The sequence below is a fragment of the Microcaecilia unicolor genome, unplaced genomic scaffold, assembly GCF_901765095.1.
Source record: "Microcaecilia unicolor unplaced genomic scaffold, aMicUni1.1, whole genome shotgun sequence".
In the NCBI taxonomy this organism is placed as follows: Eukaryota; Metazoa; Chordata; class Amphibia; order Gymnophiona; family Siphonopidae; genus Microcaecilia; species Microcaecilia unicolor.
In genome coordinates, this window is record NW_021963195.1 from 283 (window position 1) to 144,461 (window position 144,179).

At 42.6% G+C, this 144,179-nt stretch overlaps 2 protein-coding genes across 2 annotated transcripts; one reads left to right on the forward strand and one right to left on the reverse strand.

Annotated features, from left to right (window-relative positions):
- Positions 1-13,182: 13,182 nt before the first annotated feature.
- On the reverse strand, positions 13,183-72,198 carry LOC115459062 (Werner syndrome ATP-dependent helicase-like; the record flags this gene model as incomplete). Its single annotated transcript, XM_030188926.1, has 10 exons — positions 72,008-72,198; positions 62,958-63,083; positions 62,525-62,606; positions 53,918-54,033; positions 44,222-44,367; positions 40,015-40,163; positions 25,690-25,839; positions 23,672-23,744; positions 15,037-15,151; positions 13,183-13,576 (listed from the first exon to the last, which is right to left on the reverse strand). Coding segments are annotated over exons 3-10 (1,218 nt in total), but the record flags the coding sequence as incomplete, so codon positions are not given.
- Positions 72,199-117,866: 45,668 nt separating this feature from the next.
- On the forward strand, positions 117,867-120,437 carry LOC115459063 (purine-rich element-binding protein gamma-like). The gene has a single exon (XM_030188927.1). It carries the CDS (start codon positions 117,899-117,901, stop codon positions 118,934-118,936), a length of 1,038 nt encoding a protein of 345 aa, XP_030044787.1. The 5' UTR covers positions 117,867-117,898; the 3' UTR covers positions 118,937-120,437.
- Positions 120,438-144,179: the final 23,742 nt, after the last annotated feature.

The following is a 144,179-nucleotide window of genomic DNA, read 5'->3' on the forward strand; positions in this document are numbered from 1 at the left end:
AACTTGAACACGAAGTCTTTCTGAAATAACTGAAGACTAAACTTGAACCTGAAATGCAACCAGAATAAAAACAGAACAGATATCTGGGAGGGGCTATGGATTGATCAGCTATGATTAATGGAAAGAAAATTATCAGGTATGATTATACATAATTTTACCTTCCATATCATCAAGCTGATCAATCCATAGACTGGTGGGATGTACCGAAGCAGTACTCACCCAGGGCGGGACATTGAAATCCCTGACCTCAACACTGAAGCTCCAAACCGGGCCTCCGCCCGTGCAGCCACAGTCAAACGGTAATGCTTGGAGAATGTATGAGCCGAAGCCCAAGTTGCCGCCTTGCATATCTCTTCCAAGGAGACGGATCCGGCCTCTGCCATCGAGGCCGCCTGAGCTCTCGTGGAGTGAGCCTTCAGCTGGATAGGCGGCACCTTCCCCGCGGCCACATAAGCCGCTGCAATGGCTTCCTTGACCCATCTTGCCACTGTAGGCTTAGCAGCCTGCAGACCCTTACGAGGACCTGCAAACAGGACAAACAGATGATCCGATTTCCGGAAATCATTGGTCACTTCCAAGTATCTGAAGATGACTCGTCTCACATCCAGATATTTAAGAGCAGAGTACTCCTCTGGGTAGTCCTCCCTACGAAAGGAAGGGAGACAGAGCTGCTGATTCACATGGAAGCGAGAAACAATCTTGGGCAGGAAGGAAGGCACTGTGCGAATAGTCACTCCTGCCTCAGTGAACTGCAGAAAAGGCTCTCGACATGAGAGCGCCTGGAGCTCGGAAACTCTTCTGGCTGAAGTGATAGCCACCAAAAAGACTGCTTTCAACGTCAGGTCTTTCAGAGATGCCCTCGACAAGGGTTCAAAAGGCGGCTTCTGCAATGCTCTTAGCACCAGGTTGAGATTCCACGCAGGCACCACTGAGTGCAGAGGAGGGCGCAGGTGATTAACTCCCTTGAGAAAGCGCACCACATCTGGCTGCGAAGCCAGGGAAGCACCCTTCAGGCGGCCCCTGAAGCAAGCCAGAGCCGCTACCTGGACTTTAAGGGAACTGAGCGACAGGTCTTTCTCCAGACCTTCTTGCAGGAACGCCAACACTGAAGAAATTGGAGCAGTGAAGGGAGAAAGTGAGCCTGCTTCACACCATGCTGCAAAGATACGCCAAACCCTGGCGTAAGCAGTAGAAGTAGAGCGTTTCCTCGCTCTCAGCATAGTGGCGATGACCTTGTCTGAGAAGCCCTTCTTCCTCAGACGCTGCCGCTCAATAGCCAGGCCGTAAGACCAAAGGGAGAGGGATCCTCCATCACCACGGGACCCTGATGTAACCGGCCCTGCTCCACTGACAGCCGCAGAGGATCGTCGACTGAGAGCCTGATCAAGTCCGCATACCAGGGACGTCTGGGCCAATCCGGACCCACCAGGATTACCCTGCCGGGATGCTTTGCCACCCGGTCTAGCACCCTGCCCAACATGGGCCAGGGCGGGAACACATAGAGGAGCTCTTGTGTCGGCCACTGTTGGAGAAGAGCATCTACTCCCAGGGATCGAGGGTCCCGTCCTCTGCTGAAAAAGCGCGGCACTTGGCAATTGGCCGATGACGCCATCAGATCTAGGCTCGGCTGGCCCCAGCGCTTCGTGATGTCCAAGAACGCCTGAGCAGATAGTTGCCACTCTCCGGGCTCCAAGGTATGGCGACTGAGAAAGTCCACCTTGACATTCATGACTCCGGCAATGTGGGCCGCTGAAAGCTGCTCCAGGTTCGCTTCCGCCCACTGGCAAAGACTCATAGCCTCCTTGGCTAGAGGGGCGCTCTTGGTACCTCCCTGGCGGTTGATATAGGCCACAGCCGTGGCATTGTCCGACAGGACCCGTACAGGCTACAACACCAGTACCGGGATGAACTCCAATAACACCAACCGAATGGCTCTGAGTTCCAGGAGGTTGATAGACCACTTGCCTCTGCAGGAGACTAGAGCCCCTGCGCTGTCCTTCCCAAGCAGTGGGCTCCCCAGCCCATCAAAGAGGCGTCTGTCGTGACGACAATCCACTCCGGGGTCACCAGAGGCAATCCTGCAGACAACTTGTCTGTCTGCGTCCACCAGCTCAGCGCCTTGCGCACTGCTGGGTCCACGAGAAGGCGCACAGCATAATCCTCCGACATCGGAGTCCAGCGCAGCAGCAGAGATAGCTGTAGTGGTCTCATATGAGCCCTGGCCCAGGGCACTACTTCCATCGTGGCCGTCATAGAGCCCAACAGCTGCACGTAGTCCCAAGCCCGAATAGGAGAGGCTACTAGGAACTAGTCCACCTGAGCCTGAAGCTTGACAATCCGATTGTCTGGCAGGAACACTCTGCCCACTTGGGTGTCGAATCGAACTCCCAGATACTCCAGGGACTGAGTCGGGCGCAGCTGGCTCTTCTTCCAGTTGATGATCCATCCCAGGGAGCTCACAAGAGCAACTACCCGGTCCATAGCTTTGCCGCACTCTGCATAAGAGGGGGCTCGGATCAACCAGTCGTCCAGATAAGGATGGACTTGTACTCCTTCCTTTAGCAGGAAGGCCGCTATGACCCCCATTACTTTGGAAAAGGCCCGCGGAGCAGTAGCCAACCCGAAAGGGAGGGCTCTGAACTGGAAGTGTCGTCTCAGGACTGTAAAACGCAGAAAGCGTTGGAGAGGAGGCCAGATGGGAATATGCAGGTACGCTTCCTTGATGTCCAAGGAAGCCAAGAACTCTCCTGCCTTCACTGCCGCTATAACAGAGCGGAGAGTCTCCATGCGAAAGTGCCTCACTTTCCAGGCCCAATTGACCCCTTTGAGGTCGAGGATAGGCCGGACAGAACCTCCTTTCTTTGGAACCACAAAGTAAATGGAGTAACGTCCCTTGCCAATCTGATTTTTTGGCACCGGAACGACCGCACCCAGGCGGATCAGGTTGTCCAAGGTCTGCTGCACTGCCACAGCTTGACCGGAGACTTGCAGGGAGAGAGTACAAACCCGTCTCTTAAGGGTTGGCAGAACTCTAGCTTGTAGCCGTCTCTGATGACTTCCAGCACCCACGCGTCTGAAGTTATAGTGGTCCACTCGCCCAGAAACGAGGACAGCCGTCCTCCAATCTGCACTGGGGCGTGGACCAAGGCCCCGTCATTGGGTACGAGACCCTGGGGGAGGACCGGAGGGAGCACCTCCGGGACGGCGGTCTCTGCGAAAGGAATGCTGCTTGGGGGAGAAATTCCTCTTGAAGGAAGAGGGGGCAGAGGAACCCGACTTGCCCGGGCGGTACCGACGGGCTTCCAGCAACCGTCCTCTGGAGGTACCGGGACGAGTACTAGCCCGAGCCCTGACCTCTGGTAATTTCTTGCCCTTAGACGTGCCGAGATCGGTCACGATTTTGTCCAGCTCGACCCCAAAGAGCAGCTTGCCTTTAAAAGGCAATCTAGCCAGGCGGGATTTAGAGGCGTGGTCAGCAGACCAATGTTTCAGCCAAAGCCACCGCTGCGCAGAGACTGTCTGAGCCATGCCTTTAGCTGAGGCTCTCAAGATATCATACAGCAAGTCTGCCAAATAGGCTAAGCCCGATTCCAGGGCCGGCCAATCAGCCCTCAAGGAAAGATCCGAGGAGGAAGCCCGCTGCACCATAGTCAGGCACGCCCTGGCCACATAGGAGCCGCAAACTGAGGCCTGCAAACTTAAAGCAGCTGCCTCAAAGGACGACCTTAAGGCCGCCTCCAATCTTCTGTCTTGGGCGTCCTTTAGGGCCGTGCCACCTTCCACCGGCAACGCCGTTTTCTTAGTCAACGCAGTGATTAAAGAATCCACGGTAGGCCACAGATAGGCCTCACGTTCACTCACAGCCAAAGGATAGAGGCGGGACATAGCCCTAGCCACTTTAAGGCTCGTTTCCGGGACATCCCATTGAGCCGCAATTAAGGTGTGCATGGCATCATGCACGTGGAAGGATCTAGGCGGGCGCTTCGTCCCCAGCATAATGGCAGAGCCAACAGGGGCTGAGGGAGAGACGTCCTCCGGAGAGGAAATCTTCAAAGTGTCCATGGCCTGTAAAAACAGGTTGGGCAAATCCTCTGGGCTAAAAAGCCGCGCTGCAGAGGGGTCATCCGCTCCATCCGAGCGGGGATCTATCTCCTCCAAGGAATCCGCAAAGGACCGTTGGGAGACCTCAGACACGCTGCCCTCATCTACATCGGAGGAGACAAAGTCCTCCAAGGCCTGGAAATCAACCCGAGGGCGTTTACCTCTGGGAACCTCAACCTCTTTATCAGAAGAGGGAGCAGGGGCAGCGTTTTGCATGAGGAAAGCCTGATGCAGCAGCAAAACAAACTCGGGGGAGAAACCCCCCAGACTGTGCACTTCCGCAGCCTGGGCAACAGCCCTAGACGCACTCTCAACCGGCGCTCGCAATAGCGGGGGAGAGACATGCTGCGCATCCAAAATGGCGTCCGGCGCGAAACTCCGCGAAGGAGCCGCGCGGGAAGAACGGCGCTTAACTTTAGCCGCTTGTGCCGTCGCCCAAACTAAGGGCGTTCATGGCATTAATGTCTCCAACCTCAAGGGCGGCCCACGAAGAAGCCGTCCGAGCCGCGTGGCCGGCCAAGATGGCGGAGGCGAGGAGCGGGGGATGGGCGTTTATGGCGGGAAAAAACCGCCACGCCGGAGGAACGACCGGGACTTCATCGGTCACTAAACTGTCACCCATCAAGGGCGAATCAGGTTGTAAAACCCCCGCATCCCCTCTAGAAGCGCTCCAGCGATCCGGGGAGCGACCCTTTGCGCCCTCGCCCTCCGACGCCATATGCCACGAGGAGAAGAATCGGGGAACCCCCTGCCCGCTATAAAAAGGTAAAATTACCTGCTTGCCGCTCCGAGCTGTAACGAACTGGTGTCCCAGTGAGTAGCTGCAATGAACGTTTAAAGAAACGTTGAATTAAACGCCTTTAAAGACGTTTAAAAATTTTTTTTTTTTTTTTTTTTTTTTAAACGGAGCCAGCGGGAGGGGGGAGAAAAGGAGGGACCTGGCACCACCAGGTTTGCACTTGCTCAAAAGAGCCCTCAACCCCAGGCCTCAACAAAACCTAAGGATTAGGCTTGGAGGCCTAGCCAGAGCTGCTGCTGTGTGTGACCACCACCTGCTGAGATAGAGAACATACTGAGGAGTTTCCGGCAGCACATGACCACATATAGGGAGGCAAAAGTTTGCTCTCTATCTCCACCTGCTGGTAGATGGACACAACCCACCAGTCTATGGATTGATCAGCTTGATGATATGGAAATTTAATTACTTCACCGTCAAAATGATGAAACGTAGTGTAGAAATTAGATCATTTATGCTTTCTTTTATGACACAAATGATCTCATTTCTACATGTTGTTTCAACATTTTCACTGTTACAACTTTATGTTATTAACGTGACTTATTGGCTGATATCTCTGTACTGCCATTCACTGGCTAGCAATTTTCCATTGTCAAGTAGACTGGAATATCTTTGACTTCTGAGGCAGGCGCTTGCCACACTGAAACACAAGACTGTGTAGAGTCCATTCAGTCTCCTTGATATTTTGGACTTATCAGCCTTTGTATCTTACATATTTTTAGTATCCATCAATAAATTGTTTCCCCTGATCGGAATTACATTGGTCTCCTCCAATTGTTTTTTTTTTTTTTGTTCTTGTGTTGTGCTTTGGCGGCAGTCTTTCTTTTTTCATTAACAAGTCAGTACAGGCGGACTTGGCCCTGCAAGGCCACTGCCTAGGGGGTGGTAAGTAGTAGCTTGTGTGCATGGATCCCAGTGTGAACTTCCTTTTCCTTCCTCTATCCCTCCAGTATTGTCTTTCTGCATACAATCTAGCACACATGAGGAACACAAGTCAAAATAGCCCTGACAAAAATAAAATCCGGAATAAAGGCCCAAACACAAAAAAGCCCTGACAAAAAAAAAAAAGTCCACGACAAATCAGCCGCTGACAAAAGGGTTTGCCCACAATTTGGCCCCCAACTAAAGGACCCACCCCAAATATTTTACCTGTTCTACTCCTTGAGCCCCCCCCCCCAACAAAAGGGCCTGCACCCGAGTATTTTACCTGTTCTGCTCTTGATACTGCTCCCGACTATCTTATCTATTCTCCTCCTATGTGTTCTGCTGAATCCCGCGGTATGACTCCCTCTCCCCTGGATCAGGCTGAGAGAAGGCCCAGACGCTGGCTACAGCAGTCTGCCTAAATTGCTGCTGGATCCATGGATGAGGAAAGAGTAGAAGATCCCGAAGGGGAGGAGGAAAACCCTGCAACACACTGCAATGGTTGCCAATAGATGTCAAGTAGGCTTCCTGGGTCTAGAAGGGTAAGGCAATATTTAAATGAGTATGTTGTTTTTATAAAGCTGTCTGCCTATTGTCTTGTTCTAAAATTGTCACATATTTTACTCTTTAATTACTTTAACAAAACAGAGAGAACATTGCATTAGACCCTTTCTGTTTTGAAATTAGAATGGACACTAATATGTTGTAAATCTATTAATTACCTCAGGGTAAAACAAGCTCCTGTGTAAAAGCAAGCAATAATCTGGAAGTTACTTACTATGGTTGAGCTACCTGCTTACATCATTCAATAAATTTCTACCATACTTATTATTTTTGCGAAGGGCTATTTTATTACAGGGTCTATTTTGTCAACGGCAATATTGTCAAGGGCCATTTTGTCTGGGATATTATGTTGGGGTGCCCACAGAGGATTTTATTTTTTGTTATTTATTCTTCTTCTTGTTCAGTCATGTCATTATCTACAAGTTGACATTTGCACAGATAGTACTGTATTTACTCATGTATAAGTCAACGGCAGTTTGAGAACTAAAAATGGCCCAAAATGCTGTCAACTGTGTATAAGTTGAGCCTGGGTCCCACATTGCTCCCTCTTTCTCTCTCCCCTCCACCTCCTGGACCAAAATTGCTCCCTCTCTTTCTCCCTCCCCTTCAGCATCTAACCCCTGTATTTCACAAATCCACCCACCCCCCTTCTCATAGACCACAGTTTCACAGATTTCAACAGATGTCAGAACAGACTATTTCCTGCTGGCATTAAGCTAAATCATTAGATTTCAGTATGTGAGGATTATATACTTATGCCTCATTGATAAGTCTTCAGTTCAGTTTTATTTATCACTCTCTCACTCTAAACTAAGGCAAGTTCACAAAAGCAAATTTTCTAGAAAAATATTTTTATCACTTACTTTTCCTATCCAAGGAGAATGCTTTATTCAAGAATCCATATTTCTCAGCACCCACACACACTCCTGTTTTTCTTTTACCAAAAAGAAAAAGCAATCAGAATTTCATTTACCAACTCTTTCTACACCCACTGTCTCAGCTAAAATTCCTTTTTCAACCTACTGCTTGAGCCATCAGTCAAATGGCTTTTAGGTATCTCCAGGTCACCTGATAATGGTCATGCAGCCATGCCCTCCTCTCAATATACATGCTCAGCACAAACTTTCAGCCAGCCAGATCATTTACAGATTTTAAACAATCACAACTACTTATTTTTATCACTCCCCAGTCTCACTTGCACACCTCCTTCCCAACATCTTCTCTTTAATTTGAGCACTGTACAAGCTTACCCTGAATTAGAGTTCGTCCCACAGAAGGCACATATATAGCACTAGCTCTATCCTCTAAAGTAACTTCAGTACAGCCAGAGTGCCTACCCCCATGAAGCTAACAATAGCAAGAGTGCTCTGGCACTGAACAGATTAGAATGACCCAGAGATAACAGGACCCTGATATATATCAAGTCTAAATAAATGATTAATGGCATTTTGAAGTCAAAATTTTTCGACTTACACAAAAGTATACATGGGAAATACATTTAATTATTTACCATTAAGAAGCTAATTGATATCCATAACAAAGGATGGTAGATCAGAGGTGGTAAAAATGCTTTGAGATACAGAGGGTAGTGATGGATATGTAGGAGTATCTCTTACTATTGTAATCACAGTTCAATGTGTACTGTATGTTTGGTACTGAAAAATGTAATTAAAGACCAATTAAAAAAAAAATTTTTAAAGAAAGAATCAGCCAAGCCCCAGAAACTTTCAGCGTTCATGGACTGTTCAGGTCATTAATTACTATCTTACTATGTTATTTCGTTATGGATTAGTTTAATTCCTCTGTCTCATAAACACATTATGAAAGAAGAAAAATTAAATCAACACATATTCTGAGATTTCCATTCTCTAACGAACCAAAGTATGTAACTATTTAATTTTATTTGCTGAATTTGTGAACTGTTTTGCATTGTTTTTTCAGATTATAAAGACAGCACACAGGTTTTGAAGAGAGAATAGAAAGTAATGGCAGTTCTTATATATAATACTCAAACTTGCTGTAGAGCCAATCATCTGACAAAGAGCACCCAAATAACAATAACTGGCATATTCTCTAATATTGGCAACTTAGGGGTGTTTGAATCTACATATTTCAGAACAGATCTCAGAATTTGTCAAGATCAATGCTGGCAACATGATACCTTTAACTACACTAAATTTGCTATGGAAAGACCTCTGCAGAACCCCCCCCCCCCCCCTTTGATAATTTCTCCCACTGATAATAACTATACTCTGAGGGCACTCTCCAGATCAGTTATGCACCCAGGCTAATTTTCCTACTCTGTTTATAAATATGTTTAATCATGTTTGATATACCGTCATTCAAAATAACAGAACAGTTTCCAAAATTAACATAAAGAGAGAGCAAGGAAACAGAACGCCATCAACTTGACAAGAAAGCAGAGTAGGCAGAAGTCATCATCCATGGGGAAGTGGATAGAACAGGCCAGTGAACCCCCCTACCTCCCACTAAGAGGCAGATGCACTAAAGCTAAATGAGCCTTTAATGACCCTCCAACGAGGAAAATTTGATCCGTTGCATGCATCAAAGGGCTTTTACCGAGGAAGCCAGCAGCTAACGAAAACGGAATGGAGATGAGCAATTAGTGTGAAAACCCCATTGAAACGACATGCACTAACCTTTTCCGATTGCCTTTACGCAGGAAAAAGGCAGGAAATCTAACGAGAGGTCTGGACCTCTCGTTAGGACAGCTCTGTGCCAGGAAAAATCATTAAGTGAAAAAATAAACAAACTTTGAGCCAATCCCAGCGCATTAGCAGAGCTAAAAGCGCTGTGATTGGTCCAAAGGACGACAGAAAACACATCAAATAAAAAAAATAAAAAAAGGATCGGGAGGGGGCAAGGGCGCTCATCAGGAGCGTCCTGTATGGACGGCCTTGCCCCCCCCCCCCCCCGCTGCTCCCCACTTTCCGCCGCTCCCCCCCCCCCCCGAAAAAGCAAAATGCTAGCTGCCCCGGTCCCCCTCCCTTCCTGTTCCTGTGTTCTGCAGAGCTAACTCCGCCTCCCGTCATTCTTCTGCCCCGTGCCCCGCCCCTGCTGCCCCCCCTGAGGTCGACTACGCCGCTCCCCCCCTCCACCGAGACCCCCCTCCCTATTAATGACCCGAGCAGCGCCTCTCACCTCTTTCTGAAGCGCTGCACGGGCAGGAAGATCTATTGTGTTGGTTGTAGAGTCTCCATGACGTCTCTTCTTCCATGGCCTAGGCCCCGCCTCCTTCTGACGTAAGTAACCTACGTCAGAAGGAGGCGGGGCCTGGGCCAGGGAAGAAGAGACGTCATGGAGACTCTACAACCAACACAATAGATCTTCCTGCCCGTGCAGCGCTTCAGAAAGAGGTGAGAGGCGCTGCTCGGGTCGTTACTAGGGAGGGGGGTCTCGGTGGAGGGGGGGAGCGGCGTAGTCGACCTCAGGGGGGGCAGCGGGGCACGGGGCGAAAGAATGACGGGAGGCGGAGTTAGCTCTGCAGAACACAGGAACAGGAAGGGAGGGGGACCGGGGCAGCTAGCATTTTGCTTTTTCGGGGGGGGGGGAGCGGCGGAAAGTGGGGAGCAGCGGGGGGGGGGGGCAAGGCCGTCCATACAGGACGCTCCTGATGAGCGCCCTTGCCCCCTCCTGATCCTTTGTTTTTGGATTTTGCTGACCGGGTAGCCACGTGTATGTGTTGTGGCTTTTTTTTTGTTTTGTTTTTACGTTTGCAGCATGCGCAGAGCAGCCAGCAAAACGCTTGGCTGCTCTGCGCATGATTTAGGGGCCGATTACCGATGTGTATTGTGATTCTTTGATACATTGTACGTTTGAATACCGATCTGAGCATGTGTGACTTTTTTTTTTGGTGCATTCTTTGTTTTTTAAAAATCGTTAGGGACTTTAACGATTTTGATTTTTTTACGTTTGGTTGCTGCATCTGCCTCTAAGTCCCAGAGAAAGCAATAAATCTAGCCCTGACCTTCTGATAGGAGAACTCATTTCTCAAAGAAAGGGGAAGTACATTCCACAGAGACGAGGCAGTGAAAAGATAACACAGAGGCTAATTTTCAAAGCGCAGGAGTTAGAACAGCTAACTCCCGCAGTCTGCACTGTGACCCAATATTCAATGCAGAGACATTTCCGGTGAGCAGCACCAAGTGTCAGGTTTATCTTTGGCTGGTCAGAATTTAACCAGCTAAGCTGATATTCAGTCCTGGCCGGTTAAATTCAGACTAGCCAAAGATATTTTAGGGTTGAACATGGCCAAGCTTGGCCGGTCACATTTCAGGGGTATATGGTTGGCCATGTATCACTGAATATTGGCGGATAGCCGTTTTTCTGGCATTTAACTAGCCAGATGCCAATCCTGGCCTATCAAATGCCGTTGAAGATCAAGGGGACAATGCCTAGATGACATGAGCCATATTTGATGTACTAATGGTAGCACATGATGATTATCCTTAAGCGCATGCAATGGTATAGAAGAGGACTAAAAATGATGGAGAATACCGATATACAGAACCCTGTGAGCCAGAACTAAGATCTTAAAATGTATCCAATACTGTATTGTGCGCCCATGGTGTTGATGAAGAGGGGTAATGTGATCAAATTTCTTTGCATGGAAAAGAAGTCAGATAGCAGTATTTTGAATTGATTGTACCTGGAAGAGTAAAAATCCCGATTAAAGTTGAAATATATCATATGTATTAATGAAACCTAGTCTCACCAATAGCATCCTAGAACTCCTATAAGCTACTGACGCAAACAGATTTCTGTAACAATATACAGAATTGTCAGCACTCCCTATGACTTATCACAACATGGAGCAGGGGTTTACAGAACAGCAGCAGATAATGACAGCAAGACCCACCTGCTCAATACTGATGTTAGAATACAGTAGACAGTTGCAGGGGACAGAAATCTAACCCGTCCCGTGGAAATCTAACCCATCCTCGTCCATCCCCATGGGGAATCAAACCCATCCCCATCCGTCACTGCAGGAATCTGACCTATCTCCACCGCAAGTAATCTTCTCCATTCCAGCCCCACCCCCCACGAAAGCCAGATTCTATAAACAGTAAAAATAAAAATCATTTTCTTCCATACTCTTAAGAAAGCAGATGTACAGATCAGCCCAGGACCCAAAGCAGTCCAAATTCCAAAACAAAGTCATAAACAACACAGTTTATACCTAATTGTTCAACAACCTTTAGGATTCATCTTTGGGTTTTAAAAGCAAAACCATGTGCATGGAAGGACTGGATAAATGAATTAGAACAAAGTTTTAAAACAAATGCCCTTAATATGCAATTCTTGGTAGCAATAATGCAACAGTGATGGAATATTCACAAAGCAAGCAGCCTGAGGCAACTGATTTATTTTTTTTACTTAACATAATTAACTTTGTATGAACTTGGCAGCTAATAGTGTGCTGAATTGGACAATGCTGGCACATTTAGACTGACGCTGGACAAAACTCCTGAATGAAGGAAGCCCTTCCCTAATTATTCAATACCACTCTGTGAAAAAGTAGCAATAAAAAAGGAAAGTGCATTTTTACAATATACCACTGCAATCCACAAAACAAAAGAAGCAAGTTCCACATGCCATCTTTTTCTTTTGTTGTAGGCACAGGAAATGCTCCCAAGGTTTCAACCTAATTCATGTTTAATGTAGAATATAAGTGTATACTGTAAATGTAAATAGACAGAAACTCTGAATATTGAGCACCTGATTCTCATAACATGATGTCTGTTTTACTGGCCCTTTACAAGGAGATAAAGAGGCATATTTTCAAAGCACTTAGCCTTCCAAAGTTCCATAGAAACCTATGGAACTTTGGAAGGCTAATTGCTTTGAAAATATGCCTCAAAATCTCTGCACAAATATAACATGTGCTAGGGTGTCCCTATAACCAGCCGCTCAAAATGACACACTGATTACAATTTATAACAAAAAATTATTACTCTACCTATGAAAAGTTATTCCATTATTACACTTCCTCTACGTACATTCGTATGCTGCGCAAGCCGGCATGTTTGAAAATATAAGTGAGATTAAGTAAATATGACTCCAATAAAGAATGACAACGTGGATGCAGCAGCTCATAGGCTTGCTTGCAAAGTTTTGAGTGTACGGAATTGACAGCTATGTGAGGAAGGGGAAACAGAGACTTACCTAAAATGGCTTCAACTTTTTATCATCTCAACTCCATCCATCTACCTCCCCTCTGGTCCTGGGTGCCCTCCTGGCACATAACTCAAGGCACCCTAGTGATCTAGTGGCTTCTTCGGGGCACCACGAAAGTTTCACAAGGCTGCCATTGGAAGTCTCGGCTGCCATTTTAAAAAAGTAGAGACGAGAGGATCAGCTCCGCGACAGCGGGCAGGAAAGAGTGGGGATCTTTCCTGCCAAGAAGAAGCCACTAGACCACCAGGGTATCTTGAGGTATGTGCCAGAAAGGCACCTTGCACTCAGGGGAAGTAAGGCACTTCCGCAGGAATCCCTAAGGACCTGGGTGCATCCCAAGGGGATCTAAGTGGGATTCCCGCAGTACCTGCAGGAACCCAGCTATCCCCGCTCCCACGCAGCTTTCTAGTACACAGTGCCTATCTTATCTCTGGCTTTACCTTCATATTACAAGACACAAATCATTATTGATCATTACTGTGGCATTTCCTATTTGATAAGGTTGATCATCTCCAAAATCCCCCAAATTATTCTTTTTTTACATTAAGTTTTCATGAAAAGTTTCTTGTTTTCTTAAATATCTCAGCTGATACACAAACCTCTTCACTGGTGATGTCTTCCTTGTTGTGACATTCCAGCATCCTAAGCTCATGTTCAGTAATGTCCAGTGACATCAGGCAATGTCTCTCCATGCCTTCACAGGGATTGTGACCTGGATCTTCAGCATTCTTTACTACTTGGGTACCTTCACCTCCATTTTCATTCTTTTCTCTCTCTTTACTAGCACATGATGCACTCACTGCTAAGCCTCGCCCTTCACTTTCCACCCAATCAGATTTATTGTGCTGGTGTTCATATTCATTGACTGATTTATCATCAGCTGGATCAGAGATGGCCTCCACTTTGTCCTTGTCCTTGGAGTCAGCCATGTTAAGCAACATACTTCTCAATGAAGTCAGCTTTTTCAACACACCAGTCAGAGTATCAACAGTTCTACAAACAGATATGACAAAGGAATATTTATAAAAAGTGACAAATTAATCCTGTTACAAACTAATATAGTACTATATAATAGCTATTCCAAGAAACGTGAGGGAAAGGAAAAAGGAGGCACAGGTAACAGGGATGGAACTGAGAAGAGACAGGCATGAAGCTGCTGGTAAAAAGAATTGGGAGGGTAAAGGAAAAGATGAGAGGTGGAGAAGGTGAAGGGAAATGAGAAAATGCAGAGGAGTGAAAGGAAAGAAGGGGGGAGAAAAAGAAAATTCCCACTCACATACTTCCATATTCATACCTGAATTGCCTCTTTTACCCTTGCAGAATAATACCCACAGCTCAAAATCCATCAATAAAATGAGGTCTGAGCTTCAGCACCTCTAGTTTGCCAAAAACAGTACCCAAATACTTAAAAAAAAAAGAGGGGGGATTACACACACACACAGTAAGAGTTCTACCTAGGACAAAACAGATGACACTTCAACAAAGAATACATGCAACTATCACAAAGATGTAGATAATAATATTTTCTGCAAAAGAATGCTCTATTAGAGCTTCAGCAATGATGGAAAAACCTTCCAGATATATAAAAGAAACAAATTTGCATTAATTTTCACAAGAGTGTAATTTTAAATTAATGAAAATGTGAAAATAAAACTGTGAATTCTGTTTCATGCCTCTAAAAACAGCAGGGATGTGAATTTGATAGCGCACGTAGATTTAGTTGCATTGTAAAGGCAATATGGGCCAAGTTTTCCTCATTATTTAAATGGGTCCACTCCAATGTTAGACAAAATCAAGAGCTACACAAACTGTGACACAGGAGATGCTGATGGTTATGAGTCAGAACCCTATTTAAGCCAGCTTTAAGAGCAGGGCAAGGGATGTTGGACACTCATCCATCTGAGATAACAGTGTGTGTGAGCCATGCACAGATGAATATCGTGTATTAGGAATGTTTCAAACCCATTGAGTCTCAGTACTACAGCTCCAGTACATTTTCAGTCTAATTTGCCTCTTTTCCATTTGTTTCATTTTAGTTAATGTGTACTGCAGTACGCCTCTCCCTGTTTAAACTAACCCCAAGCATTATTTACAAATTTTATCAATCAGATGAGGCCCTAATTTTAAATATGCCCACTAAGCCATAAGCTTTCCATGAAGCCTGTCTACTGCACCTATGTATAGACATCAGTTCACATGTTATGATCAAGGGTCAACAAAGTCAGTTATAGGTGGTTCTCGATCTGCTTACAGAAAATTACAAGAATTAGTTTTTGCTGGTTTGCTCTCAATGCTTTCTGAAGAAGCACAGCAAATCAACTATGTCATCAACCAGAAAACAGAGGGCATGCATGCCTCCTCCCAGCCCATCTCTGGCAGACAGAGAAATAAAATAATTTGCATACCCAGAGATTTACAAGCAGCAGCAGGATAAAATTTGCGATTCCACTAACCTCAGAGCACTGTGTGATGGTGCTGGAGTGTCAGGAACCTGGGCAGCCAGATCCAGCAGCTCCCGAGACACAGATGCCAACTGCTCCTTCAGCTCACATGGCTGCAACAACATCCCTATAACAAAGCCAACAGAGGCTAAGTCAAAAACTAAAAGTTCTGCTTCTCAGACATCGAGGCCTATTTATCACACCATATGAAACATGATCATTTACAGTTCACTAAAGGTTCTATGCCTGTTAGTCAGTAGAATGTTAAAGCACTGCAATAACATGTGCAAAGAACACATGGTTACCACAGTTTCTCACAAAACCTGTATCTACACTTCTAGAGTTGTTGTAACTGTTTCATGGTGGCCTCAACATGGTAAACATTACATTAATGGTAAAACCTTCACATTAATATTAACATGTTAAGTGAAAGCACAGGTGTTCAGAGCATGTTACCACTATTTAGTGAACAGGCCTCAGTCAGAACAGCACTACCTCTTCCTAGCCAAGACCTCTGGAAGCCAACCACTGGCTTGTTAGAAAGAGCACAGGTTGCAACAGAGTTTGACTGCTGTAAAGGATACAACATGAAATTTATTTGTAACTATTTATTTCCTGCTAGACCAGTCCAAACCAATCAGTTATATTCAGTGTGTTTTTTTCTAGCGAAAAAGGGTGCCGGTACTCAAATGCCAAGCCACCCTTCAGGGGTGGGGTGATCACTGAGGGACCCACCCCACAATAGCCAGGCCCCCTGCAACCAGTCACAGAATTCGTGTGTAGAACCTGAGCTCTTTCATTAAAACTTGGGGAGCGTGGGTCAATTTTAGAAGACAATGGAAAAGGTGCTGGTACTCTGTACCCCTCAAAAAAAGCCCTGGTAATATCCCTAACCAACAGATAGAGGTAGAGAAACACAAACAGTTTCCAGTGACGTCACCAGTATAATATCAGGTGCAGTCTGGAACCAGTTACCATGAAACTAACAAAGCCTATAAAAACAGTGAAACCCCTCTGCGGTCCTCCAAAACCTCTTCAGAAACAAATACAAGGAAGTCTAATGTAATCAGAGCTCTTAAGGAAAAATGGTACAAAGACACTGAAGCCTCAAACAGACAACAAACACTCCCCAGCCCCTTGCTTTGCAGGGTGGGATCCTGGACTGGTCTAGTAGGAGCCAAGGAAAGAAAATTAATAAGTAAGAATAAGCTTCACCTTCCCTATTCTCCAGCTAGATTGGTCCAAACCAATGGGATTTACCAAAGCCTTATACATCACGTAGGAGGACGACAAGACTCCCTGCACAACCGACCTGCCAAAGGTGCTGTCACCTCTGGCCCACATACCCAGCTTGTAATGCTTAACAAATGAATGGAGAGAGGACAAAGTTGCTATGTGACAAGTGTCCTCTAGCAAAACAGCCTGGGCCTCCACTCAGGTGGTGGGCTGGGCCCTAGTCAAAAGAGCCTGTAAACCAGCCAGGACCACCTTGTTCACCACAAATATGCAGTCTCAACAGCCACCTTTATCATTCTGCTAACTCCCAATGATCATGTCACTCCTCTTTTTTTACATATCATTGGCTCCCAGTTAGCTACAAGCTACAATTTTAGTCATTGCATCCAAGGTTTTAAAAACAGGACTGTGGCTCCTCTTTTTGATTCTTTAACTCCATTGGCTTCTACAGGACAACTAGTAATGACCGACTCTTAACTAGTTCCCTGTCCTCATAAGCACGATGGGAATCCACTAGGGTCTAAGCTTTTTATATTCTAGTCCCTTGCTTGTAGAATTTCCTCCCCAAACATTTCGCCTGGAGACCACATTATCAAAATTTAAGTCAGGTGTTAAGACTTACTTCTTTAATAGGGCCTTTGGAGAGGGCTGCCACTGGTCTGTTTTGAAACTACAGGTGCATACCCCCTTTTTCTCCTCTCTCCTTAACTTTTATAAATTCTAGATCGCTTTGCCATGATGTGAATCACAGTATATCGTAACTGAGAATAAACAATTACCTTTGGAGAATTAATATGTGGATTCAATAACAATTACAATCCGCAAAGAATCAATAGAGATGCTTATTCAAAAGGGCAATACTGCGTTACATGATGTACAGACAACTTGCAGTCACTGTATAAAGCACATCCCACAGTTCAGACACTCAGTAGTAGAAAGAATCGCACGGAACTGAGGCCACTTCAGCTTCTGGCTGACCATGCAGCTTGCTTACTGTGCCCAGATACAGACATCAGGTCATATGTTAAAATCAAAGGCAAACAAAAAATTAATTATGGATGGTTCTTGGCCTGCTAACAAAAAGTTCAAGAATCTGGTTTTGCTGGTTTTCTGTTAACTCTGTCTAAAGTTGAACAGCAAACATCCATGCCACCAACCATCAAATAAAGGGACTGAGCATGCAAACTTCTCCCCAGTCCATCAGTGACTTGAATGACGAGACTCCACAGTCCTTGTATGGTTTAAGGGAGTGTGACAAATACTAAAGTGAGTCTTTATCTACCATCAAACTCTACATAAGATTGGCCATACAGGGTCAGATCAATGGTCCATCTAGCCCAATATCCTGCTTCCAACAGTGGCAAGTCCAAGTCACAAGTACCTGGCAGAATCCTAAAGAGTAGCAAGATTCCATACTACCGATATCAGGGTAAATAGTGGCTTTTCCCATAATCTGTTATTAAGCAAGACATGGTCTTTTCCTCCAGGAACTTGTCCAAACCTTTAAACTCAGACATACTTACTGCTGTTACCTCATCCTCTGACAATGAGTTCCAGAGCTTTAACAATTAGTTGAGTGAAAAGCATGTGTCCAGGAATTTTATTACATAGGATTACAATTTTCCAAATCTTTCCTTGATTGTTTTTCTAACTCTTCATATTCTCCAATTTTTTTCTTATTGTCTTTTCACGTCTTCCTATTTTTAATTCTCTTCATGTATTCCATATTATCTTCCTCATTATGTTTTCTCGCTCTCTCAACCATTACCTTCATTCCACTAATGAGCTCTCTTTTTCATTCACTTACCACAATAGTGTCATATTTACTTTTGTACTCACTCACACAAAAAAAATCTGCAATCAGGTCTGATATAATTAGCATTTTTCCCACAGATAAAAAGTGGGATAATATTTTACATATTTGAATTCCTTCATCCATCCAATTTTTACCCAGTTTCTCTGATAAGGGTTATCTAGTCCTAGAAGTTTTTCACAACGTAAGTTTTTAAGAAATGTGAACACTGGCATGCCCTCGTTATAGACAAAGCAGCTTACAGTTTGCCCTAATAAAATCTTAAGCAGTAGGGGGATGGGGGAAGCTATAATATTCAAACACTTTGAATATTATATTGAAAATTCAAGCAGGTTACATGATCAAACATTACTGAAAAAAAAATCAAGTGTTAGAAAAGAAAAAAATAAATCTAGAGTTAGGACTGTGAATCTTGTTTTTTGGAGGGTGATGGGGTTTATTTTAATTTTCTATGTTTAAACTGTACAAAACAAAACAAAATAGTACATTCATAGCTCCCATTTTCCTGTGGTGTTAAGAAATTCTGCTGTACATTTTCTGAACCTCTATAGCAATAAATTAACATAGAATTTGTATTAAATAATATGGATGTTATTTTAGTTAAAAGAATATATTTTCTGACCTCTCCTTTAAGGTTTCTTGGGTTAAAGTGATCTTAGCAATCGGCACTGAGAAAGAAGAAAGGGGAATCAGCAATGGGGATAGGATGTCAAAGATGAGGGAGGGAGGATGAAGCTAGAATCCTAGCAACAAGGGGTGGAGTCATGGATAGGAGAAAGGAGCATAGATAAGGAAAGGATATGGAGAAAGTACAGTAAAGTAATAAAGCAAAGATACTTACCTGTAGCAGGTATTCTCCAAGGACAGCAGGCCTTATATTCTCATAAGTGGGTGACGCCAACCCACGTTGCCAAGTCCGGGACTTATGACTAGCGTGGTCTCCTCAGTTATATACTATAGCAAAAAAGTAAAAACAAGAAAGGAGACAACTCCAAGGGGAGGTGGGAGGGATTGTGAGAATATAAGGCCTGCTGTCCTCAGAGAATAACTGCTACAGGTAAGTATCTTCACTTTCTCCAAGGACAAACAGGCCTATTTCTTCTCACAAGTGGGGAATTCCTAGCACCTAGGCTCACGAAATATAACAAACATTGGTCAATCGGGCCTCACAACGGTGAGGACATAACTGAAATCAACCTGAAACTGTATACAAACTGAGTGCGAGTGGAGCCTGGAACAAAATAAAATGGGCCTTGTGGGGAGGGGGGGGGGGGTGGAGTTGGATTCTAGACCTCAAACAGATTCTGCAACACTGTCTGCCCGAACCGACTGTCATGACGGGTATCCTGCTTGAGGCAGTAATGAGAGGACTGAAGATCACATCCCAGCCTTGCAAATTCTTCAGTGGAGGCTGACCACAAGTGCATTACTGACGCAGCCATGGCTCTGCCAGCCAATTAGAGATGATGCGTTTCCCCGATGGCGACCCCCATCCTGTTGGGATCAAAAGAAATAAAAAGCTGGGCAGACTGTCTGTGGGGCCTGGTCCGCTCCATGTAATAGGCCAATGCTCTCTTGCAGTCCAAGGTGTGCAAGGTGCTCTCGCCAGGATGGGCATGAGGTCGGGGAAAGAATGTTGGCAAGACAATCGACTGGTTTAGATGGAACTCCGACACCACCTTTGGCAGGAACTTAGGATGTGTGTGGAGGACTACTCTGTTGTGATTAAACTTAGTATAAGAAGCATCCACTGCAAAGGTCTGAAGCTCACTGACCCTATGAGCTGAAGTAACAGCCACTAAGAAAATGAAGTACTTCAGATGGAAGTTATTCAGTGGCTCAAAAGGAGCTTTCATCACCTGGGTGAGTGAAGTTGAGATCCCATGACACTGGAAGGGGTCTGACAGAAGAAAACCTCTCATGAATCGAACAACTAGAAGCTGTCCAGAGATGGGCTTACCTTCTACATAATGATAAGCACTAATTGCACTAAGGTGAACCCTTACAAAGTTGATCTTTAGACCAGATTCAGATAAGTGAAGGTATTCAAGCAGGGTCTGTGCATGGCAAGCAAGGGGATCTAGGGCCTTGCACTCACACCAGATGGCAAACCTCCTCCATTTGAAAGAATAAAACCTCTTAGTGGAATCTTTCCTGGAAGCCAGCAAGACCCGGTAGACACCCTCCAAAAAGACCCAAGGAAGAAAATTCTACGTTCTCAACATCCAAGCTGCAAGAGCCAGAGACTGAAGGTTGGGATGTAAGAGATCCCTTGTTTTGAGTTATGAGGGTCAGAAAATAATCCACAGTTCCTCGGAGGATAACTCCAAAACAGGAGGGAACCAGATCTGTCGAGGCCAGCAAGGTGTGATCAGAATCATGGTTCCGCAATCTTGCTTGAGTTTCAGCAAAGTCTTCCCCACAAGAGGTATGGGAGGATATGCACAGAGTAGACCTGTCCTCCAATAGAGAAGGAAGGCATCTGACGTTATGCCATGGGCCTGAAGCCTGGAACAAAACTGAGGGACTTTGTGATTGATTTGAGTGTCAAAGAGATCCACCGAGGGGGTGCCCCACATTTGGAAGATCTTGCGAACAACAGTCATGCTGAGAGACCACTCATGCTATTGAATAACCCCTGCTCAGTCTGTCGGCCAGGCTGTTGATTTTGCCCACTAGATAAGTGGCTCGGAGGTACATGCCGTGTTGGCAAGCCCAATGCCACATCTGGACGGCCTCCTGACAGAGAGGGCATGATTCATTCAGTCAGTCTCTGAAAGCCTTTAGAGCGTTTCAGATCGTCCAGAGCTCCAGGAGATTGATCTGAAGATTCATTTCCTGAGCAGACCAAACACCTTGAGTGTGGAACCCATCTAAATGAGCTTCTCAACCCAAGAGGGATGCATCCATCGTCAGCACCTTTTGTGGCTAAGAAAGGCCATCAACGGGGGGGGGGGGGGGGGCAAAATTCCCTGGGCCTGGCGCCAGTAAGCTTCTTCTTCCTGCCTATTTCTGGGTCTGTCCTCCCCTGCTCCTGCGTGCCACCCAGGACCCGGATGACTGCATTAGAGCGATATCACATTTATGCAATCATCGGGGTGCTGACTCCTGGCACGGACAGGAGAGGACAGACCGTGGGAGCAGGCACAAAGGAAGCGGCTTGGCAGTGCAGGGTGCCAGCACAAGGTCCAAGTGCAGGGTCCACTTGGAGGCAAAGACAAAAAGGTAAGGGACCGGGCAGGCAGGAACGGCGGTGCAAGTGTGGGGGTGGGGCGGCTTGCGGCAGTCCGGTTTTGCCCCAGACCTGGCTATGTCTCTTGGGGGCCCTGGGCTGAGGTATTTGGAATGGAAGTCCTAGAGTCAAATTGGATCAAACGATCCACCAATGAAGTGAGCAAACAAACTCTAGAGACACTCGGATGACATCTTCCAAATTTTCCGTGTTTTGATACCACTGAGAAGCCAGGGTCCATTGGGATGATCTCATGTTAAGACGTGTCATAGGTGTTACGTATGCTATGGATACCATGTGGCCCAAGAGCCTCAACATCTGCCAAGCTGTGACCTGCTGAGAGGCTCGAACCTGAGAAGCCTGTGAAACTGTTTGCTAGAAGTCTAGTCAGCTAAATCAATACTCCTGTAATCATGTTTAAACTGGGTGGTTCCTGATGAAGCCCTGAAGTGGGTGAAACGATTTGGGCCCCGTTGAATGAAAATCAGCAGTTGGAATGTGGGGTTACCAAGTCAGCTAAGAGAAAGCTAAGTTTATCTATGCTAAGCTGTAACTTGGGAATATTTGTATACTCAGTAATGTCTTGAAACTTATGTTTAAATGAGAACAGTTTCAGTTGAGAGCAAGTGGGAAAGTTTTACCCTATGAAAGAGATTAGACAGCGGACACAAAAATCTTATATAGATATCAGAGTCCTGCTGGTCAGACCTTGGTGGAAGCCTTGGTTTCTGAGGGTAATTCCCACATTTTCGTTATTGTTGTATGTTCACTCTATACAACCCTTTGGGATTGTGATTGGCTGGTTTTCAGTTTTTGCTGTATTAGATTTGTTAGTTTCCCACGGGGCTGCAGTTGGAGAGATATGATGAACAGATAACTGAATTAAAACATCTTGAGCTGTCTTTGTTGAAAGAAAGATCTTTGATAGCCCAGAAACTGGTAAGTATGAAGAATATATCTCCTACTGAAATGGTGCGCAGATACTTCCAAGAGATACTGCTTATCCCTTTAGAGAGCGTTCCACCTCTTGTGAGAACTAAGTACTTGACTCTTGGGGGAAAATCTGGAAGTTCAACTCTGGTTGGAGTGAAGAGGGATCCTCCAGTTGAGCTAGATTTAACAGCTTTTTTGGACAGTTCACTGGAGGTTGTTAGAACAACTCTCCTTGTAACTTTTGATTTGGAACATGACAGATTATGTTTTGAAATTATATTTCCATCATACTACTAATACTTAACATTTCTAGAGCGCTACTAGGGTTACGCAGCGCTGTACAAAATAAACAAAAAGGGCGGTCCCTGCTCAAAGGAGCTTACAATCTAAAGAACGAAATGTCAAGTTGGGGCAGTCTAGATTTCTTGGGTAGAGGTGTAGAGGTTAGGTGCCAAAGGCGACATTGAAGAGGTGGGCTTTAAGCAGAGATTTGAAGATGGGCAGGGAGGGGGCCTGGCGTATGGGCTCGGGGAGTTTGTTCCATGCGTGGGGTGGGGTGAGGCGAGGCAGAAAGGGCGGAGCCTGGAGTTGGCGGTGGTGGAGAAGGGTACTGAAAGGAGGGATTTGTCTTGGGAGCGGAGGTTACGGGTAGGAACGTAAGGGGAGATGAGGGTTGAGTGGTAAGGAGGGGCTGCAGATCGAGTACATTTGTAGGTTAGTAGCAGAAGCTTGAATTGAATGCGGTAATGAACAGTTCTTGAGATCAAAAATTCATATTTATCCTGATTTATCTCAAGGAACACAAAAGCGCAGGAAAGAGTTCTTGGCCCTTTGGCCGAGGATACTGGCTTTGGGAGCTTCATTTATTTTGAAATTTCCAGTAAAATGTTGTATTTCCTATCAAGGAAAAAAAATTCCTGTTTTAACCCAAGCAGCTGGTTGAATTTATTGTGGCCAGAGAAGAAATTGGTGTTATAGTTTGCCCTAAAGTACTGCCTGGAGAATGGCGCCTTCTGGCTGTAGGCTTTTATAGCTCATTTCTGCTCCAATGATGATACATTATATTTTCTAATTTTTTCTTTTTTTTTTTCTTGTCTCCTGATATTGTGGACTAAATAATGAGACTTTCCTCTTTTTGCTTTATATTGTTGTATTCCTGTTTTCTAATCTTTTCAAGTTTATGGATACTTGTATATTTGATTATATTAATAATAAAAGCATTATTTAAAAAAAAAAACTGCCAAAAATAAGTCCTGCAACTTGTGAGAACAAATATACTTGTGCTACATCTTTTTTCATTTCACCTATTTAGAGTGCCGTTTAAAGCTTCAATTACTGCACAGGGCATCTAAATGACAGCATTTTGTTACATATTGTATAATCATTTATGATTTACCAGCTGTTTTGGATTATGCCCACAAGATTCAACTTACCACTTTCACAGCTCAGCAGTGTCTGTTCTGCAGCACTCATTTTTTCTAGTTTTTGGTAAATAAGGAGACCAGCCTGCAAAAATATAAACACCCCAATAAATTCTAGGTATGAGAAACAAGTGAGGGCAAAGGAAGCATATGCATGTATTTGAAGTGCTTTTCAGCTCTGAACTGTACTGAAAATAGCTTTGGGCTGGTCAAGGAGTTCAGATGCAAGTGCTGCCCATTGCTATCTAAAGAATTTCATTTAAATCAAAGGTTAGGATTCCATTTCCCAAGCCAGTTGTGATTACAAATGCTCTGCAGTCCAAGCCAATGTCCAAGCTCTGTAGTCCAGCCAAAGTCAAAATTGGAATCTATATTAGCGCATTCTAGAGAGAGCCAGAGTCTGTGACCTCTGGCTGAGGATGGTCACTGTGACGGCTGGGCTGAGTTACAATGGGAATATGAAAATAAAATGCAAATAATCCCAAGTTGTGAATGAAGGTTCATGTCGAACCACAGACCAAAAAGGAGAACAATTCCAAACGAGATGGAAGTTCAGGATGAGGAAACTTCTGGAGAAGGAAAATAAAAACCCACCAATGAACTCATCCCTATTGAATCAAGTTAATTCTCCATAGAGTAGAGCCTAGGGCAGGGATGCAGGAGTTCAGGTCTGGAGTACTGCAAACATGGTAGGTTTTCAGGATATCCTTAATGAATATGCATGATATAGGATTTCCATGGCTACCACTTCCATTGTATACAAATCTATTTCTTGCATATTCATTAGGGATAAACTGAAAACCTAACCTGCTTGCAGCACTCCAGGCCTGAACTACTGCATCCCTGCCCTAGGGCCATGGCTGATCTTAACCCCAAATAAGGTCACTGACATGTAAGTTATTTCATGTGGTTGGCTGTATGTATGAATTAATTTAACCAACACAAGGTTTTTTTTCTGCCCAAAAATAAAACCACTAAAACTATTTTTAAGAGAGAATTCCTTCTGTTCTAAGGAGGCAAACACATGTTTTTATCATTTCACTTGGCATGAGCCAGAGGTTACAGACATGTAAAGTATGACCAGCTAGCAATATACAATACTTGCTGTCATCAAATGTTTGAAAAACACGATACAAAGAACTATGATATTTAATTTTCCCAGCAAATATGCTATGACCCAATGAAATCCATTCAGAGAGTTGCTGAAATGTCCCAGATGCTCTCTCAATGAGCCTTGACCACAAGCATAAACACACATACATACATGCACCCAGCTGCAATCAGGCCCTTTTCAAATTTCTGTCTGGTGCTTTACAGAAGTCACTGTGCTAGAGCCTAAGCTAGACATTTTAGTGCTCAAGAAAGGCAAATATATTCATGCCCGTTCTCCTACCCCGATTCCCATGCCTGTCTCCCTCACCTTTATCCTCAGCTCTACTACTATTATTACACGCTAACCACTTCTAAAGCGCTACTAGACCTATAAAATGATATACAGAGGAGAAAGTCTCTGCATCAAGAAGGTTACAATTTAATCAAGATAAACATACATAACAGTTCTGTTTCCCTTCCCCTCCAACCTGGAAGGTAGTGTAGATGGAGAGCTGCACTTCACTTCTTGCCACACAAGGCATACAAAATTTATTAAGAAAATTGGATTGACTCTTTTCTGAGATGCTACCAAGTAGCAATAAACACTAGCACCTGAAACAGTTTCCATAAGGGTCTTGATACAGTGAACTCTATTTGCACAGCGACACTTATACACTGCCACAATGTAGAGAAACTTCAAGCTATGCACACGGTTATATCTAAATGTACAGAAATAAAGAAACACTGAACATATCCAATGCCTAGAATTAGTGGCTAAAGCTCTAGTTTTTTGCAGACCACAAAATGCTTTTGAATGACATGCTTCAGAGAGCTGTGCTATACTGCTGATTTACGAGAATGAAGCATGAGAAAGCAGGCTCTGATGCCTTAACTAAAGGCATATACAAAGATAATGCAGTGTGAATGTGGGTACGTACATAAGCATCTGTGGCAGCATAGATCTTCTGCTCGTCACTTAGAGGAAACTGAGCCCAGTTACTACAGCGCACCAATTTCTCCTTCAGGAGCTGTTTGTTGAAGAGATGCTTCACCAGACCATTAAGACTCCATGTCTCTTTGCACTTCAGCTTGTGGCAGAGAGGGAAGAAACATTATGTATATAATAATCCTAGATAAAACATTTACAACATGAATCTTTATAATGTATTAAGAATAAGATACACAGTTTTTAGTATAAGTACAGCTTGTTTCTGAAAGATATTTTTCATAAATACAGAAGTCGCCTTACAAAAATAAATAAATAAAAAGGGCAAATAAAATTGCTTTGTTTTTCTGACTCATGGCCAATAGCAAAACAGGTTCTCTCTCTCCCTGCCTTCTAAAAAATTTCACACTGTTGTATATGTTCACATATTAAAACTACAATTCAAAATGCATAAACATAGGGATTTCTTTCACTGACCTATATAGAATACTCTAAGCTTTCAATATGAAACAATAATTACAGAAATATTCTAAAGTAATTACAAAAAATAAGTTTTGAATCCATAGCAAAGTCAAATTAGCCCTGGTTTAAAAAACTGCCTTGGCAAGGCCCATAGGTTAAATAGAAACCAAGTCCTGTGACAGCAACTGAGCTAATTTGAATCTTCTGGATGAAGAATCAAGTGCTTTTGTTGTATGAACTGAACATGCCAAACACGGTACTGCAAAAAGTGCACTGGGATAAAGTTATTCAAAACTACAGACTGGAAGAGAGCTATACTACTACTACTTAACATTTCTAAAGCGCTACTAGGGTTACGCAGCGCTGTACAATTAAACAAAGAAGGACAGTCCCTGCTCAAAAGAGCTTACAGTCCAAAGGACACAAAAAGGACACAAAATACAGTCAGTCAAATTGGGGCAGTCTAGATTTCCTGAATGGAGGTATCATGGTTAGGTGCAGAAGGCGACATTGAAGAAGTGGGCTTTGAGCAAGGATTTGAAGATGGGCAGGGAGGGGGCTTGGCGTATGGGCTCAGGGAGTTTATTCCAAGCACAGGGTGAGGCGAGGCAGAAAGGGCAGAGCCTGGAGTTGGCGGTGGTGGAGAAGGGCGCTGAGAGGAGGGATTTGTCCTGTGAGCGGAGGTTACGGGTAGGAGTATAAGGGGAGATGAGGGTAGAGAGGTATTGAGGGGCTGCAGATCAAGTGCATTTGTAGGTTAGTAGGAGAAGCTTGAACTGTATGTGGTACCTGATCGGGAGCCAGTGAAGTGACTTGAGGAGAGGGGTGATATGAGCATATCGGTCAAGGCAGAAGATAAGACGCGCAGCAGAGTTCTGAACAGATTGAAGGGGGGATAGATGGCTAAGTGGGAGGCCAGTGAGGAGTAGGTTGCAGTAGTCAAGGCGAGAGGTAATGAGAGAGTGGATGAGAGTTCGGGTGGTGTGCTCAGAGAGGAAGGGGCGAATTTTGCTGATGTTATAGAGAAAGAAGCGACAGGTCTTGGCTGTCTGCTGGATATGCGCAGAGAAGGAGAGAGAGGAGTCGAAGATGACTCCGAGGTTGCGGGCAGATGAGACAGGGAGGATGAGGGTATTGTCAACTGAAATAGAGAATGGAGGGACAGGAGAAGTGGATTTGGGTGGAAAGACAATGAGCTCCGTCTTGGCCATATTCAGTTTTAGGTGGCGGTTGGAGATCCAGGCAGTAATGTCGGATAAGCAGGCCGATACTTTGGCCTGGGTTTCCGCAGTGATGTCTGGTGTGGAGAGATAAAACTGGGTGTCGTCAGCATGAGATGATATTGGAACTCATGAGATGAGATCAGCGAGCCCAGGGAAGAGGTGTAGATTGAGAAAAGAAGGGGTCCGAGGACAGATCCTTGAGCTATAACATTTCAATTTCTTTATTGTCCATACCAACCCAGAAAGTTATGTTCCCCTGCCAGCAGAAGGAGCCAGGGAAAAAGCTTGGAGCTCACCGGTTCCCTTATGGGGGTTTGGTGCTGCCTATAGCTCTTCAGTATTTCCAGCAGATTGAGGACGTGTTTTGAGCTGGTGCAGCAGGATCTGAATTTGTACTCCCAGGATAGCAGTTCTCCAATTACTCTTGTTCAGAAGCTTGGAGTCTCCCTAACCCCCCTCCTTTTTTTTTTTGCCACTAGGCCCCTTGGGTCTGAGTAAGCTACCCTCCCACCAAAGACCTTATTTTGCCCTGTCCATACAGAACAGAATCAAGTAATCTAAAGAAAGGGGAAAGGGAAATGGGACTTGATATACCGCCTTTCTGAGGTTTTTGCAACTACTTTCAAAGCGGTTTACTTATATTCAGGTACTTATTTTGTACTGGGGCAATGGAGGATTAAGTGACTTGCCCAGAGTCACAAGGAGCTGCAGTGGGAATCAAACTCAGTTCCCCAGGATCAAAGCTCACTGCACTAACCACTAGGCTACTCCTCCACTCCGCAAGAAAAGAAGACAGCTCCTTCTGTTTTTCTTCCCTCCACTTCCATACCCCAAGTGGGGGCCATTAGGTGGTTTGCCTCAAGAGCAAGGTCAGAGTTCCTCCCTTGCAGGAGCAGGTTGAAACCAGAAGCAACTGAGTTACCCTGTAAGTCATGCAAGGAATGTGGCTAAGTCCCACAGGAGTTATCAGGAAATGGGAACAGACAGAAGGGGAGACGTTTGCAATCTTAGGCCACAGTTTAAAAAAAGAAGCTTCTAAGGGCATTGAAGCAGGTTAGACGAGTTTGGGATGAAGTAGAAAGGCACTCCTGCAGTGGCTAGCATCACAGTTCTCCTCTAGGAACAACTAATAAATAAACTGAGTGCACATGGTATGGGCCCTAAAGTGACTGACTGGGTTAAGAACTGGTTGAGTGAAAGGCGACATAAGAACTGGTTGAGTGAAAGGCGACAGAGGGTAGTAGTAAATGGAGCTCAGTCTAAGGAAAGGGATGTTACCAGTAGTGTGATCAGTGGTGGGCCGGTTCTAACATTTTTTTTAAATGATATTGCTGAAGGGCTGTCTAGTAAGGTTTTCCTCTTTGCAGACAATGCCAAAATCTTCAATAGGGTAGACAACTCTGATGGTGTGAACAACATTAGGAAGCACCTAGCCAAGCTTGAAGAATGGTCCAGAATTTGGCAGCTAATAATTAATGCTAAATAAAATGCAGGGTCATGCATTTGGCCTGCAAAAACACAAGAGAATGGCACTGTTTAAGGGGGTGAAGAACTTCTGTGCAAGAAAGAGGAGTGGGACTTGGGTGTTATCATATGTGATGATCTTAAGAACTTTAGAGCAGCCCATACTGAGTCAGACCAATGGTCCATCTAGTCCAGAATCCTGCTTCCAAAAGTGGCCAAGCCAGGTCACCCAAAATGTGGCAACGTTCTATGTTACAAATGCCAGGGCAAGTAGTAGTTTCCCCCGTGTCTGTCTCAATAGCAGACAATAGACTTTTCCTCCAGGAACTTGTCCAAGCCTTTTTTAAACTCAGATACACTAACCACTGTTACCACATCCTCTGGCAAAGAGTTCCAGAGCTTAACTATTCGTTAAGTGAAAAAATGTTTCCTCCCATTTGTTTTAAAAGTATTTCCATGTAACTTTCTTGAGTGTCCCTAGTCTTTGTACTTTTGGAGCATGTAAAAAAATCAATTCACTTCTATTCATTCTACACCACTCAGGATTTTATAGACTTTAATCATATCTCCCTTAATCTGTCTCTTTTCCAAGGTGAAAAGTCCTAACCTCTTTAGCCTTTCCTCATATGAGAAGAGTTTCATCCCCTTTATCATTTTGGTCGCTCTTCTTAGAACATTTTCTAATTCCGCTATATCTTTTTTGAAATACAGCAACCAAGCAATTCTCAAGGTGCAGTCGTACCATGGAGCGATACAGAGGTAATATAGTATGTTTGGTCTTGTTCACCATCCCTTTCCTAATAATTCCTCACATCCTGTTTGCTTTTTTGGCTGCTGCCACACATTGAGCATAAGATTTCAGCGTATTATCTACAATGACACCTAGATCTTTTTCTTGGTTGCTTATTCCCAAGGTAGAACCTAGCATCAGGTAACTATGATTCGGATTATTCTTTCCAATGTGCAGCACCTTGCATTGTCCACAATAAATTTCATCTGCCATTTGGATGCCCAGCCTTACAGTTTCCTAAGGTCTTCCTGCAATATTTCACAGTCTGCATGTGTTTTAACAACCTTGAGTAGTTTTGCATCATCTGAAAAATTTAATCACCTCGATTTCCATATCATTTATAAATATGTTAAACAGCACCGGTCCCAGTACCAATCCCTGCAACACTCCACTGTTCACCCTCTTCCATTGAGAGAAATGACCATTTAACCCTACCCTCTGTTTTCTGTCCAATAACTAATTCCTAATCCACACCAGAATCTTGCCTCCTATCTCCTGACTCTTTAATTTTTTTCAGGAGTCTCTCACCTGAAAATCTAAATACACTACATCAACCGGCTCACCCTTATCCACATGTTTATTCGTGCCTTCAAAAAAATGACTCAAATTGGTGAGGCAAGACTTCCCTTGGCTGAACCCATGCTGACTGTCCCATTAGACCATGTTTGTCTATGTATTCTATAATTTTATTATTTATAATAGTTTCCACTATTTTGCCCAACACTGACATCAGGCTTACTAGTTTGTAATGTCCTAGATCACCCCTGGAACCCTTTTTTAAAAATTGGCATCACATTGGCCACCCTCCAATCTTCAGGTACTACGGATGATTTTAATGACAGGTTACATATTACTAACAGCTGATCAGCAATTTCATGCTTCAGAACTCTTGGATGTATGCCACTTGGTCCAGGTAATTTACTACTCTTTAATCTGTCAGTCTGGCTCAGAACAACTTCCAGGTTCACCAAGATTTCAGTTCCTCCACATCATTACCTTTGAAAACCATTTCCAGTACAGGCAGATCTCTTACATCTTCTTCCATGAAGACAGAAGAAAAGAATTCATTCAGTTTCTCCAATATGGCCTTGTCCTCCCCGAATGCCCTTTTTGCTCCTTCGTGATCTAATGTCCCACGGATTCCCTCACAGGCTTTCTGATTCTGATGTACCTGAAAAACTTGTTACTGTGAGTTTTAGCTTCTACAGCAAGTTTCTCTTTATATTCTCTTTTAGTCTTCTTTATTAATGCTTTGCATCTGACTTGCCAGTTCTTCATTTGGTTCCTTTTTCCATTTTTTGAAGGATAACTTTTTGGCTGTAATAGCCACTTTTACTTCACCTTTTAACCATGCTGGCTGTCGTTTTCTCTTCTTTCCATCTTTGCAAATATGTGGAATGCATCTGGTCTGGGCTTCCAAGATGGTATTTTTTAATAATGTCTTCACCTTAAGCAGTCGATCCTTTTAGCTTCTTTTTAACCATTTTCCTCATTTTATTATAGTCATCCTTTTGAAAATTAAATGCAGCTACAGTAGATTTCCTTTGAGGGTTCATCACAGATAGTAGCTCAAACTTGATCATGTTATGATCACTGTTTCCCAGGGGACCCAACACCGCCATCTCTCACACTATGCCCTGCATGCCACCAAGGACCAGATCCAAAATGGCTTCCCCTCTTGTCAGGTCCTGGACCAGTTGCTCCAAGAAGCAAGGCAGAAAAGGAGATGGTGAAAGCTAGAAAGATGTTTGGGTGCATAGGGAGAGGAATGGCCAATAAGATAAAGGAGGTAATGATGTCCTTTGAATTATGACTCTGGTAAGACCTTATTTAGAATATTGTGTACAATTCTGGAGTCCACATCTTCAAAAAAATAAATAACAGGATGGAGTCGGTCCAGAGGGTGGCTACCAAAATGGTCAGTGGTCTTTGTCATAAAGCATACAGGCTCAGACTTAAATACAGTGGGGGAAATAAGTATTTGATCCCTTGCTGATTTTGTAAGTTTGCCCACTGACAAAGACATGAGCAGCCCATAATTGAAGGGTAGGTTATTGGTAACAGTGAGAGATAGCACATCACAAATTAAATCCGGAAAATCACATTGTGGAAAGTATATGAATTTATTTGCATTCTGCAGAGGGAAATAAGTATTTGATCCCCCACCAACCAGTAAGAGATCTGGCCCCTACAGACCAGGTAGATGCTCCAAATCAACTCGTTACCTGCATGACAGACAGCTGTCGGCAATGGTCACCTGTATGAAAGACACCTGTCCACAGACTCAGTGAATCAGTCAGACTCTAACCTCTACAAAATGGCCAAGAGCAAGGAGCTGTCTAAGGATGTCAGGGACAAGATCATACACCTGCACAAGGCTGGAATGGGCTACAAAACCATCAGTAAGACGCTGGGCGAGAAGGAGACAACTGTTGGTGCCATAGTAAGAAAATGGAAGAAGTACAAAATGACTGTCAATCGACAAAGATCTGGGGCTCCACGCAAAATCTCACCTCGTGGGGTATCCTTGATCATGAGGAAGGTTAGAAATCAGCCTACAACTACAAGGGGGGAACTTGTCAATGATTTCAAGGCAGCTGGGACCACTGTCACCACGAAAACCATTGGTAACACATTACGACATAACGGATTGCAATCCTGCAGTGCCCGCAAGGTCCCCCTGCTCCGGAAGGCACATGTGACGGCCCGTCTGAAGTTTGCCAGTGAACACCTGGATGATGCCGAGAGTGATTGGGAGAAGGTGCTGTGGTCAGATGAGACAAAAATTGAGCTCTTTGGCATGAACTCAACTCGCCGTGTTTGGAGGAAGAGAAATGCTGCCTATGACCCAAAGAACACCGTCCCCACTGTCAAGCATGGAGGTGGAAATGTTATGTTTTGGGGGTGTTTCTCTGCTAAGGGCACAGGACTACTTCACCGCATCAATGTGAGAATGGATGGGGCCATGTACCGTACAATTCTGAGTGACAACCTCCTTCCCTCCGCCAGGGCCTTAAAAATGGGTCGTGGCTGGGTCTTCCAGCACGACAATGACCCAAAACATACAGCCAAGGCAACAAAGGAGTGGCTCAGGAAGAAGCACATTAGGGTCATGGAGTGGCCTAGCCAGTCACCAGACCTTAATCCCATTGAAAACTTATGGAGGGAGCTGAAGCTGCGAGTTGCAAAGCGACAGCCCAGAACTCTTAATGATTTAGAGATGATCTGCAAAGAGGAGTGGACCAAAATTCCTCCTGACATGTGTGCAAACCTCATCATCAACTACAGAAGACGTCTGACCGCTGTGCTTGCCAACAAGGGTTTTGCTACCAAGTATTAGGTCTTGTTTGCCAGAGGGATCAAATACTTATTTCCCTCTGCAGAATGCAAATAAATTCATATACTTTCCACAATGTGATTTTCCGGATTTAATTTGTGATGTGCTATCTCTCACTGTTACCAATAACCTACCCTTCAATTATGGGCTGCTCATGTCTTTGTCAGTGGGCAAACTTACAAAATCAGCAAGGGATCAAATACTTATTTCCCCCACTGTATCTCAATATGAACACTTTGGAAGAAAGGTGGGAGAGGGGAGATATGTTACAGATATTTAAAAACCTATATGGCATAAGCGCACAGAAGGCAAATCTCTTTCAATTAAAAGGAAGCTCTGGAATGAGGAGGCACTAGATGAAAGTGAAATTAGAAAAGGTACAGAGAAGGACGACAAAAATGATAAAAGGGATGGGACCACTCCCCTATGAGGAAAGGCTAAAGTGGCTAGGGCTCTTCAGCTTGGAGAAGAAACAGCTGAGGGAAGATATGATAGAGGTCTATAAAATAATGAGTGGAGTAGAATGGGTAAACCTGAATTACTTTCTGCTCTTTCCAAAAATACTAGGACTAGGGTGCACGCAATGAATCTACTAAGTAGTAAACTTAAAACTAATTGGAGAAAATATTTCTTCACTCAACATGTAATTAAACTCTGGACTTTGATGCCAGAGAATGTAGTAAAAGCAGTTAGCAAGGTTAAAAAAGGGTTTGCAAATCTTCCTAAAAGAAAAGTCCATAAGCCATTATTAAGATGGACTTGGGGAAAATCCACTGCTTATTTCTAGGATAAGCAGCATAAAATATATTGTACTGTTTTGGGATCTTGCCAGGTACTTGTAACCTGGATTGGCCACTGTTGGAATGCCAAAATGCAGTATGCTGAGCAAGAATTCTATAATGGAATCTGAGCTCAGATTCCATTATAGAATTCTTGCTCAGCATACTGCATTTTGGCAACTAAAGTTTGGAGCACTTTACACAATTGACCCCATAGTAATTTAGGTCCAAAAGCTAGGTTACAGCATTAGCTTCCTTCCAGTGCAGGACCAATTTTGCAGTATGACCTCCAACATCTACGGCAAGACTTGCTTTTGCATTCCCATTTTGGAGCCAAAGTTGCTACTGCCCCTTGAGCCAGGCCTGCCCATTAGGATCACCATTCCTCAGCCCAATATATCACTTGCAGCTTAATAATTTTCTCCTCAATAAACAAAATATCAATCCAAGAGGAATGTTCTAGGAATCTCTCTAAACAGCCCACACTTTTCTACAGTTCTCTTGACAGATTCCAAGCTGGCAAATTTGATTAGATAAATACACAGGTTTAGCTAAAGCCACAGTTAAGTCTCATACTCTAAATAATTCTAAATATGTAGTTTTATCCATCTCTACATCAACTGTTTTATTGACCTTAATTGATCAGAAACAGGAAACTAGGCCCAGAGTATATACAGTGCAGTGAGGTGGTAGGGGGAATCTCCTGGACTTCCCTTAGCTTAAGATTCCAAAGATCAAGTTTCAAGTATACTACACTGCCCTCCCTCAAATCAGGGACTCCTCCAAATTGTGTGTGTGTGGGGGGGGGGGGGAGGTACCCTGTCCAGTTTCTCCTAGATTCAACCTTCTTAGGTGGACTTGGATCAACAAACAAAATCAAAGATCCAAATCACTATAAAGAAGCAGTGATCGCACTAAGATATTGGATCCACCTTAGTGCTGTAAATTTCTTAAGATTCATATACCGAATGCAAGCAAAACCAAGGTCTAAAGGATGACTCACTGTGTGAGCAGGAGCTGAAATCTGCATGAAATACCAAAGTCTGACATGGCAATAAAAATTCAGTGGATTTCCCCTCGAGTACATTCTCTATCTCCATACAAATTAACATCTCCAACATGCGAAGATAAGGGGACAAGGTCACAAGGAAGTAACCAACCAATCCCAGAGAATAGATTTCTTTCTTTCAGCTCCCTTCCAAGGAGAGCAGTAGCTTTCCCAAGGTAATTGTTTATGGGCTTTTTCTCTAGGAGTCTGAACAAACCGTTTTTAAAACCAGAAATGCTACAATCTTTCACCACATCTTCTGATAACAAATTCCACCACTTGGTGAGTAAAAATCTCTTTTCAGTTTGTTGATATCTGCCACCAGTTAGTTTCATGGTGTGTTCACAGTCCTGGTAATAACTGTTCATTTAGCTATTCTAGCCTACTCATGATTTTATAAACCTCTCTATCATATCCCCTTCTCAGTCATCTCATCTCCAAACTTAAGAATTCTTATCTGTTCAGCTTCTCCTTTTCCATTTGTGCTATATCTTTTTTGAGAAGGGAAAAGCAGAGCTGAATGTAATACTCAAGTTGCAGTCACACCATGGATCAATCCACAAACATTATAAACGTTTGTTTTATGGCCGGTGACGTGACATCTAGAGCAGGAGTGGAGGCTGCTTGCTTGGCTCCGCCATCTCCCCATCAAATCGGATATATATCTAGTATGAGTTTTGCAAGAAACAGGAAAAGAACTCTGCCTTTAAGTTGTGCTAGGTGGCTTGAAGTGATGTACAGATTGAAGAATTCACTTATATTATGGCGTCAAGATTAACCCGTAGAGCACAGGAGAAAACAAGGGGAGCTAAAGCCAAGATGGCTGCTCAATCGGCCCTGCCGAGTCCTTCGGTTTATTCCTAATGGACTAAGGAAATTGTGAAAGAAGTGCGAGCTGTAGTGGAAGTGGCCTTGGATGCTTAGCAACATCGTGTGGGAGTACTGGAGACTGGGGCTCAGAATACGTGCTATGGATCAATTTTACCTCAACCTCCAACAGATGGAACACAAAGTGGAAGCTATAGAGGGCAGAGCCCAACGCAATAATTTGTGTTTGGTTGGCCTTTCTGCGTCCCTGAAGGATGCAGATCTGGTGAAGACTTTAGATATTTGGCTTCCACAATCTTTTAACTTGATACCTTTTGAAGACCCTTTTAAAAATTAAATGGGTCGGATAGGCTTTGGGACTGGTGGTCAGATACATCCTAGGGCGACTGTTCTTTGTGTTCCGCATCTAGTGCACAAATGTGCTATTCTGCAAGCCTTGTGTTGCTGGCAATGTTTGGACTATAATAACCAGAAAGTTTTGTGTTTTTAGGATTATACAGCTAAAGTGCATACTCAATGAAAAGCTTACACTCACTATGTACTGAGCTTTATGATTGGAAGATTTCACGTGCCTTATTATATCCAGCGTGACTTCATATTGCATCTGCTGGTAAACTCATTTTCTCACTTCAGTGAAGACAGCGAAGACTTTTATTCAACAATTCCCAGTCGACAGAGGACCTTAGTTATTATTATTATTATTTATTGCATTTGTACCCCACATTATCCCACCTATTTGCAGGCTCAATGTGGCTTACAGAGTGTTGTTATGACATAGTCATGACAGGATCTTAGATGGTTACTGCTGTATATTTTGAATTTTCCAGCAGTTTTTGTTGGCATAGAATGGTTTGTTATCTGCATTAGTTGGGAATACTTAGCCTAGTATGACAGGACACTTAAATTGGATTCTTACCTGTTTCTTGTATAAGATTGCTTTAACTACATACGGATATAAGGCATACCCCACAGACCCAATATAAACACCAAATGATGAAAGAAAACTTTCGAACAGGGAAACAAAGTCTTAACCCCTGACACTTGATCCTACCCTAGCAACTTGCCTGGGATGAACCATACCAAGTCTTATTAACTGTACTCCTATACTGTATTTGTTCTCGCCGGAGACCGTAACCACCTCTCCGGAACTATGTAAGCCACTTTCAGCCTACCAATAGGTGGGAAAAGGTGGGATACAAATGTAATAAATAAATAAATATACGGCTTAAAGTACTATTTTTATGATTATTTGGGGTTGGTTACGGTAGGTGGGGGAGGGCAGGGGTGTTCACATGTCAGATCCCATGGAATTTCAGATAGTAAATTTTGGATTAGGGTGGGGGTTGGAAGGGGAAGGGATAAAGGGAAGTTTGGGTCGGTTGGAGGTGGTGAATGGGAAGGAATATAGGGATGGTATGGGAGGATGGGGAGAAAAATGAAAATTTAGGACGACTGGAATTCTTTGTTTGTATTTGTTTTTCTTCACTCCTGTATTTGTCATCAATAAAACGGATATAACATAAATGTTTGTTTTATTGTCCCTTTTTGCCAATAATTCCTAACATTATGCTTGCTGTTTTGACCGCTGCCAACACACTACTTCAACGTATTATTCACAAAGAATATAAAATATTTTTCTGCTGTAGAGACTCCCTTTTATGGAACCTAGAACTATATACCTATATGAGGATTAATTTTCCCCCTAAGAGTTCCTTTTCACTTGTCCACATTAAATTTCAACTGTCATTTAGATACCAAACCCAAAGTCTCACAAAATCCTCCTGCGATCTCTCACAACTGGATAATTTACTTTGAATATTTTTATCATATGTAAATGTGATGTTACTCACTGTCCCCTTTTTCAGATCATTTATAAATATGTTATTTTTAAAAACAGCCCCAGTAGAGATCCCTGGGCACTACACTGACCATTTATTCCTATTCTATTTCATATCTTTTAGCCAGTTACCATGTGTTAGTTGTGTCCAGTTGCAAGCTGATTATGGCAGAGGTTGCATGATAGAATATGTGCTACTCTCTGGACCACTACTACATTTGGCCCCTTTTCTAGTTCTTAGGGGATTGGCAGGATGTTGTATTGTGAGGGGTCGACAGTAACTTGCAGGCTGCTTGCTGCATGAGGCCAAACACACTACTGCTAGATTTTGGAAGGGTACCCCATCCCTTAGCTCACTGGTTTTCCCAGGTACTGGATATAGCAATAATTGAAAAGTTGTCTTATACTCTAAAGGGAAAACTTGATATATATAATAAAGGTGCGGTCAAAGTATTTGAAATTTCAGGAGGCCTGTGCACATTGAGGCTAGCATTTTGACATAATGTAACCCACTGCATAAGTCTAGATGCAAAAGTATGTATCTTCTATGATAAGGTTTCTTCACTTTCTTGATGTAAAATGTTGTACCTACCTCATTAAATGGTTTAAAAAATGCCTTCTGAAAATACACATAAACATATGAATAAGGGCAAACCTGTCGATATTGCATATTAGTAACTTAAAAAAAAAAAAAGAAACAGATTAGTAAAGCAAAACATCCCTTTGCTAAATGCATATAGGCTCTACAACAATAAGCCATGTTTATCCATATGGCCAGTAGTTTTGTTTTTCAGAATAGCTTCTACCATTTTGTCCAGCACTAATGTCAAACTCACTAGTCTATTTTCCCAGATTTGCTTGGTATTTTGGATCGCGTAGTTTTGGTTTTCTGCATTTTTAATAGAAATCAAACAAAATAAAACATGGAAAAGAAAATAAGATGATACCTTTTTTATTGGACATAACTTAATACATTTCTTGATTAGCTTTCGAAGGTTGCCCTTCTTCGTCAGATCGGAAATAAGCAAATGTGCTAGCTGACAGTGTATATAAGTGAAAACATTCAAGCATTACTATGACAGTCTGACAGGGTGGGAGGATGGGGTGGGTCGGAGGTATGCATGGGGACATCAAAGCATATCATTGATATTCTAACAGGATGGGTGTGGGTAGGTGAGGGGTTAGAATATCAATGATATGCTTTGATGTCCCCATGCATACCTCCGACCCACCCCCATCCTCCCACCCTGTCAGACTGTCATAGTAATGCTTTAATGTTTTCACTTATATACACTGTCAGCTAGCACATTTGCTTATTTCCGATCTGACGAAGAAGGGCAACCATCGAAAGCTAATCAAGAAATGTATTAAGTTATGTCCAATAAAAAAGGTATCATCTTATTTTCTTTTCCATGTTTTATTTTGTTTGATTTCTATTGATAACCTTAAGAGTGGACTAACACGGCTACCACACTCCTCTGCATTTTTAACAAACCAGCATTTCACATTTAAAATGAATGGTGAAACTTTCATCAGTTTGGTCACCAAGCTGTGATGTGCCACAAGGCTCCTCACTTTCTCCAATTCTTTTTAACATTTTTTTTTCTTAGTTCTGGGAACAGAACTAACGCAATTTACATTTACACAGATGATGTAAAAATTGTTTTCCCTGTCTTGTATCAATTTCTAAGCTTTTTGAGTTTATGAGCTTTACTTTAAATATATTTTAGCTTAGCTAACCAGCCATTCTCTCATACTGAACACTGAAAAAACTTTACTTTGGAAGGGAAGAAAAGCCCTCTACCCCCTAATGGTCCTACTTAATCCCCTCCAGAATTCTGCTCATAGTTTAGGGGTGTGGCCAAAGAAGTAGGTTTTTAAATCTCAGCAAAGAGGGCTCTGAGCGGATGTGGTTAGGGAGAGAGTTCCATAACAAAGAAACTAATATTTTAAAAAAGCAGTTTCTCTGGCGGCAACCCAGCAGGCTTTTGATACAGGAGGAACTGCAGAGATGTCAGGTAGAGGTTGACGCCTGATTCACTTCTACCTCATTTGACCTCAACACAATCTTGTATTTGTTATCAACCGAAATGGCAAACGCCTTTACAGTACTTTGTAAGCCACATTGGGCCTGCAAATAGGTGGGAAAATATGGGATATAAATGTAACAAATAAATAAAAATCCTCAAAGTCTTATAAGCCACAACCAGAATTTTGAATGTAATTCTATAACTAATAGGAAGCCAATGGCAGTCAAGCGATCATAGTAACCTGTGTAGTGCAGAACACAGATGGCTGGACAAACTGGAGCCGACAATGACTCCAGTCTCCCCAATCAAGTGCAAGAATTTATACCAGCTCTATGGCTGGCGTAAGTGCTTGCATTTATAAGTAAGTGCACGGTTTCCTTCATAGAATAGATTCCAAATAGGCTCCTTTTAAGAACCTAGATATAGGCACCAAAACAACAAATATATCTGCATATGTTACAGTATTAAAGGAAAAAAGAAAGAAGTAGAAATCAAAGAGCAGAAAGGATGGACTTTTACTTTCTGATTTGCAATATCAGCCAGTTCCACAAAACCTCTCAGCTTAATGTCAAAGTCGTTCATCAGCTTCCACTGATCACCTCCAATTCCTACTCCTGTCTTTTTAATTGTCTCATCTTCCAAAAGCAATTTCAGTCCTTTGGGAAAGCCTAAAAAAAAAAAAAAAAAAAAGGTTATTTTACATGTTAAGCTTGATCTCTGTCTGAGCAGAGTATTAGCTCAGTCAAGTACCACCGTCAAGTCACTGGGTAGATTAGCTAATGTATTTCACTTTAACCAGGGCACTTTTTTAAAACTGAATTTCTTTTTTTATGGTAATGGCTTTTAATGCAGATTAAATTCTAATATAATAAAACACACCGTGAACGTTCTAATGAGGACAACATTCTGAAGTCACTAAAACACTCCCTGAAGGGTTCGTGGCGTTCGTGGTGTGAAACCAGCCAGGCTGCCAGCCGTCTCTGCCCCGCCCTCGCGTCAAACGTCATGACGTCGACGGCGCAAAAAAAAACGCAGCGTCAGGGAAGGAGGCGGCGCTCCCGACGTCTCTAGCCTTCCCTTCGCTGTGTTCCGCCTTCTTCTGACGTCAAGGATGACGTCAGAAGAAGGCGGAACACAACGAAGGGAAGGCTAGACGTCGGGAGCGCCGCCTCCTTCCCTGACGCTGCGCTGCCGGAACCGCCGCCACGGAGGTAAATTAAAAAAAAAAAAAAAGGGATGTAGGGGGAAGAGAAGAGGGTGGGCAGTTGAACAATGGGAGCGGGAGAGCAGAGGAGAAACGACAGCAAGGATGCGAAGGGGGGGGGAAGAAGGGGGCGGGACATGCTGGGACATGGGAGACAGAAGAGCTTGGATGCGAGGGGGGGTCATGGAAGGGAGAGAGGGGAATTGCTGGAAAAGGATGAATGGAGGGGGCAGGGGACAGAGAAGCATGGATGGGCATGGATTGAGATGGCAGGGCTCAGGGTGAGAGGGGAATTGCTGTAAAAAGGATGAATGGAGGGAGCAGGGGACAGAGAAGCATGGATGGGCATGGATTGAGATGGCAGGGCTCAGGGAGAGAGGGCAATTGCTGGAAAATGATGAATGGAGGGGGCAAGGGACAGAGAAGCATGGATGGGCATGGACTGAGATGGCAGGGCTCAGGGTGAGAGGGGAATTGATGGAAAATGATGAATGGAGGGGGCAGGGGACAGAGAAGCATGGATGGGTATGGATTGAGATGGCAGGGCTCAGGGACAGAGGGGAATTGCTGGAAAAGGATGAATGGAGGGGGCAGGGGACAGAGAAGCATGGATGGGTATGGATTGAGATGGCAGGGCTCAGGGACAGAGGGGAATTGCTGTAAAAAGGATGAATGGCGGGGGCAGGGGACAGAGAAGCATGGATGGGCATGGATTGAGATGGCAGGGCTCAGGGAGAGAGGGCAATTGCTGGAAAATGATGAATGGAGGGGGCAGGGGACAGAGAAGCATGGATGGGTATGGATTGAGATGGCAGGGCTCAGGGACAGAGGGGAATTGCTGGAAAAGGATGAATGGAGGGGGCAGGGGACAGAGAAGCATGGATGGGCATGGATTGAGATGGCAGGGCTCAGGGAGAGAGGGGAATTGCTGGAAAAGGATGAATGGAGGGGGCAGGGGACAGATGGGCATGGATTGGGAGGGCAAGGCTCACACTCTCTCTCATATACAATGTCTTTCTGACTCTCACTCTCACACACTCTGTCTCACAATGTATCACATTCACTCTCTATGTGCCACACAGTCACTCACACACTCGCTTGGTCTCATACACTCACTCTCACAGAGAATCTGTGTCTCACACACACTCTCTCTCTCGCACACACACACACACTCTCACACTGTGTCTCACATACACACTTGCACACACTCTCATTCTCACACACACACTCTCACACACACACACTCACACTTTCACTCTGACTCTCACACAGTCACTCTCACATACACTCTCCCAAACATACACACTCCGAGGAAAACCTTGCTAGCGCCCGTTTCATTTGTGTGAGAAACGGGCCTTTTTTACTAGTATTTATATAAAAAGGCAACTATTATAACACATTTGAGAAATTATGATCAGAAACAAGTGGGGGGGGGGATTATGAATAAAGAACCACCTAATTATTCTTAGTTCTGGGTTGGGAGGGGGGTGGCCTGCAGAATCTAGTAAAATGAGCTTTGCCTAGCTGTAGATGTAACATCACCACATAGAACTGTATAGCACTACTATATAGTGTTACAATATATAGTACTACCATGCAGAGTCTGGCTAATTAAAATTTCTTTGCAAGTGCCTTGCACTACAGACTACAGACATGGTGTAAGCTCATAATGGCTTGGCAAGATTTTGCCAAGGTCTGCAGGAAAGTCCCCCGCTAACTTGGCTGATGCAATAGGTGGGCAGTTGTGACAACATCTGCGTACTGTTTATCGAAACAATGATTGCTGACCAAACTGATCCTTCAGAATGACGCAAAAGGAACAGTGTTGTGGTTCTTCAAGTCATAATATCTGAAACAAACAAGACTGTGATAAACCATTGGAGTCACTTTCACCCAAGAACTGAACATAAGCAGCATCTTGGGAAACAAGAAGTTATCTGCAGAGGTTATCTGAAGATCTACAGATCCGGTGAGCAGATGACAACTAGACTCCCAGATCCGAGCTGCTCGTGCCTCAGAGACCAACCCAGCTCATAAAACTACGGCACTGCCCTGCATCTTCTCCAAGAAGATGCACAAATACCAGACTTAGATTGCTGCACAGCTCCTCAGTCAGCATTCCTACTCTGGCATCTGAGGGAGGACCCACTGGCCAGGATGTAACTGTTCTTATTTTGTAGTGCTAGGCAAGATAGGTGGCCCAAACAATTACTGGGCCTAGGGTATAAGGTGTGTGTTCTCTTTTGGCTATCTCATAAGTGCTCATTACTTTTTCTTAATTAATTTAGCATTTGTGCATTATTCTCACATTTATATCATTTTACCTGCTGCTCATTAAATAAACAAGCTAATTTTATAATATTTGAGTCTTATGTCCATTAATGGTCAGTATAATTGGGGCTGTGGACTTGGATCCATAGATAAAGGAACATATAATTGTTTTTCTAAATATCAGAGTGCTAATTTATCCTAAGAGTTCACGTTCCTGATTGCACCATACTCGATGTGACCTGCGTTGCCCACACATAGCCATCCCCAGGCCTACCTTAAAACTTGTCCTGACAATGACTGACTTCTAGATGTTGTCAGTGGCTGTCCTGCCTACGTGAAAACAGGAAGTTGCATCAGTGGTCAGCCAAGGGCAGTGTGTGTGAATCACTACTGCAGTGGCACAGCTGGTGACCGCTAAGATTTCCAGATTTCAGTGTCAGGTCAAGTTAGGTAGACCGGGGAGGAAAGGACAGGGGGTGGGGATGGAGGCAGAGATGCTGGATCATGGGCGGGGAGATAAGGACTGTGTGAAATTTGCTTTACGGCAGTCTAAAACTGTTGCACTGCAGTATAAGAAAAAATGTGCCGCTATGCGGCTGCACAGCTTAGAGGGAACACTGGTAGCGGCTCATGAAACAGGACACATAGTGCTACAGCCTGGGTAAACAGCAGCATTTTGTGAGCCTCATAATTTTGATGCTCCAAGAATTTTGTCATTCCCCTTCACCCTCCTTTTCCCATAAAAAGCAGCCCCGAACAAAAGTACCCAGCTGTGTGGCAATGCAACTCCTTCTCCAGACCCAAAGGATCTCCTGGGCAAAGGACTAAAAAAAAAAATCTGTTCGTATCTACCCTTTGCAGAAGGGGCACATAAACTCTACTAGCCTCTAAATAGTCGTCCTGCACTTCTACCTTTTCTTTCTAAAAACAGCATTAAATTGATAAATAATCAAATACAAAGAAAAGTTTCAATTATTTTGGAAAGCAAGTGGTATTTTTACAAATTGGCTCTTTAAGGCCCTACTCAAATTTCAAAAACATTTCATGGATTCACAACACTGTGCAAAGGGACAGAACACTAATTAACCGCAGATTTAAACAGTGATCAGATAAAAGTAGGTCCCCGTATCTATCAATATCACATGTGAAGCTATCACTTGTCCCAGTTCAGTTTATAAATGAACACATTCTTCTGACTTCATATTTTCACAATTTTAACAGTTTAGAAAAAATAAAAAGCAGTGTACAAACCTGTCATGGATGAGATATGAAATAAGTAACATTTCTCCTCAGAAACACACAGCTGGACCAGGGCAACCTTTTTTACATTCCCTTTTAAATAAGCTGGAGGCCATTCAATGTCAAACCCTATCACTGCTTCTTCAGACAAGCTTACTCTGCAATGAAAAGAACACATTCTTTAAAAAAATAAAATAAAATCACAAAGTAATTGGGAGTAAATATCACTAGGAGCAAGAAATTATAACAACAAGCAAGAAGTGAAGAGACTGCAAAGCATACACAAAAAACTAGCTTTACAGTTGCCAGAATGATAGCAAAACGGGTAATGAAATGTTATAAGTCGTAACGGAAGCTGGGTCTTTTGGCTGAAATACAATGATAAAAATAACTAGAAGCTGGGTTTGTCTTGCAGGCTGCAAGTACACTAAGAACTAGATTTCTCATACACAATCAGCCTTTCAAATTACTTTGGTAAATAGTTTATTAACAATGCTCACTTTAGTGCTGTGCAAAGTCGAGACTACAGCTCTAATGCAGGTACTGCCAAAACATGGCCACATCAGGTCTCTGTTCATCGAATAAATTTATTTTGGTACACCATTTTATTTTATTTTATTTTATTTATGCATTCTTGTATCCCACTATTATCCAAAAACAAGTTTCGGTTCAAAGTGGATTGCAATTTATATTTTGGTGGAGTTGCAATGTGGAGAGGGCATCTATAGTTCGTGTGGTTGTTCATAGCGTTTTTGAAGAGATAATCTGAAGTGGAAAAAGTAGTGGTAGCTTTTGTATTCAACTGTAGAGTTTTGGTGATATTCATTCATATAGTTCTTGAAGACGTAGATTTGAAAAGAAGGCGACAATATCTTTGTGATTAGCTGAATAATTTTTTTGAAGTGGTAAGTTTTCCTTTCTTTTCTGAATTGGAGGAGATTTGTGATGCTTCTTATGGTTTTTGGTATTGAGTTCCACCATTTGGAACCCAGCTAGCTAAATCCTGCTGTGTAGATAGTTTTGTAGATGGTGTTTTTGCAAATAGGTAGATGTAGGAGTAGATAGTTTCTGTTTTCTGGGCTGGCATTTCTTGAGGATAGTTTAATCATTTTAAGCATATATTCGGGTACTGTTCTGAATAGTATCTTGAAGATTAGGGTGCTCGCTTTGAAAATATTCTTGCCTTGACTGGTAGTCAATGTAGTATTTCAAGCAGTGAGGTTGCTCTTTCATATTTCAATTTCTTGAAAATTAGTCTTGCTACCGTGTTTTGGACTGTTTGCAGCGATTTTACTGTTTTTTCCTCGCACCCTATGTATGCTGCATTGCAGTAGTCTAGTTGCGATAGTATTGTTGATTGGACCAATATCCAGAAAGTGATGTCGCATCTTTTCCTTTCTCTATCAGCTATTTAACCTGGACTCTTTGTGCCAGGTCATTCTATTGATCATTGCTCCTGGTTCACCTCTTTATTGGATTGATTTCTTCCAAAGTATACATCTTAGAAACAAAGTCTGGCACTTGTGCATTTGTTTGAAATTACCTAGGAAACGTCAAAACAACACATCCCATATTGTTGGTGAACAAAAACGAGCGTAAAAAACACATGTGCTCTCTTCTGGGAAAAATGTGCATTCTACCTGGATAGTGCTTGCATGTGTGCACTGTTGGGGAAAGAGTGCACTTTTCACTCCTGAAAACAACATGGAATGAAACAAAACCTTTCCATCTGCACACCTCTACTGAAAATAGATCAGGTATTTAAGTGCCTAACTTGCATACATTTAAAGACTCAGCTTTTATTTTCAATACCAGACCCTTTGTTCCTAAGGCTGCTGGGCCCCATCAAAGTGAACATTAACATTCCCAAGTACAATCATATTAACATAGTAGATGATGGCAGACAAAGACCTGTATAGTCCATCCAGTCCGCCCAACAAATTAAACTCAATCTCCCAAAATACCTGAAACACATTCATTATTTGCACCATCGAAGAATTTCGTGCTCTATAAACCAATAAAATTCCCAACCTCTCCTTCACTACATGCTTCACAACCTCAGCCATGTCTTTAAAAGAAACTCAACACCCTCTCTTCCACCACAATTCTCAGCCCTATGTACTCCTCACCAAACATAGCCCTCTAAGCACATCTGACTCTCACTCATCAGTTCTCCCTCCTGCAACCATGTCTCTGTAATACAGACTATCCCCCAACTATATTCCCACAAAAAAAAAAAAAAACGGTACTTGATAAATAAAATGTTATAGAAATAAAGAATACAGAAGTATATATTTTTTTAAATGTCTAAAAAGAGCATGGAGGATGTAAGGTACCGCCAAAAAGGCACCAAAACAGAATATCTGAAGAAGGACTTTAAAACTAATCTGATGGCATTTTCATTATATAGGGAAAGGGAATTGGGACTTGATATACCAGCTTTCTGTGGTTTTTGCAACTACATTCAAAGCGGTTTACATATTCAGGTACTTTTTTGTACCAGGGGCAATGGAGGGTTAAGTGACTTGCCCAGAGTCACAAGGAGCTGCAGTGGGAATCGAACTCAGTTCCCCAAGATCAAAGTCCACTGCACTAACCACTAGTACTAAAAAGGTACGTAAAGATATGGTCAGTACAATCTCAAAGGTATAATAGATAAATCAAAAAAGGTGCAACATCGGAGAAAACACTGAACAAACAGCTCTGCTCGGGAGAGTTCAAACGCAATAAAGAGAGGCACACCTCTGACGTGGTATTTTTAAATGCCCGTCTATTGCATATTCAAAGATGTGACATCCAAATCAAAAACTGTGTGGAAAACACCAATGGTGACAATCCTCTAAAGTAATGGCAGCGGAAGAAAAGTAAAAATAAAGAAATAAAAAAACAAAATATATATAGGAATAAAATAAAATAAATATAAAAGACAAAAAAAAAAAAAGAGAACCAGGGGCTAAAAAATACAAACAGACCAAGAAGGAACTATATCTGATAATTAGGCATCTAAAAATGCCTCTATAAATAGAATGAGTACCCATGATTTGCTCTTTCACAATATGTATTTTTTAAGTTAGTTTGTTTATGGAAGGCTTATTTGTTGTTCCTTGGTTTTATGACTTATACATTAGGGCCACATTTTACAGTATTTTATTGTGCATTATTCTTATTTTAAGTTTATGGTTCTTATGGATTTTATATCTCTAGTTTAATTTATCAGTCCTTTTTATGTATTTTATATCCTATAGTACATATATATATATATTTTTTTTACATGTATTTATGATAAGAAGGCAGCTAGAAGAGCATTCAACTTTCAGCGAGAATGGGATGGTCAGAAAAAACAGGAATATGAAGACCCACCTTTAACGTATGTATTACCATACACACATATGTCTAGTAAAGTTATACAAATTATTAAAATGCATTGGCTGTTATTGGGGATGCATGAATCATTGAACAATATGCCTAGGTTTGCATTCACACGCAGTACAAATTTGGGGGAATACCTTAATCTGAATAACAACCAGATGATAGAAGGAAAACATTATATACAAGAGGGAGATAAAGGTCATCATATATGTCAATGGTCTGTGTACTGTAAATATGTGTTACAAGTTAAGGAGATTCAGATCCCTAATATGGATGATAAGCAATACAAATTACAGGGAAGAACTGATTGTAACTCAGAAAATTGTGTATATGGTATCCGCTGCCCATGCGGACTTTGGTATATTGGGCAAACGACGCAACAAATTAAAAAGCAGGTAGCTCGGCATTGAAGTAAATTACGAACTAGTCGTATGGATGCTCCTTTGGTTTCCCACTGATCATGTAAACAACATGATGTGCAAGATCTCCGATTTGTAGTATTACACCAAATTCAACTGTGCAGAGGTGGTAACATTCCCCGTTTGCTGTTGAGAAAAGAGCAGGGGCTAATTTTCCAATGGAATACGGTAATCCCTCGAGGATTGAATAGAGAAATTGATTGGTTGTGTTTGTGAAAGGGGGAAGGTTAAAAGCTCCGATGTGCATGTGTGGGCGTTGTTTGTCGGCCCCATGGGTTTGATGTGGTACTGGAGACTGATGACCCTGTGTAGCTGTAAGATAGTATAATTGTATAGTAGATGAGTAGTTGATGACATGGTTGATATTCTGCTGTTTTATATAGACTATCTGACCCCTGAAGACGCTAAAAATAGCAAAACATGTACATGTCGGGTCACTTCTAGTATAACAAGGGTAACAACAATGGAACGTTTATGAAGAATTTAAAGTACAGACATGGTGATGTTGCTGACGTTGAAGATCATTGAAGGAGTTTTTGCATGCGACACAATTTAGAAGCTGGTGTGGACGCGAGGAAGTGGAATTATGGACCTTGCGTAACTCAGACTATCTGGTTTGGAGTGAAACATAACGGATGTGAGAGCGAAGGTTGTGTATCAAAGTTTTCAACTAGTACACACGGAAGGAACTTTCAGTGTCTCATGAGGCGTGCATCTTGAAGATTTGTGGATTAAAACTGTTAACTAGATAATAGTGCAAGCCTGCTGTTCAACATATTAAGCAATTAGTAACTGGATTGGAAAAAGTCATCAACAACACAGTCTGTTTTTGTAATTAAGAAAATACTATAGATTGTAGTTTTAGGAATATATGAGATAGGATGAATGTGATATGGTTGAGAATTTGGGTGAATGTTTTATAATAATATAACAGCATTTGAAAAATTATATTTGTAAGAGCATGGTTAAGTATTAATAAAGATTTATGATGAAGAATTACCAGTTGTGATTAGAAGGTATGTGAATTAAAATACAACTGGTTATTTGCAATATACCCATTAGAGAATAATGTATTTATGAGTGACATATTTATGCATGTTTTTTAGAACTCTATTGTGAACCCTGAGGCAGGCTCTCTTTAATGCCGAAACATGGCCCGTGTCGGGTCCTTTGCGTCCAAGCAGTGAATAAAGCATCTTTTAAAGCACCACCTCCTGTGTTGGATCGTGCTTTGGCCAACCTCTACTCTTTTGTTCCTGTCCTGTGATGATGACATCAGCAGGGTGATATTGCTCAATGTGCCCCAAAGAGAAACAAGTGTCTTTCTTTAACTTCACATCAATTGTAACCTACATGCCTATATTACAGCAGAACATTTATGATCAGTCATGGAGGCATTAGTCTTGTCAAGACGAGTTTATGCACTCAGCTCCTGAGTTTATGTTTAATCATTTTTATTGTCAACAAATGCTTCATAATACATCACAGGCGTGAAATAAACTTGCAAACCAGATCAGCCATGTTGAAATTAACATTATACAAATAGTGTGTTACCACCCCAAACCCCAAACAGAGTAACTTCCCCCCACTCCCCCTTATCCCCCCCCCCCATGCGAGTCATTTAAATGTTCAGAATATGACTTCTCGCTCGAGGGCATAGTCAACCACAAAGGTTCCCACAGTTTGCGGAACTCCTCTCCCTCTGTGCTGTCCAATGCTCGCACCCTGCATCTATCGAGCTTCATTTGCTGTATCATCAGTGCACACCAACATGTCAAACATATGACCGCCAGGATTTCAAAATTGTGGAGATCCCAAATAATATCACCCACTGCACATATATCTTAAACCCTTGTGGTGGCATCTCTGTAAATTTATAGGTGTAAAATAGAATCAGAGGGTCACACACCAAGGAGCACCCCCATTGTGTGTGAAGGGAATGAAGGACAGCTCCCCAAAATTGTTGTACCAGCTTCTGAGTTTATGAATTGCTGTTTTGTAAAGGTCCAGGAATGGATGAAAATAAGTTGGTTGAAGATTATTAACCCAGGAAAAAAAAAAAAACACAAATGTGGGTGGGGGCAGCATCCAGATCATTTCCAAATGAGTCCCCTTACATGGTGAGAGGATTAAGATCACCTTAAAGCAAGTGCAAGAAGCCTTGGGGTTAAGTACATAAGTAATGCCACACTGGGAAAAGACCAAGGGTCCATCAAGACCAGCATCCTATCCACGACAGCGGCCAATCCAGGCCAAGGGCACCTGGCAAGCTTCCCAAACGTACATACATTCTATACATGTTATTCCCGGAATTGTGGATTTTTCTCAAGTCCATTTAGTAGCGGTTTATGGACTTGTCCTTTAGGAAACCGTCTAACCCCTTTTTAAACTCTGCCAAGCTAACCGCCTTCATCACGTTCTCCGGCAACGAATTCCAGAATTTAATTACACGTAGTTTCATCCTAGTATTTTTGGAAAGCGTGAACAGACGCTTCACATCCACCTGTTCCACTCCACTCATTATTTTATATACCTCTATCATATCTCCCCTCAGCCGTCTCTTCTCCAAGTTGAAAAGCCCTAGCCTCCTTAGTCTTTCTTCATAGGGAAGTCGTCCCATTCCTGCTATCATTTTAGTCGCCCTTCGCTGCACCTTTTCCAATTCCACTATATCTTTCTTGAGATGCGGCAAACAGAATTGAACACAATACTCAAGGTGCGGTCGCACTATGGAGCAATACAACCGCATTATAACATCCTCACACCTATTTTCCATACCTTTCCTAATAATACCCAATATTCTATTCGCTTTCCAAGCCGCAGCAGCACACTGAGCAGAAGATTTCATGTATTATCGATGACGACACCCAGATCCCTTTCTTGGTCCGTAACTCCTAACGTGGAACCTTGCATGACGTAGCTATAATTCAGGTTCTTTTTTCCCACATGCATCACCTTGCACTTGCTCACATTAAACGTCATCTGCCATCTAGCCGCCCAGTCTCCCAGTCTCGTAAGGTCCTTCTGTAATTTTTCACAATCCTGTCGCGAGTTAACGACTTTGAATAACTTTGTGTCATCAGCAAATTTAATTACCTCGCTAGTTACTCCCATCTCTAAATCATTTATAAATATATTAAAAAGCTGCGGTCCTAGCACGGACCCCTGAGGAACCCCACTAACTACCCTTCTCCATTGTGAATACTGCCCATTTAACCCCACTCTCTGTTTCCTATCCTTCAACCAGTTTTTAATCCACAATAGCACATTTCCTCCTATCCCATGACCCTCCAATTTCCTCTGTAGCCTTTCATGAGGTACCTTGTCAAACGCGCCTTTTGAAAATCCAGATACACAATATCAACCGGCTCCCCTTTGTCCACATGTTTGTTTACTCCTTCAAAGAATTAAAGTAAATTGATCAGGCAAGATTTCCCCACACAAAAGCCATGCTGACTCGGTCTCAGTAATCCATGTCCTCGAATGTGCTCTGTAATTTTGTTTTAATAATAGCCTCTACCATTTTCCCCGGCACCGACGTCAGACTCACTGGTCTATAATTTCCCGGATCTCCCCTGGAACCTTTTTTAAAAATGGGCGTTACATTGGCCACCCTCCAATCTTCCGGTACCAAGCTCGATTTTAAGGATAAATTGCATATCACTAGCAGTAGCTCCGCAAGCTCATTTTTCAGTTCTATCAGTACTCTAGGATGAATATCATTCGGTCCAGGAGATTTGCTACTCTTCAGTTTGCTGAACTGCCCCATTACGTCCTCCAGGTTTACCGTGAAGTCAGTAAGTTTCTCCGACTCGTCCGCTTGAAATATCATTTCCGACACCGGTATCCCACCCAAATCCCACCCAAACAAAGTCAAGCAAAAAAGATCGGAGCAGCGTCTCGTCTCTATAAAATCAAACAGAGCTAGTATTTTCAATGGGTTTTAAAGTCTCCTGCCAGGCAAGCCTGTATGGCCAAAACACAGCTGTGTCGAGTCCCTTTCTCCCTGCTATCCTTTGGCTAATAAAGTTTTTTAATTTTTTACAACTGTCGTCTTTTTTATGTTTTTTACTTTTTTATGAATTCATATTTTTAAATACAAATTTGATATATTCTTGTTTTTAATTTTTTATTTTTGTTCCTGTTAGTCATCTTCGCTGTTTTGCTTTTTGGTTGTTTTTCTTGCGAAGACTGGTTTCTTCTGTTTTTTTGTACTACCAGGAGATGGACGTCCACATTTTGGGTCCTCCCTAGTCCCACCCAAAACAGACCACATCTCCTTGAAATACGAACTTACTGCAGTATAAGACGTCCATATTCTGCCTTTGTAAAATTGGAATCTGGACATTCATGCAATATGAACATCTAAATGCCAATTTTCAGATGTCCAAAATAGGAACAGAGCTTCTAAAATAATCACCTTTATCTCCCACAGGTGTCTTTCAGTTTGGATTGCTATGTTTAATCCACATAAACAAATTAATGCCAAAATCTATATTGTAGATGTCATTTTGTCGAACTAGCAATAATCTGTGGGTAACTTTCAAGAGATTTGTCCCCTTCACTAGACAAATACAAAACGAGCTAGGTATGAAATTTCCAGAATATACAAGGCAATTATAGGGTATTTATTTATTTAACTTATTTATTTTATTTGACATTTATATCCCACAGTATTCCCGCCCATGGGCAGGCTCAATGTGGCGTACAATAGTTAATAAGCAATCAGTAGTACAAAATACAGTATACAAGGTCACAAGAGGGAGAAAGAAATAACTGAGGAGGAAAAGGAAGAGAAGGGAGGTGATGAATTATCACAGAGAGGGCCGTGGGTTAAAAGGGTGTGGCACCAGAAGGGCTCGTAGCGTATGCTCTGCCAAAAAGGAAGGTCTTGAGTCACTTCTTGAAGGTCGGGTGATCTGGAGTGAATTTGACCTCTCGAGGCAGCCCGTTCCACAATTGAGCACTGAGATAAGGGAAAGAGGAACCATAGATGGTCTTATATTTGAGGCCACTAGGAGCTGGGTAGTGGAGATTGAGGTACGAGCGGGCCAACCTTCGGGAGTTCCTGGGCGGCAGGTTAATGAGAGTGTGCATATAGGAAGGGGCTTCTCCATAGATGATTTTGTGCACCAATGCGCAGATCTTGAACACGATGCGGTCCTTCACAGGAAGCCAGTGCAGCCGCTCACGTAGTGGTCTCGAACTATCAAATCTCGATTTGCCGAAGATAAGTCCAGCTGCTGTATTCTGAGCAGTTTGCAATTTTTTTAGGAGCATGTTTGTGCATCCCCCGTAGATACTGTTGCAGTAATCAAGACGGCTAATTACCAGAGACTGGACTAGACTGCACTACAATGGTAAAGTGGTGGCACTGGCTGAGAACTATCACTGCAATGGCAAGTTCACACTAGAGAAGTGGTACAAATAGGGGAAGAAATCCAAGCAGCTGTGAATGGAAGCTCAGGGCACTGTAATCCAAGAAGAGGTCAGTTCTGACTGAGCTGGAAGCCCAAAGGACCAGAAAGAAACCAAGGCCACAGCTAGCTATGTGTGGCCGGTGCAGCTGCACAGGGCTCAAGGGAGGTGAGGGCACCAAAACTGCGCCCCATCCATTGGTCTACCTTGCTCAGCCATGACACAGTGGGCGGGGCAGAAGCACTTGGGAGCATGCCTCACAGGGCATATTTCCGAGTCTCTACACTCCAGGAAGATACTTCCATCCCCTGCCTACCAAAAACAAATTCCTGCACTCAGTCTCCCAGGAGCTCAGTCCTACCTAGTAAATATCAGAGAAATAAGAAGCCTGAGAGACTGAGTTCATACTTCATATACCTTGAATTAGGAGTGATGTTCATTACAGTATGGTATGCACAAAACTAAACCATTAAGAGACATTGTCCCTGAAAGATTCTGTTACCTGATATCCTCTGACAGTAAAGAGCAGTCACTGGCTTCATAACTATACAAGATGGATCCATGAAATGCTAGAAAAGGAAGCCCACTCTCCAAAACATTCTTCTGGGTGACAGATTTCTGTGCAAAATGAATGAGTGGAACAGTTTTGGTGGGGTTTTATTGATATAACATTTGACTTAACACTGTGAAAATCCTCATACTGCCCAAACTTTCACTTTATGTTCCCTTTATCTATAAATTCAGAATATTCTCCCTTCTGCCCTGTTCAACGGCTGATAATGATTTTAAATAATGCTAAACCTTATTTTAATTCTATAAAATCATACAGCAAATTACAAAGTAAAAGAAAACAAAATATCAATCTCATATGAAATGCAAAGTTACATATTATGATTTTTTACAATGGGCTCCTTTTAAAAAGTTGTGCAAGTGATTCCGGCACAGCAAATGTGATAAAGCCCATTTAATTCCTATGAGCTTCGTCACATTTGCAGTGACGGAATCACTAGCACAGCTTTGTAAATGGAGCCCCTTACTATATTCCAGAGATGTTATACCCAGAGGTGTAACCAGACCTTGATTTGGAAGGGAATATGAGCCAAATGTGTGTGTGGGGGGGGGGGGGGGGGGGGGAAGCACATTTTGCCCCTCCTCCCCACCACTCTCAAACCTGGTCAAAACCCCACATACCTGAGCTGCAGCGCTGCCTGCCCTGCTTTTCCACCCTGGTGCACATGCTCATTTTTAGTGAAACCAAACTAGCCAACCTTTGGGGAGCCCCAAACTCAAATTGGGGGACCCAAGCCCCCCCCCCCCATGTCTATGCCACTGGATACACCACATAAGGAAAAGAGCAAGAAACATTAGATAAAACTCAAAAGAGGAATCATGTGCCTGATTAATATGTTTTCCTTACACCACAGGATTAAACGTAACCAACTTTGCTTTTTCTGTCAAAAAATAAAATAAAAAATGACTGAATCAAGAAAACAAGTGAGCAACTCCCAAGCTTGAAGTGCTCAGTGTTATAATCTGTCCTTTTTTCTGAAGCAGCCCATTCACAGACAATAATACACTTACAAACTGAACTTACAAAGAAAGGTTGGCCCGTACAGCTCAAGTAAAAGCACTGTCCTTGATGGAAGACTAGTCCAAGTAGTAGTGAGACATGAAGGTATGAAGTAAGAATCATGTAGCTACTTTCAATAACCTGTCCAGTTAAGCAGACTTCAAGAAGGCTATAATAGCTGCAATGGGTCTGATTTTAGAAAGTTTAACTTTACAGACTAGTATTAGTCTGACCTAGAATGGCTATTCATATGTTATGTTCTTATGTAGAATTTTTAAGAAATTTCATTTGTTGTAAATGGTAAGAGATCTCTTTTCCAGTCCAGAGTGTGCAGGAACTTTTCATGGATGCTTGTGTGATTTAGGGTAAAATGTAGGAAGTACAATTTCTTCAATCACATGGAAAAAAAAAAAGAGTGACCAGCTTTAGTAGGAATTTAGGATCGCTACAATGAACTACTTTGTTATTTTCTTATTTTTCATTATACATATCAAATGATAGCTTGTACAGAAAAAAACGATTGCAAAATAACAAAACTGTAGATAACACCTGCAAACCAACTAAAGGAAAGAGAGGGGAAAAAAGATGCAAATAAAAATCTATTAACCTGTTAACCTTCCAGCTAAAGCCCACAAGATTAGGAAAGATCCAATATCAAATAGGAAAAAAAAAAGATAAAAATGAGTGCATAGTTCATAGGTTCATAGCTAACCAATGCTTGACGTTTGTTTCTTCTAGTTGCAAATAGCTGCCACTAAAAAGAGCATCTTCCAAGTGAGGTGCTTGACAGATGTGGATGCCACGGGCTCACAAGGAGATTTTATTAGATGTTAGAATGACAGTCAGTCAGGTCCCATGACATATCAGTGGTTTGATATAAAGCAGTCTGTTTATGAGCCTGGAAATAACAGAACACCATGAAGCCAGAAATCTAAGGGGACATAATAGGCTGAAAGAGAGCTGAAACATCCTCTGTTGGAGGACATTTGCAGTCCAAGGTCATATAGATGATAAACATTTTGTAGTATAATATTTGGAGGACACTAAACAGATTCATGACAGTTGTGAAAAAAAAGGGAAAGGGAAATGGGACTTGATATACGCCTTTCTGAGGTTTTTGCAACTACATGGTTTACATATATTCAGGTACTTATTTTGTACTAGGGGCAATGGAGGGTTAAGTGACTTGCCCAGAGTCACAAGGAGCTGCAGTGTGAATCGAACTCAGTTCCCCAGGATCAAAGTCCACTGCACTAACCACTAGGCTACTCCTCCAGAATAGCCATACTGGATCAGACCAAAGGTTCATCTAGCCCAGTATCTTGTTTCTAACAGTGGCCAATCCACCTGGCAGAAACCCAAAGAGTAGCAACATTCCATGCTACCAATTCAAGAGTAAGCAGTAGCATCCCCCATGTCTATCTCAATAGCAAACTATGGACTTTACTCCAGGACCTTGTCCAAACCTTTCTTAAACCCAGATACATTAACTAACTTCTGCAAACTACTGAAGACCCATCTCTTTAACAAGGCATACCACAAAGATCAATAAATCTGAACTCCTCCACATACACCCAGAATTGTCTTATAATATCTACTTGCTATACTACTATCATGTTTTTTTTTCTTTATAATGTACCCAAGATCCTTCTCAATACTAAAAGTCTATCTTGTTCTACATTGCCACCATTCATGATGTATTGTAAGCCACATTGAGCCTGCAAAGAGGTGGGAAAATGTGGGATACAAATGCAACAAATAAATAAATAAATAACTGATATCACCACATTCTCCGGCAAATGAGTTCCAGAGCTTAACTATTGAGTGAAAAATAATTTGCTCTATTTGATTTTAAAGTATTTGCATTTAACTTCATTGAGTGTCCCCTAGTCTCTGTACTTTTTTGAAAGAATAAAACAAAAAAAAAATTTTTGAGTCACTTATACACATTCTACACCAGACTTAAATCATATCTCCCCTCAGCCATTTCTTTCCCAAACTAACGAGCCCTAAACTCCTTCGCCTTTCCTCATATGAGAGGAGTTCCATTCCCTTTATCATTTTGGTCATTCTTCTCTGAACCTTTTCTAATTCCGCTATATCTTTGAGATAAGGCGACCAGAACTGAACTCAATACTCAAGGTGACATCGCACCATGGAGCAACACAGAGGCATTATAGTATTCTTAGTATTATTTTCCATCCCCCTCCCAATAATTCCTAGCCTCCCATTTACGTTTTTTGGCTGTGACCATGGCTGCCGCCACACACTGGCCAAAAGATTTCAGCGTATTGTCTACAATGACACCTAGATCTTTTTCTTGGGTGCCGACTGCCAAAGTGGACCCTAGCATCAGTTATCTATGATTTGGGGATTATTCTTCCCAATGTGCATCACTTTGCATTTGTCAACATTAAATTTCATCTGCCATTTGGAGGCCCAATTTCCTAAGGTCTTCCTGCAATTTGTCACAGTCCGCAAGTGTTTCAACAACCTTGAATAGTTTTGTGTCATCTGCAAATTTAATCACCTCACTTGTTCTGATTTCTAGATCATTTATAAATATATTAAAAAGTACTGGTCCCAGTACATATCCCTGCAGTACTCCACTATGCACCCTCCTCCACTGAGAAAAATGGACATTTACCCTACCCTCTGTTTTCTGTCCAATAAGTAATTCCTAATCCACAACAGAACATTGCCTCCTATCCCATGACTCTAATTTTCTCAGGAGTCTCTCATGAGGAACTTTGAGAAACGCTTTCTGAAAAATCTGCATACACTATATCAACTGGATCACCTTTATTGATATGTTTATTCACGCCTTCAAAAACATCAAGCAAATTGGTAAGACAAAACTTCCCTTGGCTGAATCCATCTCTGTCGCATTAAAACATGTTTACCTATGTGTTACATAATTTTATTCTTTATAATAGTTTCCACTATTTTGCCTGATTGCTACATCTATCTGATAGAAGACTTTCTTGCTGTCATCAAGTTATTGTCCGATTATAAAAGTTTTATATAACTAGAAATTGGATAAGTATCTCTCTTGAAGAACTGTTGGTAGACCCAAAGTGGAAAATAAAATGCTGCTGAATTTCTGTGCTGTGAAGATCAGTGACTCAAGATTTGGATCCCTTTGTTGGGAAGATCAGACACCTGCACGGAGGATGAACAGAGTCTTTTCAGGTACTATGAAAATCAGTGCACTAGGCACTTTTTGAAACTTGTGCAGGGTTTTTGTTATTAGAGGAACTGGTGCATAAGCATAAAGAAGGAGCTAGGTCATTTTGGCTTGTGTATTCCTCATTAGCAAACCCATGAATAGATACCCTAAGCAACAGAGGGGCAGCTTTATTTATTAGGACTTATTTATCACCTTTCTGAAGAAATTCAACCAAGTCAGTTTGCTTTTTTGGTGCTGGCAAACAGGTCTATTTAAGGAACATCCCAGGCTCAAATGATGTCCTGCAAGGTTTGATGGTCCAGAAACTACTCATGGTGCTGAATAATACTGCTGAAGTTGTCTGCTATAAGATTCTGACTGGTCAAAATGTAAGTGGCCCAAGTTTGTATGTGCTGAGAAATTGTATACGTAAAGAGAACCAAACTTCTTTATCTGTTGATATAAAATATGGCAACTTGATTGTCCATTTGTATTAAAATAGGATTAATTCTGAAGATGATACACAAACACTTGGAGGGAATAAAATGTAGCCAGATCAATGTAAACCATATGCTCAGCATGTGATCAAGCTTCCTGTGTGAGTTGAGAGCTAAGTTTTGCTCCTCAACTAATGGTAGAAGATTCTGTTAAAAGAACAGAGCAATATTTTAGTGGTGTAAAAGGGACAGCTGTGTTCAGAGTCAGTTCTGACATTCACAAACCATCCACAAGCACAGAACGGCTAACCTCCACGGATACAGCACAAGAAGTACACAACGGTGGAAGAGACTAAAAAAAATCCTCACACAAATGGTGTCCAAAAAAGGTACTATATCCAATCTTCACAAAGACCCAACTCAACTTGAGTTTCAGCCAAAAAAAGGGGTCTACAAAAATAAATACAATATAAACATGCAAAATAAACCACAATTATAAATACAAATATAAAGATAAAAGATAAAAATATGAAAAATATAAAATATACATGAGAAATCCAAGCCCAGTGGAGGTGGTGAAGTCGAGGACTGTTCCAGAATTTAAAAAGGTATGGGATAAGCATGTGGGATCACTTAGGAACAGGATTTCCAAACACAGTGAAGAAAGAAGTACATAAGCACATAAGCACTGCCACGCTGGGGAAAGACCAAAGGTCCATCAAGCCCAGCACTCCGTCTCCGACAGCGGCCAATCCAGGCCCCAAGAACCTGGCAAAAAACCTAAAATGTAATAACGATCAATGGACTTTTCCTTCAGAAATCTGTCCAGACCCCCTTTAAACTCACCAAGGCCAGCTGCCATCACTACCTTCTCCGGCAATGAGTTCCAGAGTCTAACTACATGCTGAGTAAAGAAAAACTTTCTCCGATTTGTTTTAAACCTACCACATTCTAATTTCATCTTGTGTCCCCTGGTTCTATTATTGTTAGAAAGCATAAACAAACGCTTCACATCTGTCCGCTCTATCCCGCTCATTATTTTGTAAACCTCTATCATATCACCTCTCAGCCGCCTTCTCTCCAGGCTAAAGAGTCCTAGCCGTCTTAACCTCTCCTCCTTGTAACACAACATCAGCGATAGAAAGGAGAGATACTACTAAATGTTGAGATGAGCAAGTATCGCTCTGCTCATGAGTAATGACCACTGATTGAGATGATTATTCTACATCCAGTTCCTTGATACTCAGCCGATTGAAGATCATTCAAATAGTACTTGACAAAATCATTAAAACATCTTTTCTAAAAACAAGTTCAGCCAGCTGCTTTGCTAGGGAAAATGAAATTGATGAAGAAGACTTGTGACCTACTATGACCAGAAACAGAGGACACTGGTGAAGGATGAATTGACAACTAACACAGATGTCATCAATCTGGATGTCTCTGCTACGACTGGAGAACAAGATGATATCTGAGATAGATAAATCAGTGAACAACAATTCATGCAAAAATTGTAATTTTCACAATCAGCACTGGGAGGCAGCCCAGGTCTCTGTATCAAGGGCAGAAGATGTAAGTCAGCGCTCTGGTATTGTCGAAGCCATTTAGATGGTACAGACAGCACAGGAGACACCTGTACTAGCCTGTGCTTAGAGCAGTGGTTCCAAAACCTGGTCCTGGAGGCACCCCAGCCAGTCAGGTTGTCAGGACATCCAAAATGAATACTCATGAGAGATTTGCATGCAGTGGGGGACAGTGCATGCAAATCTCTCATGAATATTCTTTGTGGATATCCTGAAAACCTGACTGGCTGGGGTGCCTCAAGGACCAAGTTTGGGGAACCACTGGCTTAGAGGCTACAGTCTGTGGATCACCTGCATTGATGTGCCAGCGCTTCTCCAGAGCTTTAAAAGGTGGCTTTGAAATTCCCTTAAACTCAGGCCTGGCAAGCGCATTAAGAATGACTGCATTTTAGATCTCGAAATGTCAGCCAAGACTCACATCACTTTCGAAGATCAATGATGGTGCTCCTTTGCAGTCTGACAAAAGTTACTGTGCACAGAGGTAAAGGCATCATCTGCAGAGGAGGATACACTGGAGAGTGAAGTCAGATGATCTCTGCACAAAAGACGTTTTTCTCTTCTTCTACTACTGAAGCAGCATCCTTTTCTCAGCCTCACAATGTTTGAGAAGTCAAGCTCAGAGAGCAATCTTTGTGTATATTCATTGTGGTTACAGTCTATGCCCAGAAAGACAAGGCATCCGGAATGTGTGTTGAAGTTCTGTATTCTTCTACCACACTGAGGGTAGGGACAGAGCCCAGACCTTGTAACACTTTCTGCAGGAAAAATAAAAACTAACATATGAATGTTTACCTTCCCCGACACCTTACTACTTGCCGTCTAACGTGACTGTTATGATCACCAAAACAGGTATTCCCCTCAACTCAAATTTGAGCCACATAGCGCGGAAACTCCCGAGCTGGTCTGTAGGGGTATTTCCCTGTGATCTAGCCTGAGCTGGTCTTGGCCTATACAAGCCTATGACATCTTGGTACAATAAGATGGCTCTGACCTGAACATCTCTGAGTCAGCAAGATCCAGCTTCAGCTTGTGGAAAATCACTGACAGGCTTGCTGAAGCCAAGGACATTCTGTGTTCCAACCATCCCCCTTCTATCTCTGAGACGCTGGGAAGGGAGTCATACTCATGGCACCAGAAGTTACCATCTCCAAGGTCACAAAACAAAGAACTCTTCTTGCCCATGCACTGGACTGTACGAGAGGATAATTGGTCCAGGCTATCACCCGACAGAGAGGTCTGGAAGAGCGCGGGGAGAGTGGGAGAAGTAAGTTAGTCGGAGACCCTCAGAGGAGGAGTACCCGGGAAGGACCTGAGAAATCCAGCAAGGCTCGGGGTGAGCTAGAGACTGTATGATAACAACCTTGTGACCTGCATAACTGGTGCAAATACCTGTGGCAGAGATTTTGGCTCTGATAACCAACGGAGAGACGGGAACCTGCTTATTTGCTGAGAAAGACCTGCACTACATAAGACACAGACAGCTGAGTTAGCCACTGGGGAGATTCTGCTCCGGTCTTATCTGAAGCCGTCATCAGGACAGCGTGGTAAGATCACAGTGATATATTTCCTAGTCTGGGGTTAGGCAGTGGTTTTATCTAAGTACGACTGGTTTATGTCAGCTCTTGGTCAGGGACAGCTGTTAATGTGTATTTTGCATAAGATGTGATAAGTTTTCATAAGGATTATTAGGATATCATTTGTACTGTTCTAATCATTACTGTACGTAGTCTCAGGATAATCAGAGTGTAGTTAGACAATATATTTTGTTAGTGTGCATATCAGTAAGAGATATTATATTGCATATAAGCTATTGCAGAGTGTTTCTATTTTTCTACCTGTAATAAATAACAATAATTATCATCTGTGACGTGGCTTTGGTTCTTTGGCGGGGAACAAAACACTGGCAGGGTGCCAGCAACAAGGTTCCTTTATAATATTTCCCCTAGGCTGAGCGGGAACCTTGTAATAAGTATTATCAGGGAATAATTATTGCCCTAATTACTTATTTTCATCCTACAGGTCTTGTAGTCGCAAATCTCAAGAAACTTAAGATGGCAAGAATAGCACAAGAGTTCCTGTACCACATGACACAAACTTGAGTTGGGTTATGCTGTTCAGGTAGAAAGGGAACATTTGTTTCAAAGGCAGCAAATTCAAAACAAAACAAAAAAAATCTTAGAAGGGAATCCAAAACAGAAGTGGCAGTCTCTAGGCACTATGACAGCCTGGTGTCTGGATTTGTCAAACACTACAATAAAGATTAGGAATGTATTTCAAGTGAGACTCGCACCCTATTTATTAACATCTATTGACTGTCTTTACAAAGAGATTCATCCACGGTGGTGTACTTTACCTTTCTTTCATTCACATCATCATCTTTGTTCTGGGCAGACATCCATTGGGGAAGTAGACGCTGTTGAGAGGTCATTTTCTCTCTGTTTAGAACAGAACAATATTGGTCTTGAACGATAGAGAAAGCCAACTTTGGCAAGTCCCATACCTCAGTACAATACACGCCCTAAATCTTCCAAAAGATGTACTTAAAACAATCATCATCTGATTTCTTTAAATTTATATTGCACATAAAATGACTTAAAATTAGAAGTGAATAAACTTTGGTGTTCTTTACCTATTAAAAACTTAAAACAATGCAAACTTATCTGCCTTTTCATAAAGGTTTGAAAACCTATCTTTTTTCAGAAATCATATGTTTTAACTAGTAATTTTCTTTTTTGTTGCTTGTACCCTTTGAACCAGTTGACTGGGAGTTAGCGGTCTATAATTACCATATCGTATCATACAACGCTGAGCCTTCAATATGTCCACCACTCACTGATGAAGCCAGAGTCCCCTTGCAGGCAGTAACCCCTATAGCCATCACTTTTACTGCATCTGTTCACTTGAAATTGAACCTAGAAAAAAAACAAAGAAGGTTTGGTCCTTCCTCTGGTTCTGTCCCATTTTCCAAAGTATATTTGGGTGGAATGGAATTTAAGTTGGAAACATCTTTGCACATTTTGAGAGTTCTGTTGGATTCTAATTTGACAATGAAGGCTCAACCATGTTAAATATTTCTTTCTTCAGAAACAACTGATTTTATTAGTTCAAGCTATAATACTTTTTTTTATCTATTTCAACTTTTGAAGAATATGGCAGCATGATTGATTTCTGGAGCCTGACATTCTGATAGGGTAACTCTCCTTTTGATAGAGCTTCATTGGATCCCTGTTAAAAGCTCGTTGTATTTTTAAACTAGTTACTATTGCTTTTAGAATAATACACAGTTTAGCCCCCTATACCCTCTCTATCTTTATTTAGCTGTTCCCATACTAGAAAATGTAATTTATTATTTTTTCCCTCAACGCACATCTAATATAATAATTCGCACCTCCAACGTTCAGAAGCTGACTCCGTGACAGTGTGGCAGTGAAGCTGTGTAGTATTCGTAGGGTTCGTAATTGCCCCGCACTCGAGGGAACTCTGTATAGTTGCCAGGGAAAGAAACGCGACGTCAGAAGGAGAAGGGACCAACCACAGGCCTCGCTCTGTGCCCCGCCCTCAGAGGGAAGGGAAGGCTGCATATAATATTCACCCACCAGAAGTTCGTTCCCTCCCTCCGAGTTCCAGGGTCGTCGTCCGTCCCCCTCCCTCCCAGTTCCAGCGTCCCCCTCCCTCCCTCCCAATTCCAGGGTCCCCCTTCCCTGGAATAATGCATAAGAAAGTAATTTGTCGTAAGAATCCAATTTTACAACAAATTACTTTCTTATGCATTATTCTTTATTATGTATCCTATACTGTTTATTGTAAGCCACACAGAACTCAAACTTGCTTGGGATAATGTAGGATATAAATGTCACAAATAAATACATACATAAATAAATAATTATCCCAATCAGTATGGCATTCCTTGGCACCTGCAGCCAGAAGCACCAAGATCCCTATAAAGAATCGCCCTGTATTTCCACCTCAGTAAAATTTACCGATTTAGAAATACAGAAGGATTCCCAAATTGCAAATTGCTCGCTACTTTTGCAAACAGCTCATTTGCATGCAATAGGGGGGAAGCCAGTCGGTCAGCTGAGAATGCGCTGAACAGCCAATAGCTAAGCGTGGCTGCTCTGCGCATGTTACAGACAGCTTTTATACACGCAGACAAGCTGTGTTTATGAAAGAAGTTTGTAGCCTTTTTTGTGTTTGAACTTATCTTTGTCTGTGCCCTGGAGTTAACGGCACAATAGACACATCTTTAGAAGCTCTGAAGAAAAGAGATGTACCCTCCTCGTAGTCTTGCTCAATTTCCGATTTACCAGTCTTTGCAGGTAGGACACAGATTGTCTCGTGTCAGTAAACGCTGTTAACGTTCCACCAGTAATCTGCAACGCTGCAAGGTGAGATCCTGTGAAGGCGCAGCTCTTCCACCTCTGTTGCCCTTCTTGTAGCAGAGAGACCTGGAGGATGGCCCATGTCGGAAGCTCGTTAGTGGATGGCTCCATGCAGAGGATGGAAAAAGACGTGGAAACACTGTTGCAGGAAGCCAAGGAAAGCATTGAGGCAGCACGGAACTATGAGTGCAAGCTGCGGCAGCGGTTTCAAGGGCTGCAGTAGGGCATGGACAGGTCAGCATCACATGGAGTCCAAGGGCTGGGACACGCGCAGTGCCCGGGAGCTCTTGGCACAAGTTCTTCAGTCAGCGCATCCATTTGCTCCTGCTCCATTCTTTGAAACGGGCTCTTCTGGAGGGGGGAGGAGGTTAAGCAGGTCAGTGACAGGACGGAAGAGCACAGTGCCCGGATCTCTGATCAAGCTCTGACAGGTTCCTCCATCCTTCCGCTATCATTCTTGCAGTACCGACAGTTTCTGAACACCCATTAAATTTTCCACAGTAAAGGTAGGGGCTGCTTCTATGCATCTCTCGGAAAACAGCTTTGCATGCACATTTGAATAGTAATTAGCTCATAATAATAACTTTGCATACAATTTTCGTTAGCTGCTATCGTGACAGAAAAAGAGCTCGGAGAACCCTTTTGTGCATGTCTCGCTATACTCCTTGCTTCCTAAACCAGCTAGAACCACTGTAAAACCCAAGTTGCTGGCTCGTTAGGTTTTGTGCACTTGAGCCCTTGTCCCTGATCCTCAGAAATCTTAAATAATCAAGTTCTGAGGATCCTTTCTCTCCTTAACAGCCTAAATGCTCCATCACCTCTTTCCAATTCATCCAGAATTACCCATACTGGACACTTCCATGACAGATTACAGGCCAGAACTATGGGAAGCAAAGAACAGTTATGGAACACCAGAAGGAAGTCAGACTGAAAAATAATCAAACCTCAAGAAACAATCTAAAATTACAGCTGCACTGTAGTCAACATATAGATGGCTAGGATAACAAGACCTCAGAAAGCTTTGCAGAGATTAAAATTTAAATTTCTCAGCAGGTTAGGCTAAACATTTCTTTCATTGGTTACACTGTCATCTTTTGCTTTAATTCCTATACACACTCTGTGTTCACTTTGTGTTCCTAATAAGTGTAATTTAAATCTCAATTCTGTTCCAAACTTCTGATTTCAAGATCAGTTTTGAAAATGAATGAGTATCCTGCTCCCCTTTCAATTAAGATATTCACTGTTGGCACTGTTTTATTGATTACACTTTTCTTTTATGGACCTGTACTGAGTCATATTTTGTATATTTTGGTGATGTCGTGAACTCATGCAGTGAACAAATTCAATTTCAAGGGAATATTTTTACTATAGAAATTAATTTCTTGAATATCAATATTGAACAAGGCCATTCTTTTTCCACAAAAGTATATAGAAAACCAACTGATAAAAACACCATATTGCAATATGACAGTTGTCATCTAATGGCATTGAAAAACAGTCTTCCTTATTGTCAAATATTACATATCTGTCACAATTGCAGTGATTTATGCAATTTTAAAATGCAAGCTAAACAGTTAAAGCAAAAATTATTGAAAAGGGGTTACCCACAAAAGTTGCTTAGGCAGGCATATAAAAGGGCTAGATGTAACAACAGGAATTTGCTTATAGAAGCAAACACTGACGTTCCTGTACAGCTATGTATTTTGAAATTTTGCTGTCAAAATACCTGCTAGACGTCCAAGGCAGCCATAAAGACCAATCCCATGGGAGAAAGAAGAGGCTCTCAAAGAAAGTAAAAGCTAAAGTCCTGAGAATACCTGATTATATCACTCATCTAAGGAAATTACATTCAAAGGATAGAAGACAGCTGGTTTGCTGTTAGAGGTAAAACGCCATGTTGGAAGACTAGCATGTATGAGAATACAATAAGTGTATACTCTGCTGTTTTTTGTTAGAAACATATATTGAAGGCACTGGTTGGTTTTATTAGATATATCCTGCAGGTTTTGAGAGCACTTAGTTCCCTGAAGAAGCTCATTAGAAGAGTGAAACAGAGAGCCCAGTTGGGTACAAGAGTCAAGAATTAAGCTAAATGCCTTGCATTGGACTATATCATCACTAAAGTTATGAAGAAATAGACATATAGTTACCGGGAGAAGTCACTTTTACATAACTAAACAAAAAATGTTTAAAGTTATTGAAAAATTATTGAAAAGTAATTTGGAGATTTTTGACCAATGATATGACTGAGGTCCAGTATGAGCTGGCACTAAGACATTATACTTGCTGCCAAGCCAGGACATCTGAGGTCTTTTCCTCCATTTAGTGATAGTAAAATTCCAGAGTAAGGAATTATAACATTGATTTGAATGTTCATAGGCAGAGACACAAGAACTAGGTTGATTTTCAGCTTATTGTTTGTCATCGACATTTGATTTTGCTGAATTAGTGTCTATGTATTGATTTTGACTGAAAACCCAAGCCATGGATGCATGAAATACTTCACACATTACAACAAACACACCCTCTCTCCAACTCTACCTGATACCATGGTTCTGCAACGCAAGAGCCTCTTGTTCTCACTCCACCCAATGCTTGGTATGTTTCAGAAGAAACCTACCAAGTTCTAGAGATAATAAATTTTGCCTGTTGGAGTGAGGGAGCTTCTCATGTCTTCTGGGGCAAATCTTCCACAACAGTTTACCAGTTTTACTTTTCAGCATCATTTGCCCCCTCTTATTTAAAGGAAAACTTCAACCTTGCTGCCAACACAATTAGGTCAATTTTAATTTTCTAGGGGCTGCAACAAGCAATATCAAGTAACCCAGTGAACTGTGCTGCCCTACCATGTAACAGAAGATTGAGATCTACAGTGGCGATTCTCAACACAGTTCTCTTGGTACACATAGAGGCATATTTTCAACGCACTTAGCCTTCCAAAGTTCCATAGAAACCTATGGAACTTTGGAAGACTAAGTGCTTTGAAAATGAGCCCCACAGACAAGTTTTCAGAATATCACAATGAATATGCATGAGATAGATTTGAATAAAAGGAAGCAGTGCCTGCAAATCTCTCTCATGCATATTCTTTCTGGATTGTCAAAGATAAGAGGCAAAATCCAATAAGGGAATAGGAGATGAGAAGAAAGTCAGACCACAACCACACACCACAGCAGTATGGTACTAGTCACTTTTTTAAACGAGACCCAGTGTATATTTTTACTTCATCTTGTAGCATTATTTATATTCTTATTTATATTTTAGATGTAATAGATGTAATATGAACCTGATGCAGGCAGATGCTGAAATGTGGCTGAGAAAGGCCTTCTTTTAATAAAGTGATACCATACTGCGGTGGTTTGTGGTTGTTCATCTTCTATTCCTTTTGGATATCCTGAAAAACCCAACTGGTTGGATGTGCATAAAGAACTGGGTTGAGAACCACTGATCTACAGGACTACCAAATTCCTGAGCACAAAATGAACCCTAATTCACAAGCGAAGATATACAATGTTAAAGTAACAATTTGGATTTTACATTTAATTACTCGTCTTTCAAAATCTGATCTCAAAACAACCTCCATTTCAATACAATAGGTATCTCCCTGCTCCCTCATGTCTCCTTAAAATAGTATCAATTAAAAGAGAGGAATCATATGTAAACCACACTCTGAGGGAAAATCATAAAAATTATTGAAGACAAAAATCCCACAGAAACTCAATTCACAAAAATATATATAAATGATTCGCACCTCCAACGTTCAGTGAAGCTCTGACTCTACTGATCCTAGGGTAGGCTGTCAGCACAACTCACCCTCACTCAAAGACCCGCCCTCAGCCACGCCCCTTCCGGACATAATTCACAACCCTAACGTTCTAATTAAGCCACATTTTTCCTCTCCAACTTCCGTCATGGTGTAGATCGCAGTGGCACCATGACTGTCTGCCCCGCTCTCGCGTCAAACGTCATGACATCGAGGGTGGAGCCACGGAGGACCGACACGCACCAAGCACCGATACATGAGCTGCAATGGGGTCTCACGTCACACACACAGCGCTTTCAACTCATTTAAGCTGACTGCAGTCATTCCCCTTCTCTCTCAGCGAGCCATCCAACCACCTGGACTTACCACCGCACCCCCCCAGGTCAACGCTCCTCCTCCTTCCCTCCCCCGATGGCGACACACCTCCTCCCCCCCCCCCCCCCCCCCCCGTCGTGGAGGCAGGCATCGCTTTCAAACAATTCACCTGACTGAAGTCCTCCTGATTGTAAAAGAAGCACAGACGAGCAGAGGGCTGGCTCGCCTTCAGCGTTCCCCTGCTTTCTCAGCGCCCCGCCCTCATTTCCTGTTTACTGTTGGCCGGGACGCTGACAGAGCAGGGGAACGCTGAAGGCGAGCCTGCCCTCTGCTCTTATGTGCTTCTTTTACACTCAGCAGGACTTCAGTCAGGTGAATTAGTTGAAAGCGATGCCTGCCTCCACCTCAGGGGGGGGGGGGGAGGAGCGTCGACGACTTCCACAAAACTTGATAGCAAACTTTAATAAGGACAGCCAGATTTGGAGGAGAAGGTTCTTACTGTTAGCAACACCCTAACAACATTACCATTGGATTTCAGTTCTTGCCATGGCAAGGGCAATATTATGTAACCCCTCTGGCAGTTTTACTTCACCATGGAAGCACCGCATAGCACACACACACACAAACAGCTACACTCAAACTGACACATGCATGACTAATTTAATTATGCTTTCCACAAAGGTTAACTTTCATTTTCTTTCTTTCACTGTTTTATACATAATGGGAACACTATGATGACAGATCAAGGCTGTAACGAGCCTCCAGCCATGATCTACTTCTTGCTCTAGTACACTAGAAAGGAATATTTAATCCAATGGCTGAAAGGAGCAGTTGCCCAGGGACCACTGTTATATCTAAAGGCCTCTTTAACTAGGGGGGGGGGGGGCTGCCGCACACGCACACTCTCATTCTTTCTCACACACACACTCTCACACAGACAGCCTCACTCTGTCACTCACACTTACTGGCACACACACTCTCTCAAACATACACACTAAGGAAAAAACCTTGCTAGCGCCCGTTTCATTGCTCTCAGAAACGGGCCTTCTTTACTAGTTTTGTAATAAAATGGCTCATAATTCTTACTGGACCATCACAGACCAAACAGGGCAATTGCATTGTCTATAATATCATCATATAATCATTGCACATTTATATTAGTGATACCCCCACGTGCCATCAACAATGTAATTGTGTCAAACAAAAAGCAAAGAAACACACATCTTTTAAATATGATTTTTTCAACAGGGCTTCCTTAATGGGTCCCAACACGGACCATGTTTCGCAGCAGCTGTTTCAAGGAACCCATGTAATCAATAAAATTGAACTGTTTGATATATGAACTGTTCTCACATGTTGTCCTAATGCCAGACTATGGGGGTAATGCAGGGCAGGGCTGATGCTGGGCTACAGGAGGGATAGGAGTAGGCAAGGGCAGGGCTTATGCCAGACTATGAGGGGGAGGGATAGGGCAGGGCTGATGATGAGCTACAGGAGGGATGGGGGGGGTAGTGAAGAACACAGTTGATGCCAGACTATGAAGGGGAGGGAAAGGCTGATGACAGGCTATAGGGAGAGATAGGGGAAGGGAAAGATAGGGTTGATGCTTGGCTACACCACAATTTCTAATTGCTGGTCCTTTATTCTGTAATTGGTGAGGTTTGGTCCGTGGTCTGCACGTGACTAAGGTGAGAGATTCTGCTGCAAGCCGTTTGTGTAGGGATCTATATAAATCTGACCTGTCTAACTTTTTCAATGGGACGTGCATTGCTGTTGTATATATTCACTGCTGCCTTTTTAAAAGGTACTGTTATTGGTATTTGTGTGTTCAGAATTGCTGCTGTTAAGGTCTGCTATACAGGCTCTGAGAAGCTTCTTTGCAGAATTTAGTGGTTTTTTTTAGTTACATTTGTAACTAGCGCTTTCCCACTCATGGCAGGCTCAATGCGGCTTACATATACAGGTACTTATTTGTACCTGGGGCAATGGAGGGTTAAGTGACTTGCCCAGAGTCACAAGGACCTGTGCCTGAAGTGGGAATCGAACTCAGTTCCTCAGTTCCCCAGGACCAGAGTCCACCACCATAACCACTAGGCCACTTCACAAAGTATCTGGCAGTGAATGGAGAGAAAGCAGAAGAACCAGAGGAAGGGAAAATGCCTGTTTAAGATGTATTCATAAAACAGGCTTTTAAAGGCTTCAAAAGGTATACATCTGTTTTATGAATACACCGTAAACAGGCATTTGTCATAAAGCAAAGTTTGAAGGCTATGTTCCATTGTGCAGGATACTGTGATGTGTGTTGAGATGTTTGCCATTATAGCAGATGTAGTCTGATCAAGTTTAAGTAATGGGATAATGCAATTATATTGAAATATATCAGTGCTATGGATGTGGTTTATGTTGATGCAGGACAGATGTTGGGCAGACTATTTACTTAGAAATCCTTCATCAAGTGCACTCTAAGGCATTATTTAGGAGTATCCCAAGAAACACTACTCACACCTATATACATATTTGCCCACCCATATTACCTCTGGGCCCATCCAAAATGTCAGGTCTGGCTAAGCTACTGCTTGTACCCTTTATTTTTCAACTCCTAGTACTTAATAATATAGATATTACTAATCTGTTGGGTAGATGTTAAGGGATAAATCCATATAAATAGTCACACTTCTAATTATTTATAATCTGTAAGTAGACACTTTTCAAATGTAAAACAAATTTTTAACAGAGACTCCTAGCAAATAGTGTTTTACATGCATGTGTTGTGGGTGCACTTTGCCATAGGTGCCAGATTGCCTTGAATAGTTCTGTGTTGGGTTTTCATGTGTGTGGCAAGCTTTGTGAGAAATAAACAGTACAGCAAAGATTCCTGTAGGAAGGAATAACTATTTAAAAATTGGCGAATGTTAAATATGGTGATGCTCAGTAGCTCTTGGTGTTTGAAATAGAGAGAAAGAAGAGAAGTCTCTACAAAAGAGAGAAAATTAACTAAGAATAGATGTAGTCCTCAAGTATGGTAATATCATCCAGGTTTCTTGGAACTCTTTTTTTTTCCTCTCTCTCTCTCTCTCGACCAGGTACATTGCTTTCCATTATTTATGATTATGAGAAAATTCAATTTGCAAGCAGAGTGCCATCAAAGATTTCAGGGAAAGGAAACCTAATTTGTGAACAAGACGTATTTGAATATATAGATGGCTGGGGTAATAGATGGAAGAACAAGAGACTATACTGTAAGGCTGAGGTACATCTTTTTGTTGTAGACAAAATAGAGAAAAGAGGTGGAAAAGAAATAAAATAATGTCAGTAAGTGCCCCCCATCGTAAACATTACTGTAAGCAAATAGAAAAAAAGTTGTTTTAAACATTACCTGGCTCCTGTGCTGGAGTAGTCTCAGGGGAGGTTCTGTGAGGTGATCCCTCGTTGGGGACGGTCCCGACGCGACCAGCGGGGTTCCGGGCCGACTCGAAAGTAGAAGGAGCAGGCAAGGGAAGGCAGGAAAGTCCCTGGATGTGCCGGGCCTAGTTTTGCCCCCAAACCGCTGCCGCGAGCATGCGCAACGTTTCGTGTGCGCAGTAACGTCATCAGTGAGACATACGACCCCGATGGCTCCGGAGCAAGAAAGTTTGATTGAGGACAGGAGCCGGCATGACGTCAAACAGTTGAAGTAAGGAGGTTTACTAGATAAGAGTGGAAGTGAGCCTATCTAGTCAATTTGGTTGATCTCTGTTTCCACTTCCACACGCAGCCGGCATCTCTAGTACACTCAAAACAAAGCAAGCAAACCTATGAGCTGCTGCATCCAGGTTGTCGTTCTTTATTGTTGGTCTATCTGTAACAAGTCTAAAACTGTTTCAGTTGGATAGGTAGTGCCTTAAAAGGTGGAGGACAAAAGATTTTTTTTTTACTTATTGGACAGATTTTTAATTTATTATTATTATTAGCATTTGTATAGCGCTACCAGGCGCACCCAGCGCTGAACACCTGATACAAAGAGACAGTCCCTGCGCAAAAGAGCTAACAATCTAAATAATACAGACAGACAAGACAGTTACGGTGAAGGAAGTAATGGGTGAGAAGGGAGGAAGGGACAAGGGGAGGGCAATTGAAAACTTCCCATCTAATATAATAATTTGTACTGTCAATGTTCCATTGCTGGCTGGCTGTCAGGGTTTGTAACATCTTGGTGACGTCAGCTCGCCTCCAGCATTCCATTCCCTCTTACTGTCCCGCCCTCGCGTAAAGACAAAATGGCATCAAAGGGCGGAACAGTAAGAGAGATGGTAATGCTGGAAGCGAGCTGATGTCAGGATGTTACGAACGCAAGCAAGACAAGTGAAGGTAGGGTTACCATATTTTGTCCTCTTAAAAAGAGGACACATGTCCCGCCCACACCCCACCCCTTTTGCATTATCGCCCTGCCCCTGTCACATAGTCCCTTCCTCGGGTCACAGTCCCCTCCCCTCCCCCATCACCTCCCCTCCCCCGGGTCACATATTCCCCTGCCCGCCCTGTCACCTCCCCTCCCCCTTGTCACATATTCCCCTCCCCTTACTTACTATCTACTGCCCTGGTGGTCTAGTGACCTCTTCGGGGCAGGAAAGAGCACCCTCTTTCCTGCCCGGAGCGCTGCCTTGCCCTGCATCCTTCTCGGTCTCGGCTCGGGATTCAAAATGGCCGCCGAGAGTTGATGTCTCATGAGGCTGCTTCAACTCTCGGCGGCCATTTTGAATCCCGAGCTGAGACTGAGAAGGATGCAGGGCAGGCAGTGCTCCAGGCAGGAAAGAGGGGGCTCTTTCCTGCCCCAAAGAGGTCACTAGACCACCAGGGCAGATAGTAAGTAAGGGGAGGGGAGACCCACGGCGCCGCTCACCCGCCCGCCCGTTTGTCCAGAAATCTGGAAAAACAGGTGGGCGGGCAAAACCCGCCCGGATGCCCTGGACATGTCCTCAAAAAGAGGACATGTCCGGGGAAATCCGGACATATGGTAACCCTAAGTGAAGGCAACATTCAGAATGCTGGACATGGAGGGGAGGACAGAATCGAGGGACATCTAGGGGAGGGCAGGGCAGAGGAGAATCGACATGGATGGGATGGGAGGAGAGGAGAGAATCGCGGGGCCTGGATGGGAGGGCAAGGCAGAGGAGAATCGCTGGACATGGAGGGGATGGGAGGCAAGGGGAGAATCGCGGGACACCAAGGGGAGGGCAGTGCAGAGGAGAATCACTGGACATGGAGGGGAGGCCAGAATCGCGGGACACGGAGGGGAGGGCAGGGCAAAAGAGAATTGCTGGATATGGAGTGGAGGCCAGAATCACAGGACACTGAGGGGAGGGCAGTGCAGAGGAGAATCGCTGGACATGGAGGGTAGGCCAGAATCGTGGGACATGGAGGGGACGGCAGGGCACAGGAGAATCGCTGCACATGGAGGGGAGGTCAGAATTGCGGGATACGGAGGGGATGGGAGGGGAGGGAAGAATCACTGAACATGGAGGGGAGGGTAGCGTAGAGAGGAGAAATCGCTTCGACGAGAGCCTTAAAAACATAAACAACATTGCAAGTTTTATTTATTTATTTATTTGCTGCATTTGTATCCCACATTTTCCCACCTATTTGCAGGCTCAATGCGGCTTACATTATATAGCAATGGCATCACCATTAACCGAGTAAGAGGTTCAGCATATTGTTACAATTAATGTACAAGAATAACAGGTAGGTAGGGTAAATAAAATGATAATACATAACACACAAGTGAGAGTAGGAAAAAATGTAATGTTCAATCATGATAATATGATAAAATAATCAAATCAGAAGGGATCAATATTGGTTGGTTCTGGTATAGATTAGGAAACAAGTCATTAAGAAGTATTCTTTTTGTAAGTCTCTTTGAACAGGTACGTCTTCAGTAACTTCTGGAAGGTTGTCAAGTCGTGCGTAGTTTTTATAGTATTCGGTAGTTTATTCCATAATTGTGTGCAGAGGTAGGTGAAGCTAGATGCATGTATTGATTTGTATTTAAGACCTCTGCAATTGGGGTAGTGGAGGTTTAGGAAAGTACATGATGAACTTTTGGTATTTCATGTTGGTAAGTCAATTAGGTCTGACATATATGATGGGGCCTCTCCATGAATGATTTTATGAGTTAAGGTGCAGATTTTGAATGCAATTCGATCTTTTAATGGGAGCCAATGTAATTTTTCTCTAAGAGGTTTGGCACTTTCATATTTCGTCTTTCCGAATATGAGTCTGGCTGCGGTGTTCTGGGCAGTCTGGAGTTTCTTAATGGGTTGCACTTTGCATCCTGCGTAAATAGAATTCCAGTAATCCAGATGGCTCAGTACCAATGATTGCACCAGCTTGTGGAATATCTCCCTTGGGAAAAAAGGTTTCACTCTTTTAAGCTTCCACATTGCATAAAACATTTTCTTTGTAACATTTTTCACATAGCGATCAAGGGTAAGATTTCGGTCAATAGTAACACCCAGGAGTTTCAGGGTATCCGCAACAGGAAGAGTGTGGCTTGGTGTATTTATATTGGTGTAATTGGTCTTGTTATACTGCGATGAAAGGATAAGACATTGCGTCTTTTCTGCATTAAGCTTAAGCTGGAATGCATCCGCCCATGAGTTCATTATTTGGAAGCTGTTATTAATTTTGTCTGCAATTTCTGATAAGTTGTTCTTAAACGCGCTGGACATATCGAACTGGAGGAGGAGAACATTATTTCCAGGTGCAATAATTTGTTTGAATTTAGTCAGGAGTATTATAAGAACTGTTTCAGTACTATGATTAGCACGGAATCCAGATCGGGATGCATGTAATACTGAGAATTTGCTTAAGTAATCAGTAAGTTGTTTAGTTACTAGGCTTTCCATTAACTTAACTACAAGAGGAATGGATGCAACTGGGCGATAATTGGTTATATCATTTAATTTTTTCTTCTGATCTTTGGGAATTGGTGTAGGCCTTCTCCATAGGAAAGAATCCATGTTGGAGCATGTGGTTTAGGTAGGTTGTGAGGTCTGTTAGGAAGCGTTGAGGGGCAGATTTTATTAAGTGACTGGGGCATGTGTCTAGTTTGCAATGGGATTTGGTGAATCTATTGATTGCTTGGGTGACATTGTCCTCCATTAGAGAATTTAAATTTGTCCATATACAGTCTACTGGATATTCATCGGTGGTTGAGTCCAGGCAATCAATGAATATATCATAGTTAGAGGAATTAGTTGGTAAGGTGGATCTTAGTTTAATGATTTTTTTCGTTGAAGTACATGGCTAGATCATTTGCTGATGGGGTATCTGAATTAGTTGAGGTGATTGGTGTAGTATCTAGGAGGTTATGAACAGATTGGAATAACTTGTGTAAATCTTTATAATCTGGTCCAATTTTGGATTTGTAATATGACCTTTTAGTCTGTCTGATAGTATATTTGTATTTTCTTAACATTTGTTTCCATGCAGTGAATGTTTGTTCATCTTTCATTTTATTCCATGCATGTTCGAGCCTCCTTGCTTGAGTTTTTAGTTTTTTCAGTTCGTCGTTAGTACTGGATCAATTTGGCCTCTTGTGGTGAAAGATTTTCGTTCTTGTTTCTGGGCCAGATTTTTTGTCCGCCATTGCATGGATATATGTAGTTTAAAGTGGTCTGACCATGGTACTTCTGTCCATTTTATATCTGTTATTGTAAAGGTTTGATCAGAGGAAAATTTGTATGTGAAGAGGTTGAGCGTGTGTCCTTTGATATGTGTTGCTTGAGTATTAATCCAGATGAATTCCCATAGTTTGAGAAAATCCTTACATTCTTGTGTATTCTTTGCACTGAGGTCTTCTAGATGCAAGTTTATATCTCCCAATATAAGAAGATTAGAGTTAGACACACAAGCATTTGAGACAAAGTCCATGAGATGTGGCTGGCATTCTTTCCAGTTTCCTGGTGGTCTATAAAACAAAATGATGTTTAGATTGTCAAGCAAGGTAGAATGATTAATACTAATTGAGGCAATTTCGAGTTGTGGTGTCATGGATTCAGCTATAGTTGTTACTGTAAGATGGGATTTGTAAATTAATGCAATGCCTCCTCCTAGCCTTGCTAGCACCTGTTTCATTTTTTTGAGAAATGGGCCTTTTTTACTAGTATCTAATATAATAATTCGCACCTCCAATGTTCTGAAGCTGACTCCGTGGCAGCGTGGCAGTGAAGCCATGTAGTGTTCCTGGGTTCGTAATTGCACTTGCTCTCACTGCCCTGCCCTCGGAGGGAAGGGAAGGCTGCATACTCATTCACTGTCTCACACATACTCACTACTCTCTCTCACACAGCGCCTTCCACACCACCCCCAGCAACGCTGACCTCCCCTCCAAGCCCTCAGCCACCCCCTCCCAGTTCGGCAGTCCCCTCCGCATTCAGCAGCCCAGCAACACTGACCCCACTCTAAGCCCTCCGCCACCCCCTCCCAGTTGCAACAGTGACCCCCCCCCCTCCAAGCCCCCCGCCACCCCCTCTCAGTTCGGCAGTCCCCTCCGAATTCACCAGCCCAGCAACGCTGACCTTGACTTACCCAGTTGAGGTTACTGCAGCCGGCAGCAGCGGTAAAAGGCGTGCAGGCTCAGCCCTTCTCTCTCTCTGAGCTCTGGTCCCGCCCTCATTTTCTGTTTCCACAAGGGACCAGAGCTCAGAGAGAGAGAAGGGCCGAGCCTGCACGCCTTTTACCGCTGCTGCCGGCCACCGTAACCCCGACTGGGTAAGTCAAGATGACTTTTAAAATTCTTAAACATACACACTCCGAGGAAAACCTTGCTAGCGCCTGTTTCATTTCAATGAGAAACGGGCTTTTTTTTACTAGTGTAGATATAAATATCATGAAATAACAATTGAATTTCACTAAAACAGCTTTAACAATTATTATAGCTGATAGAAACTGCAATTTTTAACTCTGTATTTTGTACTCATTTTTCTTCACTAAAAACTAAATAAATAAATATACTGTATACAATACAGATGGCCAAATTTCAGTGAGAATATCCTGTTTCTTGATGGGTTAATCTTAACTGTTGGTGTAATCTGCCTTGGGAAATCTGGTGTTATAAAGATGATGGAATATATTGAGATTAAATGGAACTAGAATTAAACTCTCATTTCATTGGGGCACAAGAAGCAGCATAAGGAGTGTCAAAGCAAATGCAAGGCACAGATAAAGAAGGCCAAGAGGGATTACGAAAAAAAGATAGCATTAGAGGCAAAAAAAACATAGTAAAAAAATTTTTCGTTATATTAAAAGCAGGAAGCCGGCAAAAGAATCGGTTGGGCGGCTGGATGACCGAGGGGTAAAAGGGGCGATCAAGGAAGACAAAGACGTAGCGGAGAGACTGAATGAATTCTTTGCTTCGGTCTTCACCGAGGAAGATTTGGGTGGGATACCAGTGTCGGAAATGGTATTTCAAGCGGACGAGTCGGAGAAACTTACTGACTTCACGGTAAACCTGGAGGACGTAATGGGGCAGTTCGGCAAACTGAAGAGTACCAAATCTCCTGGACCGGATGGTATTCATCCTAGAGTACTGATAGAACTGAAAAATGAGCTTGCGGAGCTACTGCTAGTGATATGCAACTTATCCTTAAAATCGAGCGTGGTACCAGAAGATTGGAGGGTGGCCAATGTAACGCCCATTTTTAAAAAAGGCTCCAGGGGAGATCCGGGAAATTATAGACTGGTGAGTCTGACGTCGGTGCCGGGGAAAATGGTAGAGGCTATTATTAAAAACAAAATTACAGAGCACATCCGAGGACATGGATTACTGAGACCGAGTCAGCACGGCTTTTGTGTGGGGAAATCTTGCCTGACCAATTTACTTCAATTCTTTGAAGGAGTAAACAAACATGTGGACAAAGGGGAGCCGGTTGATATTGTGTATCTGGATTTTCAAAAGGCGTTTGACAAGGTACCTCATGAAAGGCTACAGAGGAAATTGGAGGGTCATGGGATAGGAGGAAATGTCCTATTGTGGATTAAAAACTGGTTGAAGGATAGGAAACAGAGAGTGGGGTTAAATGGGCAGTATTCACAATGGAGAAGGGTAGTTAGTGGGGTTCCTCAGGGGTCTGTGCTAGGACCGCTGCTTTTTAATATATTTATAAATGATTTAGAGATGGGAGTAACTAGCGAGGTAATTAAATTTGCTGATGACACAAAGTTATTCAAAGTCGTTAACTCGCGACAGGATTGTGAAAAATTACAAGAGGACCTTACGAGACTGGGAGACTGGGCGGCTAAATGGCAGATGACGTTTAATGTGAGCAAGTGCAAGGTGATGCATGTGGGAAAAAAGAACCCGAATTATAGCTACGTCATGCAAGGTTCCACGTTAGGAGTTACGGACCAAAAAAGGGATCTGGGTGTCGTCGTCGATAACACACTGAAACCTTCTGCTCAGTGTGCTGCTGCGGCTAGGAAAGCGAATTGAATGTTGGGTATTATTAGGAAAGGTATGGAAAACAGGTGTGAGGATGTTATAATGCCGTTGTATCGCTCCATGGTGCGACCGCACCTTGAGTATTGTGTTCAATTCTGGTCGCCGCATCTCAAGAAAGATATAGTAGAATTGGAAAAGGTGCAGCGAAAGGCGACTAAAATGATAGCGGGGATGGGACGACTTCCCTATGAAGAAAGACTAAGGAGGCTAGGGCTATTCAGCTTGCAGAAGAGACGGCTGAGGGGAGACATGATAGACAGGGCCGTGCCTAGGGTCTCTGGCGCCCCCCTGCAGACTATCAGTTGGCGCCCCTACCCCCCGTGAAAATGATCACGCCCCCCCCCCCCCCGGTGAAAATGATCGCTCACCACTTGCCACACTGACAGGAATTGTCAGCAATATTCTTAGAAACAAATTGCTATACATTGCAAAATAAGATAGCAGATGTAAATTCTCAAAGTGGACATATTCCAAACGCTAGACAAAAATTAAACTGAACCCCCAAGATGCCAGACTCTGCATACAATGCAACACCACAGAAACAGAAAATGTCCCCTAGTACTGTGCAAAATATAAAGACTGCAGATGTAAATTTGAAAAAAACTAACAAGAACCAATCACCACTTTACAAATTAACAAATAGAAATAAAACAAATATAGAAAATAAAATAATACCATTTTATTGGACTAATACATTTAGCTTTCAGAGGCCAAAACATCCTTCCTCAGGTCAATACAGTATAGTGCTGTTACAGTATCCTATCCTGACCTGAGGAAGGGGGTTTTGTTCTCCGAAAGTTAGTCAAAATGTATTAAAATTAGTCCAATAAAAAGATTACCTATTATAAACATTTATTAACACAGCTACAATACTACTATATCCTAAAGCAAAAAAATAAAAGTAAATATTTTATTTACAGTTTGTTGTCTCTGGTTTCTGCTTTCCTCATCTTCTTTTCACTGTCTTCCTTCCTTCCATCCAGCATCTGTCTTTGTTCTCTCTCTGCCATCCAGTGTCTGCCCTCTCTGCTGTCCCCTTCATCCAATGTCTGCCCTCTCTCCCTGCCCCTTCCATCTACATCTGCCCTCTATCTCAGCACCTTCCATCCACCATCTGCCCCTGTCTGCCCTTTCTCTCCCCCTTCCATTCACTGTCTGCCCTTTCTATCGCTTCCATCCACTGTCTGCCCTTTCTCTCTGTCCGCTCAATCCACCATTTGCCCTCCCTCTCCCATCCATCTAAGGTCTGCCCTCCCTCTGACTCCCCCTTCCATCTAGGATCTGTCCCCTCTCTCTGCCCCTTTTTTTCAGCCCCCAGTTCCAGCCCCACTATCCCACCAGTCCCCAGTTTCAGCCCTAGCCCTTTTCTCCCACCAGTCTTGAGCTTCGGCCCCCAGCCACTTCTCCCTGTCCCCTTTTCAGCCCCCAGTTTCAAACCCAGCCCTTTTCTCTCACTAGTCCCAAGCTTCAGCCCCAGCCACTTCTCCCTGTCTTCTTTTCAGCCCCCAGTCCCCACAGTTTCAGCTCTTGTCCCTTTTCAGCCCCCAGTCCCAGTACTAGCCCCCTTATCCCACCTACCCTCCTTTTCAGCCCCCAGTTCCAGCTCCAGCTCCCTTCATCCACATGCCTTGCATTAGGGCCTCCCCTTTCAGCCCCAGACCCCATCTGGGCTCCCCTCCCCATCCCCTTCTCCCATCTGGGCACCCCATCCCCTTCTCCCATCTGGGCACCCCAACCCCTTCTCCCATCTGGCCACCCCATCCCCTTCTGCCATCTGGGCTCCCCACCCCATCCCCTTCTGTCATCTGGGCACCCCACCCCATCCCCTTCTGCCATCTGGGCTCCCCTCCCCTTCTGTCATCTGGGCACCCCACCCAATCCCCTTCTGTCATCTGGGCTCCCCACCCCATCCCCTTCTGCCATCTGGGCTCCCATCCCCTTCTGTCATCTAGGCTCCCCTCCCCATCCCCTTCTGTCATCTGGGCTCCCCTCCCAATCCCCTTCTGTAATCTGGGCACCCCACCCCATCCCCTTCTGTCATCTGGGCTCCCCTCCCCATCCCCTTCTGTCATCTGGGCTCCCCTCCCCATCCCCTTCTGCCATCTGGGCTCCCCTCCCCATCCCCTTCTGCCATCTGGGCTCCCCTCCCCTTCTGTCATGTGGGCACCCCACCCAATCCCCTTCTGTCATCTGGGCTCCCCACCCCATCCCCTTCTGTCATCTGGGCACCCTACCCCATCCCCTTCTGCCATCTGGGCTCCCCTCCCCTTCTGTCATCTGGGCTCCCCACCCCATCCCCTTCTGCCATCTGGGCTCCCCACCCCATCCCGTTCTGCCATCTGGGCTCCCCTCCCCATCCCCTTCTGTCATCTGGGCTCCCCTCCCCATCCCCTTCTGCCATCTGGGCTCCCCTCCCATCCCCTTCTCCCATCTGGGCTCCCCTCCCCATCTGGGCACCCCATCCCATCCCCTTCTGTCATCTGGGCTCCCCTCCCCATCCCCTTCTCCCATCTGGGCACCCCATCCCCTTCTCCCATCTGGGCTCCCCACCCCATTCCCTTCTGTCATCTGGGCTCCCCTCCCCATCTGCCATCTGGGCACCCCTGATCCGACCCGACTACCAGCTCCGTCGAGATGACAGCGGGTGGGGGGGGGGTGCTCCGCTCCCGCTGCTCCCACCCTACCTTCTTTTAAAAAAGAAATCAGTAAAGCGGCGTGGCAGGCAGCGCAGCTTCGCGTCTGCCCTGCTTGTAAAACAAGTAGATCTCCTCGTCGGGCCTTCGCTCACTGGGTCCCGCCCTCGAGGAAATAGGAAGTTACCTCAGAGGAGGGCGGGACCCAGTGAGCGAAGGCCCGACGAGGAGATCTACTTGTTTTACAAGCAGGGCAGACGCGAAGCTGCGCTGCCTGCCACGCCACTTTACTGATTTCTTTTTTAAAAGAAGGTAGGGTGGGAGCAGCGGGAGCGGCGCACCCCCCACCCGCTGACACCCGGGGCGCATCGCCCCCACCGCGCTCTTGGTTCCCTCAGTGTCCGCCTTCTTCTGACGTCAGAAGAAGGCGGGACACTGAGGGAACCAATGAGTGCAAGGGAAGGGAGACGTCGGCAGCGCTTTCACTGACGCTGCTGCAGCGGCTGCGACCGAGGTAATTTAAAGTCCTCGGGGGCGCGGGGCGAGGGTAAGCACCGCGGTGGCGCCCTCCAGAGGTGGGCGCCCCCCTGCGGCGCTTACCTCGCTTACCGCATCGGCATGGCCCTGATGATAGAGGTATATAAAATAATGAGTGGAGTGGAACAGGTGGATGTGAAGCGTCTGTTCACGCTTTCCAAAATATTAGGACTAGGGGGCATGCGATTAAACTACAGTGTAGTAAATTTAAAACAAATCAGAGAAAATTTTTCTTCACCCAACGTGTAATTAAACTCTGGAATTCATTGCCGGAAAATGTGGTGAAGGCGGTTAGCTTAGCAGAGTTTAAAAAGGGGCTGGACGGTTTCCTAAAGGACAAGTCCATAAACCGCTACTAAATGGACTTGGAAAAATCCAAAATCCCAGGAATAACATGTATAGAATGTTTGTACGTTTGGGAAGCTTGCCAGGTGCCCTTGGCCTGGATTGGCCGCTGTCGTGGACAAGATGCTGGGCTCGATGGACCCTTGGTCTTTTCCCAGTATGGCATTACTTATGTACTTATGTACATGGAATCACATCTTCATCTGTTTTGTAGAAGTTTACTTTTTAGATACACAAATGGATTATTCTGTTTTGAACATGTTTCAGGGGCAAGTGGTTTTATAAGTCAGAATAAAAATAAATATTTTATTTCATGCAGATCTCTTTTGTTTAAACATAAATGGGCTATAAGCCCCTAATGCAGCCCATTGATTTTCTTATATTTTGTTCTTGTGATGACTTATACTGTGCCAAAACTGAAAACTCTTATCTCTGGTCAATAATAAAAGAAGCTCATTGTGAACACTATCCACCCTAAAAGGTTGTTTTGAGGCTGTACATGAAGAATTGTGATACTGAATAAATAAGTATATGTTTGTGTCCCTAGTCATGCATCCTAAATTTATATAATCCTTTAAAGAAATCCAGTTAATCTTTTAACTTATTAGTGGAGCATAACCACAGAGGCATGGTATGGTCGCATTTTCTATATGGTAATACTAGGGCCCAGCAAAGGAACAGGTTATTTTGAGTTAGTCTTCACTGGACCAAACTTGCTTTCCTTGTACCATCACTAGTCAGCAGGTAGGCAGTGTCTTAAAAGGTGGAGGATAAAGGATTTTTTTTTTTTTTTACATTTGTATCACACATTATTCCAAGCAAAGTTGTGTTCAGTGTGGCTTACATTAGAAAATACAGTGAGACAGAATAATAGAATTCAGTTATATCATGGGAACAAATATGTCTGAAGGATATATCTGAAACATTTAACAAAGTTGAGATTAGCATATATACCCAACTGGGCATTTAAAAGTTTGTCCTTTAATGATACCACATGTTCAGAAATCCATAGTCATTAGTATAGGCAGTTATTCAAAGACTATCACTTGCACACACCAGAAAAGGCATCCATCACATTGCAAAAGTAAACAACAACTTCTAGAGAGTACACCCAAAATTTAATTTTTATTTACTTATTTCTATCTTCCAAAATTCCAGACAGCAGATGTACAGATCCATATACTACACAAGCCGGCATACTTGAAAATATAGTGAGATTAATAAAAATGCTACCAGCATTAAAGGAAGACACCTTGGATGCTGCAGCTCATAAGTTTACTTGCTTTGTTTTTAGTGTATGGGGATGATGGCTGCGCAGGGAAGGGGAAACTTAGACTAACCTAATTGGTTTCAACATTTTTATGTCACTTGATCTCCTCCTTGAGTTGAAGCCACTTAGGTTAGTCTATGTTTCACCTTCCCTGCACAGCCATTGTCCTTCTGCCTACACTCAAAACAAAGTAAGTAAACAAACCTATGAGTGGAGGAATGGCCTACTGCTTACAGCTACCCACCACTGCCCCTTGTGATCTTTGGCAAGTCACTTAACCCTCCATTGCCTCAGGTACAAACTTAGATTGTAAGCCCTCCTGGGACTGAGAAATATCCAGTATACCTGAATGTAACTCACCTTGAGCTACCACTGAAAAAGGTGTGAGTAAAATCCAAATAAATAAAATATGAGCTGTTGCATCCACATTGTCATTCTTTATGCTTGGTAGGATTTTTATTTAATCTCACTTATATTTTCAAACATGCCAGATTGTGCAGCATACGGATGTACACAAAGGAAGTATAATAATGGAATAACTTTTCATAAGTAGAGTAGTAATTTGTCATAAATCATATTCAGTATGAATTTTGGAGGGGCTGGCTATAGGGACTCCCTAGCGTGTGTTATATTCATGCAGACATTTTATTTCTCCTGGTAAAGGGCCACTGAAACAAACATCATGTTATGATAATCAGGTACTGAACATTCAGCGTTTCTATCTATTTAATGAGAGGCCCTTTTATAAAGGTGCAGGAAGGCTAACGCGTGGGTAGCGTGCACCAAATCGGCACTACCACCAGGGTAGCGCATGTGCTCGGTAGTAATTCCAAGTTTGGTGCGTACCGAATCCCGCAGTAGAAAATACTTTTCTATTTTCTACCATGGGGCATTCCTGGCAGTATTTGACAGTGCAGCCATGGTGGCGCACACTGCATGGTTACTACGTGGGTAGTGTATAAGCCATTACTGCTACGTCAATGGCTGGTGATAAGGGCTCAGGCCGTAAATAGGTGCGCACTAGTTTTAATTTTTGAGCACGCCCATTTCCCGGCCCATTTTTCACAGGTACGGTAAAAAGTGGACCAGTGTGCACCCAAAAGATGTGCCCACACTATCGCAGGCCACTTTTTACAGCGGCTTTGTAAAAGGACCCCTTATTTATGACATTTATATCCTACATTCAATTTATTTATTTATTTATTTATTGCATTTGTATCCCACATTTTCCCACCTATTTGCAGGCTCAAAGTGGCTTACATAGTTTTGTTAGTACAGTTAGTCCTGGATGTCAGGTACAATGATTGTTGTGCGGAGATTAATTAAGGAAAGAAGTAAAGAGTAGAAGGAAGGTATTTATAAGGTATAGTATACAGTGGGTTTTCAGCGGTGGATTAGTAAGGTTCTGGGGTTTCATTGTATACTTTGTTGAAGAAATATGTCTTGAGGGATTTGCGAAAGATAGTTGTTTCGTTGATTGTTTTCAGATTTCTAGGTAATGCGTTCCATGAATTAGGTTGAAAACGGAGCATTTAAAACCTTTTTTCTTTCCTGTGCCTAGATCAAAAGAGAAAGATGATTTCTGGGAACTTGCTACTTTTGTTTGTGGAATGCAGTGATATCTTATAAGAATTCACTTAATATTGTTTATTACTACTATTTAAAAGAGAGATGTTCAATAATGAGGGCAAAGCTACCTTAATGCAGAAGTCTGGAGTCAGTGTAAATGTGCCAACATTTTCCAGTTATGTGATATATAATTATTTCTTCTTCAAGTTATTTTCAACAGCATTTTCTCAGTTATTACCCAAATGCGAACACAATTATAATGTTAATTAATAAGTTTTGGATGTTACTCAATTCTCTTATTCTGTCCCACTGTATTTCCAGTTTTGACACAGTATAAGTCATCACAAGGACACAATATAAGAAAACCAATGGACTGCATTAGGGGCTTATAGCCCATTTAGTTATGTTTAAAAATGAGAGATCTGCATGAAAGAAAATATTTACTTTTATTATTTTGACATATCAAAACCACTTGTACCTGAAACACGCTCAAAACAGAATAATTAATTTGAACAAAAGAGATGAGGTGAACATGTGGTTCCATGTGCCCCAATGAGAGCTTAATTTTACTTCCAATCTTTATAACACCAGGGTTCCCAAGGCAGATTACAACAGTTTTTTGTTTTGTTTTGTTTTTTTTATTTTGAACTTAAATCATTACAAGTTATACTCTTGTATCAGAAAATCAGACAAATATATTCCATTTAAACATATATTTCAATCAAAACTTATTTCACTCTTCTTTAGACCACTTTAAAGGTAAAAGGGCATGTACCAAACACAGTCAGGAGATGAATATTTAGACACAAGAAAAAAACTAATAAGAATAAGCTTAACACGCTATTCTTGTCCATCTTAACTTCTTCTTCTCAAATCTATTGGTTATTATCCTGCTTCCTATGTCACTCGTTTAAAGTCTATGAATACTCTTAATTGTTCTGGAAGAAAAAAAAACATATTTTAACCCTAAATATTTTACCACACATTTACAAGGATAATTTAAATAGTAAGAGGCTCCTATTGCTAGGGTTTCTTTTCTAAGGGCCAAAAAAAGCTTTTCTTCTGTCTTGGGTCTGTTTTGTAACATCCAGAAAGATCAATACTTTCTTACCATAAAAACAAAGTTTGAGAAGCCCTGAAATATAATCTTTTTACTACTTCTAAGTCTTGTTCAAATACAAACTGCACCAATAAAGTCATTCATTCTGAGGCCTCTGATATAGATGCTTCCAATATCTCCGTTAAATTCAATATTTCTTCTTTAGCAGTTTGTGGAACATTCATTTCCAAAGATCCTTCCATTTTTCTTTTGTTTGGTATGTAATAAATCCGATTTATTGGAGGCATAGCTTCCAGGGAGTAATTCAAAATTTCTCTCAAATATTTTTTAAACGCTTCTACTGGAGTTACTCCCAAAGTTCTAGGAACATTTAATAACCGGAGATTTAACCTGTGATTATAATTTTCCATCTGTTCAATTTTACGCCGAATATAATTTTTATCTTTTATCGCTGCATTAAGTTCTTGTAATTTTGTCACATCTTCTTGAACAGCATGCATTTGATCATTAAATTCTATTTTAATCGAAGTTAAAGAGTTAGAAAGAGTATCCTACTACTACTAGTACTACTACTTATCATTTCTAAAACGCTACTAGATGTACGCAGCGCTGTACACTTGAACATGAAGAGACAGTCCCTGCTCGACAGAGCTTACAATCTAATTAAGACAGAGAAACAGGACAAACAAGAGATAAGGGAATATTAAAGTGAGGATGATAAAATAAGGGTTCTGAACAAGTGAATAACGGTTAGGAATTAAAAGCTGCATCAAAAAGGTGGGCTTTTAGCTTAGATTTGAAGACTGCCAGAGATGGAGCTTGACGTACCTGCTCAGGAAGTCTGTTCCAGGCATATGGTGCAGCAAGATAAAAGGAACGGAGTCTGGAGTTAGCAGTGGAGGAGAAGGGTGCAGATAAGAGAGATTTACCCAGTGAACGGAGTTCCCTGGGAGGAATGTATCCACAGTACTTACTAACGCTGAGATTTCTCTCGTTGATTTGTCCACAGTTGTATCCAATCTCTGGAGAGCTTCCCATATGCTCTCCAGAGTCACCGTCTCCGTCTTCCGTGTCAGAGCTACCCACTCAGTTACGAGGGCCAAAGGCTTCGAACCTCCGTCCGACCCTGCCTTCTCTGTACCACAATTCGGGTGCCATCCCTCGTCGCCTTCCGATTCGGGTGATCCTGACAGAGATAGGCGTCCTTCGGGGAGAGGCGGTGGATTGAGAACCGGGGGAGAAAGAGTAATATCCAGCCCCAAGTCTCCAAGATCTCCTCCTCCTGGAGAAACAGCAGGGCTCCTCCCGGTTTGCTGAACAGGCGTTCTTGTGGCGAACCGCTCAATAGACAGTTGGTGTGGGGAAGAGGTTTTGACGGTAGAAATATCCGCCTTGACCGTCCCTTTCCACTTTGTATGAGGCATAACTGTAAAAGAAGAAAAAAGAAGTTGACTGCTTAATTCGAGCTTGCTTAGCCTCGATCAACTGCATGTCGCCATCTCGGCACCAGATTACAACAACAGTTAAGATGAACCCATCAGTAAACAGGATATCCTCTTTGAAATTTGGTCATGTACGACTGTGTAATATAGAACAGTGTAGAAAAATGAGTACAAAATACAGCCTTTTTTAGTGCTGTTTCCACCAGCTACAATAATTTTTGAAGCTGTTTTAGTGATATTCAGTTTTTATTTCATTATATTTATATCTACATATAGAAACCTTTCAAATAAATTAAAAAGCTGTAAAATAAAAAAAAAATCTTTTGTTCTCCACCTTTTAAGGCACTGCCTATCCATGCATTGGTAGTCCATTATTTCTAATAATCTTTTACTATTGCTTTCAATAGTGTTTGCTATTGTTTTGGGTGAACCAATGACTCCGCCTACTGCTAGCAAGCTCTGCCTACTGGTCTGAACCCATATAATGGGCTAGAAAGCCTTGTACAGTCTCTTGTTCTCAATCTAACCTCCTTGGGTTTAATGACAGGAGCTGGCATGAAGTCAGAGCTGAAGTGACCCCTCACAGCTACCATATTGGTCAGAAGAAAACTATCAGCTGCTGTATGCACATGGTCATTCTTCATTATTATTATTTTATCTCGGTTATAGTTTGAAAGAAGGAGATTTAATGACAGAAACATGCCGGCTTGTCTTGTGAAGTTTACAGATGTACACACAGGACGTACTGTATCAGAACAGAATAACCTTTCATCAGTTAGAGTAGTAATTTCTTCTAAATTGTAAGCAGCGTGTCATTTTGAGGGGCTAGTTATAGGGACTCCCTAACATGCTAGACTATTTGTATTAATGCTGAGATTTTTTCACCTAATAACGGGTCACCAAAACAGCCATCATGTTCTGAGAATCAGGTGCTGAACATTCAGAGTGTTTATTTTAAACTACAAAGTTTTTCTTTTAAACCTTAATTAGGTTGAAACCTGGGAACATCTAAAAACTTTTTCCTGTGCCTAGATCAAAAGAGAAAGACAGTATGTGGGAACATGCTCCTTTTGTTTTGTGGAATGCAGTGGTATATTATATAATATTGTACCTGGTGCTTAGGGTGTGCCTAACACTTGGCCGTTTTACCACCATAATGGAACTAAATAAAAATGTGTAGGGTGAAAACATCAACGTTTTGGTCTAGACCTGTTTTCAGAATGAATAAGTCACAAAAAGGTGCCCTAAATGACCAGTTGACCACTGACCCCCAACCACCACCAAAAAATGTTAATTTAAAAAGTACTCATCAGCCTCTATGACAGCCTCACTACTACTACTACTACTACTGCTACTACTATTTAGCATTTCTATAGCTCTACAAAGACAGTCCCTGCTCAAAGAGCTTACAATCTAGTAGACAAAAAATAAAGCAAACAAATCAATTAATGTGTGGAGGAAAGAGGAGAGGAGGGTAGGTGGAGGCGAGTGGATACAAGTGGTTATGAGTCAAAAGCAATGTTAAAGAGGTGGGCTTTCAATCTAGATTTAAAGATGGTCAAGGATGGGGCAAGACGTAGGGGCTCAGGAAGTCTATTCAAGGCATAGGGCGCAGCAAGACAGAAGGAGCGAAGTCTGGAGTTGGCAGTAGCGGAGAAGGGAACAGATAAGAAGGATTTATACAGGGAACGGAGTGCACGGGAAGGGGTGTAGGGAAGGATACTGGGGAGCAGCAGAGTGAGTACATTTATAGGTTAGTAGAAGAAGTTTGAACAGGATGCGAAAATGGATAGGGAGCCAGTGAAGCGACTTGAGGAGAGGGGTAGTATGAGTAAAGCGACCCTGACAGAAGATGAGACGGGCAGCAGAGTTTTGAACCGACTGGAGAGGGGAGAGGTGACTAAGTGGGAGGCCAGCAAGAAGCAGATTGCAGTAGTCCAAACGAGAGGTGACAAGGGTGTGGATGAGGGTTTTGGTAGAGTGCTCGGAAAGAAAGGGGCGGATTTTACGGATGTTGTAAAGAAAGAAACGACAGGTCTTGGCAATCTGCTGGATATGAGCAGAGAAGGAGAGAGAAGAGTCAAAGATAACCCCAAGGTTTCGAGCTGAGGAGACAGGGAGAATGAGAGAGCCATCAACAGAAATAGAAACGGGGGGAGCGGGGAGGTGGGTTTGGGGGGGAAAATGAGAAGCTCGGTTTTGGTCATGTTTAATTTCAGATGGCATTGAGACATCCAGACAGCAATGTCAGACAAACACGCTGAAACTTTGGTTTGGATGCAAGGTGAGATATCAGGGGTAGAAAGGTAGATTTGGGAGTCATCAGCATAGAGATGGTAGGAAAAGCCATGGGATGAGATTAATGAACCAAGGGAAGAAGTGTAGATAGAAAAGAGGAGGGGACCAAGAACAGAACCCTGAGGTACACCGACAGGCAGAGGGATAGAAGTAGAAGAGGATCCACTAGAGTGAACACTAAAGGTGCGGAGGGAGAGGTAGGAAGAGAACCAGGAAAGGACAGAGCCCTGGAATCCAAGTGAGGACAGGGTATCGAGAAGTATGCTGTGATCGACAGTGTCAAAAGCAGCGGAAAGATCAAGAAGAATGAGGATGGAATATTGACCTCTGGATTTAGCCAGTAATAGGTCATTGGAGACTTTAGTAAGCGCAGTTTCAGTTGAGTGGAGAGGGCGAAAACCAGATTGTAGTGGGTCAAGAATAGCATGTGAGGAGAGAAAATCAAGGCAGTGGCGGTGAACAGCACGCTCAAGTAATTTGGAGAGAAAGGGAAGGAGGGAGATAGGTCGGTAATTAGAGGGACAAGTAGGGTCGAGTGAAGACTTCTTAAGGAGAGGTGTGACCACAGCATGTTTAAAGGCCTCAGATATTATAGCCAGATCCATTAGAGCAGCATGCAGATCCTTGGAGTAGTGTAATGGTGGATACTGTGCACTGTAGACAAGTGGACCCTGACCCATACCTCCCCCTACCTGTTACACTTGTGGTGAAAATGGAGAGCCCTCCAAAACTCCCCAAAAACCCATTGTACCGACATATAGTTGCCCACTTCACCCATAAGGACTATTGTAGTGGTATACAGTTGGGAGTAGTGGGTTTTGGAGGGCTCAGCAGACAAGATAAGGGAGCAACGGTGAGATGTGTACCTAGGAGCATTTACAAGACGTCCACAGCGGTGCCCCCTAGGGTGCCTCATTGCTCTCCTGGGATTTCTGGGGGATCAATCTGCTAAAAATGCTGGCCCCCTCCTACATCCCAATGGCTTGATTTTCTATGTTTTTCACTTGTACTGGTTTTTTTTGTTTCTGAAAATGGCCTGAAAAGATAAACACACAGAGCACAAAACCTTATTACAAATGGTATGTTCAAAAAAATTAAGACACTTCATGCTTTCAAAAATGGTCATATATCCTATTCGGATTTGAAAGATAAGTCAGACCTTGTAAAAATCACAGTTTTTAATAATAGACGAGTGCAACAAAGCCCGTTTCATCAAAAATGAAACGGGCCCTAGGAAGGCTCTCGTCTAAGCGATTTCTCCTCCCTCCCCTCCATGTCCAGTGATTCTCCTCTGCCCTGCCCTCCCCTCCCATCCGTGTCCCACGATTGTCCTCTCGCCTCCCATCCCATTGAAATCCAGCGATTCGCTTCTGCCCTGCCCTCCCATCCCATCTCATCCACATGCAGCGAGTGTCCTGCCCTGCCCTCCCATCCCATCCATGTGCTGCGATTCTCCCCTTCCCTCCCCTCCATGGCCAGTGACTCTGTCCTTCCTGCCGCCCTGCCTGTAAGCCATCCATCTTACCTCAGGTCGGAGCGGTGGCAGGCAGGCTGGGCTCGCGTTGCCTCCAGTGTTCCCTTGCCTTCCCTCTCAGTGCCCCACCCTCTTCTGAAGTCATTTCATCTCTACGCGAGGGCAGGACAGTGAGAGGGAAGGGAACGCTGGAGGCGAGCTGACATCAGCAACATGTTACAAACCCAGCCAGCCAGCCAGCCAAAGAACCTGAGGTACAAATGATTATATAGATTAAAAGCTCCCAGAAATTTAACATAAAATGCCCGATGTGGCCATGTTTTGCCAGTATAAAATGGCTGCATCAGGGGCAGTGGTTCACCAGCTGATATAAAATTCCAAAAATAGCCGGGCTGGTGTAACTGTTAAAACATAGCAAGCTAGATTCTGGATCAGTCTCTTATAAAAACGCTGTGTTTGCAGTGAAAAAATTTCCATGCGGATTTGTGCACATATTCATAGAGAATTTGCGTATGTTGGTAGATTAACAAGCACTTATGTGACCAGATTCTAATGCACATATCTAAAAAAGGGGTGTTTTGCGCATTTCAGAATGTGTGTGACATGGGTGCTGCCTTGATTTCTGCACATATAAATTCATTGCTCTTTGCGTTAATATGGCCACTTAGAATTACACCATGTTTCCTTTTGCGTAAATATCCATGTCATTTTTTATAGTGCCTATCCAGCATGTACATATGATTTAGTTGTAACATTTTACATTTAGATCTTATTTGTTTCAGGAATTTCCACTTCTGCCACACTAACCTGCAAGGCAAATATACCTTTGAAAGTCTCCCAACTCTGCCACATACACATTGGTGTTAGTTGATGGCAAATGCACAGTGGAGAGTTGCCATCTAACCAACATGCTCACAAGCTGTCTCTGCACTGCGATGTGATAGCTAACACACTGCTGTCTGATGTCACTGAGAAGGGTTCAAGTGCAGCTGTAGAACCTAAGCAGCAAACACATATAAACCAAGTTAGCTACCATAACTCATGGAGAGAGAGCTTTTGTTTGACAAAACAGACCCAGTCAGCGTGAGACAGACTCTGAGCTGGATACCAATATATCTTCAGATTGCAAACACAGTAAAGGCTACATATCAAATGAGGGTGTGCAAAGGTTTAACAAAGAATAGTCATGCCCCAGGGTCTGTGCTGTGTGTACTCTTGTATCAAGTGTGTACTGTAACTGTATTGTTGGGAGGCCATGGCCACCAGAGATGGCAAGTTACACAGTTCCATACTGGAGATTTTGGCCCAGCCCTAGTTTTTAACATACATTCCAAGCAGTGTGGGATCAACAGTGCCTGACTCTGCCAATTGAAATTAGTGCTGCAAGTCCCATATTGCACCAGGATGGGGTGGTTAGAAATCTACGACTAGCCCAAAATCTGCAGCCTGGAAATATCAAAATTGGAATCTCTGTGAAAGGAGATAGCAATAGGAAGGGGGTCAGACTCTGTCAAAGGCCCTCATATAAGTGTCATATGCTGCATCCTATAGCTTTGAGTAATCTACCCCTATTGTAGTCACTTCCACCTGCCAGTCAAATAAATGTTTCCCAATGCAAAACATGCCTGACAGGAACAGATAGGCAGACAAATTAGCAAAGATCAGTACTTTGGTTTCAATATCCTGCTTCAATGCAGAATAAACTTTGTGACTGATGCTTCCCCTCCCCAACTCCCCATACAACTAGATAAGAGTGTAAAGGTTAGAGCACTGGCCTCAGGATGAAAGAGTTCTGAGTTCAATTCCCACAGGAGACCATCTCTTCTTAGATACCATATACCATATACAAAAGAATTGGTAAAATTTTTTTAACTCTGCGCTGAATTTCCACTGACAGTGAAGTACAATTACTGAGCTGATATGGATATGGCTTTTAATTTTGGCGCTGATCACACAGCGCTCAGGTGGACACCATTTTGTCTTAGGACTCCAGAGAGTATGCTTTTGCTCCTCTGTGATTTGCTGGTTACTTGGTGGTTTTGCTGTTTGCCAACCCAATATTCAGATTATGTTCTGTGTCTTCCTTCTTCACCTATACCTTCTCTACAGCTTTCCAGTCTTCCCTTCCCATTACATGCTCTCCCTATCCCTATCCCTGTCCCCATCCTCCACCTTGCATGCAAGTTGTTGTGTTGGTCTGTGTGTGGATATGTATATTGGTGTGTGTAGTACTATTAGGTGTTGTATTTGTATACATGTGTGTGGTGTGCTGCATCCACTTTGCTTTGTAGTGTTCCTGTCATTGTAGGTGTACCTTTAATTGTATATTTGTGTGTGCGACAGTGAGTGAGTGTTTGTGATTGTGTTTGTGACTGCAGCACACAGTGACGGAGCAGTTGTGGTTGATACAGAAGGTAAAGGACCAATGGGGGGAGGGGAAGCATGCATACAGACCCAGGACCAGGTTTATGGTCCTCCTCCTCCTCTGGTGCCCCTGCGACAGCATGAGACTCATCTCCAGGGGGTGGGACAGGTTGCAACTGAGCTAAAAAGGTGAGAATGAAAGACATTGGTTACAATCATGCTGTCCATCACCTATACAGACACTTGAGACTACAGTTTCACTCGCGTGCCTCAGCATCCATCTCAGCCTGCACCCACTGGAGAAAGGCAGGCTCATGCTGCTGCATGTAGCAGACCCTCTTGCAGTATGAAAAGTGTGTTGTATATAATGTGCGTAGATTGGGGGGGGGGGGGAAACAGAAAAGGAACTCGCCGATGAGTGTAGGAGGATTATAAGGAATTGTTGCACTTGCCCTATATATTCTGTAGGTTCTGTATGTTTGGGTTAATTACGGAACGGAGGAGAGCTATCAGAGACCAGGCTCTCTATCTGTAATGGGAAAGTTGATGACCACAGGAATGTATGACAGGGTGAGTCTACTTATTTAATTTAATTGGAACTAACTGGTAAACTAAATTTGGATGGGGTGGGGGGAGGGGTGGGAAGAGGCAGAGGTGATAACGGTCAAATTTAAATGATGAGATCACTATCAAGTTTGCACTCAGTTTGTTTGGGGTTGAATGAACGCAAGTTACAATTGTCGATTAGCTATATGCTATGTCACTAAGAGAATGATGATCCATAAATGAGGGAGGAAGGGAGTAACTTCAAGAAGAGGGGAGGGGTATAGGAATGGATAGGGTGGGGAGAAAAAAAGGGGGAAAATTTGATGACTACTTTATTAGCCTATCTTTGTTTAGTTTGTTTAAACGGTATGTTATCTGAATTGTGTATAATGTGTCTGTTGACTGTTTAATTGATCTGTCATCAATAAAAACTGTTAAATCATAATGTGCGTAGATTCATGCATAAGAGCATTCTATATACACAGAGTACTGTGTTTATAGAATACGTTTTCGCTCAATTGATTTTCTCCTGGACCTTTCAAACCTAAGCCCGCCCACCCAAACACAAGGCCTGCAGCTCCAGTTCTAAATGGTGGAATTCAATTCCCAAGGTCATAAGAAGCACTATCAAATACCTTCAGTTCAGAAAATATTTTAAAACATCTTTTCAGGAAATTCTATGGATAACCATATGTGATACAAAGTTCTATACTGAGTGTAACTTGAAAAATACTGTAATTTCTCAACACTTGGAATTTCTCTTAATAACTGTAAGCCACATTTAACTGAAACTTTTTTTGGATAATTGAGGGATATAAGAATAAATACATATATAAATGTTCTCTGTAGTAAATTTATTGAAGGAAAGACAAATATAAGTTAAGAATATTGTCTTTGATATTTAACTCGTTTTGATTGACAATTCTCAGAGGAACTGAGAGTAAATCCTGTCAGAGATTATTAAAGAGAACTGGCAAGTATATATTCCTTTCTTAAAAGGAATATTTGAAGCAAAATCTCAATTAATATTGGAAGCTTTAATTGAGTTGGAGTTAAAGAAAAAGGATTTTTTCTCAGAAAAGCTAACTCTTCAAGCCAAAGGATAAAAAAATTTCTTGGATTAAAAAAAACGTATTTCCCTTGAGAAAATTGAGTTTCAGGTGGGAAGTAAATATTCAAGTTTTTACTAATTATTCAATTTATCTCAAAAATTAAATTTTAAGTGTGTGTTTGACGTATGAGTGAGGTGACTGCATTGCAGTTGAAGAGTGTCCAGAAAAAGACAGCCAAGCAAGTTAAATTAGGGAAAGTATAAACAAAAAAATAGTAAAGAACATAGACAGAATTTGTTCTGAAAAATATTTATTTTATTGGGTAGTAAAACAGTGCAGATATCCTCTATCAGGCAAGCATATAAAAAAAAACAGATACACACACATAGGGAGGAAGACTCTTAGGAAAAAATAACTACAAAGACAACCAAGATAGATGAAGAACAGACCCAAAGAAAGTTTGAACAGATAAGTAAAGAAGAAGACACAGACATTAAAGACTCTGGGACTTTGAAAAAGAAAGGAACACACTAACAGAAACAATATATACTTACCTATTGAAAACTTGAGATCCTGTAAAAAGAAGAAATAGTTTTAAAATTTGAATTCCCATTTAATACTCTAGCGTTTTTAGTGCACATTAGCACTCGCTAAGTTTTTGCATGCGCTAAAAACCCTAGCACATCTACAGCATGGCTTAGTAAACAGAGCCCTAAAAGTTATACTTACCTCATTTAAGACACCCTGGCTGTAAGAAAAGAAAGTGATTTTAAACCGGTTTTTTTTACATATTAAACAATTTAAAATACTATTACTTTATAATTACCTGAATGTTGGTTATGAATATTTAACTGTAAAAATAAAAATTAGAATTGGAATTATCTGGATCCAGTAGGAAGGTTTTGAACATCTTTTAAGCTACTTATGGTACACTTTTAATATTTTAACCCTAGTTTTTTTTTTTAAATAAGAAATGCAATTAAATTAACTGATTTGCACTTTAATAGAATGTATGTACATTCATATCTGAGGGAGCAAACTGGAATCTTGCAACATCAATTGAGTCTCTTAACATCATATATACTCACTCTGAAAACAATTCATATTAGTTTTATTTATATGGATGGAGGTATTTGTTTTGTAACACCACCTTCCTCAGATTTGGGTTCAGTGTGAGGTAACTCGGCTACTATGCCTGCAAACAGGTAAAAGAGTAGGACTGGGTTCATCTCTCAGCAGAGGATGGCTACATTACAGTGGTACAAACAGCAAAAAGAAAAAATCTCAACAAAGGGAAGGAGGTGACCAAAACAAACACTTTCTACAAGCCAAGTATCTAAATATTGGTTGAAAGATACAACTGCTAATGGTCATAGTACAGCCAATAAAATTACTGATCTGGAAGTCCTAATGGTGGACATGGGCGTTGTGGCCATTACTGAGACATAGTTCAGTGAGTCTCATGAATGAGATCACCATACTTGGCTATAACCTATTCAGGAGGGAAAGATGTATTTATTTATAAGCTGATGCAAAAAAGAGAGGAGGAGGAGCTCTCTACAAACAAGCTGAAATGCAGGGGATGTGCAGAAAAGAGGAAGTTCTGTGGGTTGTGTTGGAAAAAGGAAATGATAACTTTTATCCACACTGGTGTAGTCTACAGACCTCCAACTCAGTCAGATGAACTGGGCAGAGGCTTGATCAATGTGATTGTAAAGGTGGGAAAGAAAGGGGAGCTGTTGATACTGGGTGACTTTAATCCACCAGTCCACCAAATGCAGCTGGGGGTATCCCATCTATGAATCTGGAAAGATGTAGAAAGATAGTGGTTGCTCTACAAGGAGCTTTGCTTAGTCAAAATGTGAGGGAACCAACTACGGAAGGGTCATTGCTGTATTTAATACTCATGAATGAAGACAATCTGTCTAATGGCTGGTTGGGTGCCCACCTTGGTGGCAGTGATCACTCCATGGTATTGTTTGATAAGAGCTAAAGTATAATTTGGTCACACCAAACTCAAAATTCTGGATTTCAAACAACATGCAAATAAACTTGAAGGATATGGTGGCAGGTTAGGAGGAGATAAAAGAAGTGGAAGGGCAATAGGCTAAACTGAAAGGGACTGTAAAAGGGCTGGCAGTTTCTCCATCCCCTAGACATCATGCCTCACACTTCTCCAAAAGCCATAGTACAACAATTCTTACATGCTACTTTAAAACAGGCATAGTTTGTTTCTCCTCCCCTCCCCTTAACTCAGGGGAGAGGGAATTACATTCAAAGGGACCAAAGAATGAGAAGGCATGGATAATTTGCGGTATATCAAAGCACTGAAAATAATAATAATAATAATAATAATAATAATATCTAAGTGGAAGGGGGGAGGGAAGGAGGAGTCAACTAATTTGCACAGTGAGAATGTGAGGGATGTGAGGAATGATAAGGAAGTGGAGTGTCAGTGTGGCATGCCTTGTATATGAGTACCAGAACTTAAAACAATTTGTCATTGAAATAGGAAAACAAGTTTTGTTTTTAAGTACAGGGGCAATATAATCAAATGTATTTGTGCCTATGAGGAGTCTACTGTAGGAGTTAAAATTTGCAGATAGAATATTAAGGAAGCCCACAATAAAGGGCATTTAAAAATAGTCTAATTAGTTTAAAATAAGGGAGGAGGAGGTGAGGGGTCTTAGTTAGATCTGCTCTGAAAAAGGGCTTCATAAAATATAACTCTGAGGGTAAAACAGAAAGATTTAAGGACTGTGTCAATGTAATACTCAAAGGCTAAAAAGAGTTATTTTTGCATCCAACAATTTTGATGGAATCAAAGAGAGGAACCAGACAAGTGTCAATGTAAAAAATACAAGTAAATATAAGTTTTCTTTTTTAAAAGAAGACATTTTATTTGATTAAGTTTTGAATAACAAAAGCACAGTAGCCTTCTGAAAAGTGTAGTGAGTCATGAGCTATTGAGAGTCTGCTCATGTGAAATGAGTCATCACTGAGGGCATAAATACATGGTGCATTATGTATGTACATTGCACAAATTCCACAAGCAACATGATAGCTGGGCATCTGTTTCTGTTACTAGCTATTTCCAGGAGGATCGTTTTAGATTAACAGAGGTCTTTTGAAGGGATTATAGGGATAATACTATGGTTCATTAACACTGGGAAGGGTGCTTTATCTTATAATTATATATTTTCCAGTCAGTATTCAGCTAGTGACAGTGAGTATTTTTTCAAACGCTTACCATTGCCAGCTAAGTTATACCTGCATATTCAATACCAGGTCATGTGTGGGCACCAGCATGGAATATCTGGACCTGACCAGATAGGAAGCAGCTGCTCAATCACATGCAAATCCCAGCCAGTATTCCGCTGCCCCACCTTCCTCCTCCATGACACTTATGACCTTCCTCCTCCACGACACTTATGCAGGTCCCAGCTAAATATCAGCTAGGACTTGCTTAAGGTTATCTGGCCAGGTCTGACCTCCTCACTGATTCTAATCCCCCTCCCTCCCCAGAACAGCATCTGACACCCATCCCACAACTCTGATCTCCACGCCCCCCATTACTTTGATCTCTCCTCTCACCCCTGCCCAGAAAAGCATCTGATCTACCCTCCCATTCCAATCTCCCCAGGAACAGCCTCTGCCCCTATCCCCAAGGTTCCCCTTACTCTGGCCTACCTTTCCAACCCCTGGTTTTCTGGCAGAGAAAGGGCAGAAGCAATGCCCACTCACTCTTGCTCATCACGACTCTCCCTTCAAAATGGCTGTCACAGTCTCTAGAGGCAGTCTCGTTTTACTTTGGTAGGCCCACCACCAGGGACTGGAAAGGTAGGTCCAGGGAAGGCCTACACTGGTGGAGGAAACCTTGGGGCTCAGATGCTGTTCTGGGAAGAGAGGGAGGGGTTATCAAAAGGAGGGGGATCAGATGCTATTCAGGGTGGGAGGGGGATGGCAAACGTCTTCAGGAGATAGACGGAAAGGGCTATCACAACACCTTAAGCCAGTATCTGCATAGTTAACTGGGCAAAGTTAGGACTACTATTTATGTGGCCTTACATGCCCAATTAGCTAAATGTAAAAGATCAGAAATATATATATATTAATTCCCCTGAAATGCAATCAAACACATATGGAAAATTGAAACTGTGAGTTCCTCTAGATAAAGGCCTCAAGTGACATCTGGGAAGATATGGATTTTTTGCCTGCAGAACAGAGCCTTGCACTTAAAAGTATGTTTAAGATGATGTCACGCTGAAGAGCGGATATAGGTGAGAAGAGCTCCCAGGCCCCGAGCCGGTCCACCGACCAACAGCAGCACAAACCAGGTCGAACAGACATCAAAAATGGTGGGAGAATCGAATAAGCAGCGCGCATCACTAAAAGGGGAAAATAAAGCACCCATGGCATCAAAATCCCTTCGAAAACAATCAGAGAAACCGAGGGCATCAGAGGCGCACAAGATGGCGGAGGGCGGCGGACCGATTTCGGTAAGCTCAGCCTGGGTCTTAGAGATAGTGTCAGAAGTGACCCAGGCTATAGACTCTTCCTTGGATAAAACATTTCAGAATGTAATGGAGGCGATGGATGGAAAAATTGAGTCACTGAAGGGAGAATTTGCGGCTTCCTGCCAAAGAATATCAGATTTGGAGGACCGGGTACAACAAATACAAACAGAAAAGCTTTCATTGCAATCGAAGGTGGAAGAATTGGAGAACAAGATAGACGATATTGAAAACAGATCTCAAAGAGGAAACTTATGATTAGTGGGCCTGCCGGAATCCATTTTAGAACCAGAGCTGAGAAGATTTCTAGAAACTTGGTTAACCAAGTCACTACAGTTGCAATCAGACGCAGGTCCGCTAAGAATAGAAAGGGCGCATAGAATGGGCCCTAAGAGACAGCCTGAAGCTAAGCCCAGGGTGGTCATTCTGAAACTATTAAACTATGTGCATAAGACGGAAGTACTATGGGCAATAAGAGCTAAAGGACCGCTAACATACGAAAACAAGACCATACTATGTTTTCAAGACTTTTCCTCGAGGGTCTCTTTATTAAGAAGGGCATACTCACAGATATGCTCAGAATTGCATCAGTGGCATATACAATTTGCCCTATTGTACCCAGCACGCCTAAAAGTATTCAAATATGGTAAATCCACTTTTTTTGGATTTACCCAAAGGCGGCTCGTGCTTTTCTGAACCAACAGGGCTCTCCCACGGGGAACAGAATGGCCTGAAGAGATGAACATGCATTGATAACATCTAAACTGGACAGATGAATATTAGAATGAACACCACGAGTGTGGCTGTTGTGAAAGACAAGATGGGTCTTTGGGGACTGATGGCTTTTTGCCCATTATCTATTTTCCTCTTTTATTACCTTTTATAACACTCATGCTTTTTAACACGTTACTACTCTGTGCATTTTGGAGGAGGATCACGAGTTTGGATTTAAAGAAGACGTGGAGGGGCATAATCGAACGCGAACGCCCATCTCCATGGGCGTCTATCTCCGAGAACGGGTACATGAAGGGGCGGGACAGAACGTATTTTCAAAAAAAATGGGCGTCCATCTTTTTTTCGGTAATACGGTTTGTGCCAGGCAAATGCATCGGATTTGTATGGATTTGAGCTGGGCGGTTTCATTTTTCAGCGATAATGGAAACTGAAGGTGCCCAGCTCAAAAAACGAACAAATCCAAGGCATTCGGTCATGGGAGGGGTCAGGATTCGTAGTGCACTGGTCCCCCTCACATGCCAGGACACCCTAGGGGGCACTTGTAACAAGTAAAAAAAAAAGTTAAATACCTCCCAAGTCCATAGCTCCCTTTCTTTGGGTGCTGAGCCCCCCAAATCCCCCCCAAAACCCACTGCCCACAACTCTACACCATTACCATAGCACTTATGGCTGAAGGGGGGCACCTAGATGTGGGTACAGTGGGTTTTGAGGGTGGTTTGGAGCGCTCCCATTTACCACCACAAGTGTAACAGGTAGGGGGGTATGGGCCTGGGTCCACCTGGGTGAAGTCCACTGCACCCACTAACAACTGCTCCAGGGACCTGCATACTGGTGTGATGGAGCTGGGTATGGCACTTGAGGCTGGCATACAGGCTGGAAAAAAAGTTGTTAAAGTTGGGGTTTTTTTTGGTGGGAGGGGATTAGTGACCACTGGGGGAGTCAGGGATGGTGATTCCCGATTCCCTCTGGTGGTCATCTGGTCATTTAGGGCACTTTTTTGGGACTTGTTCGTGAAAAAAAGGGTCCAAAAAAGTGACCCAAATTCATGGTAAAAACGCCTTTCTTTTTTCAATTATCAGCCGAGGGCGCCCATCTCTCCTCGGCCGATAAACACGCCCCAGTCTCGCCTTCACCACGCTTCCGACACGCCCCCGTCAACTTTGTTCATTCCCCTCGACAGAGTGCAGTTGAAGATGCCCAAAATCAGCTTTCGATTATACCAATTTGGGCGCCTTTGCAAGATGGGCACCCATCTCCCGATTTGGGTCGAAATATGGGCACCCATCAGTTTCGAAAATAAGGCTGATAGAGACATAAAGTGTGAATCCTATGCAATTTTGATTGTTACTGAGTGGAGTCTGATCCTGGCATATGAGTTGGGCCCCAACTAAGAAATAACTGAGCCAGAGATCTCAGAGAAGCGGCCAGGTATGGAACCCACCGTGTGGGTGAGATGGTGGAGCAAAGACGTTGCATCAGGAGATTGGACAGTTAAACAAGCACTCGGTGGTTATACGTGGTTTCGTCTGCGAGGAGCTGGAACTTTCCCTTTGCTTACAGCTCCCTACGTCAAGACAACAGACAACAGGTTTGAATAGAGACTATACAGTGGGGGAAATAAGTATTTGATCCCTTGCTGATTTTGTAAGTTTGCCCACTGACAAAGACATGAGCAGCCCATAATTGAAGGGTAGGTTATTGGTAACAGTGAGAGATAGCACATCACAAATTAAATCCGGAAAATCACATTGTGGAAAGTATATGAATTTATTTGCATTCTGCAGAGGGAAATAAGTATTTAATCCCTCTGGCAAACAAGACCTAATACTTGGTGGCAAACCCTTGTTGGCAAGCACAGCGGTCAGACGTCTTCTGTAGTTGATGATGAGGTTTGCACACATGTCAGGAGGAATTTTGGTCCACTCCTCTTTGCAGATCATCTCTAAATCATTAAGAGTTCTGGGCTGTCGCTTGGCAACTCGCAGCTTCAGCTCCCTCCATAAGTTTTCAATGGGATTAAGGTCTGGTGACTGGCTAGGCCACTCCATGACCCTAATGTGCTTCTTCCTGAGCCACTCCTTTGTTGCCTTGGCTGTATGTTTTGGGTCATTGTCGTGCTGGAAGACCCAGCCACGATCCATTTTTAAGGCCCTGGCGGAGGGAAGGAGGTTGTCACTCAGAATTGTACGGTACATGGCCCCATCCATTCTCCCATTGATGCGGTGAAGTAGTCCTGTGCCCTTAGCAGAGAAACACCCCCAAAACATAACATTTCCACCTCCATGCTTGACAGTGGGGACGGTGTTCTTTGGGTCATAGGCAGCATTTCTCTTCCTCCAAACACGGCGAGTTGAGTTCATGCCAAAGAGCTCAATTTTTGTCTCATCTGACCACAGCACCTTCTCCCAATCACTCTCGGCATCATCCAGGTGTTCACTGGCAAACTTCAGACGGGCCGTCACATGTGCCTTCCGGAGCAGGGGGACCTTGCGGGCACTGCAGGATTGCAATCCGTTATGTCGTAATGTGTTACCAATGGTTTTCGTGGTGACAGTGGTCCCAGCTGCCTTGAGATCATTGACAAGTTCCCCCCTTGTAGTTGTAGGCTGATTTCTAACCTTCCTCATGATCAAGGATACCCCACGAGGTGAGATTTTGCGTGGAGCCCCAGATCTTTGTCGATTGACAGTCATTTTGTACTTCTTCCATTTTCTTACTATGGCACCAACAGTTGTCTCCTTCTCGCCCAGCGTCTTACTGATGGTTTTGTAGCCCATTCCAGCCTTGTGCAGGTGTATGATCTTGTCCCTGACATCCTTAGACAGCTCCTTGCTCTTGGCCATTTTGTAGAGGTTAGAGTCTGACTGATTCACTGAGTCTGTGGACAGGTGTCTTTCATACAGGTGACCATTGCCGACAGCTGTCTGTCATGCAGGTAACGAGTTGATTTGGAGCATCTACCTGGTCTGTAGGGGCCAGATCTCTTACTGGTTGGTGGGGGATCAAATACTTATTTCCCTCTGCAGAATGCAAATAAATTCATATACTTTCCACAATGTGATTTTCCGGATTTAATTTGTGATGTGCTATCTCTCACTGTTACCAATAACCTACCCTTCAATTATGGGCTGCTCATGTCTTTGTCAGTGGGCAAACTTACAAAATCAGCAAGGGATCAAATACTTATTTCCCCCACTGTAAGTACACTGGATGATATCTTTGATTTGCTAAAAGGGGTTTTCCCTACGTGGATGTTCAAATTTCTTAATGAAAGCAAACTTTTAAATTATTGAAATATCATTTAGAAAATCGACCTATGTGAAGCTAGATGACTATGACTTCTTTCAATTAAGTATATATTTGATAAGTCAACTTTGGGTAAATGTAGAGAGGTATAATATGCTAGATCCTTACATACAATTCTATGTGGGGTACTCTGATTTATAGATTTTATGTTGTAGAAAATTAACGGACCTTGTTCCTTTTTTTTTTCTTTAATTCTCTAACATGAACATTATGACCTTATTACCAATGGAATATGTATTTGCCGAGATAATAGGAATGGATGTATTTGGGAGGAGATAACCAAATAGACACTTAGAAGGCTATTTATCAAAGGTAACTGAGATAAATATATCTACTGGTATAACAACACGAAGGTATAATATGTTAGATGTTTACAGAGCTTTCTATGGGGGGCATGCTGAGTCATAGACTTTATGTTGTAGAAAATAAGCTTACTTCCCCCCCCCCCTTTTCCCCCCACTTGTAGCTAAGGCAGGAAAAAGGTTCTAAAAGGTTGGGAGATGGTAGAAAATTTCTATTGATGGATGGTTTGGGTGGACTCGAGGAGGGGAGAGAGTGCTCTCAGAGTGACCTGGATAGATAACCGTGTCTATTACAATAGATATGGTTGTGGGTAAGCCTTTGGGTAGGCTAATGGGAATAGGAAGAAGAAAGGGAGGGGGAAGAGGGAGGATATACAAGAATATCTGAAGTTATATTGTTGGTTGTTGTGGGTAATCTGTGGGGACTGGGAATGGGGGAGACTATATTGACTCTGTGTTGCCAATGGAATGAGAAATGGGAGACTGGTTTTTGGGGGTGCGGTTCTGGGACCCTCTGGCCCCCTTCTGTCTTCTTTACCAAAGGGTTGGAGGGGTTCGTAGGCTGGGGCGACCCTCCCCTTTAAAGATAGGAGGGAGATTCTTTGTCATAATTACCAATAGAGGAGAAAATAAGATCCCTTAAATTAATCTCGTGGAATGTAATTGGAGTAACCTCTCCCATTAAATGACAAAAATTACTACAAATCTTAAACCGTCAGAAAGCAGATGTAGCGTTCTTACAAGAGACCCATTTATCCTCGGTAGAACATAATAAATTTAAGAAATGCTGGGTGGGCCAATTATTAGAAGCCCCAGCAATAGACCGTAAAGCAGGTGTGATGATAATGTTCAGGAAAACATTAGACGTGCAAATACAAGGATGTTGGAAAGCAAAGGATGACAGATATATTATAGCCAAGGTCACAATTAATAAACAAATATTACTTTTGGCTAATGTTTACGCTCCTAATGTATATGATAAAGTATTTTAGGTCGCTGATCCACACCATAACCAAACATCAAGATATCCCTGTGATCATGGGTGGAGATTTTAACGTGGTCCATGATTCAACTTTAGATACATCTGCAGGTCATAGGGCTGAGAGGGGGTCTCCATCTCGTGGGATTTCACTACTCTGCTGAGCTCTGGAATTGGTATATATATGGTGGACTTTACATCCAGAGGAGAGAGATTACACTCATCTCTCTAGGGCTCATGCCTCTCAGTCAATAATTGATTATTGGTTACTTTCCAGGGCTTTGTTTCCAATGGTTCAGGACACCGGTATAGGCCCTGATGGTGTTTCGGATCACGCGTTCATTTGGTGTTCATTGGCAATGGGTTCAGGTGAAGGCCAGATATCTAGGTGGCAATTTCCCACGTATTTGTATGAGGATAATGAATTCCGGGAATATTTACTGCGTCAGTGGACAGATTATCAACAATGCAAGTCATCGTGGAGACCTGGTATTGTTCTGGGAAGCTGCCAAGGTGGTTCTTAGAGGAACTATAATAGCATATACGAGCTTTAAAAAGAAGGCTAGAGATAAGGAAATGCTTCGTTTAGACCAACAGGTTAGGGAAGCGCGCAGAAGATTTGGGTGAATATCTACTCCTCAACAAAAAGCATATTTGCTGATTGTACAGGCCAACTTCAATAGTTTGCTTCATGCTCGAACAGTCAAATCAATTCAATATTACAAATATAAATTTTACTTACATGGCAACAAACAAGGGAAATCGCTAGCAAATTTGGTGAGTAGAAAATCGGGGCGACAACGTATTTTACAAATAAGCAAAGAGCACGGCGCCAAAGTGAGATCAGATGAAGAGACTGTAGAAGCTTTCCGATCATATTATGAACATTTGTATACCCGTCTGCAGGGGGATGATATAGAGAGTAGAGCTTATCTGGAAGGATGGTTGATATCGCAAATTACTGAGCAAGACCGTTCAAGACTTAATGCTCCGATCACTGAAGAAGCGGTGAGTCGAGTTATCCAGCAAGGATCTCTTTTCAAAGCCTCAGGGCCAGACGGCTTTCGGTATGAATTCTACAAGATTTTAAATCAGGCAATAACACCAACCTTGAAGGAGATGTTCCCTTGTTTTGTGGAGCATGGGGAAATGTCTGAGTCCTTAAAGGCTATACAGATGGTGGTCTTATTGAAGCCAGGATGAGACCCAGAACAACTGACTTCGTACAGACCTATTTCTCTGCTGAATGTGGAGGCCAAGATGTTTGCTAAACTTCTGGAGAATAGATTGGCATTGATTTTGCCTTCCCTGATTGATGACAGTGAAGTTGGGTTTATACAGGGACGTACAGTTTCTAAAAACATACGTAGAATATTGGCCTCGATGGAATGTGTTGAGAGACTGGGAACGCCTTCTCTGCTCATGTTTTGATGCGGAGAAGGCGTTCAACAGAGTGAATTGGAAATTTTTATTTACAACACTGGAGGTTTATGGATTTGATGGATTCTTTACGGCGTGATACAAGCATTGTATGATTCACCTTAGGCAGCTCTCTGGGTTAATGGGATATCCGGATTACTTTCCGATTCAATGAGGGACGCTTCAGGATTGCCCGTTATCGCCTTTACTATTCGTTTTGACTCTAGACCCCGTAGTTCGAGAGATAATATCTAACCCAGATATTCAGGGAATTCGGTCGGGTGTCCAGGAATTCAAATTATCGGCATTTGCAGATGATATTTTGGTGCACCTGATAAATCCCGTTGAGTCCCTGACAGCTTTAATGGATAGTTTTGCAGAATATGAGGACTTCTCTGGTTTCAAATTAAATTTGGATAAATCTCTAGCACTACCAACACAGAGCTCGGTAAGGCGGTTCTGGACAGGTCAATTCCCTTTGAAATGGGCTTCACGATACTGTGAAATGCTCAGATCTCTGTTCTGGTCCATTTCTGACCCAGCCTCTTCTTGTTACAGGAGGTATGGGGATAGAGAAGAACCTACTACTTCCAAAGGAATAAGTATCTTTCCCCACCCCCACACCAGACTATAAATATAACAGGGATCTCACTTTTGTCCCAGGCAGCAGAGAGCCCAAAAGCCACAATATGCTCCCCAATGAAAGCCGAGGATACGAGGATGAGGTTTTGACTGGTTCCAGGAGAATATCACCAGTGTTCCACTATCCATCGTGGACAACATACCAGAAAGAGGGAGGCTAATATTCTATCCAGCTGATAATCAAAACCATTTAACTGGTGAAGAATGGCATCTAACTAGTTAAGTTATACTTAATCGACTATCCAAAGATATTCAGCGGAAAATAGCCGTCTGTCTCCCGCTGAATATTCCCAGTTAGCACTTAGCGGATAGCCAATTATATCACACAATATAACCGTCTATCTGCTGATTTTCAGCGCATCTAAGTTTGGTGGCCAAATCTAGCTGCGTCAATAATAGGTCTATAAACTTAGCTGGCCAGCACTGAATATTAACTTGCCTGGCTAAATTCTTAGCGGGCAACAATAAGCCAGATATCCAATACCAGTCACTGGAAAAGGCCCAGCATTGAATAGCCAGCATCACCACCGAGCGTGGGAGTTAGTTGGGCTAACTCTCGTGGTCTGAATATCAGACCCTATCAGGCTCATTTTCGAAGAGAAAGACGCCCATCTTTCGACACAAATCAGAAGATGGGCGTCCTCCCAGGGTTGTCCAAATTGATATAATGGAATGCCAATTTTGGTTGTCCCCAACTGCTTTCCATCGCAGTGATGGCCAAAGTTCCTGGGGGCGTGTCGGAGGCGTAGTGAAGGCGGGACTTGGGCGTGCCTAACACATGGATGTCCTCGACCCATAATGGAAAAAAAAGGGCATCCCTGACGAGCACTTGGACGACTTTACCTGATCCTGTTTTTCTTACAACCAAGGCACAAAAAGGTGCCTGAAATGACCAGATGACCACCGCAGAAAATCGGGGATCACCTCCCCTTACTCTCCCAGTGGTCACTAACCCCCTCCCACCCTCAAAAAAGATCTTTAAAAATATTTTGCCAGCCTCAGATGTCATACTCAGGTCCATCACAGCAGCATGTAGGTCCCTGGAGCAGTTTAAGTGGGTGCAGTGCACTTCAGGCAGGCGGACCCAGGCCCATCCCCCCCTACCTGTTACATTTGTGGAGGAAACAGCGAGACCTCCAAAACCCACCACAAACCCACTGTACCCACATCTAGGTGCTCCCCTTCACCCATAAGGGCTACGGTAGTGGTGTAGTTGTGGGTAGTGGGTTTTGGGGGGCTCAGCACACAAGGTAAGGGAGCTATGTTCCTGGGAGCAATTTCTGAAGTCCACTGCAGTGCCCCCTAGGGTGCCCGGTTGGTGTCCTGACATGTCAGGGGGACCAGTGCACTACAAATGCTGGCTCCTCCCATGACCAAATGGCTTGCATTTGGTCGTTTCTGAGATGGGCGTCCTTGGTTTCCATTATCGCCGAAAGTCAGAAACGACCAAGTCTAGGGACGACCATCTCTAAGGATGACCTAAATGTCAAGATTTGGGCATCCCTGACCATATTACCAAAACGAAAGATGCACGTTCATCTTGTTTTGATAATATGGATTTCCCCACCCCTCCATCGGGACGTTTTGCGAGGACGTCCTAAACAAAACTTGGACGTCTCTTTCGATTATGCCCCTCCACGTATCCCATTTTTCCCTTATTACCTCTGACTATTGAGTTCTAAAAATTGTGCATCTAAGATACAAACTTGACCTGTTCAAGATCCCTCTAAATTACTTACCAACTCAGAGAAATCAATGCAATATAACCAATTCCACCCGGGAAAAGAGAGCAGGAATTTTGTTCCTGGTGACAAAGAAAACTGGGGAATTCCATACCATCTTTGATTTAAGGGTCTTGAATAGATTTCTGATTCAGGAAAAGTTCAGGATGGCTTCTTAAGCACCTTCAATCCCTTCCTTCATAAAAGGAGATTGGTTATATTTGTTTATTGTTTATCAAAAATTTATTATACTGCACTTCGAGTTAATAGAGCAGCTAACAAAGATGAAAACATATAAAATAAATAATAAAGGTACTCAATAGACAGACTGACAAAACCCAGTACTGCAATTCAGAAGGCTGCTATCTGTCCAGTGACCACTTAACCCACAAGTTCTTCCCCGTAAGCCTGGAGAAAAAGTTATGCCTTAAAAGCCTCTTTAACAGCAGCAAGAGAAATCACAAATCTTATTATTATTCCAAAGTGATGTGGCTAAAAATAAAAAGCAATGTGTCAGTTTCCTGATAACCTATCAGTAGCCTATGACTCTTAAGCAGTAGGGTAACATGATCATGAAATTTGGCTCCATACATTAACCTGATGGTTGTATTTTGCACTAATTGGAAATGTTTCAGAGAGCCAGCACAAAGTGTTTTAGAAAGAGCATTGCAGAAGTCCAACCTAAATGTCACAAAAGCAAGCAACAAATTAACCAAAGATTTAGAACTCAAGCAAGCTCAGATAGATCTAATCTTATGAATGCTGATGAACAGTAGTGAACCAAGGGTGGGGTGGTGGTCCACCCCGGGTGCAGGCAGCAAGGAGGTGCACAGAGCAGTTGCACGGCTTTCAGCTCCACTGGTCCCCTGCCCCCTCTGATGTTACTTCCTGTTCTGGAGCAGGGGACCGGCGGAGCCAACAGCCAGGCAACTGCTCCATGCACCCCCTTGCTAGGAGGAAGGGTGGTGAGAGTTATGCGCCTCGGGGGTGGGGGTGTGCAGTGCAGTGGCAACCTGTCCCAGGTGGCAAGCAAGATAGGTACACCACTGCTGATGAAATAAGACTTTGTTACTGCATATGTTACAGCGAGCAAGGGTTGAGAGTGGGCCTGCACTATAACACAGCCAGACAAAGATGTAAAAATTAAACAAGCACTTTATTAACAGAAACCTGAGGCCTGTTACAAAACAGGGCCAGGAACAAAAGATGAAAAGTCTCTTTAGTTCAGATAACAATTAACCAGGGCCTGCGGATGACAGGGCCCAAAACACAGCAGGGGTGGACTGACCATTCGGGCAACTGGGCAGTGCCCAAGGGCCCAGAGGCTCTGCACGATTGGCCACCACTCTCCCCACTCCCACTCAATACCCCCCTGCCACGGTCACAACTGCTGCTGCTACTGTTTCAGCCGTGGCAACAAAAACAGAGAAAAAGATTGCGGGGCCACACTGTTCCTGCTCACGGCTGCCGGTCCCGCCTTCCTCTAACATAATTTCCTGTTCCGGGGCACAGCCAGTCAGCCACGAGCGGGAACAGTGCAACCCCGTAATCTTTTTCGCTGTTTTTCCCACCACTGCTGAAACAGCAGCAGCAGTGGTGGCCATGGCAGGGGGCTATTGGGTGGGAGTGGGTAGAGCCTGGTGCGCCAGTGGCAGTGGGGGTGTCTGGTGGTGGGGGGAGAGAGGGGTTGGGTGTTGGGGGAGTTGATAAAAAAGACAGACACTAGATGGAGGGGGGAGGGGGACAGACGCTGGATGTAGAATGGAGGGGGGGGGAGGAACAGATGCCGGATGGAAGGGAGAAGAGATGGGACAGATGCTGGATGGTGAGGAGAGTGGGACAGATGCTGGTTGAGAGGGAGAAAGGGGACAGATGTCAGATGGAAAGAGGGAGAGGAGGAACAGACACTGGATAAGGGGGAGAGGACATATGCCAGATGGAAATGGGGAGAGGAGGGACAGAAACTGGATGAGGGGGATAGAGGGGATAGATGCCGGATGGAAGGGGGGAGGATGCAGGTGTTGGATGGAACTGGGAAGAGAGAGGGGCCTGAGTGGATGGAAGTAAGGAAAGAGAGGGGCCAGATGCTGGATGGAGAAGGGAGAAAAAGAGGAGAGACTCTGGATGGAAGTGAGGAGAGAGAAGGGTCAGATGCTGGATGGAAAGGGGGAGATAAGGGAGCAGACACTGGACAGAAAAAGGGAGAGAAGGGGCAGACACTGGACAGAAAGTGGGGAGAGAGGGGGCAGACGCTGGATGGAAAAGGGAGAGAGAGAGAGGGAGCAGATGCTGGATGGAAAGGGGGGAGAGAGGGGGCAGACGCTGGTGAGAATTAAGAAGAGATCGAGGAAAGAAGAAACAAGAGACTGGGACCAACACAATTAGAAAAAGTAAATGGCCAGACAACAAAGGTAGAAAAAATGAATTGTATATTTATTTTAGGATAAAGTAGTGTGGTAGCTGTGCTAATAAATACAGAAAATGGAAATAAGGTGATATCTTTATTGGACTAATTTTAGTACATTTTTTACTAATGTTTGGAATCCTAACCCTCCTCTTGTCAGAACAGAATACCTTCAGAAACAGAAAAAAAGCAAACACTGGGCCTTCAGGACTGAGATAAATGTTATCCTTTTTATTCTGAAAATGACCCTACACAGGCCGTGTTTCAGCGTACAAACGCCTACCTCAGGGGTCAGAAAATTCCTATGGGTATATTAATGGAAATTTTAAAATAACCATACAATCCGGATATATTGCCCAGAACGTAGTGATTATCCGTATAATCTGAAAACGCTGGCTTGATTTTGTGCATTTTTCACTAGGACGTTTTATTTTTTTTCGAAAATGGCTCAAAAAGATAAACACACAGAGCAGGCAAACATCTTGCATGTGGCTATTTTTGAAACAAAAAAGATAAACATTTTGCTGTTTCAAAAATGGCCATATTTCCTATTCAGATTTGGGACGTTTAGAGGCATATTTTCAAAGCGCTTAGCCTTCCAAAGTTCCATAGAAACCTATGGAACTTTGGAAGGCTAAGTGCTTTGAAAATATGCCTCAAAGTTTAAAATGTCCTAAACCTGACTTAGATGTCATATCAAAAATGCTCCTCCATGAGCATTTTTAATATGTAACTTTGTAAGTCTACATGCTTTGAAAATGAGCATCTAAATTTCTTAAGTACCAAGACTAAATAGAACATCAGCAATGTTCCTTTCATTGTCCCCTAGTCAGGCATGAATTTAGGTACTGTCAACATAAGCAACTACCTGGGCCTAAGAAGCACCTGCTCCAATTTACTTTAAGACCATGTGTATGCACTGCTTCAGAGGGGTTCAATTGTGGCACTATGGCCTTCCTCTGCTCCTCTGTAAACTCTCCAATCTGGTATCCCTGGCCCCTCTAATTACCCCCACTCCCAAGATCTGCTGTCTGATCTTGCCTATGGGGTTCTACCCTTAGTAACAACTCTCAGCTGATACTGAAAAGCACTTCTCTAGGTAGAAACACCAGATACCCAGATAACTGTCACTGACTGAGGCCAAATCAGCAATTTCCAGAGGCATCATACAAATGATGTTGATGAAAATGAACCTAGACCCTCCCCAGAGAAGGATGGAATGAGAAAATATATATTCAGCACTGCTATCTAGATTACACACAAGACAACTTAGTACAGACAAATTGCTGTTCTGAGTTGTCCAGACAGTTATCAGATATTCGCACTGAGTATCACCATTATCAGAATAAAAACTGCTCGGGGGCCATATTTATACCTGGGTATATTTAAGTACCGTGACCTGAGGTTAATAAAAACTTCAACCATGGAGTGAAAATAATGGCCTATATATTAAAAAAAAAAATTCTAAATCATTGTTTTGTGACCAAAAGTTATGGCCTTTATTGTGGAGTTCTGTCTATAAGAATTAGAAAATATATTCTTCTTAAGTCTGTATTCTCTTCGAAACACTTTGAATTTTTTTGTATTTGCATTGTTAATTTTTATGTCTATATGTCTTACGTGGAGGGGCATAATCAAATGCGAACGCCCATCTCCATGGGTGTCTATCTCCGAGAACGGGTACATGAAGGGGCGGGACAGACCGTATTTTCAAACAAAATGGGCGTCCATGTTTTTTTTTTTCGATAATACGGTTTGTGCCCTGCAAATGCATCGGATTTGTGCGGATTTGAGCTGGGCAGTTTCATTTTTCAGCGATAATGGAAACTGAATGTGCCCAGCTCAAAAACGAACAAATCCAAGGCACTGGGTCGTGGGAGGGGCCAGGACCCGTAGTGCACTGGTCCCCCTCACATGCCAGGACCAACCGGGCACCCTAGGGGGCACTTGTAACAATTAAAGAAAACATTAAAATACCTCCCAAGTCCATAGCTCCCTTCCCTTGGGTGCTGAGCCCCCCAAAACCCACTGCCCACAACTCTACACCATTACCATAGCACTTATGGCTGAAGGGGGGCACCTAGATGTGGGTACAGTGGGTTTTGGGGGCAGTTTGGAGTCCTCTCATTTACCACCTAAAGTGTAACAGGTAGGGGGGGTATGGGCCTGGGTCCACCTGGCTGACGTCCACTGCACCCACTAACAACTGCTCCAGGGACCTGCATACTGCTGTGATGGAGCTGGTATGGCATTTGAGGCTGGCATCCAGGTTGGAAAAAAAAGTTGTTAAAGTTGGGGGGTTTTTTGGTGGGAGGGGGTTAGTGACCACTGGGGGAGTCAGGGGTGGTTATCCCCGATTCCCTCCGGTGGTCATCTGGTCATTTAGGGCACTTTTTGGGGACTTATTCATGAAAAAAAAGGGTCCAAAAAAAGTGATCCAAATTCGCACTAAAAACGCCTTTCTTTTTTCGATTATCGGCCAAGGGCGCCCATTTCTCCTCGGCCGATAAACACGCCCCAGTCCCGCCTTCACCATGCCTCTGACACGCCCCCGTCAACTTTGCCCGTTTCCGCGACAGATTGCAGTTGAAGACACCCAAAATCGGCTTTCGGTTATACCGATTTGGGCGCCCATGGGAGAAAGATGCGCATTTCCCGATTTGGGTCGAAATATGGGCGTCTTTCTCTTTCGAAAATAAGGCTGATATTATTAACATTGTTTTGGCCAGGCCTGTGCTTGGGCATTAGAGCTCTAGGTAAGCCTCCACCAGTAACCTTTACGCCCCTTGGGTCCACCAAATCATGATCACAACACCCCCTCACTTAGGTAAATGGGTTATTTGAGAACAGCACCCTCTCCCCCCCTTGCTGATAATAGTTTCTTTTATAGGGACGCCTTGGGCACATCCTTTTATGTCCATATATGTCACTACAAGGAGACACCCTGGAATTAATAAGCTAATAAAATAGCCAGCGTGATTTAACAAGAGCTTCAGTTTAGAGAATGACACGGGGACAAAGTTTGTCTCCGTCCCCGCAGGCCCTGTCTCCAGGCTTCAAAGTAGAAAATGACACGGGGACAAAGTTTGTCCCCTGTCCCCATGGGCTCTGTCCCCGTTCCCCACCCCGTCCCCGTGGGATCTGTCCCCGCGAGCTCTGTCCGCGTCCCCATCCCCGCAGTTACTGCAGTTCCCCGTCCCTGCATCATTCTCTACTTCAGTTGTATGGAGACACCGGTGATTCTCATTAACCAATTGGATTTCTCTCCTCTCTAAACAATTGTGCTTGTGCGATTGTCAGGATTTCATCTTACAGTATTATTTTGCATTGACTTTAGCTGCTGTCCCAGAGATGCCAAAGTTACCCAGACTTTTTGGCCAATTCTGGTTTTCAACTTACAAAATGGTGTGCCTAATTCTACCCGTTGAAATACATGCTGCAAGTCCCAGATGCACTAAAGATGGGGTTGTTAGAAAGCAAGGCTGGCTTAAAATCTTCCTTTTGGAACTGGTCAACTTTACACTTTGCTGTCCTAGCTAGTGCTGCCTAATGGTTGTTGGGTTGGCAATGGTTTTTAGGCTATGAGTGGTTGGTTTTAATTGTTGGGGGGTTTTTTGGTGGTGTTTTGTTTTTGTTTTGTTTTTTACAAATATTTTTTTATTATTTGAATTTAAATTTAATTGTGAATTGTTCTGAATAGCTTTTCTGAGGTGGAACAATAAAAAGTGGAAGTAAACTGCTTAGTTAATTAACATCTGTCAGCGGATTTTTAAAAACCTACTGAAAATCAGGAATCTTCAAAACGGGGGTTCCGAATGAGAAACAGAGCGCTTAACTGTCAAAATGAATACTCTCTCTCTGCCCATATTCAACAGATCGCCAAAACCTGTCGCTTCTTTATCTACAACATTAGTAAAATTCGCCCCTTCCTTTCTGAATACGCTGACAGAACCCTTATCCACACCCTTGTCGCCTCTCGCTTGGACTATTGCAATTTACTTCTCACTGGTCTTCCGCTCAGCCATCTCTCTCCTCTCCAATCTGTCCAAAATTCTGCGGCGCGACTTGTTTTCCGCCAGAATCGTTATACCCATACTAGCCCGCTCCTCAAGTCACTTCACTGGCTCCCTGTCCGCTTCCGCATTCAGTTTAAACTTCTCGTACTGACCTTTAAATGCATCCACTCTGCAGCCCCCCATTACCTCTCCGCTCTCTCATCTCTCCCTACATTCCTCCCCGTGAACTCCGCTCACTGGACAAGTCTCTCTTGTCGTCCTCCTTCTCCTCCACTGCTAATTCCAGGCTTCGCTCCTTTTCTCTCGCAGCACCTTATGCCTGGAATAGACTTCCTGTACCTATACGTCTAGCTCCATCTCTACCTGTTTTCAAATCTATGCTGAAATCCCACCTTTTCACTGCTGCTTTTAGCTCCTAGTCACAATTGCCCTCCCCTTGTCCCTTCCTCCCTTCTCACCCATTACTTCCCTCACCCGTAACTGTCTTGTTTGTCTGTATTTCTTAGATTGTAAGCTCTTTTGAGCAGGTTCAGCGCTGCGTGCATCTGGTAGCGCTATACAAATGGTAATGGTAATAATAATAATAATAGAGGACGGGTCGCTTCCTCTCCGGCTCGGTCCTCCTGGCCCTTTAAAACCATCCCCTGATTCCCCTCCACTTCCCTCCCCCCCCTCTATCCATAGCTTCCGTTTTCTGATGACGTCACGGTGCCGCGTACTGAGCCCCGCCCCACCCCACTGTCAGCATCGGTCAGGAAGATTAACCCTTGCAGTCCCTGCGTCCTACAACTTGCTCGCAGAGATGCCCAACTTATCCATTTCCGGGTTGGAGATTTTGGATAGTAGTTGTACTAACCACCCCATCCTGCTGCAGCACTGATTTCCATGGGAAGGATCGGGCAGTATAAATCCCACGCTCCTTTGGGATTTAAGTTAAAAACCAGGACTGGCCAAGTGGTCCCCAGCCGGGTAATTTGGCCTCTCTGTGGCCGTAAAATAAAAGTCCATTCTCCTTCCTCCGCCGTACATAGGGCCCCTGTTCCCATGAGCGTCTGCTTCTAGTCTTCTCGTCAAACCTCTGTCAGTCACCATCGGAAACAGCAACTGGGGGGACCCTTTTCACGGCAGCACTATCCGCCTCAGTTCCCCTCCGGACTTTTAATCATGTAACTCTTGACCCTACCGGGTTCTCTCTGTTTCTCTCTCTCTCTTTTTTTTTTTCTTTTCCTTTTCTCCTGCTCAGTGCTCACTGCTGCCGAATGCTCGTGCTCTCTCTTGCTTGCTGCAGGAGTTGCTTTCGGCTGTTCCCTCCTTGAGCGGTGCTGTTTGACCCTTCGTCTCCGGCGGCGAATAATTGATGGCGCCGGTGCTCACTCCCGAGGCCCAAGCACCGGTTTCCTGCTTCTGACCAGGAGCAGGCCTGCCTCATAGTTATTTGCTGTTACTACTGACCCGGTGCTGCTGCTTTCACGGCCCTCAACCGTAATTATCGGGATCGGTGTGCTGTCCTGTTTTGTCTTTCCTTAGCTGGTGGACATCTTGAAATTACAGCGTCATATACAAAAGTAAGTGAAAAGAAACACTTAAATGCACACACATTTTTCTTTGAGGTTTATTCATCTAGGGTAATCAGAAGGGGTAAGCAAACAGGCACCCACTTAGAGTATTGGGCAGCGGGAAGGAAAGAGGGGAACCCCCATAGTGCACTTTACTACTATTGGAGGTAAATTCCTTATGGCCTCTGTTCATAATCGGAGAAGAAATGTCTCCAGCCAAGATCACGTGTAATTCCGTTTAGTTCGGTGGTGATAATCTGTGTCTCTGTATGTATGTGTGTGTGTATATATATATATATATATAGGTAGATGGATATAGATCTATATCTGTATAGATCTATAGATATTTATAGGGATCTATCTATATAAAAACATAGTAACATAGTAGATGATGGCAGAAAAAGACCTGCACAGTCCATCTAGTCTGCCCAACAAGATAAACTCATATGTGCTACTTCTTGTGTATACCTTACCTTGATTTGTATCTGCCATATATATATCATACTATATTTAAAAAATATATAATCTTATATTTTCTTTTTTTTGTGTGTTATTTGCAGTTCATTGAAAACAAAGTGTACAGACACTGGAATAGGAAGAGAAGGGATGATGGAGAGAGGGAGAGGCGGCAGGAATGCAGGGCCTGGTGGCGGTAGCAGGAGCAGTGGCAGCGGGTATTCTCAGCAGCAACACTACAGCAGCCCCAGTGGCGGAGGTTATCCAGGCCCAGCAGGCCCAGAGATCCTGGAGCTGGCCTCCAAGCGTGTGGACATTCAGCGCAAACGCTTCTACCTGGATGTGAAGCAAAGTGCCCGTGGCCGCTTTCTGAAGATCGCAGAGGTGTGGTTGGGCCGGGGCCGGCAGGATAGTGGTGTACGTAAGAGCAAGCTCACTCTCTCCTTGGCTGTAGCTGCACAGCTCCGTGACCGCCTTGGGGACTTCATTGAGCACTATGCGCGTCTAGGCCTGCGGGGGACTGGCAGCAGTTCAGGGCAGGAGGCCAATAGGAGGCTGCAGCGGCCATCTCGCCAACCTCCATCCCCACCTGGTTCAGCAGCTTCTGAGGAGCCAGGTCCCAGTGTGCTGAAAACAGAATCCATTGAGAGGGAAAACAGAAAGTACTACCTAGACCTGAAGGAGAACCAACGAGGCCGTTTCCTGAGGATACGCCAGACCGTGAGCCGGGGACCCGGTCTGATGGGCTACTTTGGTCATGGCCTGGGGCAGGAACAAACAATTGTGTTGCCAGCCCAGGGCATGATTGAATTCAGGGACGCACTGGTGCAGCTGATTGAAGATTATGGGGAAGGGGACATGGAGGAAAGGAGGGCAGGGGGAGCAGGAGGAGGAGGAGGAGGCAGTATTGGAGAGGAGCCCCCTGAGCTACCTGAGGGCAGCTCTTTCAGAGTGGACAACAAAAGGTTTTACTTTGATGTGGGTTCCAACAGGTATGGTGTCTTCCTGAAGGTCAGTGAGGTCAGACCACCCTACCGTAATACCATCACTGTCCCCTACAAAGTGTGGACAAGGTTCGGTGACAATTTTCTTAAGTATGAGGAAGAAATGAGGAGGATTTACAACAGCCATAAAGAAAAGAGAATGGAGGTTCGAGGAGACAGTGAAGAGCAAGAATGTGCTGATTAGGTTGGAATTGTCATCACCTAATGAAAACCAACTGGCAAAATTGTTAGGTGGCCAGCAGTACTACTGTTAGTGGTTAAGTTTTCCTCTTTGTTTGTTTTATTTTTTGCCCCTTTGCCTATGTCTGGTAATACCTCCAGGTATTATGTTCCAAGAGGTTGGATATTTTTAAAAAGACCTATAACACATTGCAGTCCCTCTGAACAGTATATCAGACTTCCTCTGAGCTAAACATGTCAGCTGCTTCAACTGATCTGAAAACTATAGGAGTATGCTTAGGATCAGCACAAAAATTGAGCATTTAAGTATTTTAGGTAAGGATTGCATTGCACTACAGTAGTGTGCACATGTCGACTTGTGCACATACTTTATACTGAAGTTGTGGGCTAATCTGCTTACTGGACAGGTTATCCAGAACAACACAGTTCCTTTACACTGTTAAGCTAAATAATAGGGCATTTGAAACCTGAAAGTGAATTACCTATTTAGCAAAAATGCATCATATCTACAGTATGTTATTGACTGGTTTAAGACAGGCGTTTAAAATTGGTGTTTGCTGGCTACTGAGATCTCCGTAATGCCCAGAAAGAAAAAAAACCCTATTTAGTCAGCTGTGTGTATGTAACAGTGTATCCAATCACATTGATTAATAAGTGTGTCCGATCTTTCCAAGAGATGGGGATGCCTTGGGCACATCCTTTTATGTCCATATATGTCACTCAAATTAATAAGCTAATAAAATAGCCAGCGAGGTTTAACAAGAGCTTGTTCGCTAGCCTATCCAGTTGTACTGAGCCACCAGTGATGCTCATTAACCAACTGGGTTTCTCTCCTTTCTAAATACGTACCCCCTTAAAGAAGCTTCTATAAATGGAGCAACTTTTTTTAAACTCAATATTTGATCACGCTCTATAAAACTATATTGCTTTCTGTTAATTTCACCATTTTTTTCACGTATTAATGGTGAAGCAACCACTATCAGAACAGAGGTAGACCTTTAACATATTCTATAAGTGCAAATTATTTCACTAGGATACTTATTGTATTAGCCAACCATTTGGGTCATGACAGTTGCCAGTTCCAAGTTTTGGTATAAGGCTTCATAATACATGTTGGGAGCTGAAGTACTGAGTGTCTTGACTAAATATCCTTATGTACTACATAGTTAATGCATGTTAGACTACATGGCAAGTTACATTTAATGAAGTATTTGTGTAGGCTAATCATATTGCTAAATTTTGGCAATCACAATGCCTGCAGTAATGAAGAATATATATATATGTAGTAACCACAGAAGACTGGGAATATTAATGTCAATAGTTCTTTTATAGCCCATATAAATGTTTACATGGTTTTACATTTTTTCCAGTATGATCTGTCTGCATATGTCAGTACAGAAAGGACTTGTCCCTTGCTAGTATGCATAGTACAGATGATCTTGAATTCCTTGTTTTCTTTAGCTAAGGAAATAGCTTGACTAATATTTTTCTTTTATCTGAAAATAGACTCGGGGGCTCATTTTCAAAACACTTAGACTTACAGAGTTCCATAGATTACTATGAGGCGTATTTTCAAAGCACTTAGACTTACAGAGTTCCATAGTAACCTATGGAGCTTTGTAAGCCTAAGTGCTTTGAAAATAAGCCCCATAGTAACCTATGGAACTTTGTAAGCCTAAGTGCTTTGAAAATAAGCCCCATAGTAACCTATGGAGCTTTGTAAGCCTAAGTGCTTTGAAAATAAGCTCCATAGTAACCTATGGAGCTTTGTAAGTCTAAGTGCTTTGCCTCTTAGTCTAGCAAATTGCCAGCTTGACTGATCCACCCGATCCACCCTAAGAGCAACAAACTGAACTTTTTATCTGTTGAAAGTGTTCTGATGTTTTTTTTTCTGTCAAGTTGCAATATTATCCTCAATTATGCCTTTTGCTTCCTCTTTTACTTTTCGCATAGTTATTTTCCAAATATTGTATTTTCAACAGAGATCATGCAATTTTTTTCTATTGTCAAAAAATGAAAGTTCATAGCACCTGTTAAGAGGAAGATTAATAGCTGCGTATGATATTACTAAAGCACTGTCTGTCATATTTTTATAGAAGTTTAGAAAATTGTATATGCGCATCATGATGTGAAAAGAGCAGATGACCTTCAGATGTAATCCCCAATATCAGCCATTTTTTTACATCTGGAAATAGCTTCCTCATTACTGTTGGCATTGTGTTTCTAGCAGTTGATAACTAAGGTAATATTTTGCAAGTATGCAGAGATGGGTTCCCTTTATATTAGGAAAATGCATCCAGTTTCCCTTTTTTTCTTTGTCTTAATATTGCTACATTCCTTAAATAGGAGACAATGAAACTCAAGCTTATTTGCACTAAAGAGCATGGCCAAAAAAAAAAAAGATATGGTTCTTGGGGGGGGGGGGGGGGGGGGGGGGGGGGAGAATGGAGAACCTTCTGAACCATTGGTTCTCATGGTAGAATTTTGTATGAAAGCCCTTGCCTCCGTGTTTAATGCTACATGGTCCAGGCAGTAAGTCTGCTGTCCATTCTGTAATGAAGTAATAATGCACTTTACATTTTGTAAATAACAGAAGCACATTTCAGCTACCTGACTGTGGATGATGGTCCTTCAGGATGCTCTAAGCTATCTAGTGATCTTCTGTTTATTCACGTCTGTCCTGGATCTACTGGAAACACTAGATTCAGGTAAGATGGTGATGGGATGGGGAGGGTTTGGTTATACAGTGGGGAATTGGGTGTTTATAAGAAATAAAAAGTATACAAATAACCCAAAAAAGTAGAGGAAAGAACTTATCATGGAATTAAATCATTTGGTTCTGTGGGGTTAGTCTTGCAGGACACAGTAAGGTACTTTCTGCTAAGCATGTTTGTCCCAGTCACAAAATGCGAGAAGACCCTCACTAAAGTTGGCTTGAAAAGGGTTTCTGCTCATTTTGTGTGCAGTAATAAATTGCAATTATGAGCGTGCATACTTTTAAGCTTTTGCTAAGCTGTAGATGTGATACACTGTTGTTGATATCATCTGTGTGAGGCTGTTGAACAGTTGAGCATCAGACAGCATCTCCTGGAAGATCACCAACCTCCTAAAGACTGTCACCAAGGAGTATGTCAGGTTTCATGAAACGTAGACGTCAAAAAACAAACAAACAAAAGCAATTCCAGAAATACTTGAAATTGTTTTCAGGACTTGCGGCAGTAACGTTGCAAACTGACATATATGAAATGACTGAAGAGAGATTCACTAGAATGCAAAAAATGATTCCAGAAACACACAGCCGAAGACTTAAGAGACCTGCAACATGCCAAAAGGCACAGATCTGGAAGGAATCGTGTGTAGCTTACTTTATGTAAGTATGTATTTTCACATAGGTGCCCAGATTCATCTCTATGTAGGGTATTTGTGTGTGTATAGATAGGTATTTTAGTGGACATATGTATGCTATACACACTTACAAAGCTATTTCTTTTAATTCAGTTTTATATGATTTTTAACATTTTTTTAGTATTCTGAAAACATTACTTTTGCCATCACTATTTTTAATCTATCTTTTCGTTGGCTTAAGAAAAAAAGAGAACATGTTTTGAATCTCTTTAGAGATATGGCAAACGTGGACCTATGTACTAATGTTTTTGTGTGTTTGGGACCAAAACGTAGTACACAGGCTCCATGGACTGGCAATAAGACTTGTAGTGGAGGTATTTCCCTGAAGAGAGGGTAATGGTGTCTTTCAGAAGAGAAGGTGGAAAGCAGTTTTATCACTGGCAGTCATTATTCCTCTTAATGAAAGTCATTGGACTTTCTGCTATAAAATGAAAGTGGTAGTCTGTGTTTTATGAAAATAGTTTGGCATCAGGATTCTGGTTATTATTGCCTGTTACATGAATTGTTATTGCGTTTTGAAAGTGTAATTTTCATTGAACTTATCTGAACCTGTTAGAAGGCCTGTTATAAACCTAAGTTCATAAATATGTGTATTCTGTATGCAGAGATATTTATATTTAATCTTAGATTACATTACATGGTTGTCCTATAAAATATTTAGGACTGTATTTCACTCTGCAAATCATAAGCTATTCTGGCTGCACTCTTGCACTTAATAATGTGAACAGAAATTGAATGGGTTACCAACAGCACTTAAGTGGGGACCAAGTATGTATGTTGATGCACATTAGTGTGAGTGGTTATGGTACATATATTTGTTTTATTTATTTGTTCCAATTTATATGTTGCCTAACTTTACAAAGAACTCTAGGTGATGAAAAAATCATCTGAAAAATACAATATATAAAATTAATATTATATATATATATATATATATATATATATATATATATATATATATATATATATATATATATTGCAAATTAAAATAATAAAAGCTAAAATTAGATCCCAGTATGAAAGTTAGTACTGCAAACTGTTCTCGTTAGTAGTAACTTTAAAGGCTCTGTTTACTAAGCCGAGCTGTAGGTACGCTAGCGTTTTAGTACTTACTAATGCTAGAGACATCCATATATTCCTATGGGTGTATCTAATGTTGGCGTGCGCTAATTTTTAGCATGCATGCGCTAAAAACGCTAATGCATCTTAGTAAACGGGGCCTTAAGTGTTAAAAGCAGTGGTTTATCTATAGTTTAGGGAACTTTGTAAATCATATATTTATCTCATTTCTCTTGGTTACATATTCCACATCAATGGGATAAAATGAAAAGATGTCTTTTTTTTTTTCTCTTTTGCTTATTATATATTTTGTTTCTGATTGCTGATATACTCAAAGTTTCTCCTGACACGATAAAGCTCTAATTAAAGGACAGAATTGCAGAATATCCTATCTGCAATGTACAGATATATGTACAAATACATTCACACCCTAACATGCACCTATACCAGATTCTGGTATATCCATATTTTTTTGGACCTGTTGCTACTGTGGTGTGTTCATTGCCAATATGTAGAGATGTACCAGAAAAAAAAAGTCATAAGATAAACACACCAATTGCAGGAGTCTGAAAGTTTTGTTATTTCAACAACTGAGCATTACTTTTTAAAAATAGTATCGGTGGTCTCTGTGCCTTCCAATTAATGATATTTTGAAACCAAATGGCTTATTTGGAATACTGCCATTGACAGATCAACCTTGAGATCGCATGGTTGATAACTTGTACAGTACTGCAGTGTTCTGAATCTTTGTTGCATGGCATCTCTAGAATTCCACTTCAAAAATATTTTTAAGTTGCTTTTACAATGGCCATATGTCCTTCAGATGGTGTTTTTGCTGTCTCTTGATTTTGTTGTTAAGTGCTCTCATTTTATAACTTGGATGCTCGGCCCCACAATCTATTGGGATTGAATTAATGTCTTCAATAAGAAGTAACTGCCCATGCCCACTGCAGTAAAATGTAAAAAAGATAGAGGTCTTGTGAGCTTATGGTTCTAGCTTTATTTGCATCTATTAAAATTGCATATTTTCTGCAAATTCTATGACTTTTGGTAGCTTTTGTAACCTACCACTGTAGATATTTACATGATTGCTGTTTTATTTAGAAGGTTAGGATTGGACTGGGATATAAATCGCCCTACCTCCTTTTAGGTTGACCAGCCATTCTCCCACTGGTTACATCTCGCTACAGAACAGGTTTTGTAGGAATCTTATTCTTAAGATAACACTGTACTATTTTGTACTCCTCTACATCAGGGGTGCCAAGTTGCTGTCTTGGAGGGCTTCCTAATGTGTGTTCATGAGAGATTTGCATTCACTGCCTCCACTGTATGCATATCCATTTGGGGTATCCTGAAAACCTGGCTGGTTTTCTGCCTTCCAAGACAGCACATTAGCATTGATGTTAGGGCTGGTAGCACAGCCCCACAGTGAGACCATTTCTTATATCAAGATGTATGTGGCAGTATCCAAACTGAACGCGGTTTGTGATTTTTGAATAAGGAAAAACTGTTGAATTTTCAGAGGTTGGAAACTTGTGAGCTGTGGAGGGTCATTTTTGAAAGGACGTCCAGCTCATAACATCCAAAAAGAATGTCCACCTTACATGTATTTCCTGTTCAAAAAAAGCTTGAGATGGACTTCCATTATGAATAGCCATTTTACAAACTGTAATGCCAAACATATGGCAAAAAAGCAGGGACAAGGACATCTGTCAGCATTTTGAAAGAATGGCCATAGAGAGGTCCCTGCAGAGCGGGGAGGGGGGGGGGGAGGAGGGCAGCTTAGTGGTCAGTGCAGTAGACTTAAAACCAAGGGACCCAGGTACAAAAAGTGGGATTTGAAATTGTGAACCCTTCAGGAACTGGTGTGAATGTACACCAGTGCAGTAGCCTTCAGGCTTGCAGGTAGTATATTTAGGTATCATAGATATTTTTCTGTTTCTAGAGGGCTCACAATTAAAAAAACAAAAAAAAATAAGTTAAAGTGAGGTTTGAACCTGGGTCCTGTGATTTACAGTCCCCTGCACTAACCACTAGGTTAGTCCTCGGACTGACTGTGTGCTTTGCTAAGGATGCCTATGGTACCTAAAACTGACCTAGAGCTTGGAATCCCCTTTCAGTGTTCTCTTTCAGGGGTCAACCACTGGGGGATTAAGGAGGTGTCATGTCTTACTCTGTCCAGTGGTCAGCTGCTCAATCAGAGCACCCTTTTGTACCCTGGATTTGACTGAAACAGGTCTAACATCCTTTTTTAGACTTGGACATTTCTTCCTTAGTCTCATTTGCTGTCTGGACATACTCAGTGTCTGACAACCCTTTTCTTCCTTTACAAAATCAGGATTTGGACGTTTCAGGCATGTGGACATCCATTTGAGCATTTTAAGATGTCCATATGTTTTGAAAATAAGCTCCATGGTGTCATTCATCAGGATTCAGTCTTCAGTATAGAGCTGTAGAAGTGTTTCCATAAACATATATAGAAGTAAACTGATTATGGAGCTCATATAGTAGTACTAGACCTTAGGCACTTACACAAAGGGGCTTAATATTTCTAATATAGTAGTAGCTTCCCTAGCACCAGTGTTCACAGAATGCAAGATCAAGGGCAGAGGTAGGTCCTGGATTTCAAGGATAAATTAGATTAAGCATTGTAGAAAAGACCTCCCAGGTTAGAAAGATCTAGGTGAAATAAAAACAAAAATGGACCAACTTAAAAGGAGCTATCATAAGGGAAACAAATCTTAAAGGATTAAGGGCAATGAAAAAGTAGAAAGGATCTCAACAGAACAAGTAGAAAAGTTGTCCTCCTTGGGGTTGGACATTTTTCTCCCAACTGCAGTTTGCGCTGAACTCCAGCATTGGTCTCGCCTGTCTGTCTCCTAGCCAAGCATTAACTCCCAAATTCTGTATAGGTTGCCCAAATTTGGGCACGGATCCCAGATCCATGCATAAACGAATCAGCTGTTAGTGTTAATAAGCACTTAATTAGGAGTTATGTACAGATTTGCCCTATGCCCTATTCTATAACACGTGCACCTAAACATGCAACTCAAAAGGGGGCATTCCCAGAAATTAGTCATGATCTTACAGAATACCTGCATTTGCACGTCTTACTGCCATCAGTTGAGCATGAACATTTACACCAGCTTTTGGCAGGCATAAATACTGCTTGCGCCAAGCTAGTATTCTGTAAAGGGTGCACTGCACAGAGCACTCTTGACAGAATACTAGCTTATTATGGGTCATAACGGTGGCTAACATTGGGTGTCCATTTATTGAATCTGGCCCTGAGTCTTTTTTATCATCTTCTCATCTGAAAGTCTGCAGTGGGGTTTGATCTTGTGTTCCACTCCCCACCCCCTCTTTGAACCACAGAGATCACCAGTCTTGGTCATTCCATCTGATCTTGAGCCTAGATCCACAAAGGCTTTTCTTCCTGGCCCGCTCAGGCCTGTCTAGCAGTGATTTGCTTCAGGTGCTGTGACCACACTTGGGTTATTCCCTTTCCGCAATACCCCAATGGGGCTACTTTTCCTGGACACAGGCGCATCTGTGCTTCAGATGCTTCAGCAGTGGTCTGTGGCTTTCTCCATTTTCACAACAGCACACCCATGCATCAGCCTCCTTTGCACAGAGGGAGGGGTAAGACTTTCGCATAAACTGTTCTTTTTTTTTTTTTTTTTTCTCTCTCTCTCTTTTACAAGGACTTTCTAAAAATAACTTGAATGGTTGAGGGCAGCAGGTAAGGTAGTTAGGAAACAAAAGGCACAAATGGAGGAGAGCATAGTAAGATGATGACTTTTTAAAGCTCTATTAGTGAACGTAAAAAATGAAGAAGTAGGATTGTAAGATAGCTGAAAAGGAGAGAGATAAGATGAGTGACAGGGATAACAGAAATATTGAACAAATACTTTGTTCATTGTCCACTAACAATGGTTGGAGAAGAATCACAGATCCGTATAGCACTGAATTCATCTTGTGTGCACAGTGGAAATGATGATGATTAATGATAGGAATATATTTGGTAGAGAGAAATACCTCTCCCTTAGTATCAGTAAACAAAGTGATATCAAGAGATCTAGCTGAGTGCTCCACTGATAGATGAGGTAAGTCAGTCTTTAGAAATGAGGTAGTTTCAGCAGACCAAAAATGAACAGGTATCTCTCGTCATAAACATGTGAGTAAGAAGAAGGCTGATAACTACAGGGCAGTTATTCTGATCTTTAATGGTGGATAAATGCTTTCTGTGGAGTCAGTGGAGTGGAGGAGTAGCTTAATGGTTAGTGCAGTGGCTTGTGAACCAGGGGGACTGGGTTTGATTTCCACTGCAGCACCTTGTGAGTCTGGACAAGTCACCTAAGCCTCCATTGCCCCAGGTACAAATTATGTACCTGTATATAATATGTAAAGCACTTTGACTGTAACCACAGAAAGGCAGTATATCAAATCCTATCTCCTTTTCCTTTCATAGTGTAGTGTATCCTGTAATCTGTTGGATTCAGGGCAACCTAGTTTTACCAGAGGGAGAACATGTTAAACAGATTTAATCAATTTATTTGACAGGGTGACTGATCAGAGGTGTATGTGTGTGTTTGTGGTTCACGGGAGGTTTGAGAATAAGCTGCACAGTCTTGGGAGTGGGTCCTAATGTGGCAAAGTGAGGTAGAAACTGGTTCTATGATAAGGAAGAGAAGCTAGTGGTAAACTGAATAAGCAATAAGGGAAAGGGGATGAAGGAGTTACCAGTAGAGTGCCTCAGGGGTTAGTCCTGGGTCAGACTTTATTAAATATTGTTATATGTGATAGTACAAAGAGGCTAGAATAAATGTTTATATTTGTGCAAACAATGATTATGGTCAATAGTAGAATGAAGAAGAAAAGATAAGAGATTTAGAAGTGTTGAGGAATGGTCTATAATTTGTCAGCTAAGGGGTTATTTTAATCTAAGGGACTGTAGACTCTTTCATTTGGAGTATAAAAATGTAAAAGTAGTACATGAGTAGATTACGCCAGTCAAGAAATATCTCAAAGTTTGAACACAGTATTACAGGGCAGTGGCAAGAGCCAGAGTAAAACTAGGGTGCTTAAGAATGAGGTGCCACCAGTAAATAAGACACAAAAGAGAGGTTAATGTCTCTGAACAAGTCATTGATGAGATCTCCTCCTCTTGAGGCATAACTTCCATAAATATAGACTTGAGAATGAGAAGATAATTGACTGATATCGGGCAGCAGTGGATGAATCCATGTGCATACTGTTTGGATGCTGAACCCATCACTTCAGTTGGAATTCACTGTGATTTGGATAGACTTGACTTAGGTTTTTGCATATCTGTCAACCAACAGGTATATATAAAGTCAGCAGACATCAACCTAGGACCCTAGGTCATGTTGAAAAGACAGGCCATGTGACTAACAGTTCATGTCATTCTCATGACACGTTGAGCCACCCTGTCTAAAGGAGTGCTTCTGTGTCATGGGACAGCTCTGAGGTTCCCTTCTTAGTGGCTCTCATTCTAGTTTGGCCTTGGCTATATCCTTGAGTTGAAAAGGAAAGCAGGCTTTTGTTCTGCATATGTTAATGTATTTGTTTATTACCTTGTGAATTAGTAAAACTGCTTTAGGTTGTCCTTTGAAGTAGAAAACCAGGCAGAAAGTATGATATATGGAATAGCTTACCAGGATAGGTGGTGAGACCAAAACCTATCTGATTTTCATGATGCCTGGAATAAGCATAGAGAATGTTTAATCAAAAGGAAAAGAAGAAAAAAAAATTAGCAGTACAGATTTTACATGGTTTTTTTTGTTTGTTTGTTTTGCTGCTTGGTCCATTATGAGCGTTTACCGCCAGCTGATTTCTACCACAAGCTAAAAACGCTACTGTGGCTTAGTAAAAGACCCCCTAAGTGACTTAAGAAGGTAGAATAGTGTTTTATATGCTAAAGTAGAATCTTATAAAATTGTCTGGTAGGCAAAAGCAAATACGTTTTTGTAGTACAGGCCAGTGGTTCCCAAACCTGATCCTGGAGGCACGCCGGCCAATCAAGTTTTCAGGATAAACGCAATGAATATTCATGAGAGAGATTTACCTGCAGTGGAGGCAGTGCTTACAAATCTTTCTCATGAATATTCATTGTGGATATCCTGAAAACCTGACTGGCTGAGGTACCTCCAGGACCAGGTTTGGGAACCACTGGTATAGAGGCATGCCCAGGAGTGGAGGCTAGGCAAAGTTGCAAAATATGCACATATCCTTGCAATTTAAACAAGTCGTATGTGCATGGCTTAGAGCAGTTATAAAGACTTTCTGGTGGGGTAATTTGATAAGGGCACATACGTTTGGCCTATTTTATAAAGGCAATACGTGAGCTTTTTTGCCTAGTTATTATAACTCTAGTAAAGAAGGCCCGTTTCTCAGAGCAATGAAACAGGTGCTAGCTTTTTTTTTGGGGGGGGGGGGGGGTGACTCACATACGCAGAGCAGGAGCATGGCCATCATAATGGATTTCTTCTGTCAGCGCTGTTCGTGTTGTCGGTGCTGCAGTGTAAGTGAGCAGTTATGTCTTCATTGGTGCTGGCGCTCCGTTTTGTCCAGTGTCAGTGCTCCGCCCTCGTCGTCATCACGTAGTGACGTGAGGGCGGGGCACACACTGATGGGGAAAGCAGCTATCTCGACGCCTCAACTTCCGGTGGGGAAAGCTGATCTCGACGCTTCTGGTGGTGGCTTCATTTGGAACGTTGGGGTTGTGAATTATATAGATAGATTATCCTCCCTTCTGTGTGCATTCTTTTTAATATCTTTAAATTTATTATTTCATTACTAGTGAATTGATGCTTATTTTGTAACTGTTTTATTCTGATTATTTTTCTATCTGAAAATTTGTAATGTGATGCAGTATATCCCTCCTCCCAAAAAAATGAAATTGTCCTTTTATTTTTTTAAGTATAAATTAGAAAATGCTTCATCACATCCACAGTTTCCTGGATAGAATGTTTTTTTAATCCTCAGTTACAGCCACCTGAAAATGAATTGTTCAGTGATATTATCAAATATATAAACCTCATACTGAACATCACACTGCTAATTTTCTCATGCCATATTTTCTGTGTTGCATATTCCATTTTCACTTAGAAAAGTAGAACAATTTTAACATGAAAATTTGAGCAGCTATATTACACCATGACATACAAGGAATCCACAAAATAATGCAAAGAGCAAATGCTTAATGTTGTTTTTTTGTATTTTGTTTGAAAAATTGTGGGGGGGGGGGAGTGGGGTTTGTTGAGAGGAAGGGAGCTACCAAGAAACGATTCTATTTCTGTTTTTGAGTCCAGTCTGCGTAAGCCTTCGTTTTCACTCCCAGCCCTTGAGGGGGCAATCAGTGAGCTTTTCAGGATAGCCCTAATGAATATGCTTGAGAGAGAGTTGTATACAAGTAAATGTTTGAATATCTTGAAGGGATGAGTATCCATCTGTCTTGTTTTCGGAAGAATCAGAGCACTGGGACAGTTGTAGTATTACTAGTGAATGATATTAGACTCAGTCCAGATAAAGGTCAGGATATGCTTTTGATACTCTTAGATCTGATACTACAAATTAGCAGTTGTTACTAGAGAGATTAATGCCCGCCTTTGAATAACTAATTTGGATAAAGTGGGTCATCTCGTCTCTGATTTGATGTTCTCAAAAGGTTTATTAGGGTGGAAAATTATCCAAAACGGTTGTGCTCTATGTGGACTTCCACAGGGTTCAATATTATCCTTGTTATTCCTTAATTTGGTCAGATTTGTAGACATTGATGGTTTTGTGATTTCATGTAATTTGTATGCAGATCCTATCCAGCATGTAGATCAAAGTAGGAAAAGATCAAAGCACCTAAGGTATTTTCTTGAACCAAGTGTCTAGTGGAGCTATCCATGTACTTCAAAAAAAAAAAATGGAATTAAAATTTAATGTAGACAAAACCCATTATCCCCCTGATTCTGCAAAGGTCGCCAAAAATTGCATGCGATTTGCATGCACAATTTAATTGAGTAACGAGCCAATTAGTGCCAATTTGGCTTAACCAGCAATTGGCATTAATTAGATTTAATAGGGTATTAACGCATGGCTCGAAAAAGAGGGCGTGGAAAGGGGACAGTAATGGGTGTTTTGGAGTGGAATAGGGGCATGGTTTTCAGTTACGGGCAGAATTATATAATAAAAGGTGCTCTGCATGTAAATTTAGGAACAGGCATTCGCACTACATTTTCATTGGTGCAAATGGTGGTGCCTAAATTTATACATACAGAACCCTAATGTTTAAGCATTACCGATCTTTAGGCGTGGCTTATAGAATACCGCTTAAGCGGTGGGGGGGGGGGGGGGGTTCAGAGCTGATTTTGTAGGTGGCATTTACTGAATCTAGCCGTATCTGTGGTTCTCTTGCCAACACCAACACTACATCTTATTAGCTTAAGTGGAAAAACCTAAGTGTAAAACTTGGGTGTTTAGCTTGATAATGAATTAGAATTCAGAGAAAATTTTTTCAGTTGTGTGGGCATCTTTTGCCAGTTGAAGATTGATGAGACGTTGACGGTCTTTGCTAGATCCCAAACATTTGGCTGTTTTGATAACCTGCTCTTTTATTACATCAAAGCTAGATTACGGTAATGAGCTTTACTATGGACTTCCTAAGTATAAAGCAAAGAGGTTGCAATTAGGATCCTTTTTACTAAACTGCAGTAGGCTGTTAACCTGGTAAAGTGCATGGCAACAGGTAATGCACAAACATGGTAGCTGGTTTTGCATTATTTGTACAGTTAGTGCTAATTCTTGGGTTAAAGGAATTTTGTTTTGGGGGTGGGGGCATGCGTGGAGAATGCGTGTGGAGACTGTACTGCAGTTCGCATGTGGCAGATATCGCATGCTAACCAACAGATGTTCTGGTCCATGTAGTATATCCTAAATGGGAGGCAGTAGTTGAGACCAGAAGACGAGAATACCATATGCTGTGGACATTTAATGTGGGATGTGCAAAGAATATGCTGGACGTGTCCCCTCCTAACAATTGCCATGTTAGTTTTGCAACTATCACATGTTAAATTTCTTGCAGTAAGGCATGGTAACTCTCGTGAGGCTTTGTTCTTTCAGAAATGTTTTAGCTGATTGAAACAGTAATGTATGTTAGTTTAGCAATGGAATATTTACCTTGTATTAGTCTGCAGAATGTTTTGAAATATTTTTGTATTGCATACCTTATTATGGAAGGAATATATAGAGGGATAATATTTGACTAGTGTAACTTGCCTTAGGGCTTATTGGTGAGGTGTATCATAAAGTTTGGGTGGGCCTGAGAAGTATGCATGTATAACTTTTTTTGTAATTGTACATCAACATATATGTTCTAACAGATGTTAGCTAATTGCTTATTTGGACTTTAGACTTTAGAGGAGTGATTAAAAAGACAATTGTGTGTACCACCCTGATGTTAAACCACATCAAAAATCCAAAATTCAGTGTTCTGGGGGCTTGGCTTCCTTAGATATCCCTAGAGCCTTACTGTATAGCATATTTTACTATTCGGCTGAATAAGAATAATGAAAAATATTTTGTTGAATAAGAATAATGAGCATTGAGCATCAACATCAATAATAAAAGAAGCAACGTGAAATGGAGATCGTGTTTATTTCAGTAGGATTTAGCACAGTAGATCCCTGGATTATTCGTATTCAAATTTAAATCACTATTCAGATGAATATGACTAATGTATTTTGGGGCACTGTTTGGGGCCGAATCAATATGAATATTCGTTATGGCCCTAATATCCCAGTTTTGTGAAATCTGGCATTGATACATGTAGATTGCAAACTGAGCCGCTTACATACTCAAAGCCCCAAGTTATGCAGTTCTTGTTTTTCTTTTTAAGTGGCTTGCCCAAGGTCACAAGGAGCCACAGTGGGATTTGAACTGGTTCTCAGCTGGCTGTTATAACCATTAGGCTACTACTCCATGCCACTTCTATGTGACTTGTGCAATATTGGTTTACTGTGTATATACAATAATCACAGTTGTCTTGGAGACTTGCTGTTTTTTTACATTGTGAGTACTTGCTGCACATACTTTGGTTTTATGTCCGTAGTTTTACACATTGATGAACTTTTTCTTGGATGCTTTGATTTGTCGACCTTGTACTAACTTTTAGGTAATTTGATTCTTAAGGCAGGCACATGTGGCACCGAAATGCAGGACTGCATCAAGTCATTTTACTTAGCTGTTTTGGGTTGATTGACTGACTTAAACATCCCTGATTGGAACTATATTGGTCTACCTTCATTTTGTGTATTCTTTGTCTTGTTTGGTGTTCTGCCCTTTGCTCATATTGAACAGGACTATCCACTCAATACACTACAAGAAAAATATTGTAAAATAGTCCTAATTAATGCTGTACATTTCTCTAAATAACCAGATAGTTTCTGTAAAACTATTGTCACATCTTTTGTAAGTCTTGCTTCATAAATAATTTCATTTATATGTGGCTAGTTTGAATGCCGGTAGGGATGGTAGTAACCTAGGTTTGTTACTGTAAGAAAAAGATAATCTTGCCCAGCTCCAGATTTGATTTTTCTTTCACACCTGTGAAAAATGGTCTAGTTGGTAATGAGCAATAGATACCTGGTTCTAGGAGAAACCCAGCAGAGAAACTAAAGTACCCTTTCTGAACCCAACCGAAACAAGGCGAGAGAACAATGGTGGGTAGAAGGCATTGATTGTCATGCTAGGGCTGTGTGCACTCTTTGCTGTATTTTTAAGACTAACATTTCCTCTGCCATCAAATTGCCTATTTCAGAGGCGCACAAATAATATTAACAAAGAGGAGTTATTTTAATGCAGCATAAGTACGGACTAGGAAAGATTTTGGGCCTGCCTTACTAAGGCTTTGTTTTTCTTCCTCAGTTCATGATTTGAGTGACAAAAAGCATAATGGTATAAAAGAGAATGTGAAACCTGTTAACATACATGGGCAGTAGAAGAATAGGAAGGTTTTTATGGAATGGTAAAGGAATTGATGTAGCTAGTGGACAGGATTTAATCCGTTAGGCACTTGGATGGCTATTCAGGTGTTTGTCACATCTGTAATCTTGAATGTAATTTTTATATGTTTATATGAATTTTATTCATATAAAATCTTTCCACAGCCAGCTGCCAAAGCACAATACTTATTTAGCAGCTTCTTGCTCCACATAAAGTGTACTTTGGGTGGGTATGTTGGAGATTGCTTATAGAGTTTTTGTACTGCTCTTTATGGATAGGCTGCACTTTGGATATCATCGTTCATGGCTGTATTTTGTCATACATATTTACAAGTTAGAAACTAGTCCATTTTGTCAAATAGTTCCACTCTTTGAAGAAATTGTGCACCCATCAAACCTCTTCTATATCGCTGTGCATTTGACAATGTTCTTTGCAGAAAGTGCTATTAAAAGGTTTTCTTGTGACCATTGTACACTAACACATTAAGAACAATAGACTTGCCAGGTTATCTGAAAATCAAAAATCAACATCTGTGATTTCTAAACCATGGAAGCCATTTCAATTAACCTTCCCCATCCTTTGTTAGGTGACCATCCTGGAAAAGTCATTTTGAGACCAGGTCTTGCACTCATTTTCAATTTTGTTTTCCAGGGCATGGCCATTTACTGGCTATACCTGCAAGGCATGATGAAAGCATTTAAAATGTGTTGCATGCACCTATTAACAAAGCACAGCTTCAGAACAGAGTGCAAGACACATAGAATTAAGGGATGCACAGGAAAGCTTGTGTAGGTCCAGCTAATGGAACCTATATTGCATTTGTTGTAAAATGGTAGCTAGCACGGTTAATGGATAATCCATGCATGTGTTAACGAACTGAAAGACATCTAGTTCCATGGGCAAGATTTGTTTGCAATGTAAACTTGTATGCAACACATTTTAAATGCTTTCATCATGCCTTGCAGGTATAGCCAGTAAATGGCCATGCCCTGGAAAACAAATTGAAAATGAGTGCAAAACCTGGTCTCAAAATGACTTTTTCCCAAGTCCATAACCGCTACTAAATGGACTTGGGAAAAATCCACAATTCCAGGAATAACATGTATAGAATGTTTGTACGTTTGGGAAGCTTGCCAGGTGGCCTTGGCCTGGATTGGCCGCTGTCGTGGACAGGATGCTGGGCTCGATGGACCCTTGGTCCTTTTCCCAGTATGGCATTACTTATGTACTTATGTATTTCAAATGCTTTCATTGTGCCTTGCACGTATAGCTAGTAAATGCATGCCCTGGAAAGCAGAACTGTAATGAATGGGAGACCTGGTCTCGGAATGAATTTTTCCAGTACAGTCGCCTAGCAATATAGGATGGGGAAGGTTAATTTGAAATGGCTTCTGTCGTTTAGAAGACTCATAGATGTGATTTTTCAGAGAACCTGGCAAGTGTTTTTTCTTAATGTGTTGTGCCACAGTGGTCACAAGAGAACCTGCTAATAGCACTTTCAAAACTGGCAATACAGTTTTACATAAACATCTTAAAATAATGTTAAAGATTCTCTATTGGTGCTTTACTTTCTCATCTCTGGGTTATACTGGCTCATTGTGAAAACTAAGACCTAAATAGGTGGAGCTTTGCATTACATATCAGTTGATACACAAGTCTTTCTACGTTACCCTAATTCCCATCAGTGTTATGCACAGTAGTGTATGTATGTGTTAAAGTATCTTCAAAATGTAGTAACTAAGGGGCCCTTTTTACTAAGCCCCATAGGTTTGTGCGTCGATTTTGAGTATGGCTGGCTACCGCATGGGCCCCTTGCAGTAATTTCATTTTTTGGCGTGTGGCAGAAACCGGGCGGTAATCGTCATTCTACGCACATACACAATTACCACACGGTTACCGCTAAGTCAATGGCTGGCGGTAAGGTTTCGGACCCAAATGGACGCATGCCAATTTTTATTTTGCTGCGCTTCCATTTTAGGCAAAAATGTAAAAAAAGGCCTTTTTACAGTGTGCTGAAAAATGGATGTGCGTGTGCCCAAAATGTGCGCCTACACTAGCGCAGCCCATTTTTTGGCACACCTTTGTAAAAGGGCCCCAAACTAACTTGTTGTGTAGGAGAAATGTCCCAGATACATGGTAAAGAGTTCATTTTTTAAGTGTTTTGTCTTTACTCATATTGCCAGTGAATGGCTAGGTAGTAGTTTGTGGCTATCCTATAACTAGTGATTATGTATTGGCGTTTTTTATTGGAAGCATGAATTTTCTGTAGCGCAAGGATATTGATCTCATTGTTTCTTGGAATCTTTTCCAAGACTTTTTATTTGCCCATGAAAGTTCCTCAACACTTTTAGAGGTCTATCTGTTAACTGCATTAGCTATATAAAGTGGGAAAATATCTGGGCGGATAATGTATTACCAAGCATTCACTGTTGATGTGGCATATAGGGCAGAGCACCTAACACCACCTCAAGAGATGTAGCTAACTGTATTTACATGTTGCATGCTGTACAGTTAACGTGCCATAGCAAATTTGTTTCTCCATACTTGCCAAGGAGCCCTTCCAAAAATGCTCCTGCAATGTTGCAGAGGTTTTGCAGTTACCATACATTAATTTTGGCAAAACCTTATTGCAAATGCAAGCCTCAAAGATGTGTATTCTGATCATTAGATCCTGAAAAGGGTAGACTGGTGCTTCCGTTGTTCTCTTGACTTGCAGAATATTGATCAGTATTTGGTTGCCATCTGATGACAGCTGTGATATTTTTTCACTTAATAGAGTAGGTCATGAGTAGGCTGTACTCTTCTATTCGTGTCTCTCAGTACACAAAGTAATATAGTCACTCTTTTAGTCCCTATGAATGCTTGGATGTAACAGTAAACGCATACAAAAAGTTCCATATAGATCTAACACAGGCTACTTTCTGGAAAGCACACAGACTTCATCTGTAGATTTGCTGTGAGTAGGACACTAAGGGGAATTTATCAAGGTGTCGTAAAAGGCGGGGATTGTTGTTAGTGTTTTTTGTTTACTGCACCTTGATTTACCACACAAGTCGCCAACTGTGATATCTCTATCGCAGGTTGTTGATATTCTATAGTAAAGAACCTAATGCTACCGCCTGTGCTACCACTAGGGGTGGCATTTTGAGGGCAACACCAGAAAGGCAGGAGCAAACGGGGTGTTGCTCCTGCCCAAGTATCCACTAGACCAACAGGGCATAAAGTAGGATCATGGGGGGGGGGGGGGGGGCTGGATCAGGGAGATCAACTTGGGGGGAGGAGCTCCTAGAAATGATGGCTGCGAGCAACTTAAAAAGCCTCAAAGGATAAACTTATCCATGTGCTCTGGGCCATTTTGTCAGAGTCCCTTGATATTCAGCAAAAAAAAAAAAAAAATAATAATAATTTGGCCCTATAGGGTATTGGTAGCCAGTACAATTTTTGTCGGAAAGGTGTGGTGTGATCGTGCTACCTGCAACCCTCTAGCATCCTCATGTTGCAACGTTCTGAATTAGAGCTGGTGTGAACTCATTACATACAATAGGAACATTGCAGTAGTTTAGCCATGACATTATCATAGCATGCATCACTGTGATCAAACTTGCGTTCTCAGTGTATGGGGAGAGATTTCGCAGTTGCCAGAAATGATAGCAGTTTTTAAAGGTGTCTGAATGTGCAGGATTATAGTAAATGTCAAGCCCACCAATGTCCCAAAATTCCTGACCTGTGATTTAAGGGAAGCTGATTCCCAAAAAGGATTTTGATTACAGGTGCTATTCATTTGTTTAGGACACTCATAGACTATTTACTTTCGTTCAGACAGTTATTGCTTTAACCCATTCTTGAGCTGATAGTAAGCAGACTGTCATTTTACTCAAAACTGTAATTGTTCTGTTCAGTGGGTATGAGTATCTGTACATTATTGCGATTTAGAGTTCTGTGTCAATGAACATGAAACCGCTCAGAAGCTTGACGAGAGAGATTAATTCGTGGTTCTTATGATACTCACAGTTCATTTCCAAAGTGATGTATGCCTGCTAGGAATTTGAACCACACAAATATCCTGCAGAGCCTGTTTTTGCTAGTTGTACAAGCATTATGTTATAGTCTAATTTGAAGACTACTGATAATCTAGTAGCGTCATCATCTAAGGATTGCTTGTCATGGTTTCTGTTTAGATAGTTAATTAATTGGAGTGGAGGAGTGGGCCTCGTGGTTAGGGTGGTGGACTTTTGTCCTGGGGAATGAGTTTGATCCGGCACAGGTAGCTCCTTGTGACTCTGGGCAAGTCACTTAACCCTCCATTGCCCACCGCATAGAGCCTGCCATGAGTGGGAAAGCGCGGGGTACAAATGTAACAAAAATAAAATTAGGTATACAAGAACTGTCTTTCATACCCAGGTTTACAGCTAGATTGACACGGATCTAGCGAGTTTCTTTCTGCATTCAGTCACTAAGTTGAATACAGACTGGGTTCCCAGAAAAGGGATGCTAGGTACAAGCTGGTAGCTTTCCAGTTAAGAGTCAAACAACAATTCTTTGTAGTTCTTTTGACAACTGCCCTTCTAGAAGAGAGGAGTTCATATTTTTACTGCCTCTTTGTTGAGGGCCTCTGTTTACCAGCTGTACTGTGTTTGACCTGTAAGGGCCAATGAGGCAGGATGTTGGCTATGGTTCTTCATGAATTTTTTTTTATTTTTTAAGACCTTCCTCCATTATGTGGTTGAAAGAGTCCTAGGTGCATGGGGAGAAGGGACAAGAATATGCTGTTCTTGATAACTGTTAGGAAGCTCAGTATAACTTTCTGTAGGTCTTGATGGAGTCTTTGAAGGATGTGGTAAAATCATTGCTGGCCAGTTATGACTGGGAAGGCTGGCCCTGTTAGGGGTTGCAGTAGGCTGTGTACTATTTTGAATAGCTGCTTTGTTGAATTTACAGCCTACAAAATCTATATTAACAAATCATTTTGAAAGATGAGGACGCTGTAGAATTAGAGCAAGGAGGTAAGCAACATCGGGAAATATTTTTTCATGGAAAGGGAGGTGGATGCCTGTAATGGCCGCCTGGTGGAAGTGGTGGGAGAAAAAGCAGTGGCTAAATTCAGAAATATGTGGGATAAGCAACACTGGGAAATATTTTTTCATGGAAAGGGAAGTGGATGCCTGGAATGGCACCGCCTGGTGGAAGTGATGGGGGGAAAAAACAGTGGCTGAATTCAGAAATATTTGGGATCAACACATAGAGCAAAAAGATTGAATCAAGCAAAACTTAAATGTATTTTAAATTACTTCCACGCTTCAAAAAAGGGCATAGAGGGGTGTAACCTGCGCAGAGTCAAATAGAACTGTAGTCACCTTACAGGGCAGATTGAGGGTACAATGAGTTCACCAAAAACACATTATAATGATCCAGCATTGATGTACTCAAGATCATACCTTCTTGCTAGATTAAGATGCATTTAGAAAAAATGCTGTTATCGGCAAAGAACCTGTAGCTTATCAAAGGCACTCATGTAATTTGCTGAATGTGGGTCCTTGAAGAATCTGTAGAATCAAATTGTGTTCTCAAATTTCTGACTTTTTTTTTCCAAAGGAGGTTTAATGACATGAGATGGCATGACATCAGAAGATTGAAGCTGACTCCCCCACTCCCCCCCACCCTGTGCAGCTGCCATATTGGTTAGAACAAAACAAACTATTAGCTGCTGTATCCATATTGTCGTCGTCCATTGTTGTTTTATCACAGTTATAGTTAGAAACATTCTGGCTTGTGCAGTATATGGGTGTACACCCACAGTTTCCTCTAACCTCAGGCCCGGAGCCCTCACCACCTGCCGTCCCCTCTAACCCCGGAGCTCTCACCGCTGTCACTAGTCTACTATCAAGCGCAGATGCATCACACATAAGCTTTTGCTGTTGTTTTATGTAGAAACTAGTAAAAAAAGGCCCGTTTCTGGAACGAATGAAACGGGCGCTAGCAAGGTTTTCCTGGGAGTGTGTATGTTTGAGAGAGAGAGCCAGAGTGAATGTGCGGGTGTGTGACAGAGTGAGACTGTCTGTGTGACTGTGTGTGTGAGAATGAGAGTGTGTGACAGGGTCCCCTCCCCTGTTCCTAATGCCCTCACCCCGTTCCCTCCCCTCCTTTTCCTCCTCCTTCCCACACTTTGGGTTCCTTAAGGCTTTCAAAAGTCTAGTACCCCCGTGGCCCTAACGCCCAGTATCTGGATACCCCACCGCTTTCCTCCTCACCCCTCCCCCAAGATGTAATACTTTCACGACCTTCTTTTTTAAAAAAGTGTCCTATCTACCCTGTGTACAAATGCCCGGCATTCAGATTGTGTTCCTCTCGTAAATTTTCATTTCATTCATTCAGAATGTGCCCCCCCCAAAAAAAAAACACTTTTGGTTCCTTCAGTCTTTTAAAACTCTCCTATGTACCCTGTGTGCTAATGGCCAGCATTGAGATTGTTTTCCTGTCCCAAATTTGCATGTCTTTCAGTCATTCACAACTCCCCCCCCCTTCTCCAGTTTAACACTTTTGTTTCCTTCAGTCTTTTAAAACTCTCCTATCTACCCTTTGTCCTAATGGCCAGCATTCAGATTGTTTTCCTTTCCCAAATGTTCATGTCTTTCAGTCGTTCAGAACTCCCCCTCCCCCCATTTAACACTTTCGGTTCCTTCAGTCTTTTAAAACTCTCCTATCAACCCTAGGTCCTAATGGCCAGCACTCAGATTGTTTTGCTTTGCCAAATTGTCTGTCACTGATGTCACTGAGGTCAGTGCATGCCTGCCTAACAGACCACTTCCGGCAGGCACGGTCCAAGGCACATCCTGTTGGAGGTGAGAATATTATATAGGATATCTTTGTCATTATAAGCAAAAATAAAGGCATATAGCACAGCACTGAAATTCACAATACATCACTACAATTAACAATGCAAGGTCTGGAACACTGACAAATACATTTTGAATATAACCCTTCACAGTCCCCGCCAACTCCCCCAACCCTGATAACTCTAACAGAGAGAATACAAACCCTAGTAGGTTTAATAAAACAATATAAACATTTCCAAGGTTTATATTCTTCACAAAAGTGGAGACAGGGAAGAAGTGGGAAACGAGAGACTGATAAGCCTCATGTCAGTGGTAAGAAAAATAATGGAGTCTCTGCTGAAAGAAAGGATAGCTAACTTTCTAGAAGCCAACAGGTTACAGGATCTGAAGCAACATGGCTTTATCCAAGGAAAATCCTGCCAAACAAATCTGGGTGTCATGTCCCCTACCTCAACGCAAGTGGCGTCCTTGGGCTGTGCGGGGTCCCGTTGACACGCACACTTGTCTGGCACTGCCTGACCCATGTGTGTATAGTCCTTTCTGGGTATGTTCAGAGAGCGCGGTGGTTGCAGGCTCCTTAATTGCTTTGCTTCCATGCACCTGTTTCTGCTCTCTCTCTGTGCCTGGCTTCCAGGCTCCTTGATTGCTTTGCTTCCACCCACCTGGGTCTGCTCTTCCTCTGCCTGGCTTCCCTTGCTTCTCTCCTATTGGTCTTCCGGTTCCTCCTTCCTCTGCTCTTGTCCTATGGCTGTGCCCCTTCTCCCTGCTGATGTCAGACGCCAGCATTTATCAGCTGAGCTCTCCCTGGACTCCATGCTTCAGCTTCTACTTTGGTAGGTGTTTCTAACTCTGTAGTCTGCTTATCTACTGGTCTCTCGTTGCTGACTTTGCCTGTACCTGGATTACCCTTCTGCCTGCCTAAAGACTTTCGCCTGTACCTGGATTACTCTCTTGCCTGCTGACTGCCGCTTGTACCTGGATTACTCTTGACCTGCTGCCTGCCTGGCCGATAAATTCATCACCCCGCTTCCAGCTCCGTCCCGTAAGTCCTGAAGGCTGCCCACACCTAGGGGCTGAACCTCTGGGGAATGGTGGTCAGTGCAGTTGAAATCCGGGGTTGTCCAGCCGCCAAGCAGAACCTGGTCTGAGTACCGGGCTCAGCAGCGCTCTACTTGGTACAAGAACTCATGTCTGACACTGGGTGACCAAAGAACTGGATGAAGGACTTGCGCTAGATGTAATCTACTTGGATTACACAAAGCCTTTGATACGGTCCCTCACAGAAGACTCTTGAATATGCTGAGCGGGCTAAAATTAGGATCAAAGGTTGTGAACTGGATAGGAAACTGGTTGACCGACAGGTGGCAGAGGGTGGTGGTAAACGGAATCCGCTCGGAGGAAAGGAAGGTGAGCAGTGGAGTTCCCACGGGTCGGTGCTGGAGCTGATTCTGTTTAATATATTTGTGAGAGATATTGCTGAAGGGTTGGAAGGAAAGGTTTACCTTTTTACAGACATAAAGATAGCCATTAGGGTGGATACCCTGGAGGGAGTAGAAACGATGAGAAGGGATCGCCAAACATTAGAAGAATGGCCAAGGGTCTGGCAGTTAGAATTTAATGACAAGAAGTGCAGAGTGATGCACTTGGGATGCAGAAACCCAAAAGAGAGATACCGGAGAGGAGAGATTATTAAGCTTGACTCAGAAGAGAAAACTTGGGGTGATGGTGTCCGAGGATCTGAAGGTGAAGAAACAATGTGAGAAGGCGGTGGCTGTGGCAGAGAGGGGTATAACCTTCAGAAGAAAGGAGGTGTTGATGCCCTCTACAAGTAGTTAAGGCCCCACTTGGAATATTGTGTTCAGTTTTGGAGGCCGTGTCTTGCTAAAGATGTAAAAATTGGAAGCAGTGCAAAGAAAAGCTACAAAAATAGTATGGTATTTGCATTGCAAACTGTACTAGGAGAGACTTGCTGACTTGAACATGTATACCTTGGAGGAAAGGAGAAACGGGTGACATGATACAGATGTTCAGATATTTGAAAGGTAATACTCCGCAAACAAACCTTTTCCGGAGACAGAAGGTGGTTGAACTAGAGGACATAAATTGAGGTTGAAAGGGGGCAGACTCAAGAGTAATGTCAGGAAGTATTTTTTCGGAATGGGTGGTAGATATATGGAATATGCTCCTGCAGGAGATGATGGTGGAGATGAAAATGGTATCGAAATTCAAACATGCGTGGGATAAACACAAAGGAATCCTGTTTAGAAGGAATGAATCCACAGAATCTTAGTGGAGATTGGATGGCAACACGGTAATTGTGAAGCAAAACTAGTGCTGGGCAGATTTCTACAGTTTGTGCAATGATTGTGAATGAATAGATATGGATGGGTTGGAGTGTAAATTTTAAGGGGCTTCAGCGTTAACTTCAGAAATTTAATGGATCCCTTGGTCTGATACGCCACTCACCCCTATATGGAATAACCCTAACTTTAAAATTGGCCATAAACAAGTTTCGTGGTCTCAGTGGCAGTGTATAGGAATTTGGTCCTTAAAAGATATGATCCATATGAGTAGACAGACATGGAAAACCTTCTCAGATTTGAAAACAGAATTTGCACTATCAGACACCCAATTTTACCAATGGCTTCAGATTAGCTCCATGGTAAAAAGAAAACTAAAGATAGATTACAAACGCAGTTCCTGACCCAAACCCCAGAGTTTATGGATTTTAATCTGAAGCTTCAGCATACTGATCATGCTGCTTCCCACATTTACAAATACCTTCTTAGCAAATCCCGCACTAAATGTACTGGTTTACGTAGATGCTGGGAGGAAGACATACAGCAACCTATATCAGATAAACTGTGGGAACAGCTTTGGAAGTCCCTCTTCAGATGCTCTAACTCTTCTAATACTACACAGTCTATGTATTTCTTT

What these genes read in the sequence shown, in the direction of transcription:
- LOC115459063 (XM_030188927.1), top strand. Translation starts at nt 117,899, where the DNA reads ATGATGGAGAGAGGGAGAGGCGGCAGGAATGCAGGGCCTGGTGGCGGT.